Source organism: Rhinolophus sinicus, chromosome 14 (genome assembly GCF_057876585.1).
Source record: "Rhinolophus sinicus isolate RSI-liver-muscle chromosome 14, RSI-T2T, whole genome shotgun sequence".
In the NCBI taxonomy this organism is placed as follows: Eukaryota; Metazoa; Chordata; class Mammalia; order Chiroptera; family Rhinolophidae; genus Rhinolophus; species Rhinolophus sinicus.
Window position 1 is genome coordinate 6,115,478 of NC_142514.1, and position 142,128 is coordinate 6,257,605.

Consider the following 142,128-nt stretch of genomic DNA (forward strand, 5'->3'; position numbering starts at 1 on the left):
CATTGCTAGGAATTTCAGATGAGGCAAGCAAGGCCTTGCTCCGAGGTTATTGAAACAACCCCCATCCTCCCAAGAGATTGTCGAAATTATTATTAGTAAGCCATCCCCCCCAATCCCACCCCCGGGGCCTGGCACTGCAGCGGCCCTTCGGGTGTTGCAACTCCGGCCTCTGGCCCAGCGGAGGCCGCCCGACGTTTCCCAAAGACGCCTCGGAAGGGATCGACGCTTCGGCACCGCCCCGCGCGCGCGCTCAGCCACAGCCTCGCGCGCCCCGGCGGCCTCCGGGTGGAGCCAGGAGGGGGCGGCGGCCGGGGACCCGCGAGCGGGCGCGGGGCACGTGAGGCGCCGCCCCCGGCCCCGACCGCCCCGCGACCCGCGCCCGCCGCTGCCCCTGCCGCACACTGCGGCCCGCGCGCCCGAGCCCGGGGGCGGGGCGGGGGCGGGGTCAGGCAGGGCCGGCCCCGCCCCCGGCGCTTTTCTCGTTTTTCACTTTAAAGCGTTGGGTCGCTTTTTCTTCTTTGCACAGAAGTCGCGCTCGGGCAGCCCGCGCGCTCGCAGCAGAAACCAGGCTCCAGGCGCTGGCGCCGGGGCCGCGGGGAGGAGGCGACTTCGCTCCCTGCGGCGGGCGCGGCCCGGGCGCCCAGAGCCTCTCGGGCCCGGAGAGCGGGCGGCGGCGGCGGCGGCCTCCCCGAAGCGGTAGGCAGGGCCGGTCGCGGGGACCGGGTGGCTGCGGGGCCGGGCGGGGTGAGCGCTGGGGTCGTGGCACTTGGGAACCGAGTGGGTGGAAGAGAGGTCGGGCACTGGGGACCTGGTTGGGGTCCCGACTTGGGGCCGTTGAGGGGCTCGGGGAACGCAGCGCCCCGCGGTGGCTCCGGGGAGCCCTTCTCTCGCCGCGGGTCCGGGGAGAGGGGGCCGGGCGCCGCCCAGAGCCGCTGCCGAGGCTGCAGCTGCAGGCGCAGGCGGGTCGCGGCGGCCCCGGGTCCAACCTGCGGGGGCGAGACAGGTCGGGGGCCGGCAGGCCGCGGCAACCATCGCTCCGGGGTTGAGCCTTAGCAGCTGCTGACACGAAGAAGGGGCCTGGGGCGCGCGGCGGCCCCCGCCTACTTCGAGGTGCTGGGTGTCCCATGGCCTCCGTTTCCGCGACAGTTCCCGCGGCCGAGGCGGGGGCGCCGACCTGCCCCTCCCGCTCGGCGAAATTAGTTTCGCTTTTCCCGCCAGTCGGGGCCCGCATCTGCAGCGCGGCGGGACTGGCCCCCTCCGGGCTCCCCAGCCCGGCCCGCCACGCTTCCCCCGGGGAGCCCGCCGGGCGACACCCGGACGGCGCCACCCTCCCTGCCGCCCCGGAGCCGCCGCGGCTTCTCCCGGCAACCAGGGGAGAGTCGAGTGTTATGTCAGGAAATCGATTAAAACAGAAAGACCAGAGCAGCCTGGGTCCGTCGGTGCAACTGTGGGATAGGTCATCTCGCGCTCGGGGTGTGTGTGGGGACTTGGTCATTGTCCTGTTCAAGTTCAAGGTAAATGCTAACGGCCGCTTGGCCTGCAGGGATAAGTTGCAAGTTGTGTGTGTGTGTGAGTGTGGTGTATGCCTGAGTGTATGATGTCTGTGTGAGTGTGTCTGTGTGTCTCTGAACCCATCTGTGTGGGTGTTCTGAGTGTGTGTGCAAATAAGTGAGTAAATGTGTGTGAGAGTGTATATGTGTGTGTTTGAGGTGTGAGTGTTTCTGTGTGTGTGTGTGCGCCTGTGAGTGTATGTGTATCTGAGTGCATCTGTGTGAGTGAATGTGTGTGTGTACATCTATGTCAGTGAATGTGGGTGTGCCTAGTGAGCTGTGTGAATGTGGGTCTGTGAGTGCGTGTGTTTCAGAGTGCATCTGTGTGATTAAGTGTGTCTGTGTGTGAGTCCATGTCTCTGAGTGAATGTGTGTGTCTGAGTGCATCTGTGAGTGAATGTGTGTGTCTGTGCTTCTGTGTGAGTGTGTCTGTAGGGGGTGTGTGTGTCTCTGTGAGTGAATGTGTCCTGTCCCACGGTCACCTGGCAGTGGGACTGCTAGTTCTTGACCCTCGTGGCTTGGTTCTCAAGTGGGCTGTGCTGGACTCGGGAAACCCTGCTGGTGCCAGCTGAGGAGGCTGCAGGCGCCTCTCCCTCCCTCTTTTTCTCTGAAGATGAACTGTATGGTTTGGGGGTGAGTTGGCAGGGGCTGCTTCCTGAGTGAGTAATATTTAATTAAACACTCCAGCCGGTAGCACCAGAAACTGGTCATGAGTAGAGTTTTAACAGGTGTTGATGGTAAAAGCGCCATCCCGGTGACTAAGGTTTGTCCTTGGAAGAATTCTCTCCAGGGGTAGGAGCTGGGAGGGGGCCCAGACCTCATCCCTGGTTGTTGGGTATAAGAACAGCCAGCAAGAAAGAGGGCAGGCTGCTCCTCCCTTCTCTGCCCCGTGCCTTCAGGACACTCCCACTCTGGGTGGTTGGAAGTGCTGGATTAAGTGCTGGGGGCATAGGCAGGCTTCTCCCCCAGGAGGAATCGAGCGGGTAGGGAAGCCCTATCTTGCCTGCAGGGCGTCTATCTAAGCAACCCTTCCTTTCCCAGCAAAGGCCCAGAAAGTGTAGCTGACTTACCCAAATTGCACATCCAGGGCTATGGAACAAGTGTCCAGAACCCTAGCTATTGCCATTGGTTACTGTCCCCAGTGCTGAGGTCATGGGCTAGGCACTTCATGTCTCCCGAGCTGTAAAGTGATGGGCTGGATTAGATCATTATAAGCACTTCTGTTCTCTTACCGTTTTTTCTTCTGCAGGGAGTGCTTTTCCCAGTAGATGGAGAAAGTGTGTGTGTGTGTGTGTGTGTGTGTGTGTGTGCGCACGCACGCACACATGATGGGATGTATGGAGTGTCCTAATGCGTTAACTTTACAAATCTTCCTTTTCTTTCCCAGGGAAGCACAGAGACAATAAAAACTGTGGCACATGACTTCAGTGGCTCTGACAGCCATGAGCAGGGACAGACCTGGCTTCAGAGAGCTTGGGGCTCGGGGGAGAATCAGTGTATTCTGTGGCTCTTAAGAAGGAGTGGTCCTGCCAGGGGCCCTGGGTGCTGTCACTTTGGAGCTGGGTGAGGTTGCGTTCCTTGGGCTGCTCCAGCAAGGCTAAAATGGTGCTTCAGTGGGCTCCCCAGGGCAGCCTCGTAAAACTCTAACAGCCCCTGTTAGCACAGATACTTAATTTCTCCAACAGAGGGGGTGAGCATCAGGGTGGGGGGTCCCACTGGTGGAGACCAGCTCTGCCTCTGCTCATGTGGATGCTGGAGGCTGTGCTCCCTGGGCTGTACCTGGACCCTTGCACCTACCTCTCCTCCCAGGTGAGCAGGGACTTACCTGCTGATGTATTTTCACATTGAGCCAAACCTCTGATCTTTATGGTGTTCACGAGTTTAGTCTGGGAATTTCACACCCGTTCTTCTCAGGAAATAGGTTGTGGCTGGTGCGCGTGAATCAGTGTATCTTTTTGTTCCTGAAAATTTTGAGAAGGAGCATCTTTATCAGGGCAAGTACAGGTGTGTCTCGGTCCACCTAAGGGTACATAATTCTGTCCCCCACAAGCCTGACCAACAAAACCGAGACTTAAAGGGACTTTTATTTTGGACTTTCAACCTAGTGCACCCCCTTTTCCCAGTTACCTGATAGCGTCCTTCTCAGTCTAAGAATTAAAGCCCCACTTGTAGCCAGGTGCCAGACACTCTGCTGCTAAGTGCTTCATGGATGTGACCTTATTTGATGATGAGAATAATAATAATAATAATAACAATAATAATGATGGCAGGAAAAAGTTGTGGCATGTGCTATAGTACCAAGCTCTGATCTGCGTCCTTGACATATTAACCTTTGTTGTCTTCCTAAGAACTCTGGGCAGCAAGCAGGCCCTCCTGCCATCCACCTTCTACTGAAGCTGGAAGGGCCATGCGACTGGGCCGAGGTCTCATCACTGCTGAGTGGGGGAGCAAAACTCTCACCCCAACATTGGTGCCCAAGCCCTTAATGGGTACAGTAGGCTACCTTTATCACCTTAGCCTTTTGTTCAAGAAGCATATAACCTTTTTAATGACAATTTTATTGTTATGGAAAATTTCAAACATATACCCAAGTTGAGAGAAGTGTAAGGAAGGTTCCCTTAGCAGCTGCAAGTATCAGTCAGCACACACACCCACACACGTACACACACTCACGCTGCACTCTTCTGAAGCCAATCTCAGACATGATGTCGGGTCATCTGTAACTACTTCCTAAGGAGCATTTAAGAGAAGCACCAAGTCTCAAGCAAGTGGACTGTGATTCCACTGGATGGCAGGTCAGGATAAGCGTACTCTTCCCGAATTGGAGTTGAGGGTCCCTCCTGGCTGTGACAAGGGAAAGACAACTTGTTGGCTTGATCTCGTGGCCCCTAACCCCCCTGCTGAGAGCCTTTGAAAAGCTTCTTACTTGTTTTGGTTTTAAAAGTTCTGCTCATTGCCCAACATTACAAAAAAATGAGTCCGCTGCCCATGAGACAAAGCATGTCACAGGCTCCTGGGCCTTCCTGGAGGAAAACCCTTCAAGGCACAACGCGGCTTTGCCCCCCATGTAGGCCGGCCTTGTGCAATGCAGGCCTGGGGTTTCCAGTCAGGACTGCGGAGCAGCGGATGTGGAAATGGTTTGTCACAAACTCTGGACCCGACCAACCTAAACCCAAGCTTAACCGTCTTGAATTCACCATGTGGGATACTGGTGGAGGAGTGTGAGAGCGTCTGCAGGATGCCTCTGGGAAAATGAGGGAGGCAGTGTGCGATTTGGGCCGAGGCTCAAGTCGTGTGGGATGTAAACGCCACACTGATAAGAATCTGGGGTCTACCTGGTGCCAAGGTCTCATCAGCTTCGCCTGCTATGATGGCCCTTGCCAGACAGGCTGCTTATGGCCACACACAGCTGCTGGTTCCACTTTTTTGGCCTCTGATTATTAAAACTGTTTCCTTGTGTTACATTACATCTGTTTCCTGCCAGTTGGGACAGAGGCTGGAGGCATTTTTGAGGTGGAATCAGCAGGTTTGGTAACTAGTCGGACTTAGATCTGAAGAAGGGTGAAGAATTGCAGATGTCCGTGAGGTTTTCCGCTAGTTTGGGGGTCATAGTGGATGATGACTCCATAGAAAGGGTTGGGGGCAAGGGGCATGGAGGTGCCGTGAACCTGTCCCAGCTGGAAATGGTCTATTCAATGTGTCCAGATGGCAGCTAGGCCTGGGGCTCAAAAGAGAGACCTCGGCGGAGGCAGAAACTTTGGAACCTTCTTGCCAAGGGGGTTGATGCCATCAGCAAGAGAGCATTTGGCATGAGATGAGGCGTGCCCAGGGCATGGACCTTCATTCCAGGCATTTTCATCTAGAACCGAAGAGACTGTTGCACCAGCGTCCTCAGGCTTCGTGCTCCTGCCAGGGCCTCCCTATTGGGGGAGAATACACAAGAGGGTGTGTGCTGGGGTCTCCATGGTGGACGCCAGGGAAGGCTCTCTGGTTTATGGGTTTTATACTTCTCTCTCTCTCTCTCTCTTTTTTTAATCATGGCAAGATATACATAACATCAAACTTACGGTCTTAACCATTTTTAAGTGTACATTTCAGTGGTATTAAGGATATTCCCATAGTTGTACAACTGTCACCCCCAACCATCTCCAGAATTCTCTTCATCTCGAAAAATTGAAACTCTGACACCCATCCCCCTCACTCTAGCAATCACGATCCTACTTTCTGTCTCTATGAATTTGACTACTAGGGAGCTCAGATAAGTGGACCCGTCCAGGATTGTCCTTCTGTGACTGGCTTATTTCACTTAGCACGATGTCCTCAAGGTTCATCCACGCTGTGGCGTGTGTCAGGCTGTCCCTCCTTTTTAAAATCGAGTAATATTCCATTATATCGACGTACCACACTTTGTTTATCCATTCTTCCATCAGTGGACACTTGTTCCCTGTTTTTTTATTGCACTCCTGTGTTGCAGGCTCCAGGGAGGGGCATCATCGTGTGCCTTTGGGTGCTTGTGGGGTGAAGGGGGCTCTGATGGTGGACTTGGGGTCCCACCCCGCCCTGCTGTTCCTGGCTCAGACTCTCAGGCTGCTCGGTTGCTGTCCCTCCAGCGGCTCGGAGATGAGCCGAGGCTGCTGGTGGGAGCTGGTGGGACTGGGGAGTCCTCAGGGGAAGGAGCCCCTGGACTCTGACTTCAGGTGGCCCCTGGGCCCCCGGAGCTGCTGTCAGGGTGAGAGGAGCGTCCCCTCCAGCCTCTCGGTCCCAGGTCAACGCACCTGGATTCCACTTCCTCACTTTCCTGGTACTTCTGGGTCTTTCCAGCAGCCCCTGGAGGTCACCGCCCTAACTGCCAATACTCACAGCACTTTTTGGTTCATCCACTCACCAGCTCCTGCCGTTGCCCCCCTCCCTGCTCAGAGAGCTCTCTCCACCCCACTTCCCCACCCCCACCCCGCTGGCCCCTGCGCCCCCTCCTGCTTCTCCTGAGCCTCCTGGCCCTTCCTGCTTTCTCTCCCCCGTGGACCCTCCCCAGCCCCCAGCCGCCCCTCTCCTTACAGCTCTCTGCCCACCTGCCTCGTCATGCAGTCGTCTCCCTCGTCCTTCATGTTTATCCTGCTGACCCCAACCCCCCCTCCGCCCTGCATATTTCTGCCTTTAAGCCCTTTTCACTCACCTCTTAAAAACCGAGCTCCTCCCGTCTGAAGACGCTCAGTCCTGTGGTGTTCTTGTGGTGGGTCGTCCTGCCTCCACCCTCCACCTAGTCACCTAAGCCAGACACACACTCACCCCCTCGAGGCACCATGGGCTGTTGTCCCACTGGACTGTAGGCTCCTGGAGAGCAGGACCAGGACCCGTGGGGCTTGTCCATCACTGTGTCCTCAGAACTCAGTGCACACTGTGTCCTACCGGAAACCCATCGGACAAGTGAGTGCCCACAAGGCTGGTAGCTGGGTGGTACCGAGCAGGGCTTGGAGAGGCCTGGACCTGGGCTCAGAGGTGATGCTGACACTTCCTGGCTAGGTGGCCTTGCCATAAGCTTCCCTTCATAGCCTTGGCATGCCTGACTGAGAGGTGTGGCTGCCACCTCACGGGGTCGCTGTGAAGGGAGGCGATGTACATCGGCACTGGCCCTGGTGCATGGCCCACGGTGTGCTGGCGGGGTGTGGCATTGCCCCGTTGGTCTCTCCCTCACAGAACCTGACTGCCAGGTTTTCATTTCATAAACCAGAATTTCGCCTGTGATCCTGTGAGAGGTCAGGAAGTCCAAGAGGAGGCTCCTCTCGTGAGCTATTATTGGGCTGCTTGTTATCATTTCAAACATTTATTGAGCACCTACTGTATACAGCCAATCTGCTGGGGCTGAGGGTATATAAAGGATGGAGATGGGGATCTTGCACCATCTCTGTCTTATGGGAGAGACAGGCCTGTCTCCCATAATGGCAGTACCCAGGGACTGATGGGGATAGTGGCAGGGAGAAGGTGGGGGAGGGAGGCAGGTGGGCATTCCTGGTGGAAGGTGAGCATGGGCTAGTTTGTGGCCAGAGTGGGGCTGAGTGAAGGCAGCGAGGCAGGAGGATGCCAGGTGTTGGGCCTGCAGAGACAGGCCAGCCCACTGGAGGAGAAGGGTCAGGACACGGGATGCTCCTGTGGGAGAGGGGCCGGGACACTGGGGGTGCTCCTGTGGGGGAGGGGCCGGGACACTGGGGGTGCTCCTGTGGGGGAGGGGCCGGGACACTGGGGGTGCTCCTGTGGGGGAGGGGCCGGGACACTGGGGGTGCTCCTGTCCGGGGAGCACTGACCTATACTCCTCAGGGCAGTAGCTGAGGGCCTCTGGGGCGATTACTCATTCCCATAGACTGTCTTCACTATGGATCCCTGCAGTGGCATGGCTGGGTCCCTGGGCCTCCCTTGGATGGCTGCTGCTTCCTGCAGCAGTTCGGTTAGCATGTCTTCACTATAAATAGCCAGGCTTTGACCTGGGAGAGTATTCTGGGCACAACAGGGTGACGTGTGCGTGGAGGGGAGAACCCGTTCTCTTGCAGGATTAATTGGACGTCCGGGGCATAGGAGAGACAGAGTGGCCCCAGGTTTGTGAGGGAAGTGATGGCGCCTCAGCAGAAATGGGATTAGTGGCTCCATGGAGACTGTTAACTCCAGGGCTCTTAATATTCTTAATATGCTGATGTGCTCCGTGACATTGGCTAATTATGGTGTTTTTAAAAATTGAGGTGAATTCCACATAACATAAAATTAACCGTTTTAAAGTGAATAATTCAATGGTGTTTAGTACGGTCAGCGCTTCATGTCTTCTGTTCTGCATCAGGGGATTCAACTGACTGCAGATTAAAGAGTCAAAGAAAAGTTACATTGTTGCTGATGTGCATTGTGTAGTTAGGCCTCCAATGATTACGTCTGTACTGAACATGTAGAGACTTTTTTCTTGTCCTTATTCCCTAAACAATACGATGTGACAACTATTTACACAGCATTTACATTGTATTAAGTATTATAAGTAATCTAGAGATGATTTAAAGTATATGGGAAGACGTGTGTAGGTTTTATGCAAAAACTATGCCGTTTTATTTAAAGGGCTTGAGCATCTGTGGATTTTGGTATCCGCGAGGGGTCCTGGAACCAATCCTCTGAGGACACCGAGGGACGACTGGACATTCATAGTGTTGTCCAAACACGTCTATCTAGCTCTAAAACATTTTCATCACCCCAAAAGGAAACCCTGTAAATCCGGTACCCATTCAGCAGTCACTCCCTGTGCCCTCCCCCAGCCCCTGGCAACCACCAGTCTGCTTTCCGTCTCTATGGATTTGCCGACTCTGGACATTTGCTATGAATGGAATCATCCACTCTGTGACCTTTTGTGCCTGGCTGTGGCTAATTACGTTTGACGTGGCAGATTGTAGTGTTTCCTAGAAAGAAGCTGGATTTCCCTTCCTGACGCAGTTGGGGGCCACTTGAAGGTAGGGAGCGCTTGACTAAGACAGCTTGTCTAAAATGTCCACCTAGACCTGCAGGCACCTGCCTCTCTCTTATCTATGGCCACGGAAGACCCAGCCTGTCGTCTTCCAGCCAGTGATCTTTCATTGTTTTTTATTTTTCCCAGTATTCTTTTAAATGAGCGCCTGGCGATGTCAACTGCCTTCTTGAAGCCCATTGACAGCAACCCTTGCTCTTAGGTAAATTCTCAAAGCTATGACGTGGCTTCAGGGCATGACCTCGTCCCAAGCTCACTTTGTGCAAGACCCGTGCCCCCTCCACCCCCCTTCTATAGCAGGGATGGCACATGTGTCCCCTCATTGGCCAGCTCTGAGATTGGGGGTCTGTAACGTGTGGAGCTCCTTCGCCCTGGGCCCACCCCTGAGCTGTCACCACCCGAGGAAATATTGGCCCCTTAGTCATCGGAGCCCTCTGACAACTTTTTCCTGCCTTTCCCCTCCCATTCTTGGGCTAACATTTAGTTCAGGGTTTTGACGCCCATCTGCTCTGAGTATGATGCTGCTAGCGATAGCCTTAACCTTTATTGAATACCTACTGCATCCAGGCACTGTGCTTGCTGCTGTGGATGGATTTCTAAGCCTTCGAACAAGCCTTGAGTTCGGTATCACCTCCCTGTGTACAGACAAGAAAAGGAAGCTTTGAGGCGTTCTCTAGGTTGCCAGAGGCGACATGGCTACACGGATGATGTAAAGTTGGCCTGATTCCACAGTCTGTGTTCTTTCTACTATGACTGTTGAACACTCCGGGATCATTTATTGAGCACTTACTGTTTACATGATACTGGAGGTGTGCGAAGCAGAAGTCTAGACCCTCGAGAGAGAGTCTGCGGTTGAGCAGGTGGAGATGACAGGTATGTGCAGGGTATGTTAGTTCACTGCCAGCTGTGCTGGGTGAGCCTGGAGGGTCTCGTGTGACTGTTCAGGAGGGGTTGTTCTAGGCTGAAGTTTTCATGGTGAGGGGCAGGGAGGTAAAGTGACCCCAGGGAGGAGGTTCTGGCCATGATGAGGAGGATCATGGGAAGGTTGCCATATGATCGGGAGGAGTTGAATGCCCGGCCCCAGGGGTTGTCAGTGGATACAGGGTGTCCTTGTGTCCCTCTCCCATCCCATTCACCCCAAAAGTTGCTCCTATGAGGCGTGGATAAACTAGAAATTTTTGTCTCCGTCTGTCTGCCCATGCCTCTTTCTGTTAAGCACTCAGGCTCTCTCCTTAGGGGCCCCAATTACTTCCTGCTCCTTTTGCCTGGACACTCTGCGCTCTCCCAGCAGATCAGTAACCGTCCACGTGGTGATTTGGCTGCAGGTCTGACTGAGGCTGGGGTTTCTGGCTGCGATGGTATTGCACTGTGGCCCCGAATCTCTCCTAGGACAGGGGATATTGGGAGTTTCTGTGATGGTCCAGCACCCGCTTCGGGATGGCCACACAGGAAGTGGACCACATTGATGGGGCTGCCTCTTAGGTAGATCACAGGGAGCCGCATGTGATCCCGAGCTTAAACACCGGACTCGGGATGGCGGTGCAGGGTGACGGGCCTGTGTCAAGTTCTTGGGGCACCTCCATGGGTTTCTGGGGGATGAGCCCCTGAATAGATCAGGAAGGACCTGGGAATCACAACCTTGCTTCTTAATTACTTTGAAGAAGGGGAGTAGTGGGGACCTGTGAGGGTTTACGCTTCTCTGAGGGATTTCTCAGTTTGGAGATTTTAAGAAGCTATCGTGAGAAAGGCCGCCTTGCGTTTGTGAAGCTTGGAAAATCATCCTCAGTAGCAAGGCCATTGTGAAATGTCTTCTAATTATGTGTAAATTATTGTGTCTAAAATATATATAAATGTCAGGGTCCCTTTAAAAAACCTTTCTCATTTTTGGAGAGATGCGATGTTCAGAAAGATAGGGTTTTCTCCCTCTCCTTCCAGTTCCATCCTGTTGGGCCAGTTTTGAACAGTTTTGTATGAACAGGTCCGTTTCTCCCCCTGCCTGGTTCCTCCAGGGTCCCAGAAAGCCCATCTTCTTCACCATTGTGTCACATGGGCGTCTAGACAGCTCAGGGTAGAGGTTATTTTGTTGATTTTTTGTTTGTTTTTTGTTTTTTTAATTCCTTCATCATTCAGCCAATATTCCGTGAATGCCCGCTCTGTCTGGGCTGTCTCGGTGCCTGTGCTGCGACGCCCAGACAGATCCGACCCAGGAGGCCATGTCTGCGCTGAGTCCTAAACCATGACTGGGGTTCCTCCCCCCACCCCAGGGGGTGTCTCACCACCACTGAGGTTTTGCTTTGCTGTAGTGTTTACGTGTATTTTTTAATGGAAAATTTTGAGCACATGTAAGAGCAGCCCCTGGGATGGTGAGCCCCCATCGTCATTGCCCGCAAGGCAGGTACCACTCAGCGCTCGTCTTGTTAATGCATGTAGACAGCCTCCTTCTGGAAGGAGGGGGCTTAGGGATGGCATCAAAATCCCAGAATGGGTCAGGTGGGCTCTAGTGCTTTGGGGGTTGAAAACCGAGTTCTGGTTTCCTGGGCAGCTCTGACACGGGGGCACCAAGCTTCCCGTGCCGGGCCGGGCTCTGTCCCCTCTGTCCCAGGGCTTGGGAAGAGCAGGTGTGTGGATACCACGTCCCCTGCCCCGCGCTTTCCCCGTGAGCCTTGGGGCTGTCACTCCAGAGCGTAAAGACAGCCCATTTGAACCAGAGCGGTACAACTTTGACTTTTTTTTTTTTTTGAGGGGGGTAGGGTTCTGTACAAGGCTGAATTTTGGGGGGGAATCATTTGAACTAAAAATAAGTTTGGAGGCCACTCTCCTAGAGACAGACTGGGGGTGTTCTTCTCCCACCCCCTCTTCTCTGCCTTCTCTACAAAACATTTCAGTACCCAGGAGGAATAGGTAAAGGTCAAAACCAGGGTAAGCTACACCTGAAACGAATATAATATTGTATGTTAACTGTTACTGAAAAAATTTTTTAATTATTGAAAAAAAAAAAAAGCCAAGGTGAACTGGCAGCTCCCAGGATGGTTCTGCTGGAGCTGCCACGTGCCGGGCATGATGTGGCTTTACTCACCAGGTTTTGGGGTTTGGGATGTGATGTCTGTTTTCTTTCTGCTGGTGCTGAACCACACTTCAGTCCCAGCCATATAACATAGCTGTGTTTAGACAAAGTAGAAATGTGGGGCTGGCTTCCTGTCCTGAAGCCAGGGAGTCAGGAAGCACTGAGACGAGGAGCTCCCATGACCAAGTGTTTGGCTTGGTGCAACTGTTCCCTCTGAATTTCTCACAAGACAAAGCAGGTAGTGCCTGACCTTTTCTGGATGATGTAGCAGTGAGATGCAGTCTCTTCAAGGTTCCGCGTGTGTACAGGAGGAATGAAGGCAGGATTCATTTCCAGCGGTCTCGTCGAGGTATAATTCGCACGCCACCCATTGTAAATGTCCACTTTGATGATGTCTGGTAACTGTGCAGTCGGGCAGCCTTCCTAGAACTCACTTCTTCTGGATACTTAATCATGCTGTGCAGATGGGGGCTGGGATCAGGGGACAACAGTTTTCCCCAGTCCCGTAAGTGCTGGGAGTGAGGCAGGCAGATCCGATCATGGAGATTTCTCGGGTGAGCAGCTCGTGAACTGCGTTGTGTGAGGATAGGACCATCTTATACCTTGTCATTGCATTGAAGCGGCATGGTTTGGGAAAGTACCTACTGCAGGCAGCCCAGGTGGAGGGTGTAAAGTGGAGGTGACCAGTGACAGTGCGTGCCAATTGCCCAAAGGTCATTGTGTCCCCAGAGGACCCGTGGGCATGGACCACCTTTTCTTCTTGACTTTCAACTGTTCGCTTAATGCTTATTGAGCACTTGCTATGTGTCAGGCACTGGTCTCAGCACTTTCCATGCATTAGCTTGTTAATTGCTCCCAAGAGCCCTGTTCAGCGGGGTTTATTACACCCATTTTACATATAGGAAAACCAAAGCACAAAAAAGTCGAATAACTGGCTGGGCTTACACAGCCACGAAGTCAAAGGGGACGTAGATCCAGTCTGCGCTCTGAATCACTGCCCCACACGGCCTCTGAGTGTGACGAGGCTCATGATCTGGTGGGGCGGGGGATGGGTCAGAAGGCAGCAGTCACTGTTCTGTGATACAGGTGTATCTGGCTGCTGCGGGGCTGGGCGCCTGCTGTGTCTCGGTGGCCAGCCCTTAGCAGACACTCAGTGTCATTGGAGAGGCGAGAGAACTGGAGATTTGGAAGCTTGTCTTTTTCTCTTGAGGAGTGACCAAGACAACTTGAAAATACCCTCAAATGTCTGCTTGACATTTTCAGTATCTCTGCTGGGCTGTGAGTAGATCCGGTTGTGTCCCTTTCCAAGCCTCTCCAATAAACAAAACTGCTGGCCAGCTGGGAAAGCTGGGGGCTCCCCATTCTGTGAGCGACTGTCCCGGAACCCTCCTGAAGGGCCTGCGTGTTGGCATGTTGACTCCCCCAGCCTGCCTTCTGCGTGTCCGGACGGGGAGACCCAGAGAAGGAGGCTCTCTTTTGGTTCATAAGGAAAAGGAGAGGAAGGGAAGTTAAGAGATTGAAGGGCAGGACCCCAGACACTTGCTTCTGCTTTCGGTCCCGTAAATCACGTAAAGCATTTCAGAAAATTACTGCCTCATCGTGGCGTTTCCCTCAGCCAGACCGGGGCGTAGGTCTTCTTACATCGTCTTGTTTTTCTCCAAGAAAAATCAGCCTTAAGGGTCAGACTTTAATTACCGTCCCAAGGGACACTTCCTGTGGATATTTCGAGTGAAAAGTGGCTAATGTCATGCTCCTAAACAAAATTAGGGTTTTAAACTGGGTCACAAACTCAGATGCCCCCAGGGGCCGGGGAAGGAGGTGCAGATGAGCTGAGGGTAGGAAGCTATGGGGCAGGACTGTGCAAAGTGGAATTCATGTGTCCTGTGTAAGGGGGCAGCCTGTCTTACCCGGAGGAGTGGAGTCCAAGGCACGATAGCGTCCATTTCTTTTTTCCCCTAAGAGAAGGAAGGAATCCAGGTTTTGTAAAAATGTTGGCAGATAACTTAGTGGCTTTTTTTTGTTTGTTTGTTTTCTAAGAAACAGCACTCCCTGTACAGATGAAGAGGGCAAGGCCGAGGAGCCCAGTGGGGTTACATAGCTTGGGGCTCAGGGCCCTGGAACTAGACCGTACCTGCTGGCGCCTGGCCCCCTTGCCACCTCACCACGCTGCGACCTGGGGAAAGCAGCAGGGCTGCGAACCAACTCAGCAAATCCCACTGCGCCAAGAGGGACAGAGTCCTGACAGGCACATCTGCCCATCATAGCAGCTTCCCTACGAAAGCTGTGACCCTGACAAGCCACCTGGTAGGCTCTGGTGTCCCCATCTCCCAGACGAGGAAACAGACTTGGAGAGGTTCAACTAAGTGGATGGGGTGGGATTTGAATGAGGGTTCAATCCCTGAGCCAGCGCTTATAACCATGGCAGGTCGTGACCTGGGCACCTTGTAAGACGAGCGTGTCACCCTTGACCTCGTGTAGGTGAGTTCACCCTCTGGACGGGCAATGCCTCCTCACTTTGACCCACACCCGGGGCATCAGCTGCAGTTTGGGAATGGTGTGGAGGTTGGGGCCACCCCACTCCCCTCCCGCATGGGAACGGGCAGCTCCACCTATGGAGGGGCTGGTCCTTTCCTCACAAGGTCGCTGACTAATTGTCTTTGCAAACGGTTCAGTTCCACATGCTTGAGTTTCCAGTAACTACGTGGGTGGATTTGTTTCATTTAAGGGGAAAACAAAACATGGAGGGGGTTTTCTTTCCCAAGAAGAGGACTCGCCAATTATGGGTTTTAGTGCATGCGGCTCCCGGCATCCTGGTGGCTTCTGCAGCCAGCCAGCGGGGCCTCTTGGCAGGCGGCTCCAAGGTAGAAATCGCTTAGTCATTTATAAGCAGGGACCAGGTGCAGGAGGTCGTGGAGGTGCAGCGGCCACAGGTCCTGCAGAGGGAACAGTGGCCCTTTGGGCTTCCCCACTCCACCCTGCCCAGCAGGGCAGGGGAGGGGAATCTTTGGGAAAAGGAAGGAGTCAGGTGAGACCGTGGGCCTCACCCTCCCAGGGCTTGCTCACCTCCTTAAGGACCTAGCCTGGGAAGGAGACACTTCCCAACTGGCCAGGCCGCCTGCTTCAGGTGACCTGGAGATGGTGTGTGTAGGCCCATTAGATTCTGCTGGGGAAGGGGTGAGAGGCAGCCCCGAGGGGCAAGGGAGGGTTTTGTGTGTGTGTGTCCGTCCATGTGTATCTACATGTGTGTCGTCCCACACAGGCTCAACCAGGTAATGTTCGCATGCAGGTTTGGGTAGGCACTGGCCAAGCAGACAGATTTTGGTGTTGGCATTGGGCATTGGCATTGGGCAGGGTCCTGGGGCCACTGCTAGGCGTGATCCTGTTAGTTGCCCGATGATTGTGGCAAAGGGGCCGATCAATGGAGGGGGCACCTTGGGAGCTCGGGGCAGTCTCCACCAACAGGTCTGGGATATGAGGGTATGTTAGAGCCTGTATGCGCCCCACTACCTCAGAGCACAGCAGATGGCCTGCTGTGTGACTTTTCTGGTTCATGGGTTTCTTTTCTCAGGGAGGCCACCCCAGAAACTGTGTTTAGTCTGAGTGTGGCGACTGGAGCAGTTACAAGCCTGGCTGGGGAGGCAGAGGAGGTGGCTGGAGTCCTACTCTGGTACTTCCTGCCTTTGTGACCTGGGCCTCAGTATCCCATCTGTGAAATGGGGGTGGGTAAGAGTACCTCATAGATCGAATGAGTTGACATGGGTGAGCTGCCCGGTACGGTCCTTCCCACACCTGAGATCTGAGGCCTGAGGTAGAGTGGGGCCATACCTCCCATGTGCCTTCCTGCTCCGAGGAAGGAACATGCTTTGGAATTTATAATCCTTAATCCTGGCCTTTGAGAGCTTGCTTCCAGTGCTTTCTGGAAGGGAAGAGGGCAAATATGCAGTTAACTCGCCAATAGTATCATTTTAGGTAGAGGGTAATAGAAGCAATGAGAGACAATTGGGAGTTCTGGAAGATTTTGATGAGGATCAGGGTTTACTCCCAGGTGAATCCAGGAAGGCTTCCTGGAAGAGGTGACATTGAAGCTGAACCTTGCAATGTGTAAGAACTGGAGAGGAAGGAAAAAGGGAAAAAGGGAAGAGATCTGTCCCTGGTAGAAGGGCATGTGCATATGCAAAACCGCCAGAAGCTTAGATGGTACGTGGTGTATAGCAAGCACTTCATAAAGATCATCATAAAAAACAATATAACTCCAGAATTTTCAGTTTAGGATCTGGCAGAAAGGTGTGTGTGTGTGTGTGTGAGTGTGTGTGTGTGTGTGTGTGTTAAGAGATTTTTCAGGCCACCAGGTGGGAAAAGACAGTTTTAAAGTTGTGTGCAACTGATTTCCTGTGGCGAGGGAACCAATTTTTGTTGTTGTTGTTTAAAGCCCTGCAGTTCCACAGGCTCTTTGGGTGGTGCTTTTCATTCTTCTTTGACCTTCCATTCATTCCACATGTTTGCAAGGGCCTCTTGCGGGCCAGGCTCTGTCCTGCTTTTGTCGCGTGTGGGGCACACAGACAGGAAAGGGGGACACAGGCAAAGGTCTAAGGGGAGTCCCAGCTCCTGTCATTGCTGTGTTGGGCTTTAAGCCCCATGCTATTCTTCCTGGTGCCCTGGGCCTGCCCTGGATTGCACAGGCTGGGTCCGAGGGTCTGGCTAGCATCCCCCCTGAGAGCCAGGGGAAGCCAGGCGGACAGTCTCAGCTCCTTAATGAACCAGGTGGGGACCGCAGGAAACAGCTGCATTCATTCTCCCTTTCCGGGTGTTTGTTCTGGGAAGCTCCAGCCTGGGAAGGGATGGCATTTCCTGTGGCCTGGTGAGGGAGGGGCCTTGGGGTCTGGGCTGACAGCAGGTGAAGGGCGAAGGTGGGCCTGGGTACCCAGAGACCCGTGATGTACCCCTGGCTCCTCGGCTGGGGACGTCCTCATGCCTCGGCTGCCTGCGTGGAGCTGTGGTTAGCCACCCCACGCTGGTCCGTCCCCAGTGTGCACTGTCCTCTTTCTGTTCTCCTGGGCCTCTGCCTCTTTGCTCTTTGTCACTGGCAGTGCAGGCCCTACCTGAGGCCCAGCATCTCCACGCTGCCGGGTGGGGGGAGAGGAGGCAGGGAACCACAGCAGCATCCTATGCCTGTGGCCCACAAGGCCTTCCTGCCACGTTCTTTGTCCCCAAAACCACCCCCACCTCCACTCTCGGACTTCCAGCATCCTGGGAAGGCCGTGAGTTTTGATTCTGGCTTCCGACCTGGATCTCGGACAATTACTTGGCCTCTTTGAGCCTCAGTGTCCACATCTGTAAAAGTGAACATGAGACTCATCTGGCAGGGACAGGAAGAGAGGCTGGCTGGAGGCATGAGGCCAGTCCTGGGGGCCTGCTGCTCTGCCCCCATCTCGAGACTGGGTCGCTGCTGGTCCCCTCTGAAGTCCAGTTGAAGAGGCGATGGGGACTGTCTTGTGTCTTGGTGAAGTGGAGCTGATCTTGAATGAGGAGGAGGCCTTACCATGGAGCAGCCCCAGGTGTCCCCCCAGACTGGGGCGAGGGGGCCACAGGGGCCAGGAAGGGGCAGAGGGGAAATTAGATTGGGGTGGCAGGGGCGATGGATTTTACGTGACTTTGAAGTGCAGGCTCCCTCTGGGCTGGTGTGGTTTGGATGGCGGGGTGATGTTGGTACGGCCACCTCTTGAAGGGTACAGATTCAAAGCACTGTCCAGCCTGGTGGCTGGAGACAGAACAGCCCACTTTGAGTGAGCTCCCGAGTCCACACCTGCTTCTTAGGTGGGAAGCTGCTTCCCACCTCTTCTATCCCCAAGCACCCAGCCCGACTTCCTGGGAGGACGCTGGCTGGACCCGTCCCTGGGCCAGCACCTGCCTGCCTGGTCCTAGGGTCAAAGCCAGGACACTCTCCTCAGAAGGGAGGAGGGGAATCCATACTTTCAAGCCCATTGGGTCCAGGGACTTCTGTTGTGGCAGCCACACTTACCTGCTCAGAACAGGGCCAGAGTCCCCTGCCAGGGACCCAGATGTCCTGGTTGGCGTCTGTTTCTCCCTGTTTCTGGCACCCTCCCTCAACTTTGTTACCTCTTTACCTCCCTCTTAAATTTGCATAGCAGAACTTCCTTCTGCAAATATTTACTGAGCACCCACTATGTGCCAGCATTGTTCTAGGCAGGGGGCTTACAGCAGGAACAAGACTGGCTGGAGGGTGAGAATTAACCATTGTCTTCTCCTGGCAGGACCGCCCTCTGTGTGGCAATTTTATGTCTCTTTCTTCCACCTGCAACACCTCCTCCCTCCCTGCTCCAGCCAGATGGCTTTAACCTCTTGCCTTTCCTCCCCCTGCCCTACCCCAGTGTGTGCAGAGGTGGGGTGTCCCTCCCCCGCTATTTGATGGGGAGGTCCTGGAGAGCCACTTCTTCTTTGTGTTCTGGAGTGCACCGTTGCTGGGGTGTTTTAGACATAGTGGGTTTACCCAGTGTTTCTAATTTATTCCTTGGCACTCGGAGGAAGCGCGCACCTACCCCCCTCAGTTTGGCACCTGTTTCAGGCAGTAGAGCAGGAGAAACAGATTTACCCCGCATCACTGAGGAAGCTGGTGATACAGAGCTGGGCGGGTCCCCCTGCTCAATGCCTGGCCTGGGGGCTTGTAAGGAATCCAGGAGGCCCTGTGGGGGGTTGCTGAAACATTCTTCAGGGCAGACACCTTGGTTATCACCGTCAGATCCTGTTGACTGCATAGCTCAGTGGCTAGGACCTGTGGGGGTCAGTGGGAACTTGTTGAATAAATGAATGAATGAGTGAATTAGCCAACCTCTTCACCGATGGTGGACAAGTTAGCATCTTTGATCCAATCAGCTCATATTCTGTGGTTGTCAGTTGACTGTTTCTATCAGGGCAGGAGCTCCATCCACCTAGTTCGGCAGCTCCTAAGCCTAGTGCCTGGTGCACGGTGGGACTGAGTCGGCTGATTGTTTTTGTGCCATCACTGTATCCCTTCTTTAGGGTCTGACCACACCCCCAGGTGGCTGCCCCCTACTCTGGCTGGTCAGGACCTCCCTTTTGAAGGTGCCCTGGAGGTTGGGCTCTGTGTCTCTGTGTCCCTTGTGGGGGGACTTCATTTATGTAACTGGTGCTTTTGAGGCCATAGCTCCCATTGTGGCCAGTTTTAGTGGGACCAGATTATGCGAAAGGTTAGGTGACTGGGAGCGGTCACCCCCAGGCTCCAGTAGAAGACTTTTCCGAACGCTTTTAAAGCAGGCATCTTGTTGTTCCGATCCCATCTCTGGATTCCTGAGTGTCTGACCCACTCCCCAGGCCAAGGCAGTAAGACTGACTGTGACTGAAAAAGGCAGCAGTGTAATTATAGGTCCTGGAAATAGTCCTATTTTCCTTTGAACCTTCTCCTTCTGCCGCCCCCCACCCCTGCCACACACACACACTCTAAGCTGACAAAAGCTCTTAAACCTTAGTTTAGTCTGCAGAGCATCCCAGGGGGGGGGCCTTAAACATTTGCATTCCTTGGGCTTAGCCCATTCTTTTGAGTGTCAAATTTCTGGGTTAGTGGTGCATGGAGGGTGCAGCCAGACTCTTTACAAAGAAAGCATGTGTGTGTGGTGGAATTCCAAATATCCTGATGGCACCGGGTGGCCTCCAAGCACCAGGGCCATTCTTGGGAGAGAGCAGACCCTGTGCCATTTGATCTAAACTTGCCCTGGCCTGTTCGTTATCACCTCGGTACCCACTAGAGAGGTGTTTCAGCAGGTTAGCTCTTCAGACTTTTAGTGAACACTCACTATTCAGCTAAAAATAGGTAAGAGAGCTGTTTGAGAAGCTCTTGAACCAGTGAGGAAGACAGACATGGGCAGCTCATTAATGCTCTAGTTTTCATCACCTCTAAGCCCAGAGGAAGGGTCGCCATTTTTTAATCAGCTGCCCTGTCACTGATTCCGGCCGGGACCAGCCTGACTGCAGTGATGTGAAGATGTGAGTCATGCTGAGTCAGGAAAGATGGGATGGGGGCATGGGACTGGCCGGGGCATCGCCAAGTTCATGGGAGAGGTTTGTTCAGCCGCAGCGGGTATCTGGGGGACAGTTAATGGGTAGAGTGGGGCTGGGCAGTGCAAGATCAATGCCAGTGCCAATGGGAGCTGTTGACCAAGTGACCAACCAGCCTCTAGCTGTTCATCGCTCTCTGAAGCCTCTCACCCTGGCAGGGGTGGGGGGAGGGCAGGAGGCGTGGGGAAATGGCCACCATGTATCTGTTGTACAGATGGGCAAAGGCCGTGAGAGGTAACTCATACCTGGGACCAGCACTGGGGAGGGGGCTTCAGCACCTGTTCTCCCTGAGCTCCAATCCTGGGTCTTGATTGGCTCTTTATTAACGACCCAAATTCGTGGGGCTTAGTTTAGTCCCTGGGGCCTGAGCTCTTTCTTTTCTATCTTGGACCCATCTCTGTAGCTTCTCTTTAACGAGCCCTCAGTACGTACCAGGCAGCGGGAAGTGTGTGCACCAGTCTCCTCTCACTGTCAAGCCATCCTCGTTTTTTGCAGATAGGGAAACTGAGGCCCAGAAAATCTCAGGTCATAGCCGAGGAAGTGTCAAAGCCGTGATTTCAACCCAGGGTTGTCAGCTCCAGAGCCCGTACCTGCCTCTCATTTTCACACGTTTTCAACAGATTCTCGCTTGCTCTTTGTCCCTAGTTTGTATCGTGACCTTTTGGCAAGTGATATTTAAAAGTCCTGACTTGATGGCTGATTGAGAAGGGGTTATGAATAAGGACCAGAGTGACTCGTGTTCTTCAAAGCCTTATGAGAAATGGCACAGTTGCTGGGGAAAGATGTACTTACGGGGTCCTGCGCTGATGTCTGGGGAGGCCAGGACTGCCTCTGGTTCCATCAAGGCTGAAAACTGGCAGAATATTCCAGAGAGTCAGGAGAGATGATGCAAAGTGACAGGTGGTGGTAGACGTTTGTTCGGTCCTACTTTGGCCACCCTGATGGTCAGCAGGAGGCTGAGGTACAGTGGGTGGGGGGCTGTGATGGAGGGGAGTGCCTTGCTGGACCATCAGACACCTCAGCCCCACCCCAGCCCCCCTTTCCTTTGTTGTCTGGCTGCGTCAGACGTCTGGGCTTGTAGGGAGGTTCCTGAATGGGCCTTGGAAAGAGGTCACTCCCTTCCCGTGCTGCCGGCACTGACCCACATGTGACCTTTCCCGTGGTGACAGTGTCTGGCCTTCACTCTTTGATGCTGGCTCTGGAGGGGCAGTGAGTGTCTGGGAGCAGGGTGGCCGCCCCTTCCCTGCTCTGGCCTTCGAGGACTGGGCCATGCTCCTGCCAGCCGCCCCTCCTCCCCTCTGCCATCTTGGAAAGGGGAAATCCACACACTCGACCCTCTGTCTGAGCATCTGACCTTTTCCGCTCCGTCAAGTGCCCTGTCTGGGCTGGCGGCTTTGACTGTCTAGATGAGATAGACTGATTCCTGCCGGGCCAGAGCCCAGAGGGCTGGTGGCTGGACTTGGCCCCTATCCGGCCCCCCAGCCCCTCTGTCTGACGCTCAGCAGTGGACGTTTTTCCCACAGAATCGCTGAGGTTTTTCCGTTTCTCCCCCTGGCTCGCTCGGGGAGCTATCCCGCAGGATAACTCTCCCTGTGGCGGAGATCACGGTGGATCTCAGAAGAGGCCGCCGAGCCCAGGGGCCAAGGCTGACCCTGAAGGTCCACGCTGCGGTCGCCAGCGCCCGGAAGTCAGTGCTGGGCCGCATGGCCCCTCACCCGGGCCTGGAGCCCTGTCTGCCACGAAGGCCGAATTCAGGCTTAATCTTTAGTCTTCATGGAATCCAGACGTGCACAAAGCAGAGAAGAGAGCACACCAGACTCATCTTCCTCCAAGGTGGTGGTTTTCTTTCTCACGCCTGGCTGCCCCAGTGTCTTCAGGTGCCAGGAGCCCTCGCTGGGCAGATGCTGGGGAAGCAGCCTTTGCAGATCCTTAACTCCCTCTGGGGCCTCAGCGAGACCATGCCATGTCCACCCCGCAGCTGGGCTTCTGGGGTGTTTCTGCTGCGATGCTCAGAAATGGCAGGGTCCATGCTGCACAGGGCTGTGGGCCTCTCCTCTGTCTTCTCTTTCCCTCTCTGACCCTTCCCTGCGGCCAGTGGGAAATTCTGGGGGACTCTTCCTGAAGCAAGGAGAACCAGGATACAGACCCCAAAGAGAGGGTCGCGTGCAGGCTTGTGTGCCAGCTCCCCTGGGCTGCCTGGAGTCGAGCTGCAGTTCCCTCGAGAGGCATTCTGGTTGCTCCATTGGGTCACAGGTCCTGGATGTTGTTGTTTTTTCCCTATTTCTTTTTTCCTAGTTTTTTAAGCCATATCTTTTTGGTGTGCCAAAGCAGGGGACCAATCCCTGATGAATGACCACACATTCACGCTTTTCTCAACAAGTTGACGCGTCTGATGCAGCTGGGCTGGGCTTCAGGTGGGCCGTGCTTTGTTTTTCTTGCCCCTGCGGGCAGGCGCGTAGTAGGACTCACAACACTTCATTGCATCGATGCATTGTGTCCTAATTAGCTGTAGTCATTTCTGTCACCCTCCTCTCTGGCAGGTTCCACTGTGATTCCATTGCTCAGCGTATAGGAGGTCCTGTGAGGTTGTGGTGGGAAACGTAGGTCGTGTTCAGTGCCAGGTGCACGTCCCTTGCTGTCCTCTGTGGTGTCTCTTTGTGCCCAACCTTGGAAGGGTTGGCTGGAGGGGCTTGGGTCCTGGACGCTGTGTACCCGCAAAGGAGGCCAGCCAGTGGGGATAGGGCAAAGTCAAGACAAAGGCTTGGTTGTGCCCTTGGAGAAAACCCAAACCTGGGTTTCCCTGAGGCTGAAACTGCCAGTGCCTGGCCTGCCTTGTTCCCATAAAGGGGACTTTGTGTGTGGCTCCTGGCGGGAGGAGGAGGCGCCCTGACTCTCCCTGGGAACGGGCCTGACCGCCTTGCCTCCGAGCCACAGCTCACTGCGATAACTCCCGTGACCCTTGACCTCTTAGATTGAGCTGACACCAGGCCAGACGGTCGTGTTTGGGACAAGTCTGTTCTCCATGTCTCGGGGCCAGCATTGTCTGATCCAGACCTGACATATTGTTTCTTGGAAAACTGAGTGGGTGGGGGCAACAGGGACGGGGCTGTGATGGGAGGTGCCTCACGAGTGGGTCTGTGCCAGCCGGGCAGTGGGGGATGGCGGAGCCCTGTCTGGAAACACAACTCCCCGCCAGCTGCTGCCCCCTGAATGGAGGGCTTGTGTGGACGCTTGAAGCTGGGACCCCACGGCTCAGCATAGAGCAGCTGATGGAGCCACCTCTGCTCGCACTGCTGACTGGGGGTTTTCCAGGAAAGAGCAGCCAGTGCAGGCAGGAGGGAAAGGGCCGGCTGCCCCCTGCTCGCTGGGCACTGGCCGCCCTTGCACACTAGGGATGTTTGGGGTGTGTAGGAGTGAACTCTGGCCACACTTGAGGACTGAGTTTTAAGGAATGTTGGGCCTGGAGGGCAGACCTGGGGCAGAGGGGCTGCAGATCAGCTGGGGGAAGGTTCCAGAGCAGGTTGGGACAGACAGATGGACACCTGAGCACCCTTTAGGAAGCTGGTGTAGGAGGGGAAGCCCAAGGCCCTGCTTCCGTGGGGTGGCGTTTCTGTGGAGTGTGGCGGTATGGAAGGTGGCTGCGTGGGATGGAAAGAGCCACTCACTCCTTCAACAGGTATCCACTGAGCACCTACTATGTGCCAGGCACTGTTCCAGGGCCCTCATTTTACATGTATTCTTGTAGTGGATGGTCTTAAGCAGATAACCAAGTAAACGTCATTGGGGTGTGCTGTGGAGAAGAGCTGAGTGGAGTACAGGGACAAGAATGCTAGGGACGACAAACAGTGGCCATTTAAAGTAGGGTGGCTGGGAAAGGCCTCCGTGTTGAGGCAACCTTTGAGCAGAGGCCTGATGGAAGTGAGCGAATAGCCACCTAGGTACCTAGGCCCAGTGTACCTGGTACCAGGCAGAGGGTTTGGGAAGTGCAAAGGCCCTGGGGTAGGAGCTTGGCGTGTGCCATGACCAGCGAGAAGGCCAGTGAGGCGGGACAGAGTGAGGCGGGGTGGGGGAGAGGATCAAGGCGGAACAGGAGCCCAGGCTGTAAGAGCCTGGGGGCCACTGCGAGACACCTGCTCTTCACTGAGTGTAACCACTGGGGAGTCTGTGCAGAGGAGGTTGGTTCTGGGGCCCGGGAGGGGACAGCGAGGTGGTGAGGGTGAGTGGGAGCTTAGACAGGCTGAGATTTCTACCCCATCAGTCACACACGATATGACCGTGGACAAGGTAGGCCAGGCTGTAGGCTGGGTGCTAGAGCAGCCTGGTCCCCACCTTTAGGAGGGAGAGACAGGTAAGGAAATCAGCTGTCACAGCATCTCTCCCCACTGACCGAGGGGCAGAGCTTGACTGCTCGGCACTTATTTGAGGGTCGAGTGAACAAACGGAAAGCATACACAGGTATCGAGAGGACACAGAGTAGAGGCATCTAAACGACACTGGGAGAGGTCGGGAAGGCTTTCCAGAGGGAACCTGCGTCCAGGGTCAAAGTCTTCATGGGAAAAAGCCTGATAAGAAAGCCAGGACGTTTCGGGTGGAAGAAACAGCACGAGCAAAAAAAGTGCAGTCTTTAAAAAGCTTGGCTTCGAGTCAGGGAGGACTTCTCCGGTTGGAAGGGACAGAAAACCCAATCCAAACATCCTTAAACAAAAAGCGACTGGTTTGCTGAACTGTAAGCAGCTAAAAACTCAAAGGGTTTCAGGCACAGCTGGATCCAGAGGCTCAAATGCTGGTACCAGCAATTGCCTGTCTAGTTAAGCATCTGCTTTTCTTTTTGGCCTCATTCGCAGAAGGTCATTGGAGCAGAAATCCCAAGATTGGCTCTGACTGGCCTGCATGCTCAGTGTCACGGGTCCGTGACGTCCCCATGCAGTGGACTGAGGCCGTGTACCCAACCCCAGAGCCAGGGCAGAGTAGGGCCACAGCCCAGGCCCAGGAGTAGGGACAGGCAGTCCTCCAAGTCAGAATAGAAGTACATCACCAGAACAAGAGCAGTCCCCATCTTGTTAGGGACACTGTGTGTGTTGCCAGCCCCTGGCTTTGTGTGTTGTGGCAGGGAGGACAGTGGCAGGAAGGGGGTGTGGAATGGGGCCGGAAAGGTAGTCAGAACCAGGTCATAAAACGCTTTTCTATGTGAGAGTTTGACCATTGTCCCTGAGCTGGCCCAGGCTGTCACATAGTAGGTACTCAGTAAGCTTGCCAAGGTGATCTGTATGTGTCACGGGCGGCCACCAGATGCGTTTAGGCAGGCACCGTCAGATGAGCGTCTGAAAGGGCTGTGTGTGGAGGCTGGGCCGGCTGGCGGCCGGCGGGGCGGGTGTGTGCGCCCAGGACCTCGGGAGGGCTGGGCACAGGGGCCTCCCTCCCTCTTCCTTCCTTCTCACGCCTGCTCCTATGCCCCTCTCCATATGGGGCCGTCTGGACAAATTTGGGTGGCAGAGTTAAAGCCTGTCATTAGGTTTACCCCGGCATCCTCTCAGCCCGTCTTATCCGGAGAGCTGTTTCGTTTACTTCCCTCTTTTAGCTGCCGGCTAAGGTTTGTGGCGGATGAGCAGGGTGTGTTTCTAAAAGCAGCCGGTTGCCCGGGGAGGCCGCCTTTTCACTTGGGTGGCCCTGCTTCCTGGGCTGGCACAAGGCTTCCCGTGGTTGAATATTTTTTTCTTCATAAAAACTGGAGGGAAAATGTATTTGGGTCCCCTTGTCTGCCCTGACTCATGCTGGGAGCAGAGAAGATGCTATGAGAGTCGGGGGTCCATGAAGTCATCTCCTGTATTCCGTCCGTCCCCAGGTATGCGGCTGGGCTGGCCGCTGCCATTGCAGGGATGAGGCAGGTTGTTCTCCATGGGGCTGAAATCGCTCTTCCCTCCTTTGGTCAGCGGGTCCTTGTGGGCTCATGAGGTGTCCTGGGTAATGAAGCATCCCCACGGGACTGCTGGAGAAGACCCAGGTTAGTCCCAGCACTGCTCATGTCACTTTTCTGAGCCTGTCTGCCTACCCTGTGCCATGGGGGCCACCGGACTTGACCCTGTGGAAGCACTCGGAGCCCGCCGGAAGTGCCCACAGAAAGTCAGTGGGTGGTGTCCGAGTCGTCACCCAAACCATTTTGTGAACAGGGGCTAAGGCCACTGACTAACCCAAAAGGTGAGATGGGACCTCGCTCCCCGGGGTCACTGACTGCCTGTGGCCCAGTGTTCTCCCTGAGGGGTGGGCTGCCTGGGAGGACAAGTGTGGGCCAGAGGGCCCCAGGTGGGAACTGGGAGGTAGGCTGAGAAGCCCTGGAATGGAGCCACTGGGCAGAGGCGCCTTGGCTCTCCCTCCCCACTCGCCAGCCCTGTCGTCAGCCGTCTTGCCTCCCACTCGCCTGGCAGAGGCGGTCCAAGGGGCTTTCCTCATTACTGCTCTTCTAGTCTGTGTTGGTTTAATTTGAAAGACTATTGCCTCTGAGTCAAAACACAGAAATCCCCCTGCATGGCTGTGGTGTTTGCTGCCGGGGAGCAGCTGGTGCCTTCTCTGTGGGGTCCCTAATCCTTCCCTTCCTGCCTGCAGCTAGGTGGTGAGGCCTCTGGGTCGGGAGACCCTGGCCTCCCGCTACCCTACCCAGGGGTCTTCTAGGGCAGCGCCTAGCGCAGGGATGATTCCTGAGCCTATGATAAATATACTGTGTGCTGGTCACTGGGGAAGAGACGCGCACAGCCCCCGTCTGCTGCTGGACACCTGAGGGTGGCCTCTCCTAAGACAGTCCCCTGGGGTGTAGGAAGAAATTCAAAGCTTTATTTTTATCTCCTCCTGTTTAATTTCTATTTTTTTGGTGTGTGTTTCATAATGTACATCATCTATTGGTAACAGGTATGTGAGTATAATGTATGCACAAAATAGGTCTCTTGGGGTATATGTGCTTAAAAGTTTGCAAATTGGGTACGTAAACAAAAAAGGCGGTAGCTGCTGTATATGAGGCTGTTTGTGAAGGGAGGAGGTGTCACCGGGGGCCCAGGTGATGCCGTGGGCAGGATGATTGTTTGATGTGGGCATTGTCCTTTTGCTGCAGGATATTTAGCAATATCCCTGGGGGCAATACAGGTGTAAGGGGAGGGAGGATGTGGTCGTGGGGTGGGCAGACATTAGGGTCCTGGCACCCTCCCCCCGCACCGTCTCCTGTGCTTTGAGCACTTGTGTCAGCCAGTGCATGTGGACACAGGGGCCTGGGCCTGGTGGAAGAGGCTCTGGGAGGAGTTGGGGGGAGAGGTTTGGCCCCTCTTTCTTCAGTGGTCAACACCATTTCCAAAGGTCAGCAGACTCTAAGAGCCAGAGAGGAAATATTTAGGCTTGTGGACCATATGACCTCTGTTGCAACTACTTGACTCTGCTGTTACAGCAAGCGAGCGGGAATGTGAACGAAAAGGCAGGGCTGCGTGTCCATAAAACTTTATTTACAGAAACAGGCAGTGGGCCTGACTGGCCTGTCTAGATTCAGAGGACAGGCCCAACGGGGCTCAGAACCAGCCGAGATTACCCACCAAAAAGCAAGCCCCTGACCGTGGACTCATGACTGAGTGCTCCATTCAACCTACGCTTGGGGGACCTGGGCACACAGTGTGGACCCCACTGAGAGTTTGCGCAGCTGGAGCAGATTAACAGCTCCTCCCGTCACAGTGGAGCACGCTCTGCAGTACTTTTACCCTTGAGAGCGAGGTGAGCGGGGCTTGGGAGGAGGCAGGGGCCCTGCTCGTTGTAGCATCGGGAAGCAGCAGAGCCAAGAGCGATTCAGAGGCCCTCCAAACTGCTGTCACTTGGGGTGTTGTGGGAAAATGTGTTTCAAGTGTGGGAACCACTAGAGTTAAACAAAAGCTTCTGTCCTACAGCACTTCTCAGAGCCTTGAAGATGCTGATGGGTTTTGTGACTGTCTAGGCAGGGTATATTTCCCCAAACTCATGTGACTTCAGGTACTGGAGAATCTGAAGGTACAGATTACTTTGGGGAAGAACTGATCTCCTTCAGCCCTTCATTTTACAGACGTGGAAACCTAATGCCCAGAAAGGCTGAATGCCCTGCTCAGGGCGGCACTGAAGGCTGGTGACAGTGTTGCAATAATCACTGAGTTCCTCCCTCCTGGCTTGGAAGACCCATGGAGGTGAGGTGTCCCCACCCCAATCTTGTCCAATCCAGAGTCACAGAAATGGGTGTCCTGGGCTGTGCTTCTGGGCACATTAGGATGGTTTTATTCCCAGGATGCACTGCATCCTTTTATCTGAGGCTCACTCTATCTCAGGGTTTCTCAACTGTGTCACTGCTGACACTGTGGGTGGGATAATTGTTTGATGTGGGGGTTGTCCTTTTGCTGTAGGATATTTAGCAGCATCCCAAGCCTCTGCCCATTAGATGCCAGTAGTGTCCCCACCCTCATTTATAACCACCCAAAATGTCTCCAGACCTGGCCAGATGTCCCCTGGGGGTAAAATCACCCTGGTTGAAAAACACTGCTCTGTCTTCAGCCAAAAGGCGTGGGGCCTGCATTTGCTGGAATTTGCTGGTATCCGACAGATTTCCCGTAGCTCTGACAGTGTAGGAGCCTTTTCTAGGGGGCACAGAGCAGTGGGGAAGGCAGCCCAGGCAGGTTGCTGGAGGAGGCCTGACGGTATGAAATAGTACAGGGAAACACGGGTGGTTCGGTTCTGCATTAGGGTCAGGTTCCCTCAGCTGCAGGGTTTGGGGAGCAGGGGACACAATGATGAAGAAGGTCCTGAACGGATCAAGGGTACGCGTGTCATGGTCTGTGGATGTCATGTCAGGGCAGGCGGGGCGTGATGGAATGTACCGGAAAGACAGGTGCCGAAGGCAGGGAGGGTGCAGAGTGTTTCAGAAGGTGAGCCTGGCAACCAACCAGCAGTCAGTGCTGGAGACCAGGAGACCTCCAATAGCTCAGCCTTAGAGAAACAGCAGGGAGGACCGAGGGCTTGGGTGCAGTGGGAGGGATGTGGGGAACATTCTGTGGGTCGTGTCACTCTACAGACATTTTATTCTCGAAACTTGGATGCTAGGAAGCTTTTGGAGTCTTTTCTGGGACTGATTCCCAGAATCCAGGGATGAAGATTCCCCTGGGTGACAGACAGCTGGTTCAGAGTGGCCCAGGAGAAGGTGGCCACATGTTTGTGCAGAGAAAAAGAGAAACCTGATGGTCTGCTTGGGCCTCATAGCACTGTTCTGGGTACACAGGGCATCCTTTGTCACTGAAGTTAAACAATTCTAGGAGTCTGAGTTAGGGCAGGAGGCAAATACTGAGGTTTTGTTTCAAAGTCAAACATGAGGTCATGGAAAAGAGAGGGACTTCACCTTTGCAGTTGGTTGGTTGGTTAGTTAGTTAGTTGTTTAAGGCACTGCAGATCTTACAGGGGGTTCCAGGGGGTCTGCATGGCTCTGTGGTGACATCCTTCCAGGTGGTGGATAGGGTAGACTAACGTGGGCACATGTGTGAGCCTAATTAGGGGACCGGAGTGGCTGTTAGAGTGAGTGAAGGGTTCGAGAAAGCCTTTCTGTGCTAATGTGGGCTGAGGTCCTTTGATGCCTGTCTCAGAAGTTCGGACTCCTCTGATAGGCAGGAGGAAGGCACTGACAATGTCGGAGCAAGAACGTCACGAGGGAAATCATGCATGTTTAAAGGAGAACTCATGCACACTGTTATGGGGGCTTTTTGCACAAGATGCTCCCCAGGGACACACTCTGTCTGAATCAGCACTTGTCAACAGTCTTCAGTTCTGCATGGAAAAAATACAGGGTTTGGTGCTTTCAACCCTTCTGCTTTTCTGTAGGTAATTTTTTTCCACAACGAAAAGGGCTTTATTGTTGTTCCTGATGACATTGCACACTCATTGTGAAGAAACTGAACTATGCACGATTGGTAAATACAAAGAAGTACAGACACCTGAAATCCTGAGGTTCCCATATTAGCTTCTGACACCCGACCACATGACACTTACGATATGCGCACGTTCGTAGCTTCACACGCACACTTTCTCTCTCTCTCTCTCTCTCTCTCTCTCTCTCTCTCTCTCTCTCTCTCTCTCTCTCTCCCTAAACTGATGTTAACTTGGAGCATGTCTTTCTGTCCCTGTTTTTGTTTTTTAATTGTGGTAATATACATAACAAAATTTACCATCTGTCTTCATCATCTTGAACTGCTATAACAGAACACCATAGGTGAGGTGGCTTAAACTGCAAACATTTATTTCTCACAGTTCTGCAGGCTGGAAGTTCCAGATCAAGGTGCTGGCAGATCTGGTGTCTGGTGAGAGCCCGCTTCCTGGTTTGCAGAGGGCCATCTCGTTGTGTGTCACATGGCAGAGAGGGAGATCGTCTCTCTGGTATTTCTTCTTCTAAGGCCACTAATCCCCTTCATGAGGGCCCCACCCTCATGACCTCATCACTTCCCAAAGGCCCCGCCTCCTAGCACCATCACATTGAGGGTTAGGGTTTCAACATAGGAGTTTGTTTTTTTGGGGGAGGAGGGGACACAAACATTCAGTCCATAGCACCATCTTAACCATTTTTAAGTGTACAGTAGTGTTAAGTACAGTCACACCTACTCTTTTCAACTCGTAGAACTGAAACTCTGTCTCCATTTAAATATAACCATTCCTCGCCCCCACTCAGCCCCTGGTAGGCACTGTTCTACTTTCTGTCTCTGAATTTGACTATTCTTGGTACCTCATATAAGTGGAATCATACAGCACTTGTCTTTCTGTGACTGGCTCATTTCACTGCGCGTAATGTCCTCAAGGTTCACTCACGTTGTAGCGTGTCAGAATTTACTGACTTTCTAAGGCTGGGTAGTCCATCGTACATACATATCACATTTTGCTTATCCATCCATCCATTGATGGGTGTTCAGGCTGCTTCCACCTTTTGGCTCTTGTGAACAAATATCTGTTTGAGACCCTGCTTTCAATTCTTTGGGGTCTATACCCAGAAGTGGAATTGTTGGGTCATATGATAGTTCTATATTTTTAGTTCTTTGAGGATCACCGTACTGTTTTCCATCGCAGCTGTACCATTTTATATTCCCACCAATAGTATGCAAAGGTTTCGGTTTCTCCACATCCTCGCCAACATCTGTTATTTTCTAGGGTTTTTAATTTTTTTCATAAACCTTTTATTGAAGAGTAATATATCCCGAATAGTCCCATACCTTCCTGCCTGCCCAGGCACATATATGTATACATTGTTATTAAAATAAGCTCACCCTTCCTGTTCTGCCCTGCTTTTCTCACTGAATGCAGGTGGAGTTGCCCCCAGGCTCCAGTGTGGTTCTAGCTGGCTATTTTTTCTTGCTGTGTAATGGTTCATGGTGCCGACGTACCCGACGTGACCACCTGATCAATCTTCTGCCAATGGCACTGCACTTAATTTGAAGTGGCAGCAAACCGCACCGGCTCTGTAATAACCACCCTGTACACATATCCTTAGTACGGGTGCTTTCATTCCTGTGGGCCCAACCTCAGGAGGGGAGTTGCTGGGTCGATCACCAGTTGGTTCCTAAACCTTCACGGATTCAAGAGTCCACCAGCCATCTGGCACACGCTTTCTGCCCTCCCCGCCAGCAGTAGGCGCTGTTTCTGTATTGACTATGTGGAAATCTGGGGGGTGCAAGTGATAGCTTGTTATTACTGAATTGTGTGTTTCTCTGTTTACCAGGAAGGCTGGCCATCTTTTTTCTCTTATTTGCTTTTCTTCTGAATTGCCTGTTCATGTCCTCTGTCCACTATTGTGCAATAAAAAGGACCAGAAGCAAATGTGACAAACTGTTGACAGCTATTCATTTTAGGTGTTGACAATATGAGTCTCCTTTGTGCATTTGTGAATTACATATTTTCAAAAAGAAAAAACCGAAATGAGAGTGTTTTAGGAAGATTGGCCGGGGTCAGAGATGCTGTGGGCAGGGAGACCAGTTTGGAGACTCTTGTAGTACTAGCCTTGCAGGTGATAATAACTTGAACAGTGAGAATGGGGCCATATTTGGGCAGTTATGGGGGGATTTATACCATTTGGTGATAATGTGGGAAGCCAAGAAGAGGAGGAATCCAGGGAGAAGAGGGGTTTGAATCTGGGTGAGCCACCAGGAGGATGAGGACAGAATTTGCAGAGATGTAGAGGCTGGGAGGGGGCTGTGGGTGGGGGCTGTGTGTGAGTGGGGGGCAGGGTTGCCATAAGAGTGATGCTGTGGGTGGCTGTGTCACATTCAAGGGGAGATGTTCCCTGGAGCCACGACAGCAGAGGAGCCCGTGGAAGGAGGGACCCTTGAGAACATCTGTGTGCAAGAGGGCAGGAGGAAGAACTAGCAAAGAAGCTGGGCTGGGAGCCTTGCAGACAGAGCGAGGCGCCCAGTGTTTCAAGGTCAAGGACATGGTCAAGATTCTCAAATGCGGTTGAGAGGGAAAGAAGATGCTTTTTCAGGCTGTTCAATTTATCGATTAGGAGGTTATGACCTTGGAAGAGCACTTTCCCTAAAGTGGTTGGGGCCTGAAGCCCGCTTGCCGGGTTCTGTAGCCTGAGTGCCTGGAGGGTGACAGAGGCCACAGGAAGTGTGGGTGGCTGCAGGAGAGGGCGTTGGGTCCACGGGGTGGCCCTGCGGCATTCTGCCTTGGTTTCAGTGCTCTTCACCAGTGAGCATGGATTGAGCTGCTCCTGTGGGCTGTGTAAGGCACCAGCCACCCGCAGTGTCCAGGATGGGCCTGGCAGCTTCTTGGTCCACACTGGTGTCCGCCAGAAGCTGCCTTCCTCCTGAGAACCTCGAGGACCTCGGCCTACCCTGTTCAGTGCCTGTTCCTAGAGCAGCCCCAAGGGACCAGTGGAGACATGAGTCATTTCCTGGACAGCAACCTGTCCCAGCGTCTTAGCCATTTTGGGCTCGGCCTTTCATAAATGTATCTTCTTTTTCAAGCCCACTTCTATTTCTTGCCAGTTCTGTCTCCTTGTCAGATTTGTGAAGCACCTGCAGTGTGAAATAGCAGATGAGTAGCCCAAAGCCTTGATCTGGAGGCAGCCTGTGATATTCAAGTCTTCTCTTATTCCAAACGAAAGGAAGGCAGGTTGGCAAAGAGGCCTCAGGAGCCCATTAGCCAAGTAAATGGTGACCTTCTTCTTCTGCTGATTTCCCTCGCCAGCTGGCTGCTGGGAAAACGGCCCCATGTATGGACAACCTGGCTGTTGTTTGGCTTAAAGATGCAGAAGGGACATGGCTGGCCAAGCATCGTGCATTGCTCAGCCTTTGCTTCAGTAGCATCAGGATAGAGGGACCCCTCTTTCATCACTTCATTCTTCTGTGCCTCAGGTTTTTCTTCCTTAGTTTCATATAAAACGAAGCATTTTTTAATTGTGGTAAAGTACACAAAAAATTGACCATTTTAGCCAGTTTTAGGGGTACAGTTCAGCGGCATGAAGTACATTCACAGTGTGCAACCATCACCACCATCCATCTCCAGAAGTTCTTCATCTTCCCAAACCGGAACTCTGGCCCCACTGCACACTGGTTCCCCATCGCAGTTCCTGGCAGCCTCCCTTCCACTCTATTATTTTGACTCCTGTAGCTTCCGCATGTGAGTGGAGTCATACCGTAGTTGTCCTCTTGTGACTGGCTTAATTCACTGACCATAATGTCCTCAAGGGTCGTCCATGTTGTAGCGTGTGTCAGAATGTCTTTCTTTTTTACGACTAGTATTCCATCGTGTGGATGGACCACATTTTGCTTATCCATTCATCTATCGATGGACACCTGGACTGCTTCTGCCTTTTGGTGATTACAAATAACGCTGCTGCAAACAAACGGGTGTGCACATGTCTGTTCGACACCCTTCTTTGATTCCTTGGGGTATATACCCAGAAGTAAATGGCTGGATCGTATGGTAGTTCTGTGTTTAAATTTGTTGAGGATTTGCCATACTACGTACCACAGCATCCACACCATTTTACAAAATGAAGCACTTTTATTGGGTGATCTCTGTGCTTTTAAAAGAGGGTGGTGGTTTTCTGGTTCTGTGGTCAGTAGCTAAAAGGTGACCTTTGGAGTTAAGATCTGACCACCTGAGCGTCATGTAACTGTAATAATTACAGCCACCACCTAACGCCTTCACACATGTAAAGGGCACAGTGCCCCAGAGTGCCGGGGTAGTCAGGGCTGTGTAAGCGTCCAGGATCGTTTGAGGACCTGCTATGGGCTGGGACCTGTTGGCCTCCGTGTGTATCCATGGTCGCCGGCCATTCTCTCAGCATGCTTGCAGAGTAGGCATTTGTTACCCTTGTTGTTTCTGCAGGTGAAAGATTAGCGATGTGTTCTCACACTGTTGGTTCGCAGTGGTGTTTCTTGGGTTGTCAACACACGTCACAATTTCTGTGTACATAAATGAAAAATTTTAATTCTTTCCTCCTGGTTCTTAACTTACCTTCCCAAAGTGAAAGAAGGAAAGAATGGAGGGAGGGAGGGAGAGGGAGGAAGTTTTCCGTGTTTTCTGACAGCGTTCAAGGAAGGGTTTGGGGGGATGGCGGGTAGGAGGTCACCCCTTTGGCCACAGCCCCCCCCCCACATCAGTGGCTGTGTTTTATGGAACCACTGCCTTCCTTATGGCATTTTTCATTAAGCAGTGCAAAAGTAGCTGCTCCGTGGAAGGAGGACATTGGCTTTCCATTTAGAGTGCTTTCTGGTCCCGTCCAGGGGCTGGATGAACGTGTGGAGGAGGCTTTCTGATCTGTCACCTCCCCAGCTGGTCTCCATGCCTGCGACTCCCTGTCGTGGCATTGAAGACCCTTGCCATCTGGCTCCAGCCTCTCTCTCTCATTATTGCCCTGAATACTCCTGCCATTCTAATCAGTTGACCACCCTCCAGTTCCCAAGCGCCCCTCCCCAGCTGTGATTGTGAGGTGTCTCACCTGCCTGCTTCCACCCTCGGCTCATCTCTTATTGAAATCTCAGCCCCTGGTCAGGATCCCTCAAAGGGCACCCCCCACCCCCCGAATGCCACCCATCCTCCACCCCACCCCCCAACCCCATGTGCATCCTGCCTCTACCCTAACTCTTTGAAGACGCTCATCCTCTCCTGTGGGGCTGAGGGACCCAGTGTCTTGTTTGCCTCAGTTTCCCCACCCACCCCAGGCCGTGGGGCAGGCTGTTGCATTTGCTGAACAGATCGTTAGTGGTTAAAAAAGACAAAGTCTGTGTCAGGAAGCTTTTTACTTTTTCCTTCACCATGTGAGGAGAAAGACCACAAGGAGAAGGCCAGTTTGTGGATTTTTAAGCAGAAAGAACCACTGAGTGACTTCTTCCTTGGCTGGACTCCAAGCAGCAGCAGTCACCTTGCCCAGGTGGTCCTCCAGGGGAGGAGGGAAAAAGGGGGACGCCAAGGAGGGTCTGCAGTCTTGGCCCAGGGATTCTTGGCCCCTCTGTTCCCCCTCCGAGATCAAAGTCCATACCTGAAAGTCTGGAAGAAACGGCATCTCCATTGAGTCAAATTTGAGGGGGGTGGGAGGGAGACTTTCTGGTAGCTTCTGTCTGACTATCCTAGAAATGCTCCATTTTAATCTCCGGCATGTCAGAGTTAGGGTCTGAGACTCTAGCTCCCAATATTAACTCCAGCTCAGCTCCCCCAAAAGAACAGTTCTCTGCGACTGGGGCAGACAGGTGGGTCCCCCAGGTCCCTCTGAGACAATCAGGGACGCCACCAGGCAGGGCAGGGGGACTGGGGGGTTGGCTCCTGATTCTCAGGTGAGCCAAGCCTTTGCCTCCAAAGGAACTGATTTTTTTAAAGGAGATCCCTCAAGGTGCCCGGCCCACCCAATGGAGCTGCCATTGCCGCTGTGGCTGCCACTGGTGCCCTCCGCAGGCAGGTACCTCACACCCTCCAGGGGGCCACTCTCCAGCCCTGAAGCGCAGGTCTGCCTGGTCATGAGGTTGTTGACTTGTTTTAGCTTCAAGACCTCCCCAGTTTGGAGATAGGAAACCCTCTTTGGGGGCGGGCAGAGGTGTGGCCCAACCTCCTTCCCTGCACCCCAGCTCCTGTTATGAGAGCTGAGTCTCCTGCCCTGCTCAGGGAAGGGTCCCCCGCTTGGCAGCCACTCTGTGGGCGGCTCCCACTCGGAGCTTCAGCCTTGCCCTCCAGATGGGTATCCTGCAGCCACCTGGGGCCCCCTCTGACTTTTGTTGAGGCTATGGGGCCTCCATCCTCCTGCCTCCCATTCCTTCTGCTTCTGTTCCAGCCTCATTCTCCCTCTCTCCTTCTCTCTCTTCCCCCCCTCCTCTCTCTCTCTCTCTCTCTCTCTCTCTCTCTCTCTCTCTCTCTCTCCCCCCCCCCCCACTGCGTGGCCCATGAAGCCAGGGTGGGCTCTTCTAGCCTGAGACCAGCACGACTTCGGTAAGACAGGGGAGAACTGGCCTGTGTGAGAGACAAGTGTTCTGGTGGCTCCCTCTGTTTGTCGGGCATTTGCACCGGCTGCTACATTCCCCATCCAAGGTCAGCAGTCTGTCCCCAAAACAGGCAGGGGTGGGAGGGGGATGCTCCCCTTCCCAGTGAGGGAGCAGGGAAGAGAGCATGGCTGAATTGGTGTCTGGAAGACATGAAGGGCTTAGGTGTAAACCCAGTGGGGGAGGGGCATAAAAGCCTCTCCCTACATATGCCCCTCCCCCACCTGGGGGAGACCTGGATACAGGGGTGAGGGGGTGTCATTCAGCTCTTCGGGCCTCCCTCTGGTTTCTGCTCGTGGGGACCTGGGACCTAGCCAAGGCCCCTGCATAGGAGAGACCGTTCCCAGGGAGGGGGTGCACAGCTGCCTGGGGGCTCCAGGTCGGCTCTGACAGGGCAGTTGGGGATCAGTGCCCAGGACAGCCCAGGGAGGTGGCCGTGGCCTGGGTACAGTCCTGGTAGATCACCCACCAGCCCCCACGGGAGTCTGGTGAGCAGGGCATCTTATTTGCTGGTGAGTTTCTGTTCATGACAAGTTGCTTGGGGACAGGAAAGCTGGTCATAACTGGAAGGGGTGCTTGAAGGAAGCTAAGGAAACAGTGCTGTCCTCAGTCTGCCCTGCAGTCCTGGCTGGGGTCTAGGCTGGGTCTACGGGACAGCACCTCCACACCTGCCAGGCTGGGCCCACCTGTTTTGAAAACTTAGTGGCTGCTGAAATGGAGGGCAGTGTCCGCCGTGCTTTTGCGTTGGCCTGGCTTCCTCTGACTTCCAGCCTCGCTTCTGTAGGTTTCCCTGAGTGGGCTGGAGGGAGGGTCCCTGGGTCTCAGGCAGGCACAGCAGCAGGAGGAAGGGAACAGTTACAAATGGCGTTCCATTGGGCCCGCAGCCTCCCTTCTGGAGGGCTTTTAAAAACCATCGGCCGGCTGGCTGAATACCTTGTAATTGTTCCCAGCAGTGAGGAGCCAGTCCACGGAGGAGCAGGAGCGGCTCCAGGCTTTGTTATGCCTTCTGTGTTCTCCCGGCCAGTGGTAACCAAGGGCTGCTTCCCCTTTGGTGACGGTGGAGCTCACTCAGGCCAGGGCTAATCCAGCCCCAGCCAGGGAGGCCTGGGGGACCCGGCAGGGCCCAGCCACAGACAAGGAGGGCACCCTGCTCCTGGGGTGCCGGCTGCTGCCTTCACTCCTTTCAGTTCCCCCCTCATCTGTGGACCATGGCTTCTCCCCTGCACTTTCCCCAGGCACTGGCCCGAAACATTCCAGGACTCTGGATACACTGGTAGGTTTCTGGGAGACCATGATCTCGGGCAGGGCTGTGGACCTCAGCCAGATGCTACTTGGGGCCGTGAGTGGCCGTGTTCTATACTCTGGCAGGACCCAGGGTCCTGAAGTAATTTGGAGGGAGGTTTGGGAGGGAGAAAGAGACATGCTGTGAAACGGCCTTGGTCGTGGCTGGGGAAGGCGGTGTGGCTGAGAGGCCCAGGACAGATCTTGGGTGCACGGGGATTCTGGTCTGTGGGGTTGTTTGAAGTGAAAGGAACAGCATTACGACAGGTGTGGCCGTGAAAAAGCATGAGGCTCCTGGGAATGGTAAGGCTGGCTTGGCTCGGTGGCAAACCGGGGATATTTGGAGGATCACAGAGAGCTGAGGAGGGCTTGTAAGGAGGTTGGAGGGGGGCAGAGGGGACCCCCTACCGAACTGTTAGCAGAGGAGGGCCCTGGATGTGGCATTGCCGTAACTTTGGTCTTCCCAGACCCCGAGCGACCCCAGCCTTCTAGAGGGTCTGGGCCAGGGAGTCCATAGCCCGTTCTCTGCGTCCCCACTCTTGTGGGTTGGGCAGAAGGACGGGGCCCTGACAGGCTCTGCCCATTACTTCTGTTTAACTGGTCGGCTTCTAGGTTTGGTCTGTTAGAAGTCAGTTATGTTTAAGGACTGGCTTCCTGGAGAGGGATGGACACTCCTCTGTTTCTTTCTTTCTAATGCGTGTTTCCTCCAGCCCTTCACCTTGGGGAGGACTCACATCACAGCCCCCACTGGGCACACAGGTCACCTAGGCATCTGGCTACAGTGCCTTTTGGAGGCAATCAGCCGGGGAGGGGTCTGAGACTCTGCATTTCCAACAAGCTCCCAGGCGATGCCCAGGCTCGGTCTGGGGGCCGCCCTGGGCATAACCAGATGCGGGCAGCGCAGGGTGATTGACAGCTTCTCAAGGAAGGAGTTGGACTTCTTCACATGCAGGACCTTAGCCGTGTCTGGTTTTCCATTTGGGGGCCTGCAGAGGGGGTGCTGTCAATCAAAAGAGGTGGGATATCTGGGTAGGGGGCTGGGACATGGCGTGTGGGGACCGCCCGAGCTCCGCTGTCGGACTTTCACACGGATTCCTTCCATCAGCCCAGCTGCTGATACTATTAAACCGCAGTGATTCATTGTACTGCGTTTCAAGGGAAGGCGTTGTGTTACGAAAACGTGGGTCCCAGCGGCTTGTTTTGTTGGCAGGTCTTGCTGCCTCAGCAGAAAAGAGGCGCTTTTGATATGGGAACGGAAACTTGGGACCGCAGTTAGAAATACTCAGTGTGCTTGGCGGGTGGGACAGGACCTGTGGTCTTGCTCCAGTGATGGAAACGCACTGCCTGGGGCTGGCTGCAGCACGTGGGGGCTGCGAGGGGTCCCCACACCTGGGTCTGTGGTCTGAGCCGCCAGCGGCTGTGACAAGGCAGGCCTCCTTTGACATTGAGGAGTGTGGGACATGTCCTCTGCTCCCCATTTTGCCTGTGACGGTAACATGGTTTCATTTTATGGAAAGTCACGCTTGCAGAGGAAATACCGTTGTGAACATGGTCTGGGTGATGTAGCAGGGCAGCCCTCCCGAGGCGAGCACGGGAAGTGTGCATTTGTAGCTCCCTCGTGTACTGAGGGTGGGGGTGGGGGGCCCTGGTGTGGCTCGAATGGTTGGTTCTGGGCCGGCTTATGGTTCCCAATTCGGGCTGACAAGCTTGCTGGACAGCAAGCGCCTTCGTTCTTCTTCTTCCTCCCTTGGTCCTGATTGCCATCCTGGACTAGCCCGTTAAATGGATATTGGGCCAATTTCCCTTTTTTCCACTTCCCCTTTCTTCATGTTGTGTTCTCATATATGATAAGTGGGACAGGCACCCCAGATCCAAGTTACTTTCCCGAGAAACTTCTCTGGACGTGTATGCCCCAGCCACCTGGTCTCGGAGAGCACAGAGGTGTGGCAGCGCCACCCCTCCCCACCTAGGACCCCACAGACCCACCACCACAGCTGTCACCCCCTTCCTGGAGCAGGCACAGTGGAGGACATGGGGGAGGCACCAAAGAGACTTTCTCAGAGGCAGGCAAAACCACTGCTAACCTTGGGTGTCAACGGCACCTGAGGGCTTCCCGTGGAGGCCCCTCTGTCACCAATAAAGAGCCGGGGAGAGTCACGGACAACCGTGTTTGTGGAGTGTGCTGAGTTTGGGCTGGGGAGTGGGTTTCAGGATTTCCATGGCTGTGTTCCTCCACTGGGGAGCTACCCAGCACCCCCTTCTTGAGGAACCCTCCTTCCCTTCCTTCCTCCCTTCTCCTCAGACCACTGAAGGATACATCCATTGCCAGTGTTGGCTCCTTAGTAACTGCTACATTTTCCATGGCTCCTCATTTAACTCTTAAAGCCAACCGATGAGGTTAAATTGCCATCACCCCCATTTCAGTGGGTGAGGAACCTGTGGCGCCGAGAGGTTAGAGAACTTGCCCAAGGTCGCCCAGCTTGTGGAGCTGAAGTTGAGGCCCAGGCAGCCCAATTCCAGACTTCATGTGTCTTCTCCATCTGTGTAGACACTTAGTAAATGGGTCACCCTTGATCGACCCTGTTTCAGCTCCAAGAAGTCTTAGATAGAGGCAGCTGGGCTACTTGGATGAGGATCTGAAAGGGTGGGCTGGGCCCTCGGGCTCATTATAGTCTGCCCACATTTTGCAGGGACTGGGTTTTCCCCCCAGTGTATCCGATATTGATGTAGTTTAGCGATGTCTACCAAACTCACAAGAGACTGATGTATAAACCTGAGGTAACTGGGTCACACACAGTAAGGAGTAGGATAGTCAAGCATGCTAAAGATTTGTGTTCGCCTCTGAAAGCAGCAAATGGGAGGCCCAGAACCAGAGCTCAGGGAAACTGACGAGTGGCCCCCATGACTTGCACCTCAAGTTTTATAGCCCAACATGTCACCAGTGGGATTGGCCTGGAGTCCTTGGGCCTATGGATTAGGCAGCCATCTTCCCGGATTCTGTCTGTGTCCTCACTCACTGTCACCTTTCTTAAGCAGCCCATTCCTTAGACAGGCATGACGTTATCGTCGAATGGGTTACAGCTGGTTTGGTTACACTCTGGATCCTACCGCTCCTGCCACCCCCAGCCCAAGATGCATCCTTGCACTGGCTCCCTAGCTGGTCGCCCTGCTTCCACTCTGGCTGCCAACACCTCTTCTCAATACAGCAGCCTAGAGGGATTCTGTTGGAATGGAAGGCAGACTGTGGCCTCTGCCTGCTCAAAGGCCTCTCTGCTACTTTCTCATCACACTGAAGACGAAATCCAGAGTCCTTCCGTGGCCACAGGGCCTGGTGTGGCTGCCCTCTGCATGCTCTCATCCTGTCTGTCTCCTTCCACAGCCTCTCTCTCCTCTGCTCCAGCCACTTGGCCTTTGGTGTCCCAACATGCCACTTGTGCTCCCACCTCCGGGCATTTGCACGTCCTGTACGCTCTGCCCAGAATGCTCTTCCCCTTAAATAGTCACATGCTTTTCTCCCTCCCTGCATCCAGGTCTCCATTCATATATCACTGTATCAGAGAAGCCTTGCCTTACCACCCTCTCCCATCAGTTGTTTTGTCCTCACTAGTCGGCTTCATTGTTCTTTGACACTTTCTACTCATTCATTCAATGGTTGTTTATTGAGCACCTACTATGTTCCAGGCTCTGTTCTAGGCATTGGGGCTACCACAGTGAATATAACAGATAAAAATCTCTGCCCTTGAAATGTGTGTTAATTGTTCAAATGATTGTTAATCTGTTTCCCCTAGTAGACTGTAAGCTCCATGAGGATAACAAGTTCTACCTGCATATAGCAGGAGCCTAATAAATATTTATGGAATGAATTACAGCCCTAAGGCACCTGATGCTCATCAGGTGAATTTTTACAGACCATCTCTCAGGTTGGATCACGTCTGCAGGCGACTGACTACGCTGTCGATTTTGTGAGTTCTAACCGGTTTCCAATGAGGGGAGATGCTTTCTGGCAGTGTGGGTGGGACACCGTCCTACTTTCCTAAACACCGACCCTGTGTAGCCCACAGATTTGAGTCACCCACTTTGTTGAGGTCCTCAGGGACTAAGGAACAAAGAAGGGGTCTTGGGAGCCCATGCTAGCCCATGAGGGCCTAGCAGGCCCTTGTGGGACGGGTGAGTAAGCGATTCAGATTTATTAAGCACCTGCTATACACACATAGGCCTTGAGCATGGCCCTTCTTGGCCAGCTTTCCGTATTTTACACGAGTGAGCCTGGCCAGAAAGAGCCTGTGGGAGTTGGTGGCCCCTGGCATGAGAAACGTGGGTCTCTCCAGGTCTGTGCGTGACAGTCTTGGTGAGAACGCAGAAACAGCCCATGTGAACAGGTTTCTGTGTAACAGCAGGTGCAGTCACACTGTGCGTGAGCCCGGCCAAAGCCCCGTGCTGTGGCATCGTAGCTGGCAGGCAGGCTCCACCACTGTGGACAGAGGGAGCGAGCAGTATCTGAAGGCTGCGGTGGTTTCCTGATATCACCAAGTAGGGCCTTGGGCTGTTTACCTGCTCTGGGAAACTGCAGGACCTGGAAATTCTAGCACGTCTCTCTCTCTCCTCATCCTGCCTTGTTCCCAGAGTGGGGAGCGTGCAGGCAAGTGACCTGCCATGACATCGGTTCTTCCATGTCCTCACCTCAGACCAGTGGCGCTCGTGCGTGTTGGTCATCCCCTCCCACACCCCATTTTGGGTGCGGGCGTGGAGATGCAGACATGCATTCCTGATTTCTCCCGAGAAACGTGATCTACAGGTGCCGTCTCAAGGCAGCGGGGTTGCCAAACCACAGCTCTGCACTGTTTCTTCTGGAGGAAAGAAAAGGGGGATGGGGGTGGGGAGCAGAGAACTGGGTTGCAGCGACTCAGCTCTGGAAAGTCTATTCCCCACACATGAAAATCGTTAGCCGTGTCCCTGTGTGTGACCCTGGCTAACAGGCCTGGCGCTGCCCGCCAGGTCTCAGCAAGCAAGCTCTGTGCTTCTCTCTGCCCTGCAGCCCCTTCCCACACCCACCACCTGCCAGGTGGGTTTTAGAGAGGTGGACATTTTTCATCCATTTAGGATTTTTTATTTGTTGAGGTGAAATTCACATAATATAACATTAACCTTTTTAAAGAGTACGGGTTCAGTGGCTTTTAGTACATTCACTATGTACAACCATCTCTGTCTACTCGTAGTTCCAAAACATTTTTATCCCCCCTAAAAGAGGGAGAACCCCATTAGCAGTCACTTGCCATTTCTCCCTTCCCTGGCAATCACCAATGTACTTCCTGTCTGTGGATTTCCCTATTCTGGTTATTTCGTGTAAATGGGATCCTGCAGTATGTGACCTTTTGTATCGGGCTTCTTTCACTCAGCATAAAGTATTTGAGGATCACCCACATTGTAGCATGGGTCAGTCCTTTGTTCCTTTTTACAGCTGAGTAATATTCCATTGTATGTGTATTCCACAATTCACTTGTCCGTTCATCCACTGATGGACATTCAGGTTCATCCATTTATGTTTTTTGCAACAATAATGAAACAATGGTAAGGACATTTGAAAGAAAGGGAAACTCATTTGCTCATCACTCTGAACACAGACATTTCTCTGGGTTCCTTTTCACTGCTTTTCCTGCATGAGCCTGTATAATTTTTTTCTGGATTTTACTCTCAGGGCAGATATAGTTGTGTCCTTCGTTACACAGAGCAAACCTTTTTCCTTGCCCCAGGTGCTGCGATCCTTCCAGCTAGCACCTTTGATGGCTGGAGTACTCCACAGATATGCTGGCTGGGGAGGCCACTTCCTGCCTCCCTGCCTTGTTCCTCACATGAGCAGCTGGTGCCATGGGAACCTGGCATCCAGACCCTTCTGCTTGCCTGGAAGTTTGGCATTAATTTATTCGCTGCCTTTAGACTTGCTGAGGCCCTCCCTTGTGGAGTTGTCAGCCCAGGTGTTCAGGACTTTCCAGGTTGACAGGATCGGAGGACGAAGGCCAGCAGCACACAGGAGGAAGTTCCTGCTGGCTATTGTGGCTTCAAAAGTATGTGTAAGTCCTTTTTGCACCAACTGGCCTGTGAGGCCCCGAGATTTACCTCTCCCTTGGCATCCTGTTGAGTTCCGTGAAACCCCACACAGCGAGTGGTGATGGGGTTGCACTGGGAGACACACTGCCCAGTTCCTTTTAGAGTCCTTTCCAAGTTCATTGCCTGCAGTCCATTCCAGGCCCATTTGAGAAACCTCCAGTCCAACTAGCTACGAAGGAGCTCCCGAGCGCTGTTGGCCCACCACGGTCAATTGGAAAATCAGAAAGTCTGTTGGTGGGTACTTCAATGTTCGATTTTCTTCTACTGAAAAAGGACAGTGGGGTGGGGGTGGGGTGCTGAGGTCCGAGAGTTTGAGAGGTGGCCGTGAACTAAATGAAAAGAAACTGCTCTAGGGTCATCCTGTTACGGAGAAATTCTTAACTCCCCACACATGACCGTGTTTCATTCAAACAACCCAGATGTCCGTCTGTAAGAGAAAGTTACAAAAATTATGATAATGGAATATTGTGCAGCTACAAACACGTAAAACTGACGTCGGCGCTCATGCATTGTGACTTGGGAAAAGCAAACTGAGGAGTAGTTGGTGTCGTGGATCCTTTCCCCTAAGTGACTTTCCCGTATCTGTACTTGTATACGCACCAGATTGGAAGCAGAGGGCGTTTTCATTTATGCTTCATACATTTCTGCATTGAGATTTTTATGAACATGTATAACATTTGAAATATTTACAATCAAGATAGAACACGAAGTTTTAAACATGGTGGTTATCAATCCAAGCCTGGCAGCTCTCACTTAATGTGGATTTGTGATGCCAAATGCTGATCTGCGGTTCCTTTAAACCAGCCGTGTCCTAATTCCCTGAAGGGCTTATTAGAATGCAGACCGCTGGGCCCCACCCCAGAGTTTCTGATTCAGTAGGTCAGGGTGCGGCCCTAACAGATGACGCTGATCTGCTGGTCTGGGGACCCCACTTTGAGAACCACTCCTGTGAACGTAATTACAGGAGAGCATCCACTAGCCTGTTCCCCCTGTAAAAAGCTTATGGGACTTCTGCCCCTGCTTGGACCTAAGGGGTTGTTTAATTTGGGGTTTTGAGGTTGTGCGTCCATAGGCAGCTTGGCGGGATCTGTGGTCTCACGTGGGGCTTCCTGTCTCCCCACCCGCCTCCCCGCCTGGTGGAAGGATGCCTGCAGGTCTCACCACTCCCAAGACGCCCCTCCAAGACGGGCCGGGCTCCGTGGGCCACCCTGTGAGGCCTTAACCCAGCGCCTGCCTGGGCATTCCCTGGCTGAGTGCTCGCCTGCACTCAGATTTTTTAGGTGTCTTCTAGTGTGTTAAGCACCTAGTGTGTGTGTTTGATGCTGTGTTGAGCTCTTTAGCTACACAGCTCCATGCTAAAATCATGAACGCCGCCCTTGCCCTCCTCTGATACTCCCAGGGGTTTGAGAGCATCGCCTGGGTGTGCAGTGGGGACGAGCAGACCCGCCCTCTAACTCGCGCGTCTCTGTGAGCCGGGTCCTCCCAAGGCCTAGGTCTCTCCCTCATCTTCCTCCTGCTCCTTCTCCCTGGAGGGACATAGGGTGACCCAAGGGACCACTGTCAGAGCTGACCTTTCCCAGTTGGCACATCCCCCTGGAAGAAGCCAGAGTGTCACCTGCTCCCACTCAGACCTCCCGGCCCCAAAGCCTGGGCTGGGTCAGACTTCTGTTCCTGGGGGCCGCCCCGGTGGAGGTGAGCGGCGGGCAGGCCTCCTCTCAGGCCGGTGGGCTCTGGAGTGAGTGCTGGGCCCCCTGACAGAATCCTTGTTACCCTGTGGAGGCTCCTCTGGGTGCCCACCTCAGGGAAGGTGAGCCATACTTTCCCCAGGGCCAGAGTGAGCTCACTAGGGCCACCCAGTCCACCCGGGGGCAGGGGGGGGTGCGGCTGCAGGCTTCTGCCCCCAGCTAGGTAGGGGCCAGGAAGGACCAGAGTCCCCGAGCCTTTCCCCGTGGCTCCCATGGGCTCTCCCCCATGGAGGTGGCCGTGGCTCTGCTCTCTACCCTGCCCCCTCCCCGCCCCCTCTGTGGATCGTCCCAGCTCCTACACGGATCAGCAGGTCCCAGCTTGATGGACGCCCAACCCCAGGCTGGGCGATGCTGGGGGTCCCCAATCTGCCACTGTCTTGGTACGCTTTCGGGAAGGTCACTGTGTGTCATTGTGTGTCACTGAGGTTCCTCCAAGAACAGGGCTTTTCTGAACCGAGCACACGTCGTCGTTGTCACAACCTTGACGAGGCTGCAGCCGTGACTCTTTATTTTAATTTTCAGTCTCTGTATGAATGTAATGCTGATTTCCCAGGGTCAGGGCTCAACTGATTCGAGCCCTTTCTGAAAGTGCCATGAGTAATCTGGGTCCTTCCGTAGGTGTTTATGGCAGGTGCATTTTTGGTCTTTTGAGGTCAGAGGCTAGAGCTCTGGACCGTGTGGGATTTTCTCTCCAAAATCACTTGTCAGAACTTTCCAGAAGGGTCCAATACTTTTTGTAGAGTCTAGGGGCAGAGACTTTCATATCCCTGCTTGAGCAAGAATGCAGCTTTCCTGGGCTTTCTTTCCCAGGCATCTCTCCTCAAGTGAGCAGGTGGAATGGGGTGGGGGATTGTGACCACGTGGCCCTCGCCCTGCTGTTGGTGGCTCCTTTGCCAGGAGCTCCATGGCCGGGCTTGCATGGAGTACACCCTGAGCACTCCCACACCCAAGCATGTTGTGGAGTCCTGGCTCACAGGAGCACGAAACCCTAATTAGCAGGCAGAGCCGGGCAGCCGCTCAGCCAGCTGCAGAGGTCACGTTTTGCTGTAATACCAGATTGCTGGGGGCATGCTTCTCTTGCAAAATCCTGGGCTGCAACCACCGATATGTGATGTGTGAGGCGGGGAGGGGGAGGGAGGGAGCTTATTTGATCTTCAGGTGAAAGGAGGCTTTATAAATAGGTCACCTGGTTCCACATCCTGAATTTCATTCTTTCCCGTCTTGGGTCAAAACAATGGTTTACTGTTCTGGGGTCAGTAGGACGCACTGAGGGGGACCGAGCTGAAAGGAGGTGAGTGTGTGTCTGCTGCTCTCTGGTGGCCTCATCTGTGTGTCCCCTACCCCCACCTCTATTCCATCCATTTGTCACCCATCACCTTGGATGTGTCTCCAACCCAGCACACTGCTCCTTCAATGAACTTTCTCTTAAACAACAAAACAAAAGGGTAATTTTTAGTATGGATGGGGCTCCAAGGGGAATTGATTGAGAAGTGCTTTTTTGGAAGGCGGAACTGCAGAGCTGTGGCTTTAATCCGCGGGACAGCATGGACTGCCACGCAGGTGCTGAGCCTGCTGTCCCATCTGAGCCCAGGGTTAACATTCTTGCCCCTCTCGGGTCACTGCCGTCATCCCAGGTCCTCCTTCCTTGCAGGCCCTTGCAGACTGCCGTACAGCTGTGGCTGGGTTTCGGGTTTCCCCACAGAACACTTGTTCATTTCTTGTTTGGGGCCAGTGGAGACAGCTCCCCCAATCCTACCGGGCAAATTAAAATTTGTGATTTAGAAACAGTGTAATCGGAAGTCTTAGGATAAATTACTATAAAAATAATGTCCCTCTTTGGGATGGCCCCAGAACTCCAGCTGGAAATATTGTCCTTTACATGGCCCCCTGTCGACTCTGGATTCTCGATGTGTATCTTGGCGGGTAAATTAAACACATATCCTGTGCCTGCTTAAAAGAAGTGACATGTGTGGAGAGCCTTGAGGAATTGCTTTGGGGACAACTTATTCTTGTGAGTGTAGTATGTTACACCAATATTTTTCAGCCTTTTATTCTTTTTCGTGTACTTAAAAATAATTTTCATTACAAAAGTAATACATGCATTTTTTTAAAAAGTTTCAATTCAAAATGTGTTGAAAGTGAACAGCCGTTCTTCCCACCCCGCCTTCCAGGATTAACCATTGTGAAAGGTTTGGTGGTTTATTCTTCTTAGACCTCTCCCTCATGCCTGCAAACAGATAAATGTGCACAGATAGAATCTTTGTAAATTCCATTCTTACAGAAGTGGAATCATACTGTGTGTATTGTTCTCCAATTTGCTTTTTAAAATGTAACAGCATCATGTTACCCTTTATGTTAAGTCAGTACATCTGAGTGGCTGCCTCCTCTGGCTGGAGTTTATGGTTCAGGGAGTGTCTTTGTCCACGTGTCCCTGTGCAAGGCTATAGGGTTTCCTAGACCCCGGAAGAATGGCCAGTGGGCAGTCGCTGGTGTGTTACACCTGGATGGCACCTGCACACTGAGAAGCATGTCCCAATTTGGGGGTCTGTTTGTGGGTCTCGGACACACATCCACACCTGTACATGAGTGGCCTTCTCCCCAATCCTCTCATTTCTCTCAGCCCTTTTTAACCCTATGTGTCCCACATCGCTTGTCCCCTCTCCCTGATTGTGCTGTGCCAGCACTTTGCTCCGTGCCTTGTGTCGGTGAAAAGAGTGGGTGTATCCAGCAGGCATTCTCCACCCACATGTGCCCCGAAGACACGGCTAGGGGTGTGCCCATGCCCTCCCCATTCAGAGAGAATCGCCACCTGAGATCATTAAAGGCCTGGTGCAGGTCTCGGACCCTCACGCAGTGAGCTCGGGGATGCTCTGACACCGCCCACCGTCTAGGGATCAACATCCAGTTCTGGGCTCCCTTCCCTGTGCAGCCCCCCATTCCGTCCCTGGCTGCCTCTTTACCTGAGGGTGCAGAGGAGCCCACTGGAGGAAACTGAGAAACTACAGGGAAGTTGGTTTGTGAGGTTCTGCTCTTCCCTCCTACGAAGAGCTGTGACCCCAGCAAACCCTCTTGAAGCAGACCTTTGTGATGGAAGCATTGATCCCCAGGCCCCGGGCTGAGACCACCTTCGCTGGCTATCTGCGTCAGCAGTGGGAGGAGGAGGAGGCTTTGGGACACTCGTCCACTTAGAGCCCCAGGGCCCACCTGGAATCCCACACAGATAGGCGGTTCTGGTGGGGGCGGGGACGCTGGGTGGGAGGCTTTTGCCCAGTAGAGGGTCCGAGAGGCATCCCCTTTTGCAGTGAACCATGTACTGCGAGGTGATGTGTGTGTGGCATTAGTGTGATGGGGCTTCTCAGTAGGATGAAAGGGGTCCAACCATAGGGCTTAGTGGAATCTGTCCTGATAGTAGACGTCCGTTCCCATCTGTCCCAGGGCTTTTGATCTCATCTACTCTATTGTAAGTAAATGCAAAATCTCAAAGACTTGCCAAGCTTCTGGTGTGTGTGTGTGTGTGTGTGTGTGTGTACACACCCGTGCACACACTCATGTCCTTCTGTGTCCGTCTTCAAGGTAAGATGAGTCAGTGTACAGGGCCAGTGAGCGGCATAGGTGCCCCTGCGTGTGGCTGTGATTCCTGCCTCCTGTCCACTGTGTGGTTCTCTCCACCGCCCAACCCAGCCCTGTGGTGCGTGAGACGGGGTATGCGACCATGTGTTTGGCTTTGATATTGGGGTCAGGTCCTCTTCTCTTTGTCCCCATGGCGTGCTGGGGCCAGTGCTTTGCCAGGCGGGGACAGGGTGTGAGCAGGAGTGGGGACCTGGCCGAGCTGTGAGCAGAGGAACAGAAGGAAGTGGAGCGTGAAGGGTGAGGCTTTAGAAGCACCCTCAGTCTCAGTGTCCCCACCACAACTGCTCATCGACCTGGGTCAGGGAGCAGTCGTACGGTCACGTGGTGGTGGCGGTTTGCCTGCCATTCGAGGGGAGGAGGCTGTCCACGTGGCGGTTTCGGGGTGGCTTTCACCGCACACACTGGCTCTGACACAGGTTCTAGAACCTAGACCCCAACTAAGACGCAGTTCTGTTGTGACGCACACGCTCAGCGGTTGTGGACAGAATGTCCCTTCTCATGTCCGCCTCCCAACCTTCCCTTTGACAGCCATTTTTTTCCTTTGACTCTTTTTAATCTGATTTTACCTGTAGAAAAATGGTGCTAGGAGCGCCCGCCCCAGAACAACGGCCGTCTCCCGTCAGAAGAATAGTCCTGCAGTCAGGGCTCCTTTGAACATATTAAGCACATGTGTGTGTGTGGGGGGGGGGTGCACGTACATATTCATAGGTACACATGGGTTCTTACTCCTGGTTGAAATTCTCGTCCTGGTGCATTTGCGCATGTTGACGAGGGTAGCACCGCACCCTCCAAGGATGTGAATCCCCCGCCCCCATCCCGGGAGCCCTGGGCCTGGCTCCCGCTGGCCTTCTCCCTCTCACCCCTTCTCCAGGCGTGACATTGGTCTTGGGCAAGGACGAGGTGCTGGACAACCTGCCCTGCAGCCCCAAAGACTGAGGACAGTGGGAACCATATGTTATTTGGGTGATCAGAGGTGGGTGGCGCAGGAGGGGTACAGAGCAGGTGTTTGTCTGTCTTGAGGGTTGACCTGAGACAGCCATGAGGAGGGACGGGCAGATACAGTCTTGGGGACACCGTGCTAAAGTGCAAATGTGCTTTTTGGGAATGAGAACTCCGCTGAGGGAATGAAGGCAGCCATCGGCCAGGGCACTGTCTGGACTTGTACGCTCTGTCCCGCGCATGAGCCTGGATGCTGCAGCTGCCGGTGCCGGAGGGTGTGTGCACGTGTGTGCACATGTGTGTGTGTGCCTCGCTGCGTGTGGCTGGTGGGTAGTGGTGGCAGCAGCAGGCCCAGCTCTGTCACCAGCTGTCACTAGCTCTGTTCCAGCCCTGCAGGGCAATACTAGGACACACCCTTCACACCCTCTGTGGCTTTGCTTCTTCTCATGGGGGCAAGGGCTGGGTCCTCTGACTTGGTGGAGACTCACCAAGAACTTGCTGAGCCGTCCCTTGCCCTGACTCTCTTGTGGTAGCTCTGGGCCCTGCGAGGCCTGGGCATCTGCATTTGCCTCTCAGAACAGCAGGAAAGGAGGCTGGTCCCAGAGCCAGGGCCTGTACTGCTTCTGTCATTTCGTACCTGAAGTGTGGTGCCCACTGGGAACGCCCTCCTTGGCCCAGTGTTAATAGGAGTAGCATAGACCAAACCAGTATCTCTGTCACTCATCTCCCGTGGGTAACGCGACCCCCTCCAGACACCTGCCTCCTAGCTCCATGTCAAGGTGTTTTGGCGATAGTGTCAGCAGTTTTGCATAGTTTTAGAACAGGGGTCAGCAAACTATGGTTTCTAGAGCAAATCTGGCCCACTGTTTTTGTAAATAAAGTTTTATTGGAACATAGCCACGTCTATTTGTTTACATATTGTCTGGAAAGCCTAGAATAGTTACTGTCTGACCCCTTACAGGACAAGTTTCCAACCCCTGGCTTAGAAGGGACCTTAAACTTGATCTGTTCTGGCTCGACAGTCCAAGCACGTGGATTTTGGCCCAAAGACAGCGTCCATCTGCAGGACCAGGTGCAGTGACCAGGAAGACAGCTAACAATGATCTTTGTTCAGTATATGGAGCACGGTCTAGAAAATAAAAGCAAAAACAAAAGTGAAAATGCCAGTTGTACCAGGTCCTCTCAGGAACACTGTCTGAGTTGAGTCGTAGGTAAATGTGGGACGCCCATCTTATAGAGGAACAAGCAGAAGCTTGGAAAGCTAAGGGCTGGTCCTAGGGAGGGCCAGCATTTTGGTGCATGGGTTTCCCCCCCAGGATTGGAAGCCCCAGGAGCAGGGCTGGCGGACGAGAGTAGGCTGGAGATGAGCCCAGAGGAAGTGCCCTGCCAGGCAGCAGTCCCCAAGAAGGGGCTAGTGGGACTCCTGGGTACTACATAGAAGGGCTGATCACATTCAAAACTAGAGGGCAGGAGGGGGGCAGCTGGATGGTTTTGGTGACCCTGCACAGCAGGGAGGTGGCTAGGCGTGGACAGCAGGAAGGTGACGAGAAGGAAGTGTTGGCCTTAACCACGGCCTTGGCACAGGGTGGAGACCAGAAGGTGACAGGTGAGTCAGGAGAGGCCCTACGGTTGCCATGGCAACTGACCACCTAGGAGGTGATTTAGATGGCAGGGTGGCCCCGAAATAGCAGAGTGGGTAGCCCATGTCCCCTGGCTAGGCCCTGGGGTGCCCTTGTGAAGTCACCCTGTGATGCTGCAGACACCTTTACCTGCCCTCTCTCCACTCAAGGTCATGTGGTCCAGGTGCCCGAAGGGGCCCTCCCTCTCAGGTAGGTCCCAACATGGGGCCCAGTAGGGTAGGAGCTTAGCACAAGGGCCATTTACGTGGACTTGCTTGGCAACCGGACTCGGAGGCAGTGGAGTCTCAGAATGGGAAGAGCTTGTGGAGCTGGTCTGGACAAACAGATGGCCCACCCCGTGCGGTTACGCTCTTTTGTGATCACCCGTTCCGAGGCTGGACTGACCTTGCGGCCATGAGAGATCCCTTCCCACCTCTGTCATCTGCTTTCCTACTGCAGCCATCACAGCATTCCCTCTTCAGCAGAGATGATGTGCAGGGAGGGCCCTTAGTCTAACTCAGGGGTTGGTCGACTATAGCCCTGCCTGTTCTTGTCAGTAAAGTTTTATTGGAACTCAACCCTGCTCATTTATTTATGCACTGCATGTGGCTGCTTTTGAGCTTCAAGGCAGAGCTGAGTAGGTGCACGGAGACTGGCCAGTCCACAGTCCACAACATTTACTGTCTGGCCCTTTATGGAAAAAGCCTGCTGATGCCCGGTCAAGCTCAAGTAGGAGGTGTATGTGTCCAGGCCCAGGTTTGCTGGCCTGAGAGCGCCCTCCCTCCCTCCCTTTCTCACCCCCACCCCGTCGCCCCTTCCCCTTGGTCCACCTTGGACTTGCCCACTCCTCCCCCCGCCCCATCCTCCCTGTTACGGTCCTTCCTCATGTACCCATTTCTCTCCAAGTATTTTCAGTTACTGTGTTGGGAGGACTTCTCCCCACCGCCTTCCTGTCCCACCGTCCTCCTCCCCAGCTCTCCACCCCGGCCCCGCCTCCTCCTCACTTTTCTCACCTGTTCCCATGGGTCTGGTCGGGGTGCGTGGGGTCTTCCATGCCTTGAGATTCTGGGAGAGAGTCCTTCTTGCTCTGACAGTAGAGCCAACAAAAGGGCAGTGGCAGCTTTGTTCCTAGAAGCAGTAAAATGAACTCTCTTAGGAAGTTAATTTACTCCTCATCCTCCCAGAGAGCTGACCTGTGTCCCCACTGGGTCTTATACAGAGAGGTCGCTGGGCACCAGCCAGAAGGAGGTGTCCAGACAGAGATGGGTATGAATGCTTCTGACTCTGAGAACTGCCTCGGACCAGCCTTCCCCCAGCTCAGAAATATGCTCAAATGGAGGTTGGGGAGGCAGGAAAGAGGGGGGTCAGGGACGGCTGCAGCCAGGCAGGCCAGTCTCTGCCATTACCAGGTCCACGTCTTCACACCGACAATCAGGCTCTCCCTGCCCTCGCGTGGCCTGGCAAGCAGCCACCAAAGTCATGGGGTGCCCCCTCAGCATGGCCATGGGGGAGTCCTGGATGCGTTCGTGGCTTTCGGGAGTCGATGGGACTGAAAGCTTGAATTTGGGGTTGTCCTGGGCAATCCAGGATGTGGGGGTCACGATATCCCCAGAACTTACTTTCCTGACCCAGAGCAGTCCCTTCTTGCAGAGGGACACTTCAGCTCTGTACCGGCTTTGCGAACATTTGACACAAGGGGTCCTAGCCTGTCTTTGAAGAAAGGACTGCCTCAGAGAGTGAGGGAGCCTCCATTCCACACCAGAAAGGGGAGGGCGAGAAGCATGACCTGCCCACTGAGATAAGGGAATCTGAGGCCAAGTGTTCCCCCATGAGAACATTCGTTCTGCCCAGAGCCAGCCTCCAGGAGGCCTAAAGATAGCGTCTCATGGGGTGTCTTCCTAGGAGAAGGAGACTGCTGCAGGCCAGCTAGAAAACCCGAGGGACACAGCCCCGCTGCACATTCCACCCCCGTCCTGGCCCTTCTGGGCCCGGGGCTCCCCCCAGGCAGGACAGTGGTCCCAGGTTCCCAGATTTCCCTGCAGCCGGGCACTGCCCTCATCTCCCAGCAGGTGCTCTGTCTTCACTTCCATGTGGGAAAGCAATATGCCAATTGCAGAGGGGACCCTGCAGCCCCCACCCCAGGCGCCTTTGTATTCTCTTTGTCTCCTTAGAACAAGTGACCCGGTGATGCATTTCCCAGCAGCCAGACGCCAATGGCCTCTCCTCCAGACCCCCTGCAGACTCATTTAGTTATGTTCATTTAGCCAGTAGCCTGCCTTCCCCCTTGTCTGGTTGGTCCTAGGACCCCGGCCGGCGCCCACACCGGGCAGCCAGGAATCCCTTCTGTGGGCTGAGGAGTGAGGCTCAGGAAACCAAAACGGCCTGTTCTTTTCCCTTGTCCACGGTGGGCCCCGAGGACAGGAATGGCAGGGGTGGTGAAAATCCCGTCAGCCCCATATTTCAGCCCCATCCTCCTTGGATATAACCCTCTTGGCACTGCCGATGGAGGTCATGGTACAGATGCAATGAGACCTCTCCACCCCATGGCCTCATCCTCCCTTATAGGAGCCAAGAGATGGTGAAGCCAGAGTAGGAATGAGGTGTCTTGGAGTCAGACTTCGTCCCTAGATGGGCTGCTGGAACTCGAGGAGCCGAACGTTGGCTTCTGTTTAAAGGAAAAAGTGGTGGTCGTCCAACTGTTGGTCCAGAACTACCTGGGGGTGGGGGGTGGGGTGAGAGTCTCTGTGCCCCCCTGACCCGAGCCCAGCCCAGGGGCCTTGAGAAGAATGTTGATGGCTATGCCAATCCAGGCAGGTTTGGGACATGGGACGTGCTGGGGAGCTTGCTGCCGTCCGTCTCAGGGACCACAGAGCCAAGAGCCCCTGAGGCCTTCTGACCAAACGCACTTGCAGACCTCAAGTTCAGCTTGCTGTCTACCCTGGGTTCCCTTCCCTGGCGTGAACCAGAGGTGGCCTATCTGGAACGGAGGAGAGGGGGAGCTGGAGTGGGCACCTCGGACAGCTTCTGCTGCCTGCCGGGGCATCCCCTTCTTTCCAAGCAGCCGGCATGGGAAGTAAGCCCCCTCTTGCTTTGACCAAGAAAGCTGCCCACTGCATGGGCTGATTTCAAGATCTGTGCCAACTTGGCCTTCTGCCCCGAGGAACCGTGATTAGGTATTTGGTACACCCAACAGAGTGAAGCAGAACGCCGGCCCCCAAGCCCACCTCTCCACGTGGAGTGCCGGGTGGGCGGTCTGTTTCCTTTGTGACAACATAGCCACGAGGACAGAGCCGGGTTTCCTTCTGTGCCAAGTCTCCGGCCTGCCCCGTATCAGGTGCAATGGGAGCCCAGAAGCCAGGCTGCTGGGTCGTGTCTGGGGTCGGCCTGTTTCTGCACCCCCCTGTGCTCCTAGCTAACTTTCTCCCCTTCTCCCTGCACCCCTGCTCACCCAGCTTCCTGTTTTTCTTTCCATCCATTAGGCAGCGCTGACCACTCCACCACTTGCAGAGGTCGCCTAGCTGCCTTCCTTCAGAGTTCCGTCTGGGCCTGAGCGGCAAACTGGAGCAGCGGCCCTGCGATTGATGCGTTTGCCTTGGGAGTTGGTGCCAAGGTGAAACGGAAGGCGAACATGGGTCAGAAGGTCACCGGAGGGATCAAAACTGTAGACATGAGGGACCCCACGTACCGGCCCTTGAAGCAGGAGCTGCAGGGCCTGGACTACTGCAAGCCCACCCGCCTGGACCTGCTGCTGGACATGCCCCCTGTGTCCTACGACGTCCAGCTGCTGCACTCGTGGAACAACAACGACCGCTCGCTCAACGTCTTCGTGAAGGAGGATGACAGGCTGATCTTTCACCGGCATCCGGTGGCCCAGAGCACGGACGCCATCAGGGGCAAAATCGGATACACGCGGGGGCTGCACGTGTGGCAGATCACGTGGGCCATGAGGCAGCGGGGCACACATGCCGTGGTGGGGGTGGCGACAGCCGACGCCCCCCTGCATTCCGTCGGGTATACAACCCTCGTGGGGAATAACCATGAGTCCTGGGGCTGGGACTTGGGGCGTAACCGGCTCTACCACGACGGCAAAAACCAACCCAGCAAAACGTACCCGGCCTTTCTGGAGCCGGACGAGACGTTCATTGTCCCCGACTCCTTCCTGGTGGCCCTGGACATGGACGACGGGACCCTGAGCTTCATTGTGGATGGACAGTACATGGGAGTGGCTTTTCGGGGACTCAAGGGCAAAAAGCTGTACCCTGTCGTGAGTGCTGTCTGGGGCCACTGTGAGATCCGCATGCGCTACTTGAACGGACTCGACCGTAAGTGTCCTCTGCGCTGTCCGACGTGGCACTGTCCCCAGACTCCCTGTGTCCCTGGGGTCCTGGCTGGGCCTGGCCAGAGGCTTACCCAGCCATTGGAATTAAAATGTCTTTGAGTGGACACCCCGGTGTATTCAGATCCTCAGAGGCAATGCTTGCCTGCCTCTGGTTAAGTGAAGAATTCTAGCTGGAGTCTGGCAGGTCACCTGGCAGCACCTCATGGGTGAATGAACGAGTGGATGGATGGATAGATGGGTGGGGGTGGGGAGTGGGGGGGTGAGTGAATGAATGCATGAATGAATGAATGAATTGATGGCCTTTGATAGATGTGGTTTGTTTCTGGTTGACCTGCCTTTCCTTTTGATCTGCAGTTGCCCAAAGTCTAGCTTAGTAGCCAGCGTATTATTGAGCTGGGGTCTGCGGCCTTGTGGGTACTAGGTCCTCTCACATAATTGAAAGCCAATGGTTTCTCTCTCTCATTAGACCAGTTTAGGGCTTTTCTCTCTTGGTGCTGGAGGCTTCTGCATGGGCTCCTTTGGGGCACAGTTTCCCAAGAGGGGCTTGATCAGTCGTGATGTCAGGAGACCTTTGGAGAGAACGTGGGTTATAAACAGGCTGAGTCAGCAGCAGTTTCCACCTGTCCCTTTGTGAAAACAAGTGGCCTTTCTCAGACCATATGTGAAAATAACCTATGTGATGGCACTGTCCTGGTTTGGGAGGTGGAGGGCTTTGTGGCTGCCTGGCTGCGAGCCCATGGTGGCAGGATGTCGTGGGGGTCTGGGACTGGCCACCCCATGCTTGACCCTCACTCTTTCCTGGGTCCTTTCTACCATCTGCACATTCCACCATGAGAAAGTGGTGGGCCAGAAAGCTTTGTTCACCCATGTGCTAACCATCTTTGTGGGGCAGGTTTGACCTGGTACCCCAAGATCTAACCCCTGGCCCCCGAAGGTCAGACGGGGGGTGAGGCCCCTGCCAGGGGTCAGGAGCACAGATGCTTACTCGGACCTTGCAGTCTCCAAACCTTCGGGTTCGAGGGGAGCGGGGAATGCGCTTGGGAGTGGGTTGTTGAGAATTGCTCTGTGAGTGGACCCTGGGTAGAGGCTGGAAATACCCGTAGCCTGCGCCCACCTTGGACATTCTTGGTCAGTGATGAAGACTCCCCTCTCTCCACACCAGAGTCATATGCCAGACGTTGCTTCTCGCCTTCCCCAGTCCTGGTCAGACAAGAGTGGGCCCTGCTCTGCACAGCATTGACTTTGGAATATCCAGATGGGAAAACCCAAGAGGGTGGTACAGTGTCCTCAGCCCCCTGCACAGGTGGAGAGTAGGCTGAGGTGCCATATGTTAGGACCTCCACCCTCAGCCTGCTTCCTGACGTGTCAGTTCTATGCTAAGAGCATCTCATGTCCTGGAAGGGTCGTTCTGGCTGCTATACAGAAATGGACAGGAGGGGAAGAGGGACCACCAGGGAGGAGCTATGCCAGCTGTCTAGGGCAGAGGTGATGCGGGCGAGGGCCAGGGTGGGGAAGTGAAATTTGAAATGCTCACTCAACACACCAGATGGCTCTGCAAGTCTGGAGACAGGGTCTGGGACAGTGGTCAGAGGGGACTCCCCCTCAGCTGGATGGTGTTTAGAGCCATGACCCCTGGGTGAGGTCACCTATGGAGCGAGGGGTCAGTGGACTGAGGCCGAGCCCTGGGGCGTATCAGTGTTTAGAGGTTGGGTGCAGAGTGGCCATGGAGCTGGAGGGGAGAGTGGTGTCCTGGACACCAAGCAAAGAAAGCACTTCAAGAAGGACAAAGCGATGCCAGGTGGAGTACGTTGATGGCTGAGAATCGTCCATCAGCTTTGGCAATGAGGTGATCACTGGTGACCTTGACGACAGTCATCTGGGTGGGTGGGGTCAAAAGTCTGACGGAGTAGCTGGTTTAGAGAGAAGCAGGAAGGGTGGTGTGTTAGTTTCCTGGGGCTGCTGGAACAAATAACCACCAGCTGGGCGGCTCGAAACAACAGAAATGTATTCTCCCACAGTGCTGGAGGCCGGAAGTCCAAAATCAGGGTGTCGGCAGGGTCGTTTCCTTCTGAGGGCTCCAAGGAGAATCCGTCCCAGGCCTCCTCCTGGCTTCTGCTGGTTGCCAGCCATCCTTGGCTTGTATATGCATCCCTCATTCTCTGCCTCCATCATCACATGGCTTTCTGTGTCTCTCCTCTTCTTATAAGGACACCAGCCATTGGAGTCAGGGCCGCCCTACTCCAGTGTGACCTCATCTTAACTAATTACATCTGCAAAGACCCTATTTCCAATAGGGCCACATTCTGAAGTTCCAGGTGGTCCTGAATTTGGGAGGGGGATACTGTCCTCCCCCCGCCTTCAGATGTGGAGACAGCAAATACAGAGCATTCCCACAAGAGCTTCCCCTCCTCACAGCACTGTTTGGGAGGAGGATGAAAAAGCCCAGTGCTCACCTGGTGGGGCCCCTACAGGTGAGTTCAAAGGGGGCCTAGGTCCTCTGCCCACGAGGGTTTGCTTTACCTTCCAAGGCATCTGAGGAAGGAGGAATGTCACAGGGAGACCTGGTCTGGGGTCAAACCAGGAAGCAGGGCGTGACAGGCAGAAGCTCTGGCCAGGTCTGGCTAGGTACATCTCCTTGGTGTCAGGCCTGAACTGGGCTTTGCTTTCGCAGTCTTGGAGGTGGTTCTGACCCATGACTGCTCCGTGAGACGTCTGGGGAGTCATCTGCACCTTCCTTCCCCACCCCAGCCTCCACTCCCTGACCTCAGCAGGGAGCAGCTGTTTATAGAGCGGGTCAGCTAAAGTCCCCTGGCCTGTGTGCCCTCCCTGGGTGCTGCAGTGGGCGTTTGGTTCTCCCAGCCCGCCTTCCCCTGCACACCAGGCGGACCCTCCTCCACAGAGTTCCTGCCCTGTGCTGGGGCCAAAGGTGGCAGGTTGTCAGTGTGTCCCTGTGTGACCTCCCCCACCGTCCAGCCAGCTGTGACCACAGACCACTTGTTCTGAGTCCTCCTCGGGGCTGTAGACGTCTGGGGTTGAGGCTGCAACGAGAGGGGTTGCTGTGTCGCCTTGCTCTTTCCTGGGGTGAAGGGATGGAGGTAGCCATTGCAGTGGGGAGACAGGGCCCAGGCCTGCCTGCCACCATCCCTGGAGACACAGAAGGAAAAGGCCTATTTGCAAGCAGGAAATGGGCCATTACCCAGGGGAGAGTCCCTGACCTGTGGGTCCCCTCAGTGCCCACTGGCAGCAGGCATCTTGACTAAGGGAGCATTTCCCCTGCAGCTTGGAATGTTCAAATTCTCTCTTTCATGGCTCTGAGACAAGTTTGGCGCAGTTTGTCATGATTGTGGGTTCAGGAAAGGCTTAGCTCTTTTCATCGGGAGCCTTTCAGCTTGGTGACCTCCTCCTGGTGTCTTCCTGTGTGCCTCACCCCGTGGCCCCTTCCTGCACCTCTCTTCCAGCTGGGCTCTGGGGGAAAGAGGCCGTGTGTGTGTGTGTGTGGGGGGGGGGGGGTTCTAGACTCCATGCCCCCAAAAGGCTGGTCATATGGTGACAGCAGGCTCTCAGAGTTGGGGGCCAGGGCACCAAGGGTGCCCATGTTACCCAGCCAGGTGTCAGGCGTCCTTCCCCAGTTGGCAAAGACAAGGGACTACTGTTTCGTTTTACTTCCTTTTTGTAAGAACTGCTTAATGTAAAGGGAAATGCACGTACTCTGGCCGGGAGGGCTGTCCCACCATGCCTTGCTAGAATCCATTCAATGGAGCATGTTCACTGCCAGCTGCTGGCAGGAGTGAGCACGAGGCCAGTCACAGGGGCAGTGAAGGTGAGGGTGGGGCCATCACTGAATCCAGGGCGTGAGACATGGGTCCTTGACCTCACAGATTCGAAGTTGATTCATTTAGCCCATGAACTAGACACAGGCTCTGGACCTGAGTTGTGTTGCAAGTTCTCAGAGAACCTCAAGAACCATGGGCTGCAGTGCTGGGGCTGTGCATGTTCAAATAGGCCACCAGGTAACCGTTTCTCCTCGAAATGCTGAAGTTGGCACATGGGCTCGACCAGTTCCTCAGCTTCTGCTCCCATAAATAGCGCCTGATTCACTTCCTGATTTCTGTTCTGCACACTGGGCGCCACCCCCTCTTTCATTCATATAAACTATGTAAATGAGCGAGCGCCTCAGCTTCCCAGAGATGGCAGAGCCAGCAGCCAGGGGTCATCGGATAAACTGTGCCTCCTCTGGGCACTTCCTCAGCAGAATTTCAGTGGACACCCAGCCTTGTGGATGGAGCTGGATACAGAGCCTGCAGCCCTCAATCCAAAGTATTGAGGTGGGGGAGACCTTCAGGGTCTTGTTAGCGACCAACCAAAACCCCTGGGTCAAACGTTTTCCATGGCACAGTGCCCACGTCCATTTCTGTGGCTGGCGCATGCTAGGTCAGGCCAGCCTTTGAAAAGCAATCAGAGCATGGCCCGTGCATCATTTGGGTCCTACAGGATCAGCAGGGGGATGACCTTCTTCTGTACTTGAGGCACCTGAGAATAGACCCATACATGGGATGCCTGGGTGACCTGGGCCATCTTTTCGGCTCATACCACCCCACTGCAGCCGTCAGCTGCCAGTCCTGTCATCCATCTCGGAAGATCTCACATGTCCAAGGGACACTCCCTTCTGGTTGCATGAACCCTCCCAACTGGGTTATTCAGTGTGGTCCAAAGACGTTCAGGCAGAGGAAGTGCCCCCACACCACAGATGCTTTCAGCAGGGGTGGAAGAGGTAGCTGTAGATGTCTGCCCCGTTGGGTAAACTGCAAAGGGCTACTGGGAGCTGCTTCTTCACGCTGATGGAGAAAGAGCCAGACCCTAGAATTTGATGAGCCTGGGTGTATACCCACCTTCTAGCCCTTGGCTCTCAGACCTTGGACCCTGACTCTCACCTCCACCCAAGCCCGTTTCCCCATCTGAATGTTGGGGACTTCAGTGCCCACTAGGCATACGACAGGTGCTCCATAAGCCACAGCTGCTACAGGGGCTGTGATATTAAGTACATGAAATAAGGGAGCTGGACCCCGGCTTCTGCAGGCCTCTGCTGTTTAAAAACGTTTCTTCGTGAGGATATTCATGAGTTGAACTGAAACCCACTCAGCCAAGAGGGCATGATGGAAACTCCCCCTCAGCCCTCACTCCACAGTCTAGCAGGGCTCTCGAGCCACATTCAGTAGCTCTTGGTGCTTTTTCAAGTGTCTTCAGCAACCAGGGGAAGCCCCTCTGCCTCCCTGTGGGGGTGAGACACATCCTTGAGGGAGGAGGGGTTGGGGGAAGATGGAAGGGAGCCCCGAGTGGAGGGGAGGAAGTACCACTGAATCCTCCCAACTCGATCCCACAGAAGGGCCGCTCCTCAGTAGAGAGTTTTCTGGCCTTCAGGATCTCAGCTGGATGGGACTTTGGGGAGCATCTGGTCCAACACCTCATCTTACAGGTGGGGAAACTGAGGCCCGGGCAGAGGAGTGATATGCTGTGCAGGGTGGAAGTGAGAAGCTAGATCTGGGACTGCCCGGGCAGCATGCTTTATGACGAGGGAGACCCAAGGCTCTGCGAGCAGATGGGGTGAGCAGACAGGGAGAAACCCGGCCCTACTCACCAGCAGCCTGTGGAAACTTTGACCTTTAAGGACAGAAGGTCATTTCGTTCATGCTCCGTCTCCAGGAAAGGCCCCGTTTCAAAGCTTTCCGTGAAAAACATTTACCGCTTCAATTCTTGCTCCTATCATGGCCCACGGGAGATAAAGAGCAGTTGTTGGCCTTTTAAAGCCTGGAAGTTAGTAAATGCATTGTCAAACCTAAGATTTACTTTTTTTTTAAATCACAGGTGTGTTGGGATATAATCCACCTGCCCTACCATTCACCCCTTTAAAGGGTCTGACTCAGTACCATGTAGCCACACTTGTGCAACCACCACCACAATTGATTCAAAGCAAACCCATGTTCACTTACAGTCACTCCCCATTTCCCCCCACAACCCCAATCATAGGATTTGGTCTTCAATAATTGAGTTTTTAAATGTTATTTTCAATATTTTTGAGACACCGTGGGGAGTATTAAAGAACTTTAATCCAGTTTTTATTGGTGGAATGTGGTCTCAAGAGGAATGCTGGGATTTTTCTCCGTGTTTTGGTCTGACCTTGGTTTTGCTCACAAAAGAGCCCCAGAATGGAGGGGAGACCATGGGTGCAGACACAGATCCGTTCGTGTCAGCTGTCCAGAGCACTGTGGGGTGACCCCAGGTGGCTCCAGGTGTGCTCACCTGGACCTAGTTTTAGGGAAGAGAGCGAGGAAAAGTCCACTCTGGGAGGCGGGGTGAGCAGAGCCATGGGACCTTGGAGGAAATGATTTTCAGACTGCTTCTGGAGCTATGAGTTTATCTGAGCTTCCAGCTGCACAAGCTTCCCTTGCAGCAGGAAGACAGGTCCCGAGCCATCCGGGGACACACAGACACAGGTGCCCTTGCAGGCTGCAGCTAGAAGCCCCTCTCGAATCCAGGTGCTGAGTCAGCTCTGCCATGAGCTGGGCCCCGACTGCCTGGATTCGAATCCCAGCCTATGACCCGGGCACATTAGGTCCTCTGTGCACTTCAGTGCCTTCAGCTGTAAAATAAAGATGAGAACAGTACTGCAGGCAGTCGGGTTAACACAAAATGATTCCCTTCCTGAAAGTTTGTGTGGAGTCTGTTTCGGGGTGCATGCTGGGGACAGCTGTCTCCTGTGTGCCCCAGATGAACACGAGCTGAAGGCTGTTGCTTGTCCGGTGGGTAAGAGCAGGGACAGCCTGGGCTGGAATTCTAGCTTCCTCTCCTCCCAGCAGTGCAACCCTAGGCGTTATTTGGACCCTCTGTCCCTCAGTTTCCTCCTCTGTAAAATGGGATGCTGGTCATGGTATCTTCCTGTGATGATGAAATCCTAATAAGCCATTGTGAGGATTAAACGAATTAGTGTTTGCAGAGGGCTCACAAAGGTGCCTGGCCCAGAGTGGCTTTGCTGTGTTAGCTAGTCATAATTAACACTTTGTAAGCGGGCATTTTCCCGCCAAATCGCGTCGTAATGCGGGGCTTTTTTGACATTTTCTCGCCAAAATTAGACTTTCCGTAAAATATTCATATCTTTCGATCTATTTGATATTTTTCTATGAAACTTTCAGTGTTTTAGTTTAAAAAGAGGTCTCTATTTATTTACTTTGCAAAATCTTTGCCGGTTCCAACTAGAGGCGATATGACGAGTTTACTCGTTTCCCACAATGTGTTAATTAATTTAAAACGTAAAATTACTCATTTATTGTCTGCATAGTAAAACTAATATTAATGATACTATTGCTGCTGTTGTTAGTGCTGTTTGGTGTAGAACTATCCAGAGCAGTACTCACCTGACGCTCTCTGTCTCCTTGGTTTCCCCAGCCGAGCCCCTGCCACTCATGGATCTGTGCCGCCGTTCCGTGCGCTTGGCCCTGGGGAAGGAGCGTCTGGGTGAGATCCACGCACTGCCGCTGCCTGCCTCCCTCAAGGCGTACCTCCTCTACCAGTGACGCTCTGCCCAGGACCGCCAGCACGACAGCCACGTGGTGCCAGCTCACCGAGCCACCGCCACACCCTGTGCCTTGGACGGGCGTCCGGGGCCACCAGAGGAAGGCCCTGCCCTCCTCTTTGTCCTCCCTGGCTGTTCCCCTTCCTGACATTGGTGGAAGTTCCCCGCATGGCACATCACAGCCCCTCTCTGGACAAAGACACAGAATAAACTCCTCAGAAGTGCGGCACTGAGCTCTGATCAGCTCTGTTCTCGGGGTGGCATGGGTACCCTGCCGGGAGGGGCCCTGGCACCGAGAGCAGATCCCAGGGGTGCTAAGAGGTGCTTAGATGAGAGGCCGTGCCTCGGAGACGCAGCTCAGGATGTCAGAAACACACCGTGGACACCGAGGCAGACCCCAGAACTGGGCCGTCCGCAGGCACACGAGCACCCAGCATCTGTCCTGGCTGCCAGTGCCCCCATCCCCTGTATTTATTCTTTTAACAATAACAAAAGCCATTTATTTATTCCATTTAGAAAGGGACCTTGTTTTGGTCACCTCTCTGGAGTGTTCTGTTGCTTTTATTCCACCTGCCACTCCCCGGCATGTGTGTGCCTCACCTGTCGTCCTCGCTGGGTCGTGTCTGTGGTGTGTCCACACCTGGGCACAGGTGTCTTTGTTTGACCTACAGTTTCCAGGGGGCTCTGCTCTGCGTTCCTGAGTGGGCCCCTCAGGGCACATTAGCCTCACATGCAGTATGAGTGTCCCAGGGGTCACGGCTCCATGGCTGTGAAAGCTCCCATGTCTCCACGTAGTTACACTTGGCCTCGTACATCTTTGCACGTGCTTTTATTTCTTTAGTCTTCCATGGGTTTTTAGGTGTGGGTTTGGTTTTGCTTTTGCCTTCCTAGCTGATTGTTTCCCACGTGTGTCCACAGAAGCTCTGAGGACCACCGAACGAAGACAGGCGGATGAGTGGGTCTCCGTCCCCTGAGACACCAAGGGCAGGGCAGGGTGGGGAAGACCAGAGTGGAGTCAGGCCGTCTAGTGCTGAGTTCATCGCAACCCCCTAGAGCCAGAGGGGCGGGGCGGGGTGGGGCGGGGCAGCCAGCGGGAGACGGACATGCCTCCCTGCCACAGCTCCCCCACGTAGCAGACCCCTGCACCCTGCCACCACATTTGCCATTTCTTTATCTTGAAGTCTGCTTTCTTAGAGTCTGATTTCAGTTCATTTCTGTACAGGTACAATAGATGACTTTATTTGTTTAAAATGTTTAATATATATGCATATATATTTGTCCGTAAGAATTATGTGTTAAACAGCTGCTGTAGGGTACCTTTAAAAAAAAAAAAGTCTTCCAATGGAGTATATTTTTTAAAGCACAAAATTGGTGCCAAGACTGGGTGAGGAATGTAACCTACCACCTTATTATTGTGAGGTGTTTTTTTTTGTTGTTGTTGTTTTCAGGAGGGGGAACCTTACCTGTAAGACTTTGAAAGATTTTCCTCTCTCCTCTTTCTGGGTGGGTCATATTCTGATGAATGTTGCACATGAGATGAGAGAGTTTCAAGTACACAGCCTTACCGCCTTGACCCAGCGCCTTCCGCAGACGCTGGATGAATCGCCCAGCTCTGTCATCTCTCTGCACCTCCCGCCCCCCCAGTTCCTTCTCTCAGCCCAGAGCCCTGTGGCCTGTACAGTTTTGAAACTCCCATTCTATTTTATGATGGTCGCTAATAGTCAATAACCTAATAAAGGAAAGTTTATTAAAATACAAAGCCACTTTTGAGTCCCTCTTTGTGCCTTAGGGGAAGAGAAAGAAGCATGCCCCCCCACCCAGCCAGCTCCACCACTCACGGCTTTCACCAGATAATGAGGTGATCCCTCCTGGCCCCTTGGCAGAGAGTGGGATGCCAGTCAGAGCCCCAGATGAGGAGGAGGATCCTGGAGGGCTGATCCTAGAACTCCCCACCCCATTTCGGAAGTCCTCTGAGCCTGCAGCCCAGACTAAGGGACTCGATGACCTAATAGAAAGGATTCCACACATCAATGTGCTCTAAAGCTTGAGTTGACAGTAGCTTTTCGGAGCAGGCTGTGAGCCCTTGTCCAGGCTCTGGGCATTTGGCAGAAGGAGCTGCTGCTTCATTCAACCTTGTGTCCCCAGAGCTAAGGGCAGTGACCTGATGAGTCTTTGCCAGCTGCTGTAGGCAGGGTCCCCACCCCACCCCCCTGGAGAGAAGACAGGAAATTCTGGCTTATTTAGAGGCTTGGTGAGTGATAAAGACAACAGTCAAGAAATTTACTAGATCTGATCACATGTCATGACTAGTTTCCAAAGAATTAACAAGAATGCATTCAGTTCCCTCTGGGCATTTTTAATTTTAAAGGCATGTCAGGATTTGGTGGTGCTGGGAAAAGTGCCCTGGTCTGAAGGCCCAAGACTCCGGGGACCAACGTCCCCTGTCCCTGTCTCCCAGCGCCTCCTGTCACTTTCCTCAGACCACCTGCACCCGCGTCCCTGGGGAGGTGTTTGTTAAAATGCATGTTTCAGGGCCCTGCTGGAGACGGATTGAATCAACATTTCTAGGGCCAGGTCCAGGAATTTGCTGTTTTCTCAAACTCCCCAAGTGACCTTGCCTAAGAGAGTCTGAAGACCACGGCAACTGTGTCAGCTCTTTCGAAAAGTTGCTGGGTAAAGGGAAATTCTTTCGTTGTGTTGGTGGATTGGCCCAGCGACAAGCACATGGCCTCCTGAGTCAGACCTGGGTTCAAACGTTGGCTCTGACCCTCACTAGCTGTGTGATCTTGGAGGAGTCTCCATAAATGGCAGAGATCATCATGCCCACCTAGGAGGGAAGCAAGGGTGAAGTGAAGCTTTCGCATAGGGCCCAGCCTACTAGGAAGTATGCAGACAAGTGCTTTTAAAGTTCATGCACTTCTTTCTGTTCTGGAAAATGGCAGTTCCTGGACTGGAATTGGTCTTTGAGACTGTACCACACATTCCTAAACCAACTTCCTGATAAATGTTCTTTCTTCCAGGGTACAGTCTCCAGCGATCAAGGTGGGTATTGGGAAAGGGACCCCTTGGATGCCTTCCCCAGACGTGGTTGGAGGAAAGGGGTGGTCTGAAATTATTTTTAGGTTGGAGTTCATGTCTGGGTTGCAGTTGGAACTCCAGCTTGCTTTGAAGGGGCGGCGGGGTGGGGGGTAAAGAGGGGTCAGGCGGTGAGGGTGGAGGGGTACAGGAAGCACAGGGAAAATAAGGGCCTTTGTGCGGCCGGGAGACTTCGGGGGGAGCCGGGTTTCATGTTGAAGGGAGCGGCCTTCATAAAACCATCTTGCAGACCGGCCATGTGGTTGTAATTAATACCCTGCCTTCGAGCAGGTAGCAGGCTCTCGGGCTTGGCCATAGATGGGAAGAGCCCTTCCTCCTCCCTCCGCCATCCAACCATCCATCTCCTGCACACGGGCTTCTCTCCCGCCCTTCCTCCCGCTCCTCCTCGGTGAGATGAGGAATGTGGACTTTACTGAACCATAAAGTATGCCGGGGGAGCCGGGGAGGGGGCCGAAGACAGAGCAATTAGTTCATGCTCCAGTCCAGACACCCAAGCGTGGTTGGAGTCCAGCTGCAAGGAATATTTGAAATAAATGAGCTGCCCCGGGCCAGGCGTTTGCTATGTTTTCTGCACGGGGCCATGGCAACCAGGGAGGAAATCATGAGCTAGGGACTGGGCTCTAGAATCAACAAATGATGTCCTGGCCGAGCTAGCCCAGAGGAAGCCACTCACAGCTCTCCCGGGGCCTCTCAGGGCTCAGCTGCTGGCAGGCGGGACTGGCCTAACCATCCTCCTCCTCAGTGACATCCCATCCCAGCTTCAGACCTCTGTGTCCTCCACAGCGCTCTGATCTTTTCTCCTATCTTTCTTTCTTCCTTTCTTTCTTTTTAAAGAGAGCTCACACTTCTCTGGAACCTTCCTTCCCAGGCCGCAGAACAGCTGCTGCTGCCGCCAATCTGATAATGATTTTCCTGGGCAGAGGGAATGTTCCCAGAGGAAAAGCCCAGGTAGAGGGCAGCTGGCGAGATGAAAGGTGACGTTGACCTTGCCCGGGGTCTGTCTTCCTACCCGGCCCAGCTGCAGCCTCTTCTGAGTCTACTTTGTAGGCAGAAAAAGCAAAGGCCTCATTTGTCCCTTCTCTGACTCTTCTGCAGGTGGACCTTACAGCCATCCGTAAGGACACATCTTATAAAGGCTCATGAGTATGGAGACCTAGTTTGGAGACCTTCACTTGAACTCCACCTTCTACATCTGAATCACCAGGGATCCTTGGGGGCAAAGAAAAATCCCAGAAATGTTTATGCAGTGTATGTGTGTGGGGGGGAATCTGCATTGTGGAAACACCAATAGCTGATTCTGACACATTGCCTTAGGGGTCCCTGGGGAGAGGGTCCCAGAATTATATACAGAGTTGTGCCCATGCAGACCCCCTGCCGTTCCCCATTTCCTTCTGTGGGGACAGAGTCCCAGAGAGCAGTTTCCAGGCTCTCGGCCTCACGAGGAAAGGTGCTGGCTCAGGTAGTAGATGGCCACCAGCTGTGACTGGTTGGCCGTCAACTGTAACCAGTTAGCCACTTAGCTACTGATATAACTGCAGGGCTGTGTTGGTTGCTTGGTTGGTTTATTGGCAGGCAGAGAAGTGGACAGCGGATTGCATAGTGTGGATCCTACTTCGTGTGTGTTACCCAGCTGCCAGAGAGAATATAGTGGTATGACTCCCCTACCTATGGCTCCGTGGGTGTTCCTTTTTGGCCTCACCATATCCTGCGTTCTTATATGGGGAGCGGGCCCAGAGACCCTGCATGACACCCTGCATGACACCTTCAGAGGCCTGCAGGGGACTGTGGTCCAGAGAAGCTTGGAGACTGTGGGGGCAGAGCCCCAGAAAGTAGTTTCCAGGCTCGCGGCCTCTCATAGACAGGTGCTGGCTCAGGTAGTAAATGGCCATCAACTGTGATTGCATGACCATCAGCTGTGGCTACTTGGCCGTCAGCTGTAACCAGTGAGCCATTGGCCACTAATATAACTGCTGTGGCTACGCTAGCAGAAAGAGAAAAAAATGAGGGCTAGCAAGAAGATGGAGGCTGGGCTGGCAAGCGCGGATTGCAGTTAGGATGGCGGGTTGTGGACAGTGTGGATCCAGCCTCCAGTGAGACTATAGTGCCGCCAGAGAGAATATGCTAGTATGACTCCCCTACTTATGGCTCCATGGGTGTTCCTTTTTGGCCTCACCGTGTCCTGCGTTCTCTTGTGGGGAGCGGGAGCAGAGACCCCGCAGGCCTCCCTGCATGACAGAGACCACTGGTGTGGGAATCAGCTCTAGCTACTCTGGGTTTCAGAGCATGTGCAGAGGCCCCGAGAGCTGGGGCTGCAAGGCCAGCATCTTCCCGGCACCCACATGCTTGTCTTAGAGGAATGAACAAAGTGGGGGGATATGGGAGTGGAAGGAGGGAAACTTTAGTCTTGGCCTCTTCTCCTGAGCCTTGGTTTCCCCAAGGAAATGAGTCCTAGAAAGCTGAACCAGAAGCTCGGAGACACCACGCAGGTCTCAGAGCCACTGCCTAGGCACCGTCCACCTGGGAGCTGCTTGCGGGTATTTCCCACGACCTCAGCACTCACCCAGGACTGTGTCTCTCTCCTCGTGTCTGCCCTGTTTCCTCACAGATGTTCCATTATCCCTCCCACCTGCACCCCCGAGCCCCACCTTTTGAAAGATTTTCAACCGAAGTGCAGTTGTGAAGTTCCTTTCCAATGACCTCTGTTAAGCAAAGCTGCCATTGGAGTTGCTAATGACCCCAGATATTATAGAATAAACGTCAGCCAAAAAGCAAAGACCTTTCACCTTCCAGCTAGTCCCTGCGTGTTGGGGCTGCGTGGCTGGGAGAAGGGCCTGGGAGCTGGATCCAAGACAGCCTGGGTTTCACACCAGTTCCCCTCCTCACTGCCTAGGACAGTAACTCCGAGAAGGAGTCTCAGGAGCCTTGCTGTTCCCATCTGTGAAATGGGAGTAATCCTTCCCTCCCCGGGGATCCCACTGAGACACTATATGCTTAAGGCTGAGTGCATCAGAGTACTTGGCACAAGGCGTTCCTCCCTCACCCTTTTCCAACTGTGTGTTTTTAAAAATTGAGGTGGAACACATAACATCAAACTCACCATGTTGAAGGGCACACTTCAAGTGGCATTTGGCACATTGACGATGTTCTACAAACACCACCTCTACCTAATTCCAGAACATTTCCATCATCCCGAAAGAGACCCCGTACCCATTAGCAGTCACTCCCATTCCCCTCTCCCTGTCCCCTGGCAACCACTCATCTGCTTTCTGACCCTGTGGGTTTGCCTATGCTGGACATTTCCCATAGATGGCTCACACTACGCGACCCTTTATGTCTGGCTCCGGTCACTTCCAATTCGCTTTTTGCTCCCTATGGCTTCCCTATGTCTCGGTTTCCTCATTTGTAAAATGGGGAGAATATTTCCTCTTCTTCTTCGGGTTGTTGTGAGTGAGTGAGCGCCGCCTGGCCCATAGTACGTGGTCAGTAGAAGCTGACGTGATTCCTCACGCCCCGCCCAGAGCACCTGGGGTCCCGTGTCTGTGCTCTGAAGCTGACCAACCAGAAGCCGCCTTGTTGGAGAACGAGCCTTTCCTTCGAAGGCATCTTGTAGGGAAATTGCCTGGGCTGTGAAACCTCTGTCCTTGTGGATGGAAACGAAGGCAGTTTTCTAAAAGTCAGCCTGGTCGTCATCCTGGCACAGCCCGGGGCTCCCAAGAGCTGTGTGGTCTTGCCCAGCCTCTCCGACCCTCACTTGCCACGTTGTATTAGTTTCCCGTGGCTGATGCAACAAATGCCTACACACTGGGTAGCTTTAATAGAACACACATTTGTGTTCTTACAGTTCTGGAAGCCAAACGTCCAAACTCAAGGTGTGGACAGAGCTGTGCTCCCTCCAGAGGCTCAAACAGAGAATCCTTCCTGCCACTTCTGCTCCTGGTGGCTGCAGGGGTTCCTCGGCTTGTGGCCGCATCCCTCCAACCTCTGCGTCCACCTCCAGTGGCCTTCTCCCCTCTGTCTCCCTGTCTGTCTGAGCAGGACAATTGTCATTGACTTAGGGCCCAGCTGGATTATCCAGGATGAAATCATCTCCAGATTGTTAACTCAGTGGCATCTGCTAAGAGCCTTTTCCAAATAAGGTCACATTCCCAGGTTTTGAGGTTAGGACATAGACATATCTCTCTGAGGGCGACCACTCAACGCTTGTCATGCAGGGTGTCATGCAAGGTCTCTGGTCCCGCTCCCCACATAAGAACGCAGGACATGGTGAGGCCAAAAAGGAACACCACGGAGCCATAGGTAGGGGAGTCACACCACTATAGTCTCGCTGGTGGCTGGGTTGGAGATACAGGAAGCAGGAGCCACACTATCTGCAACCTGCCGTACTCTTCTCTCTGCCAACCAACCTCACTTGCTAACTGGAATCCGCGCTTGCTAGCTCAGCCATCATCTTCTTGCTAGCCCCCATTTGCTGCTAGTGTAGCCACGGCAGTTATATTAGTGGCCAATGGCTCACTGGTTACAGCTGACGGCCAACTAGCCACAGATGATAGCCATCCAATCACAGGTGATGGCCATTTACTACTTGAGCCAGCACCTTTCCACGTGAGGCCGAGAGCCTGGAAACTGCACTCCTGGCTCTGTCCCCACAACCCTCCACACACTGGGGCATCTTCAGAACAGGGACCATCACAAAACCCACTCGCAAGATGATCGTGAGGACTCATGAAACAACGAGGGTGGGAAATATCCCAGTGCCAGGCCTGTCATGGGTGCTTCCAAAAAGGCAAGGATGCCCAGCGCTATCCCCTCCCTCCTGCCGCGGCCTCTGATGGCCAGGCCCCCGAAAGCAGATCTGCTGTAAAACTGGTGACTATTGTGGGCGCCCAGGCTATGCGTGGGAGCCACAGGGCCAGGCTCAGGCCAGGATGTGGAGAGAACTTGGAGCTTGTCAGTGGACAGAGGACATGGACCCTCTCTCTGGATGTCCCTCAGCTACAGGGAGTGGGTCCCATGGTCTGGGAAGGTGCGGGCATTGCTCAGGGTCATGAGAAAGAGGCGAAGGCAGCGGCGTGAGGTCCGAGCGCCGAGGACCACATGGAGTCTCAATGCCTGTCTCCCTCCATCTTTCTTTGGGACAGAGGGAGGTCACTCACCTCCCTGCAGCTTCTCCAGCCAGGCCCACTCTGAACTGATCGGACAAGAAATTGGAATGTGAACCCCGGCCTATTTAAAGAGGAGGAGAGCCTGGAGGCGCGGCTGGGACCCGGCCAAGCGGGGTGCCTCAGGTCGGCCCAGGGCTCCTCTTTGCACATGGTTTGATTTACTGGAGGGCTGCGAGCAACTCCAACTTCAGACAGAGAACTATTTGAAGCAGCTGCCAGATGTTGTGTCTGAGTTGGGTTTTTACAACTTGCTTACTGGTTAGCAGCCTGCCTCCCGCTGGAGTTCAGCTCGCCCCAGCGGGTTCAGGGTCCTGGCACTGGCCCAGAGGCCTTTGCTCAGCATCGTTGCCGCTCCCTCCCAGGCCGCCCCAGCCTGATTCTGCCTGAGTGGACCCAGGATGGGAGCCCGATTTCCAAAGCATCCAGCTCTCTTAGGGTGGCAGCGTGGCCCTGACTTTGGGGCATCTTGTGGGCACCCTAAGTTTGTGGGACGTCCTGAGTGCTGGACCTTCAGGAACAGGCAGGGTCTACAAGCCTTGAAACCTCACAAAGAGTTTTGCAGTGAAGCACCCATTGGGGCAGGCCCTACATGCCAGAGTTGTCCCCCAGCAGGTGTGGACACAGACCTCTCTTTTGCTTTCCTGCTCTTCCATCCTGGTCCGACCCACTCATTTCACTTTGGCCACCTGATGCCAGCCTGTTTAAATGGAACATGGAAGGCTACAGGGGACCAGGGCTGAGACCAGTGCATTCAGGGGGTTCTGGAAGTTTCCCAAACTTCTGGAAATCCCAGTGAACTGGGGAATTTCCAGGGAGGCACCAGTAGGACCAACCTTTGGATCGAGGCCACCATGTCAGGCCAGAAGCCAACCGTGTCAAGCGAGCCGAGATGTCCCCAACATGTCCCCAACATGAGACTGTTGGGGTTCATAGGACTCGGGGTTGGGGGGTGTTTCTCAGCCCCTCCTCCACCAAGGAGGCCTGTAATGAGAGGCACAAGACTCAAGTGTCCATTTCCTAAGGCCACTTGGAATAATTTCTCAGAAGTTTGCTCTGGAGCGAGTGAGTGACCAGGGAAAAGGGGTGGGATGAGGGGTGGTGCTGGTGGGGAGCCCAGGAGGAGGAAGGCTGTGTAATTAATCTTGTAGCATGTGAAAGCACACTTGTATCCATCCAGGAATCCCGAGTGCCGCCAAAGTGGACAGAGCGTTCAGTCCCCTCCTGAAAGTGCCAGAAATGTTTTGTCCACCGGGTAGGAAAACATCCTCTGCTAGGGCGGAAGCGCTTGCCTGTCCCTTGAATGTGACGCCTGGAGGGCCTGGGGGCTGTGAGGCGGGGGCAGTGGCACGCTGGGACCCGGGGGCCCTGCCTCCCTGGGCTGCAAGGGTAGACCCGCCAGCCTGCCTTTCTGGCAGCCCTAAGGAACCAGACTTCTCTGTGCGCCCAGCCCCTAGCTCCCGCTCTCCTTTTTACTTCTAAATCCTCCAGAGAACCAGAAAGAGGAAGGGGTGCCCTCTCCCAGGATCCCCCGGGGTTGGTTACCAGAAATGGTGATGGAATTTAGGAAGCTCTTAGGCTGGCCTTCTGCAGGGCAAAGCCCGCAGCCTCCTGTGGAAGTGCAAAGAGACCCAGGCAAGGTGACAGGGGGGCTGGGGTTTGGACTCAGAACGATCCTGTGACTGAGGACACTGCCTCTGGAAGCCTCAATTTCCTCCTCTGTAAAATGGGAATAATGATACCTTCTGGCCAAGCTCGTGGTGTTGCAAAGATCAAATGAGGCCTGGGTGTGGGCCAACACCCTGAAAAGTTGCAAAACCCACACATGCCCAAGGTCTTATTATTATAATATCAATTTACAGGAAAGTGGGGAAGATAAGCATCTTAGATAGGCCCGCCCCTCCCTCGGGTCCTACGGCTTCCCCTTGTGCGTCCTGCAGCCATCCCTGGAAGATGGAGACCCCTTCTGAGTAGCCCCCATCCCCATCTTCCTGGAAGGATGAGCTGGGGCTGAGCTGAGGCAGCAGACCAGCCCAGACTCCCCTTGGAGGACAGGCCCTTGAGGTCATCCTAGTCACCTTTGAGGGAGACAAGCAACCTTTTCCTGCAGGAGGCCCCCGGGAGTGAGGAAAAGGGGTGCCACAGCTTCCATTATCCCATTTGGCAAACACGTCTTGACCCCTTGTCTGTGCCAGACACATGAGGACCTCAGAGATTCAGATGCAGAAAACCAAGTTTCTGAGCAAGGGGTACAAACCAACAAACATGGGAGGTGGGACTCCAAGTCATGGAGGGAGTAGTGATGGGCTCTACAAGGGGATCGGGACAGCAATGCCCGCGCAGGGTTTTGAAGGGTGACTAGGAGTTTTCCAGGGGAGGGAACTTGAGCCCATTTGTGTAGGTTCCTCTGTAAAATAAGGATAGTTATAGGACCCACCTCATTGAGTGGTTTTTTTGTAAGGTGCTGGGAAGTGTCTTGCACATAGAGGGAGTGCCATTTAATGGCTGGGTGTATAGTCCTGCTACTATTAACGATAACAATGCTCTGAACTCACAGCCTCTCTGCCTCCCACGGGCAGCCTCTTGAAGGAGCCTGACCCTCAGGACTTCAGGGTCATTTAGTCTGTTCACATACAGAACTTCTTCTCTCTCCGGACAGCTCCTGGTCCAGGCCCTAGCTCTGCATTTCTCTGGGGGCTCCAGTCTCGAAACCCACGAGCAGTCTGTGCTTCTGAGAAGAGCCCGGGCCAACCTGTGTGGCTCCTTGAGCCCCACCCTTTGGTGTCTTTTTCTGGGAGGAGTCAGCGGCTGCTTAGAGTCCACTCAGCACAGGGCAGTGTCCTGAGAAGGGGGTTCTGTGCTCCCAGACCACTTCTGTGCACAGTGACCAGTCCCTCGGACACGCCGAGGGTATGGGTGGGTCCACCCACTGATACTGCTGCCGTGCCATGGGATGTGGTTGGGGGGACAGGGCTCCAGCACCCCCAAGTAAATTGAGGCTGCAGACAGACAGGCCAACGGCTGGGGCTGGTGAGAGATGAGGCTGGCGGCAAGGAAGGCTGGGCTGGGGTGCCCGCCTCTCCCTCATGGGTACCAGTAGCCCTTTAACTAAGGGAACGATAAGATCAGACCATTTGGGAGTCTCCAGAATTTCTCTCTGGGACCTGAGTCTGTGTTTTCATGTCGGTCTCGCCCCACGTCCCTCTGGAAGCATCTTGAAGATAAGACCTGAGTCGCTGCCTGGATGTTGTACATGCTCAATATACGTTTGTGGATTGATTGAGCAAATGAACAAATGAATGAATGAATGAACGAACGAATGAATGAATGAGGTGGTAAATGTGTGCCCAAAACACGTGTCTCCTTGATCATTGTCCCAGAGCCTGGCTCTCCCTTGAAGCCCAGATAACCAAGGTGACCAGCAATGGCCTCTGTGCTGAGGGCTGGAGCCCCAGGAGAAGATGGCTGGGTGCTCGGTTGCCCTGGGGAGGCCAAGGTTTCCGCAGACAGGGTCCCAGCTGCTCCGGGAGGCCTGTCCCGGGCAAGGTGGCGTCTCCTTCGTCTCTGCCTGCCGCCCCACTTGTGAGGGAGACACTCTACAGCTTCCCAACGTGCGTCTCTGCCGAGGGGCACGGGCAGGACGTGCTGGCTTCCCCAGGGCCACCTCATTCCTTGTTTTCTCTGAAAACATCCCCGGGTCCAAAACAAATGAGGACAACTGACCTAGCCGGGTTACCTTGGTCTTCCCGGCCCAGTGTTGTTCCCAGCTTATTTTTATGAGCTGTTTAATCTGCACACTGTCTTCTGTTCTCAATAAATGGGGCTGCACATTCCAGGATGGCCTCGAATGATAACACCAGCTGTCTAGACAGAGGCCAGCCCACTGACAGTATCATAAATAAAAATAGCTTTGTGTTCCAGTCTCTCGCCAGAGCCTGGGGAGGGGTGAGCAGACTCCCTGCGGGCGGGCTGGGACAGAGTTCCTCGTCTCCCTCTCTCTCTGCCCCTGCCCCCAGGCCCCAATCCGCACCTGCGGGGCCAATGAACCCACACTGCCTGTGGGAGGGAAGAAGGAGGCTGGGGGTTCCTGGAGGGGCTCACTGGGGCCCCAGTAAAACACCCGCCTCCCCCTCCTTGACACTTCCCGCTCCACGTGGCCTGTGGCAGCTGCTGCAGCAGTAGACACTCAGTGGGGGCTTTAACTTTGAACCCAAGGTCAGTTCTCTACCCACTGGTCCCTGGGCCCAGGTCTGAGCTGGGAAGACTGCAGACCCAAACCCAGAAATACTTGGGGTTAAACTACGAAGAAAGGGCGCTCTCTCCACCCAGCACAGACCCCAAAACTGGCCAGAGTGCAGAGCTCCGCTCAGCCTAGGAAGTCAGGACACGGTCAGAATTGTCAGCTGCTCACCCACTCATTTCATCATCCATTTGCCCCACGTGTCACTTGCCTCTCCTTCATTCATTCACTTATTTGGCCTCCACTTGTTCCTTAAGCCCTGCCTCAGGACTGCCCTCAAGGAGCCCAGCCAGGGTGGGAAGGGGTCCGAGAGCAGCAGGCAGATAGAGGGACCTCAGGGTGTCCCCAGCACAGCTGCCAATGTGTGTGTGCATGCGTGCCAGGAGTGTACGAGGGCCTCCCTGAATGTGTCCAGGCCAGGCCGTGGAAAGGCTCGCCCCAGCTCCCCACAAGCACAGGCCCAAATTCTCACATTTGTCCACACATTTTCATATGGGGCAGTTTATATCTACACTGACAACCATGCCCTCACAGGCAAGGCACCCTTGTGCAGTACACAACCTGAACTCCTGTACAAATCAGCCCTCTGCTGCCTCCTCTTCTTTCCCTCAAGCCCAGCACCAGATTAAGTCTCTGGGACAGAAAACCTGGCTCCTCCTTGGCCAATGGAGTCTTCCTCCCAGCTTCTGGTGTGGACTGGGGGAATTCCAGGGGTCAGTGGGTGAGCAGAAGAAGATTTACACAGAACCAAGAGGCAGATGTTTTGAGATGGACCCTGGCCACGGGGTCTGTGGGCTGGATTCACCAAGGACATGTGTGTAAGTACCCAGCGTGCAAGTGCATGTGGTACTTGCCCTGTGGATGGGGTGGAGCTTCTGTTTTCCTTACTGGGGTTCTGGGGACCGGACTTGCCCTTCAGACTCCTAATCCAGTGCTCTAGCTCATCCTGGAGGGGAGGGCTTCCCCCAGCAGGACTGACTTCTCTAAATCCCTCCCATCCAACCACACAGGGCAGGGCTACTGGAAGCTGAGATGGAGGAAAATGGGGGCCACAGGTAGGAGGGGAAGGGTCAGTGCCATGGGGTGTGTGCCCCTGGGTCCTCTCCCAGCTCCCCAGAGCATCAGCCAGGGGTGTGCCAGGGTCTTTTCTGTGGGGTCTCTGCTGACCTATCACCAAGCAGCTCTGCTATGGGAAGGGACCATCCCACTCATTTGTCTCCTGGCTGCAGACAGGCCTCTGCCAGGACCACCTCAGACAAAGGGGGCCCTGCCGGGCTTTGGGAAGGAGCTGCACACTCCGGAGATTCTTTTCTCTCCTCTTCCTCCCTCTCGCCTCACACACCCACAGTGACAGCGTGTACAAAACAAGGGGATCCTTGTCCCAAGCACTGATAGTAATGACAACATTCTAAGGGGAGAGAGACTCTTCCTGTTCGTTGCACCCAATTCCTCCCCCCTCAGTGACACAGACACTTTAAGCCCCGGGGCCAGTGTCTCTCTCCTAACTAGGAGGCCACCAAGGCATCTTCTTTCCCGACTGCAAGGAAGGGAGTTGGGGGAATCTGGGGAGGGACAGGAAGCCGCCCATCCCCTTGGATAATTCTTATACCTCCTACCAGAGAGATGTGTGTGGGGGAGGGGGCTGCCTGGGGAAAACATAAGTGCAGGAGGTGACAGGCCATCATTCTTATCCCATTCGCACCAGGATGGGGCCAGGGCAAGGGTGCACCTCACCGGGGGAAGGACTAAGACAACCTCCCACCACTGTCCCCAGCAGGACAGCAAGTAGCACGGTGGGCGAGGCCACATCTCTGTGTCTTGTCCCCTCATCCTCCAGTCCAGCTCACGGGAGGGAGCTAAACCTCGGGCAGAGGGAAAGAGTGTAAGACAAAACTCCGAGTTTTGAAGTTGAAAATGAATAAAAACCTGTGACTGAGGGCCCGGAAGGAGTGGTTTGACAAAGCACAGCAAGCGCTGAGCAGTCAGACGACTCTGGGGTATTCCATAAACCAGCTCGAGCCGCTGTCTGAGTGCCCAGGCCCTGGGCAGGGCGCTGAAGGTTCTGCCTCCGTTAGCTCTTGAGCACTTCCATGAGGTCAGCTGTCCATTTGCATTTTATGGAAGAGGAAACTGAGGCACACAGGGAGACAGTTTGGCCCAAAGTGTGACTCGCAGCTGGGAGGAGGCACGGCCTGGATTCAGACAGAGACCGCTCTGATGCTGCGCTGGCCCCACCCCTCCGCCTCTCGGTGTCCCACGCCGCCTGGCACCGAGCTGGCACAAAACATGTTTATTCAGTACATGACCTGGAGAAACAGTGCCCTCCCTGCCTCGCTCCCGAGTCTCGCATGCCACCCATCAGCCTCTCCACAGGCATTTACTGAGGATGTTGAGGGCGGCTAGGACAGCATAGGGCCAGTGGCCCATCCTTGATGGGCCTCCAGCCTGGCCGGGCACAAGGCGACCAGAGGGCACACACAGGGGCAGGGAAACAGGCTCCACTGCAGAGCGCGGCCCCACTGCCAAGAGGTGTATGGTGTCGAAGTCCTGGGACCAGGTGGCTGTCCTTCTGCACACAGCACCCACACGCTTGACCACCTCTCTGGAGAGACTGCCCACTGCCACCTTCCCAGACCTCTTGCCAGGGAGGAGCCTGTGTTGCGCAGGAAGAAGGCCCAGTCCCACATCTGCCTGTCCCCCCACTTCTCCCCCGCAGCCACAGGTGAGTGATAAAACCTCCACCCACCTGTCCCCACCAAGCTGGAGCCACTGGCACCTGCCCTTGCCAGAAGTCTCAGCTACACCCTGATTCCCTTTGGGGGCCAGCTGCCAAGTATGTGACCCAATCCAGTGCCCTCCCTGGGTTTTCTGCAGCCACTGTGGGGAAAAGCTCCCTTTCTCCTGGGATCCTGTACCTGTGAGGACGAGAGCCATCCTGGCACCAGCATGGGGAGATGCAGAGCTGAGAGAGGAGAGGACAGGTGCCTACTTTGGGTCATCATTTGCACACCTGAATCCAGAGACACCCCCAGGGCTTCTAAGGCACATGAGCCAGTCGACCCTCTCTTTTGCTGAAGCCGGTTGGAGCAAGGTTTCTATCACCTGCAGCGACAAGAGTCGAGAGGTTCGCGAACTCCCCACTCTCCCCACATTCCCACACCGCAAAGGACCCCTCTTGGGGGCAGAACAGGCTTTCCCTGGGATCCTGACAGACGGAGGGTCTTGCCTGACAGGGAAGCCCACGGATCTGGAAGCAATCTTTGGTGCCACGTCTCAGCTTCGGAGTTTGGGCAAATAACTCGGCCTCGTTGAGTCTGTTTCTTCATTCAAGTGGGAATGACTAACCTTGTGGACAGAGGTGGCACTTTCAGGATCATTCAAGGGGGTTTCTTTACAAGGTGGGGTGCCAGGGAACCTCAAGAGAGTAAAAGAGAGAGTGGGAACCCCGGGGCTGGCACTTCAGAGCTGCTACCATCCCGAGGCTATGAAAGGACAATGGTGGGAGCAATAATCCAGGCCCAGACGAGAGAGCCACACAGAGCAGGACACCTTGAGGGGAGCAGTGACCTGTGTTCGGGGGACACAACCAGTCCACGAGGGCTTTGTAGTGTGTTGAACAGTATTCTCCCACCCCCCAATTCATGTGCACCCGGAACCTCAGGATGCAACCCAAAGGTCTCGAGGTGAGGTCATCCTCGAGGGCGGGTCCTCAGCTATAACTAATGACCACATAAGAAGAGGAGAGGACACAAGGTGAGACCACAGAGGAGACAGATAACTGTGTGAAGATGGAGGAAGCGATGGGAGAGAAGCTGCCACGAGCCGAAGAACAGAGCCACCGGAAGATGGAAGAGGCCAGGATGGATCTTCCCCTAATAAAGGCCTTGAAGGCAGGGAGCCAGGAGAATGAATACCCTGCCCCTAGTCTCCTCCCTCCCTCTAGCCCGCCGTGGGGACCCCTGCCCAGAAGGTGGAAGGCAGAGCAGCTCCTCGTGGTCCACAGAGGGCCGCCTCCGAGGCAGGAAGCAGGGCAAGGTGGAACCGGATCTCGAGGGGCAAGCGAAGGAGGAGACAATAGTTATTATGACAACAACATCCCACCCCGATCCCAAAGGGAGAGCGGTGGCTCCTCTGTCTCCAGGGATGTGGAAACTTAAGCCTCGGAGACCTGGATGGACCCCAGCCTGCCAGAGGGCACTGGGAGTTCTGCCCCCAGTTTCTATTATGACAACAACAATGTTGGCATCTGTGTACACTTACTCTGTGTCCATTATCACATGGGCATCCACGCGGTTTTCCAGAAAGCCACCATTTGCTTTCTTTCCCATGGTCCCAGACCATCATGGAATAAAACACAGAAAAGAGGGTCTCCATTTGCAGGAGGGTGTCCAGGAGCATAGAGGGGAGGGTTGTTCTCCATTTTCTTCCAGGCAATACAATGATGGGTAGAAGACATTCAAGCAGGGAGTACTCTTGGGTTTTCATGGGAGGTCCCAAATAGAATTGTTCAAGGATTAGGGGACACTTCACAATTACCCCCAACAAACACTCAAGTGGCCGCAGTCGAGATAAGGCAGGCCAAGGGTAGCAAGCAATTGCCACACGACTGGCTGCAACTCAAGTCCTTTCTCTCACACCTGAGAAAACGGACCTCAGCACAAACGTCAGGGAGTGACATTATTATAGGTCTCTAAGTTGCAAGTAACAGAATCGCACCTCAAACTGGGTTGAGTGAACAGGGGATCCAGTGGTGCGTGTGTCTGAAATTTCAGGAGGAGGTTGCTCCGGGCTTGACTCGGGTGGTCAGGAGGTACCTGGGACCCTCAGTTCTGGGCTCCTGCTTTCCTGTGTGGGCTCCATCTCAAGGCAGGTCATCACCCTACAGCGGACAGATGGCTGACAGCCGCTCCAGGCTTACGTCCATCCTCAGCCACCTCAGTGGAAAGACTGACTTTCTCTTCCCCACGATTTCAGCAACAGTCCCAGAACGGACCCTTTTGACTCCAGGCCATCTGCCCTGCAGCCAGGGAGATGCACTGCTGTGTTCATTTTCTGGTCACCTGCTCTACTCCAGGGCTGGGGACAAGGGGCTGAGGGTAACTCCACCCAAACATGGGGAGAGACTGAGAGTATGGACGGGCGGAAGGTCCAGAAGCTGCCACCAGGGGAAGGGGAAGGAGGGCCAGACCGAGCAGGCAGAACTCCGATGGCTCTGGTGTTGGCGTCCTGTGGCTGCTGTAACAACAAACTGCCACAAATGATTACAACAACACAAATTTATTATCTTACAGTTCTGGAGCCCGGAAGTCCTAAAAATAAGGGTGTCAGGGCTGTGCTCCTTCTGGAGGCTCTAAAGAAGAACCCCTTTCCTCGCCTTTTCCATCTTCTAGAGTCTGCCTTTTCCTTGGCTCATAGCCCCATCCTGCACTACTGACATACAAAATACCATTGGCTGGATGACTTAAACTAGAGATGTTTATTTTTCACAGTTCTGGAGGCTGGGAAGTCCAAGATCAAGGTGCAGGTGGGTTCAATTCCTGGTAAAACCCTCTTCTTTGCTCGAAGACAGCCATCTTATCACTATGTCTTCACATGGCCTTTCCTCAGCATGTGCAAACATGGGGGTGGGGGGGAGAGAGAGAGAGAGAACATGTAACCTCTCTAATGTCTCTTCTTATAATAACACTAATCCAGGGCAGATGAGTGGCTCATTGGTTAGAGCGTGAGCTCTGGGCAACGGGGCTGCCAGTTTGATTCCCACATGGGCCAGTGAGCTGCGCCCTCCGCAACTAGAATGAAGTCAGGGAGCTGCCGATCAACTCCCGGGTGCCACATGGCTCAGTTAGTTGGAGCGCGGGCTCTCAACCACAAGGCTGCCGGTTCGACTCCTAGACTCCCACAAGGGATGGTGGGCAGCGCCCCCTGCAACTAAGATTGAACACGGCACCTTGAGCTAAGCTGCCGCTGAGCTCCCGGATGGCTCAGTTGGTTGGAGCGCGAGCTATCTACCACAAGGTTGCCGGTTTGACTCCTCAACTCTTGCAAAGGGATGGTGGGCTCCACCCCCTAAAACTGACAACAGCAACTGGACCTGGAGCTGAGCTGAGCCCTCCACAACTAAGATTGAAAGGACAACTTGACTTGAAAAAGTCCTGGAAGTACCCACCGTTCCCCAATAAAGTCTTTTCAAATAATAATAATAATAACACTAATACTATCAGATCAGATCTTAATTGGGTTCAGAGCCAACTCCACTGTGGAGATGGGGGTTCTCCTACACCAACAAACAATTCTCAGACAGCACCATGGTGTCTAAGAATTCAACTCAATTTTGACACTGTCTACATGGAGATAGCATTAGATTCCACAGGTTAAGGGTTCAGTCCTACAAGACTGCCTCCCCCATACCCACACGCGCTTCAGATGACGAACAAAAGCCCAGGCTCCTTGTGCTTCTGCCCAACTGGCAACAGATTGGACATTCCAATGATGTCCCCTCCAAATCAGAATGTCAATTGCAAATCCAGGTTGTCACCTGTACTTCGGCCCAACTGGCTATAAATCAGTTTCCCACAACCCCCTCTTTGGGTTCAATTAATTTGCTAGAACGGCTCACAGAACTCAGAGAAACATGTTACTTACTAGATCACTGGTTTATTATAAAAGGATGTAACTCAGGAACAGCCAGATGGAAGAGCTGCACAGGGCAAGGTGTGGGGAAGGGACACCGAGCTTCCATGTCCTCCCAGGCACCCACCTCCATGCGTTAGCAAACCTGAAAGCTCGCCAAACCCCTGTCCTCTTAGTTTTTTATGGAGACCTCATGACATAGGCATGATTGATTAAATCACTGGCCACTAGCAATTGATCACTCTCCAGCCCCTCTCCATCACCGGAGGTTGGGTGGGGGGCTGACAGTTCCCACCCTCTCATCACATGGTTGGTTCCATTAGCAACCAGCCCCCATCCTTAAGTGTTTTCCAAAAGTCACCTCATTAAATATAACAAAAGGCACCTTTTTTCACTCTCAACACTTCGGAAATTCCAAGAGTTCCGGGAGCTGTGAGCCAGAAATTGTGGAGGAAGATCGAATGCAAATGAGAAATATAGTTTAGTCAGCTGAACGACCAAGTATGTATTTCATAAATCACAATATTGTACCTCATTTAATCTTATTTACTTCCTTAGAGGCTCCATCTCCAAATATAGCCAAACTGGAGGGGGCGGGGTATTACATGGGCTTCAATATATGGATTTGGGGGGCACTGAAACATTCAGTCCATTACTCTCTCTGTCTGTCTTTCTGACCCGCCTGTCCTCTCTCTTGTGAGGACCCTTGTGATGACATTGGGCCCACCTGGATAACCCAGGATAATCTCCCCATCTCAAGGTCCTTAACTTGGTCCCATCTGTAAAATCCCTTTTGCCATGCAAGGTAGTAGTCGTAGGTTCTGGGAATTAGGACACAGACCTTCGGGCAGCCATTGTTCTGTCTACCTCATCCCCTGCAAGCATTTGCCTTGTATCCTTCCTAATGTACTTAAGATCAAGACCTAACTCTTACTAGTGGCAAATTACTGGGACTTGCTTAAAAGAACCATCTAGCCTGTTAGATCCTGCAGTTGTGAATGCTGCCCCTGACCTTTGCCCCATGCAAATGAGCCCATACTCAATCTAGCGGCAGAGAACCTTCTCCGAAAAGCACCTCAGGGGTGGAGAAGCAAAGGCCCAGTGGCTGGTGAAAGCCAAGGGGACTCTGTGCCCTGGCATGGCACTGTCCCCTCTCTGCGTGGAGTCACAGGGAGGAGGTTCCACTGGAAAGTGGGAGAGAACTCAGCCTCTTCTGTGGCAGACCCACCTATGTGGACTTTGGAGAAAAATTCCAGACCCAATAAAGAGCTTTACGTCTAGAAAAGGAGAGGGAGAAGGAGAAGAAGGAGAGGAAGAAAGGGAGATGGTTTATGAGAGGAGAGGAGAGGAAGGGTGGATTCTCAGTCACCCTTCCCTGAGTTGGCACCTACAGGATTCACTCGCACACTCAGCAGAATCCTGGCTGCCTCTGCTTGGCCTGTTGCAGCCCTAGCAATGGTTTTGTTGACAAGAGGCTGGGCCCTGCTGGACATGTCCTGGGATGGTCTCAGCAGCCCCCAGGAGGAGGACGGGAAGTGTTGCCCGAGAGAGTGTCTGGCAGTGGTAGGTGCCCGGAGGCCTGCTGCCATGCCACCTTTGCCATCCTCTAGGGCCACTCCATGAAAGGCCAGGGCCTCCGTGACTCCTGCCAAACTGGACTCCAGGATACTTCAGCCTCCTGAAAGCTTAGTCCCCAGGCCTGGGTAGGACCCCAACCGTTTCTTTCCTCCAGGAGAAACAGGTCGTGTAGGGCTGGGAGCTGGGAGCTGTCTCCTGTTCCCTGCAGACTTGTCCCCTGGGATGGATTCCAGAGCCCGAGTCCCCTGCCCAGGCTTCAGTGACCCAGCAACTGGAGAGCTCTAATATGACTCTTCAGTTAATTCAGCACGGTTGAGCAGTGGCCCTTGCCTGGGGGGTACAAGTGGGGGGCACTGGGGCAGCTGCTCAGTTGGCACAGGGCCTCTGGCCAAGGCCAGCCGGCCACACCCTTAGACAAGTCAGGTTTTTCCTGAGTGGAATGTACCAGGTTTTTCCTGAGTGGAAGCAGGGTTCAAATCCCATGTGCTCTGCAGGACCGAGGAACCCAGCAGGCCATCCGGGTCCCATAGAAAATGTGGGAATTCTGGCCAGCAGCCGGGGAGGTTATGGAAGAGGATGCTGAGACGCTTCCAGGCTGCTTCTCCACCCTCCTGAGTCACACGGGAATGTTTGAGATCAGGAGGCAGGTGGCCGGGGGGAGGGCTGGGACCTTTTCATAGCCTCTGTTAGGATCACAGTGGGGGCAGGAGAAGAGGGGGCTTGGAGCCAGCAAGGGAAAGCTGGACAGAGGCTGGGAGGAGGGTATAGCTGCAACCTTGGCCCAGACAACACTTCCTCTCCTCTCCCCCCCTCCTTTCCAGGGACGTGGCCCACCGAAGACCTCATTCTCTGGACACACTGTCAGGTCCCACCCACAAGGATGGGGGCCAGTCTCCCCACTCCCAGCTGATCCCAGGGCAGCCCACGCCTGGGCTAACATCCCTCCCACTCTCTCCCACCCCGGGGGCTGCTTCCCCTTCATGCTGTCCCCATCGTCCAGCACCAAGTCCAGCATACAGTTGGTGCTTGATAAGTGCCAATTTCCTCTCTTCCTTAGCATCATGACACAGTCCATCTAGTCTCTGCTCTGCCCTGTACGGTCACTCACAAGTTAGTAAATAAATAATCAGCAAGAGCTGAGTTGCATGCCCTTGGAAGAGGTGGCAGAGGACCAGCCAGGACCATACACACTGAGGGAAGGGGGGTCCCCACCCCACCCTGCCCCAGGGAGATGCTGATGTAGACCTTGCCTGTGCCTGCAAACTGAGGTTACCCTCAAACCCCACCCCCTGGGAGCATCCCGTTGTCACGCTGACTTGCAAGCTGCCTTTGGGCACCGTCCTTGTTTGCTGTTCAGTGCTTCAAGCAAGCACAGCCATGTTTTGCCAGCTGCCAGGCTGGCAGCGCAGCCCGTCCTGCAGTGGGAGGCCCAAGTAGGGAGCCCAGAAGAGGTCTTTGAAGTCTCCTCTCTGCTGACAGCCCTCCCCTCTGGCCTCCCACCAGGGAAACCCAGTGCCCCTGGTGTGGACAAACACCCCCAGAGCTCAGAAGAGCAGCCATCTTCCCAGAAAACATGCAGCCAGGCTTGGCCCTGCTGGAAGCCACTGCACACCATTGTTAGGGGCTCTCTGCAAACGGATGTGGGCTTTGGGGGTACAGAAGGAGGACGAGGAGGGCTCAGGGTGCCAAGCTAGACTGGGTCCTGGCCACCTCTCACACAGGCAGGACTGAGAAGAACCTGGGGTGCAGGGGAAGCTTAGTGCCAGCTGCTCCCTTGTACCCGGGGACTAGAGGTCAGACAGCTGGGATTAGTCAGAGATTTCGAGTTGGGTCCTCAGCCAGCCCAACCATAGGGACCTTCTCCAAGTGGAAACCTCGGCCCAGGCCTGAACAGAGGTTGGCTTAGGAGCTAGGAGTTGCAGCCTGGTCCACCTAGCTGGAGACAGCAATGGCCAGACCATGCCAGCCTCTGGGGGCTGTAGGGAGCAGTTTGGTTTTGAAATCTCTGGACTCTGGAGGAGAGGGGTGAGCTCCTTCCTGCTGGAGTCAGGTTTGAACACTAATGGCTGAGCCTCCAATCCAGCCACCCAACAAGTACCCCTGAAGCCTCCTCGGTGCCAAGCCCCAGGGAGGAGTGCTAAGGTGTGGAGAGAGACAAAACTCAGTCCCTACCTTAGGGGAATTCCTGGGCAGACAGGTCAAATAACGGCAACCCGTATGTCTGTCTGCACAGATGCCTGGAAGCCTACCTGAGACGTGCCTCCAGGCTGGGCCTTGCAGGATGGGGAGTGGGCTGGGACAGACTGGTCAGCAGGAAAGGGTGAGGATGCTGGAGAGAAGCCTCTGCCAGGAAGGGCTCATTCGTTCAGCAGTCCTTTCCCAGTCCCCACAGCATGCCAGGCCCTGGGAGGGGTGAGCAGGTGCGTCAGCCCTGTAGCCGCAGCCACACCTGCCCGGCCTGCAGCAAGGGGAAGTGACTCGCTTCCCAGGCTCCTGCAGCCCGCATCCCTGGAGAGCACACAGGAAAGACTGCAAGTTTTACGGCCACTGAAGTCAGCTTGGGCCTAGGGAGGGCGCGGGCCAAGCCAGCCGGTTCTAATTAGGGGATTGGGCTCCTTGCAGCGGTCCTGGGTCCGGGGGTGACGCCAGGTTTGCAGAATGGCCAGCACTGTTTTGCACTGTGCCTCCCAGCAACGGGGCCACTCTGATGGCGGTGGCAGGGGTGGGGGGTGGGGGTGTCCCAGAGTGGGTGAGAGCAACAGGCTGGCTGAATGGCCTATGAGTAGCCAGGCCTGGACACCCAGCCTGGGCTGGAGCTGGGTCACCCGCCCCTGCCCCCTTGAGGGACTGACCCCTACTGGGCTGACCTTGGAGAGCACAGATCCCTGTTGGGCTGAGGGAAAACTGCTCTACCCCAGCCCAGGACAGCACTGCAGGACCCCAAAGGAGTGAGGGCGGGGCCCCGTTCTGGGTTTTACTTTATTGCCCTGGGTTGCCCTGGGCGAGCATTCTACCACCATGCCCGGCATACACACAGTAGGTGCTAAAAAAAAAAAAAAAAAGGACAAATAATTGGTACCCAGTATCTAGACAAATCCTAGCACACAGGAGGTGCTCAAAAAATGTAGACTGAATAACCAAATTCAGTGCTTAGAATTTGGCATACAGTAGGTGCTCGATATATGTGCTGAACAAAGGAAGGAATGAAGTTCATCTTCAGCGCCGTGCATTAAGCTACATAAGCAGGTGCCCTGTTGTGCTCCCCCCACATCCACAGTGCCTAAGCCTGCTGGGGGCGGGGGTGACGGAGGGACACGGGCAGGCGGCTGGTCAGACAGTGTGAGTCTGGCCTGTGAGTGCTATTCCCGGCAGTTCCTCTGATTCACAGCTGTCCCAGGAACAGTCATGACTGTGTCAATAAATATTGGTGACTCTGAATGACCTCTCCGTCTCGCAGAGCTGGTTGGGCCTTCCTGCCCCTCCAAAGATCCAGTCGGGGCCATTGTTATTCCAGCCAGCATGTAAATCCTTGCCAGTGAGAAGGCCTCGAGAAGGAATGGTCCTGTGAGCTGATAATCCAGCAAGCATTTGCTGCATCCTAGCTTCACATTCTCACTTACCCAGAACTAACCAGACCTCCTGGGAATTCATGAACTTGGGTGCAGAGAGATGAGTGACATTGGGACCCAGGCTGAGACTCAGAAAGAGCCAAAAAGGTGCTCAGCTTAGATCCTGCCCTTCCTCCCACATCCCTGCCTGCATGTCCCTTTGCCTCATCCCCTATGAAAGGACAGTATCACATCTCAGATGGACACGACACACCAGGCAGAGAGACACGCTGTCCTTTGTCATGGCTGCTTGCTCGCGGGTTGTGAAAGCATTCACGAGGCAGGTAGAAATACAGAAGGAAGATTTATTAAAGTAAAAGAAGGGCAGAGTCTTTATTTCACCTGAAGATTTATATTTTCTAAGCAGGATGTAAATTGCTTTGGCCTGTTATGGAATCTTCTGTTCTGTTTGGATTTGTCCTTTGGGGTGGGGGAAGTTGTGGTGAAACTGGTAATGGAGCAACCTTGGCATGTTATGTAAATTTAAGTTGGAGCCCTGAGTGGATCCCATACAGATGCAAAAAGCTCTCCCAAGTCAAGGGGCCAGGGCATGCAAGGCTAAAGTAAACAGAAACATTGAAACTGGTACAATAGTAAATGTATAGTAAGCAGAGTTATTAAGTTTGGGCAAAAAAAAAGAAAAGAAAAGCTTTCAAAAACATCCCAAGCTAAATTACACTTGTTAAATCAAATTATACCAGAGGTCCAAATCTCAAAATAGAAGATTTAGTGCCACTGTTACAATCCCCCTGTCTTTTCCTTGCTGTTTTCATGGTTGTCACTTTCTAGGTTTAGACTGAGTGAGAGTTCAAAGTATTTCCTCACCTGGACCCTCTTTACAGGGCAACAGATTTTATCGTGAAAGGAAAAGATAGTTATTATGAGCACACAGGACTGTGTCGTCTCCTCGATTCAACTTCAAAATATATTAATTGGGTGCTTTCTATATGCCAGGAACTCTGGGGAAGTGCGAAACCCAACCAAGCCCAAGACAGGCTCAGTCTTGCCCTCAGAGAACCTGCAGGCAGAAGGCAAAGCAGATCATTCAAGAAGCCACCCTCCAGAGCAGGTTTAGGTCTTTGGTGGGTAAGTCCGTGCTGCCAAAGGGATTATAAAGACGAAAGGGACATGCAACCAAACACTGTGCAATTCTTGATTGGATCCTGAATTAAAGCAAAATAAGTGTTAAGACGGGGGTTGTAATGGTGGTGCTATATATCTTCTATTTTGAGATTTGGATCTCTGGTATAATTTGATTTAACAAGTATAATTTAGCTTGGGAGTTTTTGAAAGCTATCTTTTCTTTGCCTCTTAATGATTCTGCTTCCTATACGTTTACTATGCGGTTTCAGTGGTTCTGTTTACCTCAGCCCAGTGCTGGCCCCGCGACTTGAGAGAGGTTTTGCATCTGTGTGGGATCCACTCCGGGCTCCAACTTAAATCTACATAACATATGCAAAGGTTGTGATAACTGATTTACCTGCTTCCCCCACCCCAACGGACAAAGCCAAATCAATAGAAAATTCCACTACAGGCTGAACCAATTTACATCCTGGTTAGAAAACACAAAATTTGAGATGTAAACAAAGGCTCAAAGCAGTAGTTGGCAGGAGTTCCCAGCAGACTTTGCCCAGCCGACCCTTCTCTTACTTTAATAGATCTCCCTTCTATGTATATTTCTACCTGACTCGTGAATTCTTTCCCAGCCAGTGAGGGAGCAGACACAACAATGAGGATATCAGCTAACTTCAGGGACTATCAGACAATTAAATTATGCACTGCATATTCTACGCAATCTCTGCGTCGGTGTGATATCCCGAGGTATGAAAATGGAATTTTGGTCTCGCAGGAGACTGTCCGTGATCTTAGGAGGCACTTGCTTAAATATTTGGGAGGGAAGTGTCGCGATGTCTGTGACTGACTTGGATATTTCAGTGTTCATGGAAGAGGGAAGCACTTGCAGGCTGCATGGGAAGGAGCTAAGCAAAGCAGGGAAGAAGTACGCGGGACACAGGGCAGCCTGGCGAGGCCCTCACTTCATGGCGATGGCTGCACGGAGAACAGCTTGGGGGCCAAGAGGCCCGAGGAGGTTGTGGTGGTCATTACTTAGCCGTCAGTGACGGCCGCATGGTGGCAGGACCAGGATGGTGGCGGTGGATGTAGAGACACTCAGAAGATATTTGGGAGGTTGGATTCACAAGGCTTGGTGGTGGCTTGTATGTGGGCAGAGCGAGTGTGGAAGGGTCCTGAGAACTCCTGGTTTGTGTCACGACATCCAGAAGGATGGAGGTACCACTGTCAGAGGCAGGCATCTGAAGCAGATTCCCGGTGGGAGGTCAGGAGCTCAGTTGAAGACAACCGAGTTTGGGGCTTGTGGAACATCTCAATCAGAGTCCCGGAAATTTGAAAGTGCCTTTGCCCAAATAACCATGAAACCAGAACTCTGACCTCAAAAATGCCAGCCAGGCATGCTGGACACCGCAGACGTGGGGCCTGGGGAGGAGAGACAGAGGGAGGTCTGGGACAGAAACTGTGTGGCTGCCCATCCTGCATTTGTTTTCCCAAGGTCCTCTCCGTCTGCCAGGAGAGAGGGGCAGGGCTAGGATAACGACATCCTCGCCCCCACAGGGCCCTGGACGCGAGCCACTATTCCCGGATGCCAACCGCCTCCTGTCACTGGTCAGAAGGGGTCTGATTTCCCAGAACTCATTAGAAACAAAGCCACACACGTGTCAGCTTGGGTTTTCTACATGTCATGTTTATTTCTCATTAGAGCAATGCCGGGTGGCTTGGCCAAATGGGGGTGGACTGAGTGCCTGGTCCCTTCCCAGCTACCTGGAGGCAAAGCCCTTTCCCCATCATTTAGTCACTGAGTACTAACTATTGAGCGCCTACCGTGTATCAGGCACCATTCAAGATGCTGGCAACGTAACAGTAAGCAAAACAAAAGTCCGATCTATAGTAATAATTTATTACTCTAGTGAATAATTGTTATATAATGATATAATATAGTATAGTATAATGTAATGTAATGTAATGTATATAATAATGGGTTATCCTCCCATCAGTGATTCTCGAGCAGGTTCTCAGACATTTGAGAACCTTCCCGTCCTTTCCTCCTCAAGTCCAGGTAGGAACTTACTGTCTCCGGAGGGTTTTTGCCCAACCAGCATTTGCTTCTGAGCTTTACCAGTAAAACAGTGACACGTGAGCCGGGCTTAGAGCTTACTCTTTGCAGTGGTCACTGTGACACTTCTTCCTGGTCAAGCCCGCATGTGCTTCACCACCCCACCCCAACCCCCACTGATTCCTGCCATGCTGTCCAGCTGCCAGGGCCGGTCTCGGTCCCTTCCACCTAGAATCTCTTTCTTTCCACCCTTGCCTTCTCCTGGGAGCCCTCCCTGATGCTCTGATGACCCAAGCCCATCCCACGGTACCCTGTGCTTCTCTGTAGTAGTGCTTATTCGCTGCTGACAGTGTGCCTGGGCTTTGAGGGGTCCTGGCCTGGGAACCCTCCCCTGAAACACGCACAGGTGCATACACACAATCTCCCTTCAGAGAATATACACATCCACCCACCCCAAGCCCATTCACAGATGCCTATGCTGATGTCACAATTTTCTGGTTCCTTCACTGTCCCCTACTAGACTATAAGTTCCATGAGGGCCTGTTCACCACAGAGCAGTGCCTGCAACATAGTATTTATCAATAAGTTATCAGTAAAGATAAAAATAATCAACAAACATTTATCAAGAAAGATATATGAGCTGTATGAAGATGCTTTTTGAATGCTGTTTGAATGAATGAATGAATGAAATAATCAATGAATGAACGAATCAGCACAAATGACCTGATGCCCAAAATTTTGCCCTCTAGGCTGGACTCACTCTGAGTGTGCCCCTCAAGGTCCCCTCCACTACCACTCCCAAGAGGCCACTTAGGCCCGTATCTTATCCTTCCAACCAGCTCACTCCAGGTTAACCTGGGGTTTCTGGACCATCTCCCAATGCGGGTAGGCAGTGGACCTGCCCGAACTAGGATGTTCCTACCTTGGGCTGTCAAACGTCTCACCTGTACCCAGGACACAGCCTCTGTGTGCCACGTAGTGCCAAGGATGCCCACCCAAGGTCTCATCAAGGGCAAGGAGAGTAGACCCTCCGACCATGATTATGACAAGAACTGTCCTCACCTCAGCTCAGACACACACATATCACCTTCCCACCTGCAGGGCCGTCGGCTGAGCTGACGTTGTGGAACAGTCTCTGCATTCAGACATTTCACATCCATGCTCTCATTCTGTGCTTTGCTGCTAAATGTGCAACAACCGGCTCTCTGGAGGGAAATGTACCCATAAATATATGTATATAAGTTTACTACAAATAAATGTTTGATGACTATCCAACTCAGCAAAAGAAACAGCTCGTCGTTGAGCAGCAAGCATAGCTCTCACGTGAAGGTTGATTGATATTTCCATTTATATTAATAAGTATGGAAAAGTGAAACAATGAAGACGTTTACTAGAACTTCATTTTTTTTCTGAATTGGATAACAGTGTTTGAATACTGGAAAACTATTTCCTTTCTTTCTTTTTTTTTTTTGTGTGTGTGCTATTCACAATGTAATGGCTAGAGATACAACTCACTTTCAAGTTTAATCAACATTAACATTTTCTCCATCACTTTTTCTAATAATTTTTTATTGGGGAATATTGAGGAACAGTGTGTTTCTCCAGGGCCCATCAGCTCCAAGTTGTTGTCCTTCAGTCTAGTTGTGGAGGGCGCAGCTCAGCTCCAAGTCCAGTTGCTGTTTTCAGTCTTTAGTTGTGGGGGGCACAGCCCACCATCCCATGTGGGAATTAAACTGGCAACCTTGTTGTTGAGAGCTTGCATTCTAACCAACTGAGACATTGGGCGCCCCCTCCATTACTTTTTTAAATCTAGACAATAAACAAAACAATAAAGCAAGTCCTGACTAATAGCACTTGCCAATTTCCATGGTGTAAATACCTCCACCATGGCTGATTTCAAGCTGCCCAGGTGACCTCACTGAATGTGAAGTTGAGAAGAGATACATAGCAGACACTATGATATAGTATTTTCACCACGCACACTCAAGAGACATCAATAACCTTAAGAGTATAGACAATAGTAAAACGTAGTTAAATAATTAAGAAGTAATGAGTTCTGAGTATTCATGAGCTTTGTTTTTCATATAACTTATTTACTTGCAACTTTACAGAATTGAATTGTTAACAATGGCTATGTCTAACTGGCTCACAAAACTCCTGAACATTGAACCCTCAGCTCTCACGAGCTGATTGTGCAAGTGGCCCTCACGTCCCAGGGAACTCACATCTCATTCCTCTAGGCCTCTGTAGGAAAAGTTTTACAGTTTCTGTCTTATACATCAGGAAGCTGAGGCTCAGAAGCCACAGTGCCAGGACGTGCACTGAGGAGGGTCTGCTGCTAAGATGATTTTAGACCTGCCCCAGTCGCTTGAGCTGGGCTGAGGTGAGCGAAGACTGGACTACGAGCGTGTTTGGGGGTTTGTTATTGTGTCAGGAATCTGAACACACTTCTCTCATTTATGTGTGGCCTCCAGGCATCAAGCCCCAGCATGTAGAATCCACCAGAACACAGTTACAAGAGGCCTTCGAAAGAAGATAACATGGTGGCAGACAGCCCTTGATCAGGACAGCACCGTAACACAATACAGGAACGATCCAGCCATCTGTTTCTAAAGGAAGGGCCAAAGCTCCATAATCCAAATGCTAAGACTCTCCAGCCAAAAATAGTTCAAAAGGAGTGGGCCAGGACGCTGGGTTCCTCAAACTCAGGACTACTGACATTCAGGGCGGGATAATTCTGTGTTGTATCAGGAGGGGAGCTGTCCCGTGCTTTGCAGGATGTTTAGCAGCATCCCTGGCCTCTACCCACTAGATGCCAGCAGCAATGCTTCCCACCCCCAGTTATGACAACCAAAAGTGTCTCCAGACATTGCCAAATGTGCTGGGAGGTGGGGGCACAAACCACCTCATGTTGAGGACCATTGGGCTTGGGAAAGGAGGGGCAGGGAGGTCAGCTGGGAGTAGACACGTAGAGGGCGTAGACTGACAAGTGGGCTACGTGTGCCCTCAGCCTCACAGTTGTCCCTGGATGCTGGCTGAGCAACGAGAAGGCTTGGCAAGTGTGGGAGGACCCAGGGAACTCAGAAAACAAAACTCCCAGCAAAACACACTCCGACTGATTCCCCAGCCTTGAGACTCAAAGTCTAGGCTTTCCAGAATGTCAGCCATAGGGATTTGTGTGAAGGCAAGACCTGGAACTGTAGGCCTCTTACAGACTGACATCCATTCCTTCCTTGACTGTGTCACTCATTAATTTAACAGCTATGGAGTCCGCCACATGCCTGACACTGCCAGGTGATGCACGTAGAGGAGGAGATCCTACCCTCTGTCCCCGTGTCTATCTCCCCCGCTGGAACAAAAGCTCCAAGAGGGCAAGAGTGTTGGTGTTTGTCCAGCCCACAGTAGGTGCTCAATATACACCTGTCATTGGAGGATGGGAGACAGGAGTTTTCAGCCTGGCTGGGGGTAGGGGGACAGATGCATAAAAAGATAGTTATATAGGGACAAGGAAAACTTCGTGGACACCTGAGCTGAATGCCAAAGGACTGACAGGAGCTGGACAGCTAAGAGTGCCAGGCGAAAGGCACAGCCTGGGGGAAGACATGAAGTTGAGACAGAGAGCATTGCTGGCTGAGTGTATTAGTTTCTTATTGCTGCTGTAACAAATTACCACAGATTTCGTAGCTTCAAACAATATAAGTTTATTCTCTTCTATTTCTGGAGGTCAAAAGTATAAAATCAGTCTCACTGGATGTTTTGGATGGAATTATGTCCCCACAAATTCATGTGTTGAAGCCCTAACCTCCATTGTAACTGTATGTGGAGAAAGGGCTTTTAAGGAGATAACTAAGAGTTAAATGAGATCAAAAGGATGGAGCCCTGATCCAATAGGACTAGTGTCCTTATAAGAAGAGGAAGAGACACCAAAGGCACTGCCACACACACCCCTACCCCCACACACACACCCCTACCCCCCACCCACACACACCCCTACCCCACACACACACACCCCTTCCCCACACACACACACCCCTACCCCCCGACACACACACCCCTACCCCCCCCACACACACACCCCTACCCCCCCCACACACACACACCCCTACCCCCCCACACACACACACACCTGCACAGAGAAAATGTCCTGTGAGGACACAGCGAGAAGGTGGCCATCTGCAAGCCAGGAAGACAGACCTCAACAACAACTGAATTTTCTCACACCCTGATCTTGGGCTTCCAGTATCCAGAACTGTGACACGTAAATTTCTGCTTTTTAAGCCCCCTGGTTGGTGGTATTTGTTTATGGTAGGCCAAGCAGACTAATACTCTGGGCTAAAATCAAGGCATCAGGAGAGCCACGTTCCTTTTGGAGGCTCTAGAGGAGAATCCATGGCCTTGACTTTTCCAGCTTCAGGAGTCCACCTGCATTCCTTAACTCTGGCCTTTCCTCAATGCCCTCCAGCCTCTGCTCCCATTGTCACATCTCTCTCTCTGATTCTGACCTTCCTGCTCCCCTCTTGTAAGGACCCTTGAGATTACATGGTGCCCACCTGGGCAATCCAAGATAACCTCCCGTCTCAAGGTCCTTAACTCTAATCACATCAGCAAAATCGCTTTTGCCATGTAAGGTCACATAGTCACAGGTTCTGGGGACATGGACATCTTCAGAGGGCCATCATTATTTTGTCTACGACAGAGTTCAGCCAAAGAGAAGCTTGTGTGTGTGTGAGTGTGGGTGTGTGTTGGGGTTTAGGCGGCCATGAGGATGCAGAGAGAATTTGGGGTCAAGACTTTGTGTACCAGGCCTAGTTTTAAAAAACCAACAAGAACTGGTACCTCCTGAGGACACCCAAGCCATGCCAGCAGGGTGGAGCAGCAAAAATAACCCCTGTGGGTTTGTCTCTTACTTAAGTAAGTTTGTCTCTTACTAAGTAAGTTTGGCACTTACTTAGTAGTGCCACAAACCCAATTCACACTAATTTAAGGGGGGGAAAAACCTATTCACTTTTATCTGAAAACTTCACAGATGAGCCACTTTCAGCTTCAGGTACATCAAGATCCAGGAGTTCAAATGACATCATCAGGCATCCATCTTTTTCCACATCCCTAAGATAAAATCTTCTCTATGAGCGTCACTTGAAACTCAAAACTTCTGGAACTTCCAGCTCAGCAGTCCCCTGAAAAGAGAGCTGCTACCCAACAACTCCGGCAAAAAAAAAAAATTTCCTGGGAGGGTTCTGATTGGCTAGCTGGGATCATGTGCTTATTCCTAAGCCAATTGCAGCAGCCAGAGGTGTGGGTGAGTATACTGATTGGCAGGCTTTGAGTCCTGGGCCCACCCCTGAGGAGAGGACCATAGGATCTTGAAATGCTGGGAACAATCTCTCACTGGATAGAGGGGCGCTGCTACTAGGAGAAAGAAGGGGTGCTGGGCCTACAGAAACAGCAGTGCCCCCTGAGAGGGGTGGCCTGGTTGAGGCCCCTCCCAGCTTTAGCTCCACAGTTATCCTTTCAGGGGCTCCCTAGTCTCTGAGGAAGCTTTGCGTGGACTTTCTGTCCTGAAATTGGAACAGTCCAAAAATAGCATAGAGGGTGGTTCAGGCCTCCTCCATCTCCCCTCCAGGCCGATGCCTTCTCCTGGGCAAGCAGCCATCTTGTGGGTTTGGCCATTAATTCTGGGGCACCAGGGTGTCTGAGGCCCCCTCATACCATTTGTCATTTACTATTATTTAATAATGATGTTAAAAAGTACAATCTCAGTCTAAAATAAACGTCTAATGGATTAATGGAGATGTTGCTAAGCAGTCACTTAAGTCCCAACACACCAGGCCTAGACCCAAGCCTGGGTCCCAGAGTAACACCACCTCCCCGGGCAGGGCAGGGGGCCTAAGATGTGCGAGATGGCAACTCCAAGTCTGGGCTGGCAGGTGAGTGACCGGCTGACAGAGAAGTCCTTGAAAACAAAGCACATACTCTGCACCCAGTGGGTGCTTAGCAGATGTTTTTTGATGGATTTAGGTTGTTAGAGAATGGAATCAAAATAATTCTCATCATCGAAAAATAAAAATATGACCATATCCTGGGCCACACCCCCTTGGGGCTTGGGGAAGAGCATCTGTTCTACAAAAATACTCTGACATGCCTCCCGTGTGCCTGGTACTGTCGGGCACTGGAGGGCAGTGTAGATGGCAGTCCGTGGGTGCCCTGACCTGCCCTCCCACTCCTGCCCTGGGCCCCAGCCCAGCCTTCCCACTCTGTCCTCACCCTGACCCAGCAAGCAGGGTTTGGCCAGCCTGACCTGTTTTGCCTTCTAAGTGGAAACAGGCTGCTGCAAAGGAAAGTCGGCTTGGGGCAGAACCCGGTGACTCCTGATTCACGTTCACCTCTGACCAAGACAGAAACACAGCTGTGGTTATCAGAAAGCTGCTGAGAGCCTGCGGGGGGGGGGGGGTGGGGGTGGGGGGGGGTGGGGGGGGAGCAAGGAGAAGGAGGGGGGTGGGGGAGGGATGTTTGGGGAATAGAGAAGCTCTGAATCACAGGATCTTATTCATGGGGGCAGATGTGGCCACAGGATGGGCTGGGGTGGGGGTGGGGAGAGGGACTCCAATGCTGAGGGTCGGCTGTGCACAAGCAGGGCTTCCTCATCCCCCCACTTCCCTCACACCCCCTTCTCAGAGTGCATGGCATTTTCTAGGAAGAGTGAAGACAGTGCTATCCTCTAGATCAAGGGCGTGAAGCCAGTCCCAGGCCTGGGAGGGGTGAGCTGGCCAGATTTGCGATCTGCGATCTGCGAGGGTAAATGAGTCAACAGCTCTGTGGGGCCACCTGAATCCTGCCAGCAGATTTCCAGGGGACTTGGGCGGTGGGCCTTGGTAGAGCCGTGGGGCAAATGTCCCCACCTGAGCAGGGCGAGGCAGGGCAGGACCCAGCAGGCCCTGACCCCACTGAACCTGCCATTGATTGGCCAACCCGTGGCACAGAGATGGAAACCCCCACCTGTGGCCAACAACTGCCAACACGACTTGAAAAGGGTAAGTCTCCTACTGGCTGGAGACTTCAGACTTTGGTTGCTCAGAGCTCCCTAGAAAAGTGTACAGGAGGACCTGGAGGCTGGGGTAGGCCTGGGGACAGCCCGTCAGCAAGCTGGTCCCAGGAGCAGGTCCAGGTTGAGGGCAGTGGGCTCTGCAGGCCCAAGTTCAAGTAAGCAGCAGCTCTCATCTCACCCCAGGAGCCGGGGCCAGCAGCCTGACTCTTCCCACAGCCGCAGGAAACTTCCAGGGAACGGGGACCTCCAAGCCCAGAGAGAATGCCTCCAAAATTCCTTGGGCTTTTTCTTCCCTAGTCAACCAAGTATCTATTTATAGATGTGGAAATATGCGTGGAGAAAGCACTGGAAGGAAATACATGAAATGTTCACATGTTTTTCTTCTTTTCCTTATTGGTCTTCTTACAAGAAAATAAATATGACTGTCAAGATAAGAAAAAATATATTTTTAAAGTATCGTAAATCTTGATATAAGTATTCATGCTTGTTATAAAAAAGTGGAAAGGAGAAATTTGAAATCACCCATACTGTTAACCATTAACATTTCGCTGTGTTTTCTTTCGCTGTTTTCCCTATGCAGACATTTTGTACGTAGGGCTGTTGTTTGTTTAGCGGAGCTATAATCATTTTACATTATTACAAAACTTTTATGTGACCACAGAGTCATCATAGGGTTACATCTTTTAAAATGTCGATCTAATATTTATGTACAAGGTAATACCCATTATTCGTTTAGCCATTCTCCCATTTTAGCATATACAGGCAGCATCTAATTCTTCACTATTATAAATAACACTGCTGGGGCCGGCCGGGTGGCTCAGGCAGTTGGGGCTCCGTGCTCCTAACGTCGAAGGCTGCGGGTTCAATTCCCACACGGGCCAGTGCCAGACGGCTCAGAAGGTTGCTGGTTCGACTCCCCGACTCCGGCAAGGGATGGTGGGCTCCGCCCCCTGCAACTAAGATTGAACACGGCACATGGAGCTGAGCTGCCGCTGAGCTCCCGGATGGCTCAGTTGGTTGGAGCGCGTCCTCTCAACCACAAGGTTGCTGGTTCGATTCCTACAAGGGATGGTGGGCTGTGCCCCCTGCAACTAACAATGGCAACTGGAACTGGAGCTGAATGGCACCCTCCACAACTAAGATTGAAAGGACAACAACTTGACTTGGACAAAGTCCTGGAAGTACACACTGTTCCCCAATAAAAGTCCTGAACAATATAAATAAAAATGAATAAATAAATAACACTGCTGTGAACATCTTCACATGGAAAAGTCATGTTTTTGAGATTACTGTCTTCTGTCAAATTCTCAAATTTCCAGGCATGGGATTATGTTGTAAAAGGTTGCCATACATGAAGCAACAATGTGAACTTGGAGCCAAGTTAGTCTCACTCCAAAGTCCCCACCTTTAATCCTAACAAAAGGTATTAAAAGAAAAATGGAAATGAGGCTTCACTGGGGACCGGGCAGGGGTGGCATCTCTCCTGCCTCCCACATCCCCACTCTCCCAGCCCCCCGCCACGCAACATCTTTAGCAGAGGTGTCATCCGTGAGCCCAGCCCTGCTCACACTCAATAGGAGGGACAAAAGAATTGAGACTCCCCAGGGAAGTCGGGGAGCTATGGTCTGAGCAGCTTGGATCACAAGGGAGAAAAACCCTGTACCACGGGTGGGATGGCTTCTCAGAGGTCAAGTGTAAGCTGTGTCTTCAAAGATGGGCAAGGTTCCTACTGATGGAGCTGAGGGAGGGATATCCCAGGGCTGGGGCACTGGGGCCCTGGGTTGGCAGTTAGGCCCATGCAGAGGAACCCGGGAGGTGGAAAAGCAGTGACATGCCAGGCTGATGGTGGCTCAGGTCAGGGCCAGGTGGGCACGTGCTTAACTCCTCCCTCCCCTCCAAGCCTCCGGGCCCATCTCTCACTTCACCCCTCCCGAGCCTCTCTCAGCTACTCCCTCCACTCCCTCCCAGGTTTCTGTTTTTCCGTGGAGACCACAGCATCCACGCATGCCACGCCAAGGGCTAGTGACTTCCTGTCACAGCCAAACTCTGCGGGGGCTAAGGCCTCCTGGTTGGCCCGGCCCAGAAGAGAGGGGCAGCCGGCTCCTCAGAACAGAACCCTCACGCTCACACGCTCACACCAGCACTCGCCTACACACCACACACTGATACTCACTCCCGTCTCACACTCCTTCCTTCACGTGTGTGCGTGCTGACTCAGACAAGCCCGTGCTCTCACTCAGCCTCCCTCACACACTGCGCCCTTACTGACCCCCACAGAGGAGAAGCAACAGGAGAAGCTCCTGCTTAAGCCGAGGGCCTCACTGGACGGGTAGCCACTGACAAAGGTCAAGTGTGAGGGCCCCAGGCATCCCACTGCCCTCAGCAGCTGCAGCCCATGCCTCATGCTTAAGGACACAGGCTGAGAGGAATGATCCAGGTCCAACTCCTAGTTCCACCACTTGTTACCTCATATGAGACCAGACTCTGAGCCTCAGTTTCCCTATCTGTAGGTGTACTCTGAACCTCAGTTTCCCTATCTGTAGGTGTAGAACCTCCCTTACAGGAAGGTTGCGATTAAATGACATCATTTACGCTAAGTGCTATGCAAGTCACACCGATTATAAGTGTTTGGTAAACAAAAAACTTACGTATCCTCACTACTGGAACACCTCAGCCATCCAGCTCCCAGGGGGCTGGGCGACCTGTAGCTGCTCTCTGTACCCCGCAGACCTCAAAGCCCAAAGCCAGCAGGCCGAGGCCCTGCCCAGCTTCCTGCCAATCACAGACACACCCAGCCAGTGGCACTGCAGTCACCAAAAAGCAGACACTCATCCCCAAACTGGGGCTCCACCCTCCCACCTAACAGCCCTGGTCACTAACGTTCATAACTGTTTTATGACTCCTTTCTCTCTCTTTTTCTTTGCTCTATTTACTCTAGTGCTTTGCTTCTCTCCATCCCTGGGATACACGCCTCCCCCTGCCCCCTTTCCAGCCCCTTTCTGCTCCATCTTTCCCGCTAAATCCACTGGCCTCCCAGTTCTGTCCACATCCCAGCCCTGACCACTTCGCCACCTCACACCCATCCCCTCCTCCCTCTCCCCTGGCTCCTCTCCCTCCACAGCTGGGGCCTCTTCCCATGGCCTCTCTCCCGCTCCCTCCCTCCCCCTGCCAGTCCACCAGTTGCCCATCTATGCCACCCAGTCAGACGAAGCCAGCATCCCCGGAACCCAGCTCAAATTTCAGCCAAAGAGGGTCCTTTCCTCAGAGCAGTCTCCACAGACAACGGCTATGGTGGGGGAAGGGAGTGATTCCAGTGGGGGGTTCCGAGTGGACCAGGCACAAGGAACCACACCTGTGTCCACCCTGCCCAGAGACGCAGACGGCTGTGGCTCTCCGGTTGGCTCTCCACTCCCTCTGTGGGGAGCATGTGGGGCAGACTGGACTGAGGCCCCCGCCTGCCCTGGAACAGTTTTCCTGCCACGTTTGGAGTGATGCCCACAGCCAGGGATGGTACAAGTGCCCAGCCACTTGTGCAGAGCCGTGAAATGATCTGGCACATGGCAGATGGGTGGCACCACTCTGCCTCTTAGCAATCTCCCCAGAACCTCCGTGCGGGGTGCAGGTGGGGATTGGTGCTTTGACTGGGAAACTTGGCCATGATGCTCAGGGCTCGCTCACTGGGCAGACATTTGGAATTCACCTTGTCTGGGGCTGCTAATTAGGAACTCGGTGCCCCCAGGTGACAAAGACACCTGCGTTTTGTCTGCTTTACACTCAGCACAGATACGGAAGCCAGGCTTGGGGCCAGACAGACCTGAGTTTGAGGCCCAGCAATGCCCCTTCTTAGCTGTGTGACCCTGGCAAGTCACTTAACCTCTCTGAGAGCATCAGCTTTCTCATCTGTATAATTATGATGATCAGAGAACTTACCTCCAGGATTGTGAAAATTACATGTTTGTGCTTATAAAGCCAGGCACAGGGTCGGCACTCAAACGGTCTCCTGGGAAAGACGTAGCGGCAGCTGTGATTGTCAACATTATTTCTCAACTTCACTTGTGACTAAGTTGGCAGTGGAGGAGATGAGGGGCTGTCCAAGGTGTATCCCTAAGCAACCTGCGGGGGAGGCCAGAAGCCTCAGTCAGGACTGAACACTAGCCTGAGATTGGCTTTCCCCTTCTTTGCAATCTGGCGTCCATCTTCCCTTAGACCCCAGAGACAAAAAGGGAGGACGGGTCCGTATGGAGTTTGTTTCAGCTCCTTCTCAAAGGAGCACGAGGCAAAGCTCTGCGGGGCTGCCCGTTTCGTTGTTATCAGTCGCTGCTCTACAAGGTGGGTCTCATTGGATGAAGGATAATGATTAGTGCTGCTGGTTTCCAGGGCACAGGGCAGGTGACACCCAACTTCAGCTGTGGAGGAGTCTGTTCCTTCCAACCCCAAGAGGAGCCTTCCTTCCTTCCTTTCTCCCTCCCTTTCTCCCTCTTTTCCTTCCTTCCTTCCTCCACTTCTTCTCCAAGAAGTCCCAGGTGGTAAATGGATGAGTGGACAAAAATCATGGAACAGGTCAAAGCAGGAACCAATGAGACAGGTTCTCCTGAGGAAAGACATGTCTGTGACCAAAAGAGGGGAAGTAGAGGCTGGTCAGAAAGAAATAACAAAGGAACTCCACTCTCTTGAATGCAAAGCTGCCTAGAATAGATCTGAGAAAGGAATCTTCCAGGGTTTCCTCCCACCCCAAACTCCCAAGGGGACACTGACCAGGCTGAGGCTGAACCCACCACAGAGATCGTCTAGCCAACACGCAGGGTTCCAGAAGAAAGGCCCAGCCTCTGCTCCGCCCACAACCCACCATCCCTCACTGCCAATCAATTCTGTGGAAAATGAAGGCACTTCCTGAGCCCACCACTTTCTGCAAAGCCATTCCAGCAACCTAGACCCATGGTTTTCAGCTTGTTCAGCTATTTTAAAACAACCCTTTCAAAGCAGCTCAGAAATGGGGACTGTGGCTTGATTTGAGGTTAAACAAATAAGTGCCATTTATCCAGCAACACTCTAGGAATGAAAGATTTCTTCAGGCAAATTCCCAAGTTGCGTGCTCCAGAAAAACTGCTGCCCCAAATTGCTGGGTTCCAGTCCAGTGTTCTCCATTTCTGAAGATATCTGGGTTGCTTTCGGCTATGCTCTGAACAGAGAGTTAGGACTGATGGTGGTGTCGGCAGCCAGCTGGGCACACCGCCTCTTGGCTGTGTCAGCCTCCCACCCAGCGCCCACAGGACCCTGGGAGTTCCTGTGGCATTACTTGGCCTGCTGGGAAATGGCTCTTCTCCATCCTAGGGGACCTGGGCCAGACTGCTGGCTACTCGAGGCAGACTGCTTTTCTTCCCATGTTCTGAGGGTAGGCAAGAATGAGAAAAAGTGTGTGTGGGGGTGGGGGAGCACATTCTCAAACAAATAAAACTCCACTCCACCAGACGTGAAAGCTAATCTCCTCACATTGTAGGGTGTCTCAACAGAGAAATGTTCCTTCCTTTTCTCTCTAAGAGATTTCAGTTTTGGTGTCCAAGCTGGATATCTGGACTAAGAGTAGTCAGATCTCTTGGAAATATCCTGTGGCAGAAACAATAAGCCCAGTAAATATGCCATTTGCTCCCCTAAATTTCCCAGCTGTGCCATGTGACCTGTGTTGGCCAATGAAACTGAGCAGAGGTGATGCGTGTCGTTGCCAGGCAGAGGCAGTAAAAAGCCCATTCTCTAGTATCTCTCTCCCAGCCACTGTGCCTATGGAGGTGTTCCAGATGATGTGGCTACAAGACGCAGCTTCTGTCTGCCTGAGTCCCTGAGTGACTCTATGGAGTAGAACTGCCTGCCGACCCCCTGGGACATATAGCATGAGCAAGAAATAAATTTGTAGTGTTCAGCCACTGAGACCCAGGGTTGATTGTGACTGCAGCATTACCTGGCATGCCCTGATTGATGGAACCTCCTAGAACACTCTGGTATACTTTACCCTGTTGTTTGCTGAGAGAGATCAGCATGCAGGTGGTGGAAAACAACACCCCCTCCCCCTCTGGCCAACAGCTTTCACCCAAAGGAGTGCTTATGAGCTAACATTCAGGGACCCCATGGTTCCCCGTCTCACCAAAGATTTAAGGAACTTCTCTGAGGCTTAGGCCTGGGTCTATGCTTTCCTTTGAATTTCTCTACAGCATTTGGTTGACCACCACCATAAAGATGGTCCTCTCTCACATTCCAAGGCATTGAACAGGGCATGAAGCACTTCCACTGGTGATCCTCTATGAGGTAAGACAGGCTTCATTCGTATTTCAAAGATGAGAGAGCACTGAAGCTCAGGAGGACTTCATGTCCTGCCGAGGTCACACAGCTAACTAAAGAACTTGAACCTCGGTCTTGTGTTTCTTGGCACAACACCAGTATTTGTCAAAATGTAGTTCACAGACTCTGAGATGGGGCGCGGAAATCTGCCTTTTAAAGCTCCTCGGACAGGGCAGCCAGTTAGCTCAGTTGGTTAGAATGCAATGCTCATAACACCAGGGTTGCTGGGTCGATCCCCGCCTGGGCCATGTGAGCTGCACCCTCCACAACTAGATTGAGACAACTACTTGACTTGGAGCTGATGGATCCTGGAAAAGTACACTTAAAATAAATAAAAGCTTGAAAAAAAAAAGCTCCTCGGGCGGCAGCTATGCCAGGTTTGCGAACCTTTGCACCACATCATGCCACCTCTTCCGTCAGACAAAACCACCACCAGAGCGGTGGGATTGGAGAGCTGCAGCCAAGTGCCACCGCCCCAACTAAAACAACAACATGTGTCTCCAGCCAGACTGCTCTTTGTCAAATTCTCCCTAACGAGGCATTTCTTTGGATTAAAATACAGATAGTCCTAGAAACAGCTGAAACCTTCTCATGAATTAAGTTATTCCCAGCTAAAAACAATTGCTTATAAGAAGTCACTCTGCAAAGTAAGTTAGTCAAGTCAAGACCTTGATCTGAAAGTGCAAATCCAGCTGGAGGCTGCAGGGGGTGAGGTCCTGGCCTGCAGGAAGAGGTTGAGCATTATGGAATGGGGGCAGGTGGGGGGAGGACTCCCAGAAGAAGAAAAACATGCAGCTGGGGGGAGGTGGTAAAAACCTCACACACAAGAAGGAGTCAGAAAGAACTGGAGAAAAGTGTCAACCTTACTATTTACTACCTATGGGAACTTGCAAAAGTTCATCTCTCTGAACCTTAGTTTTGTCATCTGTGAAATGGAACTAATACAGAACCTACCTGCACTTAGGTTGTTATAAGAATCAAATGCATTTGTACATATAACAATTAACACTTATCAACCCCTTACTATATGCCAGCAGCCGTTCTAAGTACTTTATATATCTTAACTCATTTAATCATCACAACTACGCTATGATGTGGTTATAATTTTACCCACTTTTAAATGAAGAAACAAGAGTCACAGAGAGGTGAAGTAACTTGCCCAAGGCTGCACAGTTCCTAAGTGTCATAGGCAACATTTGAACCTAGTTGGTCAGGCTTCAGAGACAATGAGCTTAATGCCTATACTTAGCTCTGGGTGCCTCATCTCACAGGGAGGGATGCAGCTGGAGGAGGGCTGCAGTGGAGCCTGTGGAAGGCTCAGGCTCATGGCAGAGGTTCCCGTTGCCCGGGTCCAAATGCAAACTGAACAGTAGCCATAATTATTAACATGACTACTGAGCTAAGGGGTGAAGGAGCACTCTGCCTGTTCTCCCCTCCAACCCCAAGACACTAACCCTACTCCATACCCACAGGAAGACACTGGGTGCTGTTTTCCAGAACTAGAGACCCTGGGGTGGCCCCAGCCCCTTCTCCCAGTATCCTCCCACAATGGGCACTGACACAAATGCCAGCTCTCTTGCTCTACTGCCCCACCGGGCAGTTGTCCTGGGATGAATGACTTGGTTGCTGTTTGTTTTCTCTTGTTTGCTTTTTTAATGCATCTCCTTAAAATAAAAAAAACACCTCAGTGTTGCAAGGAGAAAAGGGAACCGGCATTTACTGAACAGTCACTATGAGCAAGACTCTTTATCCAGCAAATCTGTGTGTCTCATTGGCCCTCACAACTTTGGGAAATAGATATTATTGTCTCCATTTTGCAGATGAGAAAACTGGTCCCAGAGAGGTCAAATGACTTGCAGCAAGGCAGCAGCATGGTGCCACTTCAAACCCTTGTCTGTTTGAATCCAAAGGCATTTATGAGATGTGATGGCCAGCCAGCACTTTCAGATTCAACCCCCAAAGGTGAAGCTCCCTGTTTCTCATTCATTCCTTCATGTGTTGAGTGCTTTTGAGAGGCTGCTATATCCCAGGCACTGGATGAGTGACTGTGGCAACCCGGCCTCAGCTGCAGGGACACAGGTCCATATTAATAGTGTATTTGGAGAGACTTCCACCGTCCCCAGGCTCTGTGAGGGCCATCAGCCCCGGGGGGATTCGGCCTCCTCCCGGGAGAATCCAAGCTCTGGGTGTTTCAGGAAATGTCTGACCTGCCAGGTTTCCGTGCGGCTGATCAGTTAGAGCTGAGGGAGGGGGGCTGAGAGGGGAGGTTTCCCGTCAGCCCAGCTTTTGTCTCTCACATGAGTGCGAGACAGACAAACCACAACCACAGACTCGACCAGCTGTGGAAGCATCGAACAGGAAACCCAGAACATCTGGTGCTCCACTTCCTCTGACGGCTGTGCAAGTCTGGGTGTGTGTGTGTGTCCGCCTGTGTGCACGTCTGTTTTCTCTCCCGCTGTTGTTTAGTGGGACACAGATACAGACACGGTTGGAAACCACAGGGCTTGTGGTGACAGGGGAGCCAGACACCCACTTCCCAACCCTTCCAGTGCCTTGTCCCTCCTCAGTGACCCAGGCGCTGACCAAATTTCATAGGCCACCCTCCAACACACGGCATATGTTTGGCTTGAAGTCACCACGCACTTGAATAAAGGGATTTGTTTTCTCCTTTTGGATTGAGGTGGTTTTAGAGGCGCTTGTTTGGGGATGAGGTGGGAGGGCTCTGCTTAAATATAACTTGGCCTCAACCTACAGACACACAAAAAGCAGCGTCTGGATGAAAGCTGTTTTTAAAACAATTTAAGGAGAATCTGTGGATGACCTCTGAGGCTCTGTGCTGGTTGGGGTGCTGTTTTCCCCCTAGGGGTGTTTTCTGTGTAAGGCCTGAGAAAGACAGGGACTGAAAAGGGAAGACATGTAAGGAAGAGGAAAGAAAAGGCTCCCCAAACCACTGCATGAGGTTTAACTCTCACATCAGTCACCTTTAGGAAGTAGGCATTATTATGCCCATTTTTACAAAGCATGAAACTGAGGTACAAAGAGGGTTCGTAACTCACCCAAGATCACTCGGCAAGTAAAGTGCAGGGCCAAGGTTCAAAATCAAATCTGACTCCTAGTCGCATGCTATTAGGTTGGTGCAAAAGTCATTGTGGTTGTTGCCTTTATTTTTAACCTTTTAAACCATAATGACTTTTGCACCAACCTAATAGATCCTACGTGACACTTCATTCTTTCAATGAACGGTAATAATCTAAACCTGACAAGCACACAGTTGGTGTTCCACAAACGTTTCTTGAATTAATCAATGAAATGAGCTTTCATCAATGGCAGGAACTGTCATCGTCACTATATCCCCATGGCTCAGCATGAGTGGGTGCTTCGTAAGTTTCAGAACAGTGACAATTCATTTACCTGAAGGTCACTTACTTAGCCAGGTCGGACTATTTGGATCCTGGCTAAAAATCTGCAAGCAGGTAGAAAGAACCACAAGTCGTCAACAGAAGTCACACGTCCTTAAAAGTACTTAGGGGGCTCAGGCCTTCATCAGAATCTGGTTATCTTTACAACTAGTGCTAAAACGTTTGCTTGCTGTTCTTGCGAGCAGAGCATCGGTTTAGAAAGGAGCTGGCCTGACAGAGGAAGCTTGCTGGCAACAGCAATTTGGGAAATCAACTGGCCATTTGCAGACTGATAGGTGGCATTACGGATGAAACACGGAAAGCGCCGGGGGAGGTAAGAGACAGACGAGACAAACTGAACGAACTGTCTGATTCTCAGACATCTGCCCTCAATATATCACAGAGAAAACCAGATGGAACTGTAGCATCTCAAATAATTTCTCTGGCTAAGATTAACGGCGCGACAACGAGGACAGAAGACCTCAATTGTCCTCGCTCACAACTTGGTATTTAAGAGCAACACATGCTCCAACCTGAGATGACACATGCGCAGTGTCCCAGGCCGTGCTCCTTTTCATACCTGCGCGTTTGCGGAGTCCTCTCTACAGGGCTCTCTTCCGAGCCAAAGCTGACATCATGCACGCGCCGCGGGACGCGGGACATCATCCTAGCGCGCCTCCCATTGTGCGGAAGCCCTAAGCTCCGACAGCCACAGGCGTTGCTGTGGAGACGGCGCGTCGAGCCCCGCCCCCGAGACGGGATTGGAGGAGACCTGATCAGCTGACGTCAGTGAAGTTTAGGAAGCGCGCGGGAAGCCGTGTGGGGCGCTCGCCGCACGGGTTCCCTTGGCAACCCAGACGCCCGCGTGGTGTCCTGACAGACATTTCCCAGGAACCCCCAAAGATAGAGTCAGAGCCCAAAATTCAATTTGAGGGGTTTCTTGACCTAAGATAGTAAAAATCGGAAGTGCCTCTGGTCCAAGGAAAGTGAAAATTCAAACTGCTCTAGATCGGATTCCGCGTAGGGCAGGAGTCCCCCGCAAGGCTTAAATGTATTGCTCCTCTGTGCAAAACCTTCCAGACTCCTCTCACAGAACAAAAGTCAAAGTTTTATCATGGCCGGAAATGTCCTGCACCAGCAGCCTCCTGAACCTCGCTGAGGCCCTCCTAATTTTGACTCCCTTACTTTATTCCAGCCACATAGGTCATTTGCCAGGCTTACTTCTGCCTCTGGGGCACTGAGCTTGCTTTTTACCTCTGCAAGGAACTTGTCCTCAAGTATCCCCAGGGCTCCCTCCCTCACCTCCTTCAAGGTTTGGCTCACACATTCCTTACTCAAAAAGGCCTTCTCTGAAAACCTGACTTTAAATTATGAATCTGACCCCTCCCCCTGCAATCCCATGTTCCTATTGGGCTCCATTACATTTGTCACCTTCTGATATACGACATAATTTATTTTTTTATCTTATTTGATGTCCCTCTCCATATGAAGGTGGAAATTTTGTCTCTGTTGTCATTGCTGCATCCCCAATTCCTGGATATAAGCTGGCATGTGCTAGGTACTCAGTATCTGTTGAGTCAATGGATGGATGTATTTCAAAATTGGAAGGTTGAGTAGTGATTAAATGCCAGAGCTTGAGGGTCTTGGGTTCCAGTCCCCTTTTGTCACTTAGCTGTTTTGTGACCTTTAGTTTAACCTTTCTGAGCCTCAATTTCCTCATTTTTAATGTCAGAGAAATAATACCTCTGCCTTTCATTCAGCAAAAGGGAACACTTCCCTGTGTGACCAGCAAACCCTGTGCTAATTGCAGAAGACATAATGGAGAATTTAAAAGCACATGTTTCCTCACTCGCCTGGAGTCTATATCCTGAGGAAGGGTTACAGACAATAGCCATGTAGTCATCCAAAGAAACTATTATTCACAAATTGTGATCAGTGCGATGGAGGAAAAGCAATTAGTACTAAAGAGGGTAGGGGTGGGAAAGCACTCCCCTGAGAGAATGACTTCTTAATCGTATTAGTCAGCTAGCGCTGCCATAACAAAATACCACAGGCTAGGTGGCTTAAACAACAGAAATTTATTTTCTCACAGTCCTGGAGGAAAGACGTCTGAGATCAAGGTATCAGCAAGTTTGGCGTCGCCTGAGGCCTCTCTCTTTGGCTTGCAAATGGCCGCCTTCTCACCATGCCCTCACGTGGTCTTCCTTCTGTGCGCTTGCACCCCTAGGGTACCTGATGTCTCTCCAGGTACCCTAATCTCTTCTTATAAGGACATCAGTCAGGTTGGATTAGAGTCCACCCTAACGGCCCCATTTTAACGTAATTATCTTGTTAAAGGCCCTACCTCCAACTACAGGCACTTTCTGAGGTACTGGGGGTTAGAATTTCAACATATGGATTGGGGAGGGGGAAGAGGGAAGCACACTTCAGCTCACTGCATTAAGACCCAAAGGAGGCATAGGAAGGCAAGATGGGACAAAGGGAGCCTTCCAGGAAGAGAGATGAATACGTGTAGAAATCCTATGACTGGAAGGAGTGTGACAAGTTGGAAGAAATGACAGGCCCATGTGGCCTGAGCTCACTGAGGCGTCTTGGTAGGAGATACCCGGGGGTTGGGGTAAGCACCTCAGTGCCTTGAGGTGACCTAGGTCTATTGTTGGTGACGTGATAAGATTTGTCTTAAGAAAAGATTACTGCTGACTACCGATGGGTTGGAAGAAGGCTACTCCCAGCTCCAGAGCTATGTGATGGTGAAAACTACCTGAGAGAGTGCATGGTGAGTATTTTACAGTTAGGGCTCAGGAAAGGGTTAACTATGAGTATGTTTAATAATGCCCACCTGATATAGTTGATGAGAAGATTGAGTGAAAAAGAGGCCAGAAAGGGAATAAACTGAAGTGATAAGCAAATAAGGATAAGCATTCAAAAGTACTGAATCTCTGTATTTGGGGGTGAGGGATATATATAGTTTACACAGATGTGATTTATGATTAAAACTAAAAGTCTTACGTGAAGTTAATGCAAAAGAGAAGAGGGATAGATAAAGCAGTTCAACACTTACCCCATGTGTCTGTCTGCTGGGAGCCAAAACACAGTGGAAATGATTTGGTGTAAGGAGCACTTGTCTGTATTTCTTTTCTTCGGGTTCAGCTAAAAGCTTCCCTTAGGTATACCTTTGGGGAACTAAGACACATCAGGTACTCCTAAAAGATTTGGGGTGAAGGTGGGTGGTCCCACAGGCTCTAAGTAAAGTGGTGTTGGGCAGGACTGTTTCCTCATTTCGTTCCCAGAATTCAATGTCAGGAAGTGGAACCTGGTGTGACCTCCTACCCACCTTCAACTTGAGTGGCGACTCCACCCTTTGATGATTTAATGCAACAAAGATTCATTGCCTCTTTTTGTTGGAAGGAACCAAGATGAACATTTCATCCCAGTGGCTAAAGAACAATGACTATCCCCTTTGACACCCTGGACAGAGGGCCATCTGTCAGTGACTGGGAATGTACAAAGCAGCCCATCCTAATTTTGGACAGAATTAATTGTTAGAATCTGCTTTATAATACTAGGCTGTATCTATCTCTCGTAAGTCCTGGTCTTGCCTTCAGGAGCTACACAGACTCTGATCCTTCTTTATAGAATCAGGTCTTTGACGATAGCTATATGGTACCCTTCTGAGGCCACCAAGCCTTCTGTTCCCAAACTAAACACCCCATTCCAAAACTATTCTTTTCTTAACAGTGCTTTTGTGCGTATCCTTGTACGTAAACCTTTGCATACTTGTCTTTGGATACATTTCTATAAATGAAACTGCTGGGACAAATGGTACATGTTATTTATAGCTTTTGCTATATATTTCCAGATTACCCTCCAGAAAGGGAGATTTTGTTTATATGCCCACAAGTGGTTTACAAGCCAGGCTATTTCCCCATACCCTCGCCACCAAACTTGGGAAATTTTCCTTCTTTTAATCATTGCCAATCTGATAAGGAAAGATGATTATGTCAAGGTTGCTTTAATTTGCATTTCTTTGATTACGGGTGAGGTTGGACATGTTTCTCAACCACATCCTATACTTTTGCAATCAAGTTTTGGAGCTAAATGCAGGACCTTACATGTATTCCAGTTAAATTTTATCTTGTTGGAGTCCACCAGTCATTCTTTCCTGTTGAGATAATTTGGATCCTGATTCTGTAATTCCAACATGTTGGCCTGCCCTCCCAGTCTGGTGTTATTTGCACAGTTGATAAGCAGTTATCTTTGGCTTTATCCAAGTTGTTGAGAGAATGTTAGAGAGTTTAGGGCCAAGGACAGAACTGTTTGGCCTGCCCTTAGAGAATGCCTTGGGATGACACTGTCCCATCTGCTGTTAAGATTCCACCTCAATAGGTGATGGGTGGAGCTTTCACCTGGGACACAGGACCAGGTACAGATTCCAGCTTTGGCCTTAAGCAAGTGGTATCACCTTAAATAAACACATGCCACATGCTTATTTAATGTCCCTTCGAGCTCTAAGCAGCCTTCTTGTCACTATTTTGTGCATATGGATTGCAAGAGAAACTATCAAACTCACGTCAAAAGTCATCACTCTATGGCGAAGGAAGGACTCACCTGGTTTAATAATCTAGTGAAAGACATTCCTTCGATTTTCAATATTGGCTCTTAGAATCACCCTTTCTAAATGCTGGTCAACCATCCCTTTGATTAGCTACTCTAGAATTTTGCCCATGATCAAAACTAAACTCATTGGTGTTCAGTTTATCCAATTCATTTTTTTTTTTAAATTTAGGATATTTGTCTCAGTTCTCAACGATTCCTCAAAGTACCCTGAGACATCAGGAGTGCTCAGGGCTCCCCACCAAGGTTTGTCAGTTTGTCCCCCTGGTTCAGTTTTCTTTCCTATCACGAAGGAGCAACTCACTGATCTTGCCTCCTCACCTCCCAGCATGGACAGAGGGCTAATGCATAGTGGGGACTGCACTGAAAGGAAACAGGGCCAATGGCTTACTTTAAAGGGAAAGGGGAAATTTGTGAGACTGACAAATGCCGACTGCTCTTGTCATTAGGTGAAGAAACAGCCCTGTGGGCCTGTGAGAAGAACCTCTGGTTATTCAGCTGCAGGCAGAAGGAAGAAAAGAAGCATCAACAGAACCGTCTTCAGATGAAATGATGACACCTTATGGCGCCTTTCTTTGAGTTATTTCACTATCAAAAATCAGACGAGACTATTCTAAGGAAAGAACAGTAAACACTAACCCCGTGTAACAGATAAAGAAACTAAATGAGGTATTAGGTAACTGATGTAGCTAAGTGACACAGTAAATCAGTCATAACTCCTGTCACCTGGCTTCCTATTACCGTGCTTGGAAGGTAGGTGTTGACTTACACCTTGTAAATGTATCACCAAATTGTGTACAGTTGTGGCCATCCCATATTGTCTGTTCTTACTCATTCAAACTAATAAAGGTAGTAACAATGATCATAAAGGCTAATACTTAGCTCTTCTACCTGCCAACCCCTCGCAGGGCCTCACATGAGCTAACCTTGGACTGCCCATAGTGAGTGCCCCTGTGGGGTAAGTGCTGTTTTCACTCCGTTTCTCACAGATGATGAGACAAAGGCACAGAAGAAAGTTTATATAACCTGCCCCACATCAGCCATCTTATAAGGGGGAGAGCGGGGCTAGGAACTCAGGGATGCTGGCTCCATGCATCAGACTCTGCTGCCTTACAAGTCAATGAGGACACGAAAGGCACAGCTATTGGAAATTGCTTCTCCCAAAATTGTGCAACTGCATTGCAAACAGTGGTCTCAACGACTGTGGGGTAACAAACCAACCCTTTCATCTCCCAAACGAAAAGGAAGCAGGAGTGAGGGTATGGGAAGGGAAGGGAAAGGCACAAACAACCTGTAACCGGGGTGCACAGCCTCTGAGTGACCCGAGAGGACTATGTGACCCAACAGTGAGTGAGTATACCCACGAGGTAGAACACAAACACCGGGACCCAAGATTACACCAAGCCCGGATCATGGGACAGACCCTGCTCTCCAAACCCCTGTCTTCCAATAACAGGATTCCAAGGCCAAGTGCGGTAACTGCTGGCACACGCCGACTGCTCCAGACTCGGCCAGGACTGCGCGCCAATCGACGGCTTCCCAATATTATCTTCCAGTTGCTAGACTACGCTGCTTTCCAGTACATTATTTGGAATATAAAAACTAAAATGTAAGTAAAGCATTTTAATACAAATAATTTCAACCGCAACAAGGCAATTGGCTTCTGATGAAGTTGGCAAGCAAAGGTAATGAACTCATTCCGATTGACATATTTAGAGTGTCTCTTGCCAAATCCAATTGGCAGCTTCATAATTATGGAAACGTCCATGTTATTTCCACTCCACCAGGGTTAGGCCTGCTGGTATCTGATTCAATGTTTACTTCATGAATGAGGTCAGTTCCCAGCACAGCTGGGGTTTTAGCAAAGGAATCAGAGCTGCTGGTCAGCAGACAGCGTTCCCACCAGAACCTAACCAGAGTAGTCAGGCTTTCAGGGCGACCTTCTCCCCGTCCGCCCAGGTTAGCCACTCTCTCTGGCATTGTCTGGGGTCTGGCCCTTCTCACGGCTCTGCTAACACTTTTCTGTAGAAGCAGACAGAGCCCGGGCTGCAAGCCACCTCCGAAGGTAACTATGTCCCACAGGCCGGGATGTCCTCTGGGCCAACTCGCCACATTGGTAAAAACAAAAACAAAAGCTCAAAGGATTCAAAACACTCGTTTTAAGAACACACTTATGAAGTGATTTTTCTCTAAGTCCACGGAGGTTACTGGGAAAACTGCTGAGGGCAGAAAGGAAAGTGATGCCTCACAGAAGTGACAGCAACAAGGGGCTCAGATGTCATTGACCTGTCACCTGCATCCTGAGCTGTTACCATGGGACAGCAGCAGAGTGTGAGTGAAGTCCGAAGTCTGAGCCAGCTCTCAATCAGCTCCGGTGGTGATTTCTTCATCTCAGTGCGATCAAGTCATAGGAAGCTTAGAGACGGCAATTTGGATTGGATCCCAAAATAATTGTCGGCATCATAGGCTCGAGCCGTTTTGCCTAACAAACTCGGGAGGAGGAGGTGGTTTAAGAACTGGATACAGATGCAGATTCAACAAAGAAGCTTTATCTTTCTCAGTCTTGACAAGCATCCCGTTCTCATCTCCTAAGAGAGCCATGAGACCAGTGGCTGCTGACACAGACATAAGAATAAAACAACGTGGAGGAGACACCGTCCCAGGTATAAAGAGGTGGGCTCTCTTCTTGTGAGCTGATCAGAGGTCGTTTTAGGGTAAAGGCTTCACTATCTCTCATCTAAAGGGTGGTCCAGCTGCCACAGGAGATTTCAAAACATCTCTTCCCACCTGAGGGTCGGCATTCCTGTAGGGTCCAAAAAGCCTCCTCCAGTGCAATTCAGGTCACTTTTCCCACATGCTTTCCTCAAAGGCACAACCTGTGTCAGACCCACGTTGCTGAGTCATCTCCCTGTTCCTGTTGCCCCAACACAGCTGCTTGTCGTCAATTCTGCAGCCTATTCTATCCAACATTGTCGCCGTCATATCATCTTATAACCTGAATGATCTTTTCCCTTAAATATGCTTCTGGAAGTTTTTAAAGGTGGAACCCTAAACAAAGTTCGTTCCTTCACCCTCTCTGGGCTCATCACCTGTGCTGTCTGCTCACTCAGCGGCAGCCACGCTAGCCTCCCAGAATGCACCAGACAGACACTTACCCACCTCAGGGCCTTGGCACATGCTTTTCCCTTTGCCTGCAACACTTTTTCCAAGTCATCCACACAGCTCCCTCTCTCCCTTCCTTTGGGCCTTAACCCACATGCCCAATAATCAGTGAGGCCTCCCCACGCCCCTCGTGCCTAGACCCTTTCAGGCACAGCCCCCTTCCTCGTGTGATTTCTCCCGAGCTCATCTCCCCACCTAAGAGAGCACACATCACTTGTCTTCTTCCTTCCCGGCCTCCCCCATTGTCACACCAGCTCCACGGGCAGGGCATTTTGACTGTCACAGGGCATTTCCACTGCCACAGCCCAGTGCCTGGAACAGTGCTCAGCGTAGAGTCTCCACAGGATTTACTGAGTGGCCACTGGACGCCGGTCACAAGTTTAGGAGCAGGATGTTTTTGCGAAAGTTTTTCCAGTGATTGAGGCATGCACCCTAAGGAGCTCACTAAGTTCTTTAAGCTGAAAGAAACTGTGTGTCTATTGATTCCTCGGAGAGATTTGAAGAGTTGGGCAAATACTTTACCTCTGTCCCTCCACCTGGCTGCCCCTTTGATTCTGTATATTCTGCTTCACCACCAGACGTTGGAAAGTGGGGTCACTCTAGAGGGAAGACAGAGCCCTCTGTGATTTCAGAACGCAGGTGTTCTCTCTACCAGCGCCACTGGTCCTGGCGTTTTATGAGCTCCTAGGAGCTCATGCATCTGAAATGGTGTCACTCTCCCCTGGTTGTGAACAGAACTGTTTAAATGGTAGAGCTGTGGGCGAGGCAGCTGCAGGCAGGCAGGCAGCCATTACCCAGGCTTTCCGGAGCGAGCTGGAAAGCTGATGCCCACGCCACGGGAAAGGGGACGGCCGCCTGCAGCCAACAGCCTGACTGGAAATTCTGTGTAAGGGACACCTGGAGGAAGCAGGGCCTCCATCACCTTCTCCACCCAACTGTAACCCTGTATAGCTCAGCCCGCCGTGCGTGCTCCCCGACCTCCCACCCCAGAGATAGGCTGTCCCCGAGGCTCACCACATCTTTATAATTGGAAAGCTTACTGGTTTCTCCCAACAAATCAGAACGTCTTTTCTTTCATCTCGTTTGAAAAGCCTTTTGTGAGGCTGGGAGTGACCCAAAAGTAACCTCTCTGTTCCCCGTCTGAAGGGAAAATATTTCCAGATCAGAGCGCAGTCTGCAGCGCCAAGACTGGGCATATATGAATACTTGATTATGCTTCCGAAACCCAGTCTCGTAAGCATATGCCACTCACGGTTTCAGAAATGAACCATAAGCTAAGAAATTGCGAATCAAGAGGTTTATTCTTTTCCCCCATTAAGTATTTTGAAACCGAAGTTTCCACATTTTTAAGGGTTTGATGTCATAAAATTCCCATGTATGAGTGCATTTTGAAAAACGGAGTCATTGTGTGTGCGTTGGAATGGGAGAAGCTTAGCATATAACCTAGAAAATAAACTCCTAAACTCAGAATTGGAGATGCACAGACAGAATGGGCCGCCACGCTGCAGCATTTGCTACCGTGGGTTCCTGTGATGTTAAGACTGTCCCGGAATTGTCTGGAAGTTAAATGTTAGTGTTCTGAAAAGACCAGGGACCTCCAAGTGCCGGCTGTTGTTATTCCAAGTGCAGTGTAAGCCGGTTTCTATTTAAAACGTTCACACCTGGTACTTGAATATTTCTTGTTTTCCAAAGGCTACCTACCCTCTTTCCAGGGTCCCTTTCCTGCGTTAGTCTAGTTCAACCCAATCTGCTGGCTGAAGAGAAAGATGTTTGTTTATAAAAGGAGCTGGGAAGTTGTGGACTTTTTACCTTTGCTGCTGAAACCCTGTTCAGATGGAGACAAGACAACCCTAGAAACAGTGCTGGGGGGGGGGGGGGGTTTGAAGGGGGGTGAGGGGAGGAGAGGGCCAAGGAGATGGTGAAGAAAGAGTGGTTCCCCATCTTTATGTCTTTATGTTAAAGAGACAGAGAAGGCAGACACTCAATATTTTATGCCTTCACAGCCCGTTCTGGTAAGGCCCTTGGATCTCCCTGGGGTTCCAGGGTGCCTAGTCTAAATAAGCTCCAGATCTGTCAACATCACTTGCCTCTGGGAAGGGGGGGGGGACCTCAAGAGAGGAAGAAAGAGAATTTAGAAAGAGGATGAGAGAGGCTGGAAATGGAGAGGTGGAGGGATATGTGGCAAAAGCAACCTAAGGAAGAGATGGAAAATGGGACTGTCAGCAACCCAGCCTATGGTTTTTATTATCAGCAAGACTCAAAATCCCCCTTTGCCTTAATTATGGAGTGAGAAGCGGGCAGGTTCAGAGAGGCAAGGACTGGGGGGCTTAAGACTGCAGATTTTGCTCCTGAGTTTCCCCAGTTGCGTAAAACTTTTCACTTCTGATCTTCCAAGTGTCCTTCCCCTCCTCCCTCCTCTCCCTTCTCGCCTTCCTCCTCTCCTTCTTCCCGGGCACAGCCAGCTTCAGAGGGACAGGAGCAGCTCGGAATGCCAGGGACAGGGACAGAGGAGTACAGGAGCAGGGTCTGCGGCAGCCAGCCCGGAACAAGGCAGCGCTTGTGCGTAGAAGCTTTTCAAGGCAGTTTTACAGTTACAGGGACACTGGACGGAGAGGAACAGAGAAATTCCAGAGATGTTTCACGTGCAAGCGGATATTTCCTTTGAGAGTTTCTAGACTAAATAATACTCCTTGTGTCTCAGGGACGGTGTATACTGCTGACCTGGCAATGTTCTCTGCGTGCAGGGTGAGCACAGGGAACCCCGCGGTGGCCTGGAGGGAGACGGAAGCAGAGGGAGGTGAAGCTGCCTGAATAAATGGCTTTACTGGAAGAATATTGGTGCTGTTCTCCCTTCGCCTGACACGACATCCATTTCAAATACAGAGGGAGAATTTGGAGGCAGACCTTGGAAATGAAATGGGCTGGACTTCTAAGAATAAATACACCTGGGCCTCTCTAGTCACCATTTTCATATATATATATATATATATGTAGACTTGTTTTTCAGAGCAGTTTTAGGTTCATAGCAAAATTGAGTGGAAAGTACAGAGATTTCCCATGTACCCCACAAGCACAGCCTCCCCCACTATGAACATCCCCCACCAGATGGTGCATTTGTTACAGTTGATGAACCTGCATTGACACGTCATCATCAACCCAAGTCCATACGTCACGTTAGGGTTCACTCATGGTGATGAACGTTCTGTGGATTTGGACAAATAGATGACATGTACGTACCATTGCAGTAGCATACAAAGTAGTTCCACTCCTTAAAAATCCTCTCCCGTATTCATCCCTTCCCCACCCTCCATGTCCCTGGTAACCACAGATCTTTTTACTGTCTCCACAGCTTTGCCTCTTCTAGAATGTCATACAGTTGAAATCATATAGTATGTAGCCTTTTCAGATGGGCTTCTTTCATTTAGTCATATGCACTTAAGTTTCCTCCATGTCTTCACATGGCTTGACAGCTCGTTTCAGTTGAGTGCTAAATAATATTCCTTCGTCTGGATGTAGCCGTTTTTCTATATATTTAAGAAGCCAGAGTTTTTAATGGAATGATATAATTTATTAATAATTAATATTATAACAAGATCTATGATAAGATAAAAGCAATACTTGGCTTAAATAAGACAAACTCTCTAACAACTATTAATATGAAGGTTATTATTATCCTTCTGGTTGTAATATGTAAACTGAGGCACAAAGGGAACCTGACAATAAGTCAGTGGGAGGTGATCCATAAAAAGAACAGAAGAGTCTAGAATCTCAGCCATTTGCTCTAACACAGATAAGAGCATACATAATATACTGGCGTACGTTGGTAATATTTTAAATGTATAGATGTGGGGAGGAGGCGGACTCCATTCCCAGCCCCTCAGGGTGCCATGCAAAGGGAATTCCTTAAGAGTAACACTCCTTGCCTCTCCCTCTCCCCCTTACCACTTCCTCTTTTCACCCATTCCTCCCCCAAGGGAGGAGGAGCCATTTTCCGAAGGGGGAGGTGGAGAGGAACTGGGCATGCTCAGAGCATCCCCCCATCCCCCTCCCTTCTGGAATGGCCTGGCTGCAGAGAACACGCAGGTCAGCTGGCCAGCTCTCAACCAGACAGCGTAAATCAGCACGTTCGATTCAGCCTAAGCAAGCCCACTTGCCCACAGACCTCAGCCATGTCCTACAAACAGCTGTATAAAACTTATGCCACTGACATCCCAGTCTCCATTTTCTCAGACTCCTGCATCTGCTTGGTTGTTCTGTTTTAAGTGGGAGGACACCCCCTCCCAAGCCTAATACTGTCATCATCGATAGCTTTTAAAAGGGTCTCGTCACATTACCAACCAGATTCTTCCTGGTGCTGAAGTGTCTCTACCATCACTGAGTCTGGTTGCTTTGAAGGACAAGATTTAGGGAACTGAAGCAGCAACTTACATTAAAAGCACTGAACTAACCTGCAAGTATATCCAGCCTACTTTCAGGAAATCATTTGATCCCTTAGAGAAATCTGACTGAAAAACTAATTTTAGACCAGAAATTCAACTACCTACAGCCTATATAATGATTCTATCTAGAACGGTCTACATAGAACCAATTACCGACTAAACTCTCCAGGAAAGAAAAACAGATATTAAGCCTATTCCAGTTTTTGTCAGGTGTTGCAAGAACCTTCTTCTTCAGTCCCCATGGTCTGATACACATTTTCATGCCTTCAAGTCCACCCCAGTACATCTGGGTCACTGTGTAACATATGAATTTTCTTGAGCCAAGGTTGAAATACCACCACAACTTACTAACATCGACAGTGATAGTAAAAAGTGTAATGTTGATGTATGTGGCTGGGTGGGGACTACACAAAAATCAGGATGAGTCCCCGAGAACAGAAGCCACTTTGTCTATATGTAGTGTCTTCTCTACGCATCATCATTCATGAGAGCCCATTCCTGTTTGATAATTAGGAGGAGGAGGAGGGTGATGATGACGGGAAAGGTCTTCCCGAGCACAGTCACCATCTTGGTTGAGGTGGGCTGCTCAGTGAGATGACACTAAATGGCTGGGGCCATGACTAACATGTTGACAGTCCCAGCTGCTCCTCCCTTGCCCATCTCCACTCACGCTGGAAAGGCCACCTGTGTCTGGCCCAGTTCTACCAAAAGACACACGCATGGATCTCCTCTGGAGCTCCCTCTGGAAGAGGTTTTGCTTTTCTTCGATGAGAGACAGACAGGACTGCCAATGCCCTATCCCCTCCGTCCTGCCTTGACGGTGGGCTTGATTCCCAGAGCTGCTACAGCATCGATGACCATGAGGTGACCAACCAATGCTCTACAGCTGCTAGTAGCCCAGTGCACTATGGCTCCTCCAGATGCCAGCCTTCTCTCCCTGGGTGTAACCGTGGCACTAGTAGGATATTGGAAATGCCTGGATCATCATGAAACAAGCTGTGCTTTTAAAACTAACCACTACCTCCTACCCTCAGCTAATACAAATGGAATAAGAAATGATTCCGTTTCAGTTCTGGCGAAGGTCCTGAGGCAGAGAACAAACCAGGAAGTGCCAACTACTCCCATGTCCCGAGGTGAGGCATTAGACCAGCTCTTCGAAGAGCTGTCTGAGAACCTGTGACCACCCACAGGTCGGAGAGGGGCAAAACCAAGAGGGAGAGATTGTTGGATGTTGTGGCACTTTTTCTCCCATCACCCCCTGCCCCCCACCATGAATGAGAGGAGGAAGCCTAGTCAGAAGGACTTGAAGGAGGCCATTCGGACTGCTACCCAGGAGCTTGGGGACCAGACCATGGGCACCTGTCACATGCCTGAAATATCTTCATAGTAAAAAGTCCTAAAGTCAGAACAAGGAGAGGTGGCTACGCAGTTGAGTATAGAGTCTCACCTTCCTGGTATTTTCTCGTGGACCAGATAGGGACCGTGAGAAGGAGCTGGCCCAAAAGGGCTGCCAGGAGAGAGGCACTGAACAAAGGTGCTAAGGCACCTGCTGAAGGTGTCCTCATCCCCATCAGCTCCTGGGGCCGTCTCCAAGGAACCCCAAAATCCCTCCCAGGAGAAAAAGTTAGCTTTAAATGTTTTCCATGGCCAAAGGAAGCATTGGCCTATTACGTGGGTGCAACTCAACTCTCAGGGGGCCGAGGCAGCCCAGGGAGTGGGAGAGAGGATGGTAGACAGAAAATGTGGGGGAAATCGAGAGTGAGGGTTAATTTTTTGTGTCGACTTGATTGGGCCATGGGGTGCCTAGATATTGGGCCAAACATTATTCTAGGTATGTCTGGTGGGGGGATGGGTTCTAGAAGAGATTAGCATGTGAGTCGGTAGACTGAGCAAAGCAGATGGCTCTCCCCCATGGGAGCGGGCCCCATCCAACCCACCGAAGGCCTGAAGAGAATAGGAGGCTGAGTGAAAAAGAATTCTCTCTCTGCCTGACTGTCTTCAGGCTGAGACATTGGTCTTCTCTTGCCTTTGAACTTGGACTCACCATGAAACCTACTCCATCAGATCTGCTTGCTGACTGCAAATCTTGCGCTTCTCCACCTCCATAGTCCTGGGCTATTGGCTAAAGGCCAATTCTTTAAAGTATCTTACCAGTTCTGTTTGTCTGGAGAACCCAGACTCATAGAGGATGCTTCGAGAAGGACTCTCCCCCCATTTCCCACTACAAGCTTTTAGCTGGGAGCAGCCCACTGGGTAGGAAGAAATTTAATTTCAGTGAACCCCTGTTGCACAGAGACCCTGTAGACTAGAAGGGACCAGAGGACTTGTTATCCAATAGCACTGGAAGGTCACATAGCTGCCAGAGATTTCATGGGGGCGCTAAAGAGAAACCAGCCCCCCTCCCACCTACCCCCCTCCAGGTATTATTGAACAGGCCCTGGAGAGTAAAAAGGAGGGTTTCACTTATGTGCACCCACAAACCCGGTCTGTGCCACAGCCGGTTCCACAAACATGGCGTGTGATGCCTGTGATTGGTGTTTTCCAATGGAACCTGAATATTTCCCAAGTCCCTTCTCCCAAACACTAAACTCCCTTTTCCCTCCTTGGAAATCTGTGCAGGTTCTAGAGCCCAGGACTAAGTGGAATGTAGGTCTTCAGTTTATTAAGTATAAAAAGTAGCTTCCAGAAGCATAGAATTACATGATTCCTTTTGAAATGTGCACGAAAAGCAACTCCTTTCAAAGCCATGTCACTTCCCGTCGTGCAAGAATCCTGCTGGAATTGGGAGGGTTGCATCAAATTGAGTTCCAAGCTGCGTCTCAGTCTCAGCGGGTGAGAGTCTTTGCACCAGACAGTGTGCTGAAAACCACCAGACCAGGAGTAGCTGACGTTTATCTGTGTCTGCCGAATTCCCAGGAATCCTGTGGGGGTTTCCAGCCCATGTGGGAAGCACTGCCTGTGCCTGGAGGTGCAGGAAGGGGGAGATTGGGCAACTGCTTCTCCACTCCCACTGCCCTCATCTCGCTTGTTGTTCAGTCTTTCCAAGTTCTCCTGGTCCCCTGTGCCAAGGCAGGCTGGATCCAGCCAGGATATTTATAGTGCTGGTACAGGACTGGGCAGCTAGTGGGAGCAGATGTTTTCTGATATGGGGAAAGGAAGCTATTTATACTGGGAGTTGGATGAAAATTAGTCAGAGGGGAGGCTGCAGTCACAGTTGATGTTTCTGTCCTCCCAACTCTGGGGATAATTCTCCAGGTCCGCAGGTGAAAATAGCCCACCCTCACCACCTAGACGGTTCAATTCAGCAGCCGCTGAGTGAGTGCCAGTGCTGGGCGGGCACTGAGATGAATAAGACAAGGCCCCTCTCCTTGGTACAGTTGAAGAGGGGAGACCTCATGGAAGCAAATCATGGTGATTTGGTCCATCCTGCCAGCTGAGAGTGCCGTGGACCGACATGGTGAAGATGCTGGAGACTGCTGGGCCTGAGGGAGCAGTGCGGGGCAGGGGTGAGGGGTACAGAGAGCAGTGGTGACTGAGGGCCCCAAGGCCAGTGAGCGCTAACCTGGCTTCGAAAGATGCAGGAAAGGTCCAAGTGAGAAGGCATCAAGGCAGTGTGCATGGAACTCAGGGTATGCAGCTTTTGCAGCCTGCCCGAGGCATTCTGGGAACATCCAGGAACCAGACGTGGTCTGCGGCCAGAAGGGCTTCCTGAGAATTTCTGAGAAGGAGGCAGAACAGGTAAGCTGGGCTGTGAAAGGCCATCATCCATGATCGGGAGTGTGTACTTATGTGGACTTGGCCTTCAGGCAGGAGGAGCAGGCAAAGCTTTCTAAGAAGGGAAGCGATTGTTATTCCAGGGAGCGACGGAAACTGTGGATGGGTGAGCAAGTTTCTCCCGCGGCTCCAGTGTCCTGTGGCACCAAGTCTGGCACACAGTTGGTGCTCCATAAATGCTTGCTGAAAGAACAGATTCACGGAGCTGCATCCCTGTCTAGAGGCGGCATGCAGACCACCTACGAGATGAGTCCAGGCAGACTTGCTGGGTGCCAGATGGCAGCCACGGGCACCGTCCCCTCCACAGGCGGGTCCACACCCTCCCCAAGGTTTCTCCCACTGAGCGCTTCCTGGCCACTGCTTGGCCTGCAGTCCCCTCCCTGCCTTGTCCCCCGCTCCGGTTCTGCCTGTTGCTTTATCTCCACCTTAGCATCCTCTGATTTGAAAATCACGTAAGAATAATTAATAATAACAACAACAACAACAACAACAAAAGATGCTTCTGTGTATGTTGGCTGAAGCTTTGGGGAGATGCAGTACATTTACAAATGCAAACAACTTAAAACTGAGTATTAGCCTTTTCCTTGTTTTTAAATATCCTTAAGCCCTTTCTGCCAACTCGGTTCTGGCCTTTACCCCACTTCTGGCCTCTTTCTCTGCCTCCAGGCTCTTCTCCCCTTCTCTCTTCCCAAATGCTTATTTTGCTATTAGGCAGAACAGTTTAAGTCATCTGAGGACTTGGTTTTGTTTTCTGGTCTCCTTTTCTCCTAACTCTGAGGGTCTCACCTCTCACCCCTTAGCTAGGTATTTTCCTAAACAAAGACCTTTTGTTCCCTAAGAAGAACATGGGTTCCTCTCGGTAAGAAAGTCATTTTTCCCACAGCAAAGCATATGGAGCAGCTGTGTGGTAGAGTTTATACCTGGCACGATAGGGGACGAGAAAAATAAGCCTTATCCTTGGGACAAACGATGGAGGAGGACAAAGAGTGTCTGCTTGACAAACTCTTTCGGGCTCCTGAACCTTCTCCTAAATTCTGCTGTGCCCTTTCTTCTGAAATCCAGTTCTAGCAAGAACCCTGCTAAGTCAGTTCGGCAAGAACCCCCACCTTCAATATCTGAATGGGTTCCTCATCCCCCACCAGCTCCCAGGTGGTGTCTGACCCCCCTGGCCTGCCTTCAGCAAGAATCCTATCAGGTTGGTTGAGCCAGAACCCTCTCTAACCCCTGGCGTTTCCTCTTAGCAATTTTCCAACCACTGACCCCCTATACTTCAGCTATAAACTCCCACTTGCCCACACTGTATGGAGAGTTGAACCCCATCTTTCTCTTGCACTGCAAGACCTCATTGCAATGTCGCTATAGCTGTTGCTACACCCCCCCTTGAATAAAGTCTGCCTCACCATCTTCAACAGGTGACACTGAATAATCTTTTCTTTTACAGGAAAAAAGGCGTAACCCAGAGCAACTTGGCGTTTATCCTCTTGCTCAATGGGCAGCTGCATTTTATGTGTAGAAATGCGGAGACAAATCATGCCTGCGTGGGCTGGGAGCAGATAGGACGGGGAAAGCTCTTCTGGATGCCATTAGAAAGGAAGAATTAATACTCCTGGGCAACTAATTGGGTTTCAGAGATGGAGCTGATGGAGGTGAGAGAGGAAGGGCTCATGGGAAGGGTGACGAGGGGAGGGGCAGGGCGAGGATAAAACGAGGAAGATGGAAAGAGAAGCTGTTGGGGGAAGGAGAAAATACAAGTTTTAAATGTTTTGAGGAGGAGATGGAAGCTGAGAGGAACCTCCCCCACACCCCCCCCAACCCTCTCTCCACCCCCGGAGGCTGAGCTTGTTTTCTGGGAGAACAAGGAGAGCCCAGCAGCACCAAGGCCTGGGCAGTAGAGAAATAAGCACAGCAGGAGTGGGCTGTGCTCAGCAGAGAGGCTTCCCATGGCAGCCACCTCTGTCCTCAGCCCTAAGTGGGTGTCACATTCTCGGTGGACCTTGTCTTCCTGCAAGGATTGCTGAAAAGTCCCAGTGTGTTCCTGACCCTTAGGTGTTTGATTCAAATTCTTGGTTTCTTCTTGGAATGCTTCAAAGCTTTTCAACGTAAATCCAGATTTCCCCCGCCCCCCACCACGTGTATATTTCTGTCCCACTCCTGTTTGGCTTGGTCAGGGGTTAGTGGCGAAAGCTGGGAAACGAGAGAGGTGGGTGCCGCTGGGCTCATCCTCTCCGAGCAGCCCCGGACCCACCCCTTCTCACAGAGCAGTGAGGCCAGTTCGGTGTGTCATAGGGAGATGTACTAGGACAAGCATGCAGGGAGGTGTGAAAGGTTACGGAAAGCAATGTCAAGTCCCACCAGAGGCCCAAGGTGGAGGAAGGAAGGTGAGTGACGGAGACACCCGGGGTCTGCGAGGCACACAGGGGTCTAAAAACACAGTCACAGACGTCAGCGAAACTAGAAAAACACAAGGACAAAGGTGGTGAGTTTTTATAAAGCTAAATATATTCCATTTAAAGGCCATCCATTGGTCATTTGTTGTGAGATTAAGTAATTCCATGGGAAGAGCTTTCTTTTTGAAAAATGATTAAAATAATATGTGGCTGTTGTTCTTAAAGTTCTTCCTGGCAGAATGAAAAGTCAGCAACATTAAGTAAGTCCTTCCACTTAAAAGAGGGGGGGGAAATGGCTGGCTCTAGGGAGCCGTGACTTTGAGGGTCATCCAGGGCTGAGTCTGCATCTCTCGGTCACTGTGCAGGGAGGGCTCCAGGAGGAAGGCCTAGGATGAAGGATAGGAGTCTTGAGAATGAGCCCGAGCATCACTCTCTCTCTTTGCCTTGCCACCTCTCCCCACCACCCCCATATGAAACCCGTGTTGTGAAAATGTCAAAGGCAAAACCTTGCTTAAACCAGGCTGAAGGACCTGGTGTGCACAGAAGACAGTCCCATCCGAGGCAGTGGTGGCCAGAACGCAGGTCCCCAGGGAACAACAGGCCAAGCTGACCCTTAGAGGTCCCCAACAAAACCAGAGATCCAGGAGTCCCAGCCCTTACAGGAGTGGCCTGGGGACTAAGCAATTAAAGTATCTAGATTGTGAGGCTTCCCTCCCTGTGTCAGGCCCCCTGGAGCATGGGGGTTGAGGGGCGGGGTGGGTGGGTGGGGAGCAGGTGACAAAGCTGCCTGCACTATCAGCAATGTGGAGCCCAGTGAGGCCAGGAGTATGTCACTGGTGGGAACATCCAGGGGTGGAAGAGGTGCAGCAACACTGGCCACAGGAAACTTGAAAAGAACACCGACCACGGGCCAGCACCGTAGACTGCTCCAGGGCATGGCTTCTGCAGCGTGACTGTAAACCCTGCACCTACTGGAAGAACTGGGGGAAAGGGATCACCCCAGTTTGCCTCCTGTGACTTTTGCACATGCATGCACTTACACAGGTGCACACATACACCATTTGGTGGCACGTCCCCTCCATCCCTTGCTCACCGGGTGGGAGAGTTGGGATCCCTCTCACCTTTTACCCCCTGAAGGGTGGCTTCACCTTTTACCCCCTCAGGACTCCTGGGCTGGCTCCCCCAAATATCTAAGCAGCTTTCCCTCATAGGGTCCCAGAGATGTGAGAGCTGTGACAATGGAAGGTCTGTCCCTGGACAACCGTCTCCAGTACACAGGGCACAGGAACGTGGCCCAACCCCGTGTGGCTGAGGGCTCCCTGTGGTGGTCTCCTTACAACGACCAACAGCCACCAAGAAAGAAAAATGTCTAGGTGCAGCTTTCTGGCATAGCAGCTGCACCCAAGATGAATAGGGTCTGTTTCAACAGACTATTTTTAGAGAAAGGCTCCATTTTGTCTACTTTCTCAGACCTCTTTACTACCAAAGGCCTCAAATGGGGTTGACGCTGTACTTGGAAAAGGGGGACATTATTTTTGAGTCATAAAATGGAATGGAAACCAAGAAGGAAACTCACTTTGTAGTCTACTGTTGTTCAGTACAAAAATTAGTTATTTTATCAGAGCGCCGTTGTCAGGTCAGCTGCGTTTTATCATAAAATCATCGGGCAACCCAAGAGGAAACCGCAGTCCCTATAAGTAGTTTACAAACCCACACAATTGGGAGAATCTGGAAGTCTCCCCCACCCCCTTTCCTGAGGCTTTGAGCTAAGGAAACGAGACCAGGAGAGCGATAAACGAGGAGTGTGGCGCCCCCTGGCGAAAGCGGATCAGAGCACCCTGAGTGGGCGTCCACCTGCGCTGGACTGAGGCCTCCATCTCCAGTTGCCTAACATCTTCCCACTTTTGTGCAAAACCTAAGCTTCATAGCTTTGCACGAAGCCCTTCAGAGTCTGCACCTTCGGGCAACATGGAGCTGATGTGGTTCAATCTTGGAAGACCTAATTTAGATTTTGGCCAAGTGGGGAGAGAGGTGTTTGTCCCAGCGGGAGATGCACAGATCAGGAAAGGACTAGGACCACTGAAAGCCAGAAGGCTGAGGGGCTCAGGCCTTGTGGTCCCAGCATGCTGTTCTGGGGTCTCAGAGAAGGAAGCCATAACACTATCCTAGCCATCCATCACTGCTGCAGCCTGGGCTTTTCCTCCAGGGTAACAACTGGGCAGACATCAGGAAAACTCCAAGTTGAACCAAGCAGCTCTTGTCTATCTAGGATAAAAGTACTTGTGCAATATGATTATAGAAAGTCCCAGGGAAAATTAAAAACAGATGCCACACACTTTAAAGAGGCATGGTCTCAGAACAACCCAACACCAGGACTCGCCTTCTGGGTCAAGTGGAAAAGTTTGTGAAAAGCCAAAGAAGATGGATTCTGTTTTCCCAGGTCCCGACTTGAAGCTTAGAGGAAGTTATAGGGGGTAAGTTCTGGATACAACCCCGATACTGCCAGAATCTCTCCAGGCTCAGATTTACATGCCTGACGTTTCCAGATCCCAAGCTGAGATTCCATCCTGGGATGGATGACTTGATTCTCATAAATAACATCTGTCTCTATGTCGCATTGATAAGGGTCCCTCTGGGCATGAACCTGAGTCACTAGGGATCCAAGAGGAATTTCTCTCTGCACCATATGTGTTATTCAGGTGGTGGGTTCCTTCTAATTATTCTGAAATTCCTTGGAGAGATCAACCACAGACTCTGTTGGAATTAGGCAAGAAGGATTTTGACACACCCTGGAGGAGATACACTCCCATCTCCTGCAGAGGGCTTGACGGTCCTTGAGGCTGGGCTCTCAGAAGATCCGGCAGGGACCCTGAGAAAGAAATTCAAAAGATTCCTTCATGATGTCATTAATCCCAGTAAAGAAGATCTGAAAGCTGCATATACTCTCTGGCCTTAGCACGCCAAAGTTTAGATAGATATTTTCTCCCCTGGAATTAAAAAACCGCCAACGATCAAACTTGAAGACATCCTCATATTTTCAGTGGAGCAGCAAAGTAAGAGTTTTCTCAGATTCAGAGTCTTGGAGGTGGTGTTGGGAGAGAGTCTGTCCCCCAAGGAGTGACATGGGCATTAGGAGAATAGACTGAGGTAAGGGTTTCATTGCCAGGTGTTCATCTTGGCAATGCCTACCGCTCTCACCTCTATGCACTTTTTTCTTATTCTTACTTCTGTGGCATGTATGTTTTACTGAGATGTGATTCAATTCACGCTTTTAAATTATACAATGCAGGGGGGTTTACTATATTCACAGAATTGCCCATCCATCACCATAATCCATTTTAGAACATTTTTATATTCTAAAACAATCCCAAAAAGAAACCCTGCCCCCTTCAGTCATCATCTCCAATCCTCCCATCTTCTCTAGCCCTGGGCAATTACTAATCTACTGTCTCTGTGAATTTGCCTATTCTGGACATTTTGTATCAACAGAATCATACAATATGCTGTCTTTTGTGTCTGGCTTCCTTCACTTTCCATAATGTTATCAAGGTTCATCCATGTTGTAGGTTCATCCATCTATCAGTACTTTTTTATGTCTGAATAATTTTCCATTCTGTGGATAGACCCCATTTTATTTCTCCATTCACCAGTTGATGACCATTTGGGTTGTTTCTATGTTTGGACCATTATGAATAACACTGTTATAAACATTTGTGAACACGATTTTGTTTACACATACATTTTCATTTTTCTCTCATATCAGAGAGTGGAATTGCTGGATTATATGGAAACTCCATGTTTAACCTTTCCAGGAACTGCAGACTAATTTCCACCCTAGTCACTTTTCAGGGGTCCTACGAATTGGTCGGACATATATGACACAATAGTAGTATCACCCATCTTTCCAAAAAGATTCTAAACAAGTACGAGGGTGAAACCTCAGTTTTAGCTGAGAAAGTTGGCTAACCGGCTGCTTTGGTTAGATGAAATTAATAATAATAATTTTTAAAATCCCATTTTGTTCTAACTTTTGTTAAGAAGGCTTCTAATTCGAATTAGCACATTATTGCTGCATCCCTTAGAAAGAAGGGAGCAGGGAAGACCATTTGACTTTCCTTGGCCATCAGCATACATGGCGTTCAGGGGTCAGCCATCCATTCATTAACCATTATTAAGGGACAGTTGCATGTCAGGCTTGGGCCTAGATAGTCCAGATCCACAAGCAAACAAGGTGGACACTGCCTCTGTCTTCTTGCACCAAGTTCTAGTATGGGAGAGAGTCAGACGAAACTGACAAAAATTTGCTTTATAGGTAAAAGAGGGACTGGGACAGAATAACAAAGGTTTTGGGGGTAGGGGGCTGCCTCAGACGGGATGATCAGGGAATCGCTCTCTGAGGAGGTACATTAGTTTTGCTGCCATGACAAGTTAGCACAGACTCAGCAGTTTAAAACAACACCCATTTATTAGCTCTACGGTTCTGTATATCAGAAGTCTGGGTGGGTTCAATGGGGTTCTATGCTAAGGGTCTCACGTGGCCAAAATCAAGGTGTTGGCCAGGCTGGGATCTTATTTGAAAGCTCTCAGAAAAAATTCACTTCCATGTTCATTCCAATTGCTCACAGAATCCAATGTCTTGCGGCTGTAGGACTGTCAGTCTGCTCATGCTGCTATAACAGAATCCCATAGGCTGGATGGTTTAAACAACAAACACTTATTTCCCCACAGTTCTGGAGTCGGAGAACTCCAGAATCAAGGCACCGGTGTCTGGTGAGAACCGGCTTCCTGGTTCACAGGCGGCCATCTTCTTTCCCTGTCGTCACTTGGTGGAAGGGGCAAAGGAACTCCTTTTATAAGAGCACTAATCCCATTCATGAGGGCTCTACCTCATGACCTAATCACCTCCCTGAGGCCCCACCCCGAACACCATCACTCTAGGGGTGAGGGGGACTTAGTTTTCAACATATGAACTTGGGGGACCCAAACATTCAGTCTGTAACAAGGACTGAAGTCCTGTCTTCTTGCTGCCTGTCAGCCGGGGGTTTGCCCTCAGCAACTTGGTGGTGCCCACGTTCCTTCTCACCTGGCCCCACTACCTTCAATGGCATGTCCAGTCCAGTCCTTCTCACGCTCTGCATCTCTCAACTTCTCCTTCTGCCACCAGCCAGAGAAAGCTCTCTGCTTTTAAGGAGTCGTGTTTTCCTATCTTAAGGTCAACAATCTCATACAACATAACACAACCACGGGAGTGATAGCTCATCATAGTCACAGGTTCACAGAGCTATAGAGATGCAAGTGAAGGATGGCCTGAGAGGAGGTGAGCGAGCGGGGAAGAACCTCTCCACCATCCGAGTCCTTGTAGATATCTGTGGACAGGATGGAGTTGAAAGTGTACCAAGCCCAGGACTCTTGGAGGGGAGTGTTTCTAGAATTAAACCCCCGAAATTATTTTTTAAATAGTTTGATTAAGATATAATATATAATCGACATGCAATAAACAGCACATATTTAAAGTATACAATTTGATAACTTTTGATATATGTATACAGCCATAAAAATATCTCCACAATCAAGATAATGGACACATTCATCACTCCCCAAGTTTCCTCGAGCCCCTGTGTCACTTCTTCTTCCCACCCCTTCTGCTCCCCCATCCCCAGGCAACCACTGAGCCGATTCCTTTCACCATAGATTAGCTTGCATTTTCTAATTTTCTAGGGTCTTACATAAATGCAATCATACAGTATTGTTATGGGATGAATACTGTCCCTCCCAAAATTTGTATTTTGAAGTCCTAACCCCCAGTACCTCAGAATATGACTATATTTGGAAATAGGGTCTTTCCAGAGGTAATTAAGTTGAAATGAGGTCATTCGGGTGGGACCTACTCCAAGATGTCCTTACAAGAAGAGATCAGGACATAGGCACATGCAGAGGGATGACCATGTGAGGACAGCAATGGAGATCCATCTACAAGCTAAGGAGAGAAGCTTCAAGAGAAAACAGACCTTCCAATGCCTTGGTCTTGGACTTCCAGACTCCAGAACTGTGAGAAAATACAATTCTGTTGTTTAAGCCACCGGCTCTTTGGGGCTTTGTTATGGCAGCCTTAGCAAACTAATACAGGTATGTCCTTTCTATTTTGTCTGACTTCTTTCATTCAGCATGATTATTTTGAGATTCACGTGTGTTCACATGTATCAGTAGTCCATTTCTTTTTCTTGTTGAGTGATATTCCATTGTATGGGCAGTCCACAATTTATTTATCCATTCACCTGTTGATGGGCAGTCAGTTTGTTTCCAGTTTTTGTTTATGATAAATAAAGCTCCTATGCACACTCGTATAAAGTGTTACAGGTAAGAACACATATTTCCTTTTCTTTTGGTAAACATTTAGGAGTAGAGTGACTGGGCCACATGGCAGTTGTATTTTTAACTTTTCTGAAAGCTGCCAAACTCTTTTCCAAAGTGGTTGTACTATTTTACATTTCCACCAGCAATATATGAGCATTTCAGTTGCTTCACATCTTTACCAACAGTTGGTATGGTCAGTCTTTTTAATTTTAATCATTCTAATAGGTGTGTAGCAATACCTCATTGTGGTTTCAATTTGCATTTCCCTAATGACTCATATGCTTATTGGCCATTCAAAAAGGAATACATAAGCTTATTAAACAAAATAAGCATCTATTTGTTCAAATATTTGGACTATTTTTAAATGGGTTCTTTTTTAGAATCCTTTATATTTTTTGACTAGAACTCCTTTATCAGATACATGATTTGTAACTATTTTATGGCATCCTGTGGCTTGTCTTCAGTCTCTTAATGACTTAAAAAAAAAAAAAAAACACACAGAAGTTTTTCATTTGGATTAAGTCCAATTTATACCAATTTGTTCTTTTATGGGTTTTGCTTTTGGTGCCCTATCTAAGAAATCTTTGCCTAACCCAAGGTTACAAGATTTTCTCCTGTGTTTTCTTCTAAAAGTTGTATATTTTTAAGTTTTATATGATGCAAGTTATGGATTAACGTTTTGGGGGGGGGGTTTTGCATATGGATATTCAGTTATTCCAGAACATTTGTTGAAATGACTATCCTTTTTCCACTGAATTGCCTTTGAACCTTTGTTGAAAATCTGTTGTCCATATTTGCATAGGTCTATTTCTGGGCTCTCTAGACTGTTCCATTGATCTATTTGACTGTCTTTACACCAATACCACAATGTCTTGCTTACTGTAGCTTTATTAAGTCTTGAAATCAGGGAGTGTGAGCCCCCCCCCCTTTGCTCTTCATTTTCAAAGTTGTTTTGGCTATTCTATGTTCTTTGCATTTCCATTTAATTTTAGAATCAGTCTGTCAATTTCTATCAAAAAAAAAAAAGCCTGCTGAAATTTGAAATTTGACTTGGATTGCATTAAAACTATAGATTAATTTGGGAGAGAATTGACGTCTAAACAGTAAATTTTTAAATTGATATATAATTCACATACCATAAAATTTACCATTTTAAAGTGTACTATTCAGTGGTTTCTGGAGTAGTCACAAGGTTGTAAGGCCATCACCACCATCAAATTCCAGAACATTTTCATCACCCCAAAAAGAAACCCTGGACCATTAGCTGTAACTCCCCCAGTTCCTGGCAACCACTAATCTACTTTCTGTCTCTGTGAATTTGCCTATTCTGGACATTTCATATCAATGGAATCATACAACATGAGACCATTTGTGTCTGGCTTCTTTCACTTAGAATGCTGTTTTTAAGGTTCACTCAGGTTGCAGCAGACATCTTAAAAGTATTGAGTCTACAGCACCTAAATAAATGGATAAATATACAGGCCTGGGACACTGCAGAAATCACTTTTTAGAAATAAGCCCCTGAAATCAGCTTTTGAAACATACACATATTGGCTTAGTCTTCCTCAAAGTAAACCATGTGATTAATTTCCAGTTAACTGAGGGGATGGCTGGCTGGAATTTGTAAAATCATGGAACTTTAGAATTGATAAGAAACTTAGAATTCATGTAGTCAAGAGCTTGCAAATCGGTCGCCCAGAGGCCCACTTGGCAATCAGATGTGTTTGTGTGGTCTATACAGGATGTCCTTATTACGTGAGCCAACATCTCAGAATTAGGGAGTTTTCACAAAGATTTCTTTTAAGACGTCACATGTCTGGCAGCCCAGGGCTCCCACCCCGCCTTGTGGTGGTGGGCTGGATGAGGAAAGGAGCCTTTTGTCCAGGTGTCCTTAGCCCCCACCCCCCCACAGGGCACCTGGCCCTCACACCAACCCCATTCACTGCCAGATAACCTACCTAACCTGTAGGCAGTTGAATGGGCATCTCTCCCCAATGTTCCAAACTATTCCTTTTATGGATAAGCCCCAGGAAGAATACCTGATTTTCCTGGAGGCAAACAGTGAGTTAGGAGCAAATCGTGAAAGTTGACATTGAACCCTGTGCTTTTACCTACTCTGTTGACATGCCTTCCCCACGCGGGTGACAAACTCATGTTGGTTGGCTTGGGACTTTTCCAGTCTTAGAACATAAAGTCCTGTAGCCTGGGAAATGGGGATGGTTGGTCATCCTACCTCTTATTTCCCACCCTTCTCTGTCACCAAAAAAATAAAAAATAAAAAAACCCCACACAAAATAAAATAATTAAATTATTATTTTTTTAAAGTGCGGTTTTGCTGCCCTAGGATTTTTATCTTTTCTCTGGCCTGCTTGCTGGGTCAGACACGGCAGTTGTCACCACCACTGTCCCTAGTTTCTTTCTCCAAGAGGTGTGCTGTGCCCTCCTTAGGGCAGTGACTCTGGGTGGAACACGATATTGTTGGTTTCCTGGGGCCCAGGGTCTGACACTGGGCCTGGTGATGGAGGACGCCTGGCACATGAAAGGACCCGAGTCCCAGCGGAAAGCAGCTTGCTGACGCCTTGCTGCCAGAAGGCAGAGAGCACCTCTGCTTATGATTAGGTGGCTGACTGCGCTCGGAACCCAGCAAGCCAATGATGAAAGCTGTGAAAAGAACATTGTTATACGACTTTTCATAGTTTCCCAAGTAAATATTACACTCACTGCTGCTTGAATTACTAATGCCTTGGAAGTCGAGGCCGAAATCTGTTCCCAAACAGACTCCTCCTTTTTTCTCTGTCACCTAGGCACTGAGCATTGTTGTTGAATTGTTTTCCTGGGCTCAGCCGCACTCATAGCTCAGTACATTCCCTCGGAGTGATCTTGGCACCGTGTAAGCCCCTATTTGCACAGTCACCTCATTTCCCAGCTCCTCCACACTAGCTCCTTATCCAGAAGGCAGCTTGAAGCAGGCAGGTGACCCCAAAGTCCTGTGATATAACCACAGAAAAGGGAGCCATGGAAAGGCAGCCACAGCTCCACCGTGCCCCTCCAAGGAAACGCTGCTTTGAACAGGCAACTTCCGGCAGAAATGGACCCTGCCGGACGCGTTACCTCCAGGCCTCGCTCTAAGGCCCTTAACTTCTTCCTCAGGGCCTCCTGGAGACGCCAGAGAAAGTGCCTGGACCCAATGGGCTCTGGGTCTTCACTGTCTTTATTACTGCTTATAAAAGCTAGTAAACAGATGGTTTGGTTTAGAGAAAATATGCAGCCAGGGTTATTAAAAAGAAAAAAAAAAAAGAAAGAAAGCAGAAGAATGACGAGAGAAAAGGGAAAAGCAAGGCTTGTCCACAGCAGGAACGGTGACAGCTCGTAAATCCCAGCGCCGCTGGTTCTGCATGTGTCTCTGGTTGGGGTTGTGCTGTCCCACCAAGCCCGTCGGTCCTGAGAGAAGCCCAGACAAAACCAATCTCATGTAGAAAATGCACTCCGCCCCCCTCACCAGCCCCCTTCCGCACATACTGTGACATCCTGGTCAGATGAGTCTGGTTGCACTTGGGACCACCGGAGGCATGTGTCACTGTCCTTTGAGGAGGCTGGCCACGGAGGAGCTGTCCAGGCTGTAAGGGGGCAGGAGGATGAGCAGCCATGGAGATCTTTCTGGAGTAAGAGGAGCCAAGAGCATGGATTTCCGGCGGGATAGAGAGGACATTGGGGGAGGTGGCTTGGTTACGTACCTGGTGATGACCTTGGCCAGAATAAAGGTACTGACCCACTTGAATCCTCAGAGCCTTGCCCTGAGGAAAAGCCCAGGACCTGTGGACTCGGGATTGAAGAACAGGATGGGGACTCTTAAGCAAGGAGAGGACAAAGGTGCCTCCTACACACTCTAAGGACACCCTCAAAGTGTAAGGATTCAGGGGGTGGGGGCAAAGGGAACAGAGAAGATTGGCGTGTGGCACCGTGTTCTTGTCAGTGACTTAATATTCCAGTCCAACTCCAGAGGGAACTTGTCCCACATCTGAGAGAAAAGCCACAAGAGGCCAAAAGAAGCAAAATGTAACTCCTGGACCTATAAGAAACTGGAAGGAACAAGGCTTACATGCTTGGGGTCTCATCCAAGGATCCTAAAATGGACAGGCAGTGGCTTCTGTCTCTCTTACTTCAACTAAAGCAACATATACAGAAACAGGAAGCCGATGGAGCAAGAAGCTGAGGAAGTGGGGCACAGGGAGATGCCAACTGCAGAGACCATCAAGATCAGCTCAGTGGGGCTGTCGGTGGGCCGAGGTGGTGCTGCTCCAAGGGTGGCCCACAGGCTGTGCTTGGTCCACTTGTCATGAGCCCAACAAAATAAGTATAGAAAGCAAGAGTAAGCTCTGAGAGATTTTTATATGCCTTTCCCCGTGTTAGGTTTGTCCTGTTATATTGTAAAATGCAACTTTGTGGCCGTTGAACCTAATAAGAAAAAAGAAATGGGGGTTTATACAGTCAGCCCTCTCTCCATAACCCTGGTCCATGGATCAAAAACATTCAGAAAAACAAAAAAGTTACATTGTTACTGTCATGCACTGTAGAGTTAAGCCGACAATGGCTGCAGCTGTACTAAACATGTATAGACGTTGTTTTCTTGTTATTATTCCCTAAACAATACAGCGTGACGATTTACACAGCATTTACATTGTATTAGGTATTGTAAGTAATCTATGGATGATTTAAAGTATGTGGGAAGACGTAGGTTATCTGCAAATACTGTGCCACTTTATATAAGGGGCTTGAGCATCTGTGGATTTTGGTACCCATGGGGGGTCCTGGAACCAGTCCCCAGCAGATGCAGAGTGTCAAGTGCATTTTGTAATACTTTTGTTTCTTCTATTTCATTTTCCCTGGGTATGTCACGGTTATTGCATTTCACAAAGGCAGCAGTCTGCAGGGATTGGAAATGCCGTGTTTCCCTGAAAATAAGACCTAGTTGGACCATCAGCACTAATGTGTCTTTTGGAGCAAAAATTAATATAAGATCCAGGCTTATATAAGACCCGGTCTTTCATTATATTATATTATATAAGACCCAGTATTATATTATATTATATTATATTATATTATATTATATTATATTATATTATATTATATTATACCCGGTCTTATATTATATTAAAATAAGATGAGGTCTTGTATTAATTTTTGCTCCAAAAGACGCATTAGAGCTAATTGTCCAGCTACGTCTCATTTTCAGGGAAACACGGTGTTAAAAGCTGGTCCTTCTCTGCAGATAATTTAAGACTCACTGCTCCCAGGGGACGTAAAGCATCAAGAACTGCTTCCCCATTTCCCCATTTCCCCACCCCCAACCTCCTACACACACACACACACACACACACACACACACACACACACACAGTCCTGGGACAGAAAGAGCGAATGCCCTGCAGCAGCCCTGGGGAGACACACAAGGACGCTGACCATACAGCCAGGAGCCTAGACCCGCTCACACCACGGGAACACACAGGCGTAGCTGTTAGAACGCTGGCCACACCAATCAGGCATCCAAACGGGCAACTAGAGCCAGCCCTGCAGTGTGGAGGTTCACTGGCCAGTAAAGAGGATGTGGGGTGCCCCTGGCATCCTGCTAGGAGAAGTGAGGGCTTCCGGAGACCTCCCTGGTCAGACTCATTATGACTCTGTGGTCACCTTTCTTTCTCCTTCCTTGCACATCAGGTGGAGATAAGCCAGGGGAGTCCAAGTTACAGGGCGTAAGGAAAAAGGATACTGTGTCTGCTTTTTTTTTTTCAATCAAGGTCACCTCTACACACACTGTATGTATGTTTCCCAGTCCCTGTCTGGACACCCCCACGGCCTGTGGAACAGGGAGGATGGCTTCTAGTCCCGTCTGTTCTCTCCTCCCTAGGGGCAGTGGTGAGAAGGGCCACTCAAGTCTCTCAGAACCAAAAACTGCTGTTGGCTTCCACCCAAGAGAGAATATGGTATATTATTCATTTATATAAAGTACAAAAACAGGCCAAACTAAGCTACACTGTGAGCTGCTAGGATGATGGTTACTCTGGGGTTTTAGTGATGGGGAGTGGGGACCTTTGGGGGGGCTCTTCATGTGCTGTTTCTTGAGCTGGGTGCTGGTGAAAGGGTGCATTCAGTTTGCGGGGGGGGGGGAACAGTACACTTACGGTTTGCACACATTCTTCATATATATTAAGCATCAATAAAAAGTTTGAAAAACTGATTGGCTCCAACCATAACAGCAAAAACAAAATAAAATATTGGGGCAGAGGTCTTGCTCGACTGTTCTGCTTGTGTGAAAAGCGCTGAGTCGTAGGACTGTAAAAAAAGAACAATTACCCCAGAAGAGAGGCTGGGATCTGCTTTTTGGGTCACTATTTTCCCAGGTGGTTGGGGGTAGCGGATGGTTGACTCATTTTTCTTGCTCCCCCTCCTGCCTTCATCCCCACCGTGTGGGGCTGGATGGGGGCCAAGGGCTGGGAGATTTGGGCTGTTGCCTTGGTAATGCTTAAATATTGGCTCCAAGTTATGATGGTAAAATAAATAAGCAGGAGCCTCGAGGAGCCCAAAGTGGCCCCACCCGTTGTTCCAGGTCCCCCGTCAAAGCCTCTGCACTGAGTTGGCTCATGCGCAGGGAAGCCTGGAGCACTCTCCAGGGAGAAGGGAGGACGGCTCAGCGGCTGCATGTACCCTGGAGGCTCAGGGACCCATCTTTCATGCTGGAGGTCGTGTCTCAGTAGACTCTCCTAAAATTCTTGCTCACAGTCGTCTGGCAATACAGTGGCCGAGAGCCCAAATCCAGAGCCTGGGGGAGACTTCCTCCATTTCTGAAGGTGGGGTGGACACAGACGGTGACGACAGAGCTAACTGTTATCACTACTGTCACTAGCCACGCTTGCTTTCAGAAGGTGAACGCAAAGAAAATAGAGTTGTTTCTAGAAGCCAGGAGCCATGAGGCCCTGACTCAGGGCCACATCCAGGAACCAGGAGCAGGGGATTAGAGATTCACGGCAGCAGAAAAAGGGACCCTGGTCTGGGAGGTGGAACAGAGCTTTGCCCAGGAGGAATTCTCAGTTCCAGTCCTGGCTCTGTCACCAAGAAGCTCTTTGACTCGGAAGTACACAGCAAGTCGTTATCTCTTCTGGGCCTCAGTTTCCCCATCTGGAAGCCATTATTTTTACAGGCTCCAGCCCTGGGAACCAATCCCTTCGCAGTGGATCCCAGCAGGCGCTCCCCACGCAGCTGTGGCAGATGTGCAGCCCGTGGTCCAGGGCTATGGCTCGGCTGCCCTCAGGGAAGTGGAAACTGTTCGCCTCGCCCATTCCAAAAGCATCCAAATAATAAACCTCCATTAAAGTCTTGGCTCTGAGGTCTGCGTGTCCTGCTGTGTGCGCAGGGGAGGGGAGAGCACACACTCTTGAGCAGGGGTGGGGTGGGGACAGCTCCCTCTGGGCAACGTTGAAGCATTGGGCGGTGATGGGAGGGGCCCTGAGTATGTGACAACCAGTATGAGGTCACTGCTGTCCTCCCCTGGGGTGTGATGTGTCAGCAGGCAGTGATTGGCCTGTGCACCATGATTCATGGCGGTGAGCATTCCTCCTGCAGGCCCCAGCCTCAGCCCGCTGCCTGCTTCCCAGCTGACGCCTTGTTCTCGCTCCCTCCCGGTTCTGTCCTCCCAGGGCTCCAGCCTCAGGCAGCCAGGAGTGTGTGTGTGTGTGTGTGTGTGTGTGTGTGTGTGTGTGTGTGTGTAGGGGTTCCCTGCTGCCTGGGAACCCTTCTGATGGGGTCCTCTCCAAGGTCACAGGCAGCGGGGTGCTCATTAAGCACCTGCTATGTGCTACCTGTGTGTCAAATGCTTTAGGGGATAACGGTCCTTTGAGGGGTGTTTTCGCTTCCTATGGCTGCGCACAGCAAATTTCCACAAACTGGGCTGCTTAAAATAACAGAAATTAGTTCTCTCACAGTTTAGGAAGCTGGAAGTTGAGCATCAAGGTGTCAGCAGGCCCACTCCCTGGAAGACGCTAGGGGAGAGATCTCCCTGGCCCTCCCGGCGTCCCTTGGCCTCTGGCCACATCCCTCCCCTCTCTGCCTCCATCTTCACATGGCCTTTTTCACTCTGTGTGTCCTCTCCTTTTCTTATAAGGACCCTGTCGGCGGATTTAGGGTCCACCCTAATCCAGGATGATCTCATCTGGAGATCCTTAAACTAATTACATCCGCAAAGACCCTGTTTCCAAACAAGGTCCCATTCTGAGGGGCTGGGTGGGGATGAATTTAGGGTGCCTCTTTTCATAATGAAGAAACCGGACCAGTCAAGTGAAGTGGTTAGTCTAGAGTTCCCTCAGCTGGTAAGGAATGGAGTCAGGATTCAAACCCAGGTCCCGTGGGCCCAGTCCCCCCCATCCTGTCTCTGCCAGAAGCCAACATCTGGAAGAACTGCTACCCTGCACATCCAGGCGGGAGGGGAAACTGATGGGAAGTCCTCGGCCTTCAGGAGCAAAACATGGTCCCACACTCCAGTCGTTCTCCTTCTGCAGAATCCCTGGAAGGAGCTGGTAAAATCTCTCCCAGAGGTTCTGACCCAGGTGGCTGGTGGGGGAGGAGAGAACTAGGATCTGCAATGTAAGCAAAGCCCTGAACCCCCGGTTGATTCGGTGCAGAGGGTGTCCGGGACCCCGTCCTGAGAATCGCTGAAGCATCCATTGAGACCAGACCCAGGGCTGGAGGTCAGCCAGTCTCCAGCTCAAGGTAGGAGAAGAGACCTGAGCCAGAGGGATGGGTCCCTGTGTCCATGCCAGACGAGCCCAGTGCCAGGCCTGCAGGGACCAGAAGTCCACATCCCTCCTCAGCCAGCTGGTGCCGAGCAACCCAAGGAGGAGGGTTTGGATTCAAACTCCGGTTCCTGAAGGAGCCAATGCAGGCTCATTCTGGGAGAGCCCCCAGGCAGCTCTGGGCTCTGCCCAAACCCCAGCATGGAAGAGTTGGAAAGGCCCAGGGAGTGAGCCAAAACCCTCTTTCCCCTTCATAATTCCAACGCGAATAGCTTTCCCCAAGACCAGCCGTTTCTCATGGTGGTGTCCCCTGCTCATCCTCGGTGCCAAGTGGTGATGGGAACGGGAACTCCAAGTCCCCCTGGCCCGTTGGAGCTGCAGCCTTGCACCCGGTGGCGTCGCACAGCCCCCTCCTACCGCCCAAAGCTGGGAGGAAAGCGGGTACAGCTGGTGAACAAGATGTCCTCGGCATCTCCCTGGAGCTCACTC

General features: G+C 52.0%; 1 protein-coding gene and 1 long non-coding RNA gene across 3 annotated transcripts; both read left to right on the forward strand.

Annotated features, from left to right (window-relative positions):
- Nucleotides 1-477: 477 nt before the first annotated feature.
- Nucleotides 478-65,674, forward strand: SPSB1 (splA/ryanodine receptor domain and SOCS box containing 1). 2 transcript variants are annotated; one of them, XM_074334093.2, is made up of 3 exons: nt 478-696; nt 55,489-56,331; nt 63,789-65,674. In XM_074334093.2, the coding sequence occupies exons 2-3, from the start codon at nt 55,638-55,640 to the stop codon at nt 63,914-63,916; spliced, it is 822 nt and encodes a 273-aa protein (XP_074190194.1). In that variant the 5' UTR covers nt 478-696; nt 55,489-55,637; the 3' UTR covers nt 63,917-65,674. The 2 variants fall into 2 exon arrangements, with proteins under 2 accessions (XP_074190194.1, XP_088646227.1); XM_088790101.1 differs by lacking the exon at nt 478-696 and adding an exon at nt 37,827-37,963.
- A 57,811-nt stretch (nt 65,675-123,485) lies between these two features.
- Nucleotides 123,486-128,065, forward strand: LOC148755313 (uncharacterized). Its single transcript, XR_016018533.1, has 2 exons — nt 123,486-124,079; nt 125,557-128,065. It is a non-coding gene; the product is annotated as an uncharacterized LOC148755313 (long non-coding RNA).
- Nucleotides 128,066-142,128: the final 14,063 nt, after the last annotated feature.

Coding starts and splice junctions, on each gene's coding strand:
- SPSB1 (XM_074334093.2), top strand. CDS start 55,638: ATGGGTCAGAAGGTCACCGGAGGGATCAAAACTGTAGACATGAGGGAC. Junction 56,332..63,788: donor CTACTTGAACGGACTCGACC/GTAAGTGTCCTC, acceptor TGGTTTCCCCAG/CCGAGCCCCTGCCACTCATG.